The 144179-nt window shown below is 42.6% G+C and overlaps 4 protein-coding genes and 2 long non-coding RNA genes across 8 annotated transcripts; 3 read left to right on the top strand and 3 right to left on the bottom strand.

The window, feature by feature from the left end:
- Positions 1–1415: 1415 nt before the first annotated feature.
- LOC135499599 (uncharacterized) lies at positions 1416–4815 on the bottom strand. Its single transcript, XM_064790467.1, has 6 exons — positions 4426–4815; positions 4078–4175; positions 3730–3898; positions 3277–3560; positions 2230–3133; positions 1416–2018 (listed from the first exon to the last, which is right to left on the bottom strand). The coding sequence occupies exons 1-6, from the start codon at positions 4698–4700 to the stop codon at positions 1604–1606; spliced, it is 2145 nt and encodes a 714-aa protein (XP_064646537.1). The 5' UTR covers positions 4701–4815; the 3' UTR covers positions 1416–1603.
- A 19375-nt stretch (positions 4816–24190) lies between these two features.
- Positions 24191–100643, top strand: LOC135499652 (uncharacterized). 3 transcript variants are annotated; one of them, XM_064790538.1, is made up of 6 exons: positions 24191–24758; positions 25009–25106; positions 25286–25454; positions 25624–25893; positions 25984–26085; positions 100440–100643. In XM_064790538.1, exons 1-4 carry the CDS (start codon positions 24484–24486, stop codon positions 25667–25669), a joined length of 588 nt encoding a protein of 195 aa, XP_064646608.1. In that variant the 5' UTR covers positions 24191–24483; the 3' UTR covers positions 25670–25893; positions 25984–26085; positions 100440–100643. The 3 variants fall into 3 exon arrangements, with proteins under 3 accessions (XP_064646608.1, XP_064646610.1, XP_064646609.1); XM_064790540.1 differs by lacking the exons at positions 25984–26085; positions 100440–100643 and adding exons at positions 37279–37575; positions 50472–50525; XM_064790539.1 differs by lacking the exons at positions 25984–26085; positions 100440–100643 and adding exons at positions 37279–37605; positions 38083–38210.
- LOC135499341 (uncharacterized) lies at positions 47954–57289 on the bottom strand. Its single transcript, XM_064790087.1, has 4 exons — positions 57152–57289; positions 50733–51026; positions 49153–49199; positions 47954–48177 (listed from the first exon to the last, which is right to left on the bottom strand). The coding sequence occupies exons 1-4, from the start codon at positions 57232–57234 to the stop codon at positions 47954–47956; spliced, it is 648 nt and encodes a 215-aa protein (XP_064646157.1). The 5' UTR covers positions 57235–57289.
- On the top strand, positions 100639–102705 carry LOC135499655 (uncharacterized). Its single transcript, XR_010449325.1, has 5 exons — positions 100639–100651; positions 100987–101234; positions 101580–101688; positions 102041–102260; positions 102606–102705. It is a non-coding gene; the product is annotated as an uncharacterized LOC135499655 (long non-coding RNA).
- A 332-nt stretch (positions 102706–103037) lies between these two features.
- Positions 103038–122643, top strand: LOC135499654 (uncharacterized). The gene is made up of 5 exons (XR_010449324.1): positions 103038–103147; positions 103500–103719; positions 104065–104170; positions 121108–121220; positions 121772–122643. It is a non-coding gene; the product is annotated as an uncharacterized LOC135499654 (long non-coding RNA).
- A 12290-nt stretch (positions 122644–134933) lies between these two features.
- LOC135499340 (uncharacterized) lies at positions 134934–135997 on the bottom strand. The gene is made up of 2 exons (XM_064790086.1): positions 135696–135997; positions 134934–135537 (listed from the first exon to the last, which is right to left on the bottom strand). The coding sequence occupies exons 1-2, from the start codon at positions 135995–135997 to the stop codon at positions 135144–135146; spliced, it is 696 nt and encodes a 231-aa protein (XP_064646156.1). The 3' UTR covers positions 134934–135143.
- Between the last annotated feature and the right edge of the window lie 8182 nt (positions 135998–144179).

The following is a 144179-nucleotide window of genomic DNA, read 5'->3' as shown; positions in this document are numbered from 1 at the left end:
CATTTTTCTTCAGGTAAGTTATTGGCGCCGACCAACATCGATTCAATATATAAGATCAAAAAGGCCTACATATATATATACTGTGTCGACGCTATTAAGCCGGTTGAATACTGCCTGTTGAAAAAGCCTAAACTACGTGTAATAGGCCTACCGGACCAAAACAGGCTTAATAGAGTCGACACAGTATATACATTCTCGGCCTACATTTATGAAGATTTCGACGCCCGAGACCGATGCGATGAAATTTACAATCTCGTAATTATCGTATAACATTAGAGAATAGTCTCATCTGAGAATAAGTCCACTCTGAAGCTAGTTATAAAATTTGAAGAAAAAAAACGCTGTTCACTGTCTGTGTATTTTATTTACATGTATTTTATTTTCCTACTAGGCGGTGTCTAACCAAGCAACTTCTTCAAGGATAAATGCCAACATACGGTCCATTGACGAAAGGGTTGCTAGGGCAGTGGCCGTCCTTTCAGGCCCTGTTGTCTCAGTCAGACAAATCCACAAGAAACTTGGGAAAGGACAGACGGCCGATGGTATACGATGTGAGTATCTAAGATCTACTCCTCAAACATGGTTCTGAACTGCACTTTGTTTAGGCTCCAAATGCTCTTGAAATAATGGCTGAAATGAACAACCAGTCCGTCTCAACCTGACATGCCACTGATTTTAGTGTCATGGCTGGCGGGTCACATATTGATATCGTATTTCCATTTTTATTCATGATTGTATTCGTTTCAGCAAGCCTGGAATCCTTGCAAAGGAAAGGCCTCGGGAACCTACATCATCAGCCGAGAAAAGGGAGGCAACAAAAACGGGATTTCTTTCTGAAGAGCCACCCAACCACAATCGCCTACGGAGACAAAACGCTGAAGAAGTGCGACGTAACGCACGACGCTTATACAGCAAACTTTTTTGACATTTTCAATTTAACACAGGATTTCCAGGACATCTGCATGGCTCATCATCCTCAAGTGGAACTTCTTCGAGATATGCTGACACAAGAACATGAAGAAGGGTCTTCTCAGGAAGAGGCAGCCTAGATACCCAGCTGTATCGTGTCGGGGGCTGTATATCGATGAATCGATTTGAGTTTTCTAAATGTGACCCTCCAGTACAAAACAGTACACTTGGGTCAAATTAAAGAAATGGAGATAATGGTGTCAAATGAAAGAGTATAAAAACCTCTTTTCATTGGTACCTGAATTCTAAGAATCGGACAAAAATTGGCAGAGATATGGGAGTTTTAAGTTTTGAATTTTAGTAATTCGGGGAAATGCAACTTTTGACAAAAATGGTCTTAAAGACGATCAATATAAACTCCTTAGCAACATACATCCATTTTCAAGCGAATGAAATGAAATTCACACCATGTATTACTCATAGATAGACCAATATATTCATGAAATTTCAAGTGAAAATTCCATCAGGAACATTATCAAACATCAGTTTCTTTTTTTACAAAATTTCATTTTTTTGTCAGATCACCCGGCAGATACACTGCAGCAGTTCCCTTCATCCACTGTCCTATCACTTATCAGAAATCAAACAATATCACTGTTTTTATAGTCTGTACATTGCAATAGAGTTTAGAATGTTAGTGAGGGCTGCGGCTACGATCTACTGCACCCCTGCCACGGCCACGCCCTGCGCCACGACCACGCCCTGCGCCACGCCCACCTCCGCGTCCCCTTTTCCCTCTAGTGTTGTCCTGTCTAGCAAGATGTCCATTTTCCACTGGAATTTCGTTTGGAACCTGCTGTTCATTGTCCGAGTCATCAGCAGGCAGAGCTTCTGGTCTTGGACACACAACATCCTTGTAAGGGTCATCTACAAATTGACGAATCGACTTGTAGAGGTATTGGCGTCGTGCGAGTGGCAGTCCCGGTGGCTCAATAACCTTTGCATGTCCATCTGGAAAGACAGCCTGAGGAAGGAGAACTGGGAATGGGGCCTCTTCACTCTCTGAATTCGCCTTCACAAATACCACCCCTGGATGCTGTGAACCGAACCTGAAACAGATAGGAATCATTTTGAGTTGACTCATCATTGAAAGTACTTTCTACTGAAAACACACACATGCGTACAAGAATATTGTAGCTCTTATTGGTAAGTTTTTATCACTACAAGCATTGAAAAACAGATTGATTCTGATTATTTTATACACTGTTGATAAGTCATTGAAAACAGATTGATTCTGATTATATTTTTTTATGTACTAACCTAAAGTGTTGATACTTTTTGATTCCAGGCACAGGCTTGCATGAACCAGTAGAGAAGTCCTGCCAGTTACAAACCGGAACTTCGCTTGTCCCATCTTCTCGGCCGATCACCTTCGCAACGTTGGGAGTAGAGCACGTGTTGACTACATCCTCCAATACGCTGAGAGACGGTACCACAGTGCGCTTGAATGCCCTTTTCACGAGCCCGAAGCACCAGTCTGGGGCGAACTTTGTGTGCCCCGCAATGAGGAAGTGCAGCGAAATCGATCTGTGAAGGCCCTTGGCAACTCGCCATGCACAGTACCACAAAACATATCGGTTTTTATTTTGTCCCGAGCAATTGTCACAGTGGAGGTCAACATCAGTCTCTCCAAGGCCATAGTTATTGAAGAAATAATCCAAGTAGGATATGACAGCATTTGAACCTTTGCTGATCAGGTGGGCCTCATCAATCAGGAAGTTCACCTGTCGAGGAAGCCCCTCACAGCAGATCCCAAATATTCCAACTTTGCGTGGAACTAGGAAGTAAATGGGACCAGGCTGCATGGGGTTACTCGGCAGATGAACCTGCTGGGCAAAATCAAAGGAGTAGTGCATCGATGTTTCCCTGCTGCATGGTGGATTGGGTCCCAAGTCAACAATGTCATTCGCCTTGCAAACGTTCTTGGCCTCTTTAGTAAGGGAGTTGTACAACGATCTTTCGCGCTGAACCAGAAAGAGGTGTTCTTCCTGGCTTTTGATCCGTTCGTTCTTCGCCTCATCAGTCAGGTTGGCACTCCGATAGATCAAAGTGTTGTTGTTTTGGCAGGTCCAACACAAATCTGACATCGGCTTGGCGCTAACAATGAATGGACAGAGTTGTTTCCAAATGTCCATAAACGTGCTGTTGCCCATGAGTCGATGACCTGAAAATAAAGGAACATTATAAGTTACAAAGAAAGAGAGCAATAGTTCTGACCTGAAAAAAAATAAAGGAACATCATAAGTTACAAGGCCAGAGAGCAATAGTTCATTATATCAAATTTTTTCCAGTCCTTTTAGTACATACCTGTATCTTTTAAAGATTCCTTGTAGCAGTTGTACACTGAAATCTTTGTATGGGATGAAGGCAACAACTGTATGTCTTCCCTCTTAAACCCAGGGACCCGACCAGGGAGAACAAGGGCATTCTCCTCAGAATAATTAGTCAGGAAGCGCACAGCCCTCTGCGTGTCATCAAAGGTAAATGACTTGGTGTTCGACTTCCTCCCTCCTGATTTCTTTTCCTTGGGCTCAAGTCCATTTTCGGTGTAATGGTGGAGAAGATCAGTCAGACGTTTAGGGCTTCCAATCCTGAAAAATATACAACGCCTTGGTTACTTCAACGACATGTAACTTCAAATGCATTAATGTATTGCCAAACATACCAAAGGGCTCCTCAAACCTTGTGTGAATAGATACTTCTTGCAGTAAGTGACAATAACATTTTAACAAGGAATCTGCTACATGGCGTTATACTTACACATGCAAAAACATGAATGTATCTCGACAAATCTGCTGTCCCTCAAGCCAGAAGGTTGTCTTCTGATTCAACTTCCGTGGAGTCTGCTCCTTTCTCCTGCTTTTAGCAGTCATCTCCGAGGAGTTTATTCCACACGATAGCTTCCCTAAAAGAACGAGCATTTGCTCCCCTGAAAAGAAACAGAATGATTAGCGTCAACACAAGAATCATTGATATTTTTATACCGTTTTCACATAACATCCATTGTAATTACATGTAGACCTAACTATGTATTCAACTCTCTGAGTCTTAAATAAACTTGGCATCAATTCACCATCAAGATTTCTTTGTTTCTTTGCTTATACTCACTTGGTGTCAGCTGCATCATGGCCATTCTCCTATGCGCCTTATCTTGGGCTGTGTACCGTTGATGACAAGGCTGGCCATCATTATGCTTGCAAGTACAACTGAAAATGAATGGAAGATTGATTGATTAGGTCTAGGCAACCACAGATTGAGATAGGCTGACATACATAGGCCTAGTGTACATGGTGTAGGTCCCTCTGTGCATGCTGGACCCCAACACTCTGTTGTTTGTTTACACAATGACCATGTCAATGTTTACATATTTTGTGCCTAAATTTTGAAGAAACTATCAATTTGAGGGGCATATAAACATACTGAAAACAATGAAAGACATCCTGAAAATCGTCTCACCTGAACTTAGAGGACTTTTCCCACTCAGCCTGGCCAAAATCGCCAGCATTGCACTCTTTGTACTCTGCAGCAGCTTGGCTATTCATGACCGAATCGAAGGTCCCAGAAGTCTGGTCAAATTCATCCTCATCTGACTCCTCTCCATCATCCAAATCGCTTTGTACGTCTTCTTGGTCATCTATCCAAGACTCTCCAAAGAATTCCCCGACTAAATTCGATAGATTATCGCGATCATTGGCGTTTAAATTGAGCAAAGTGGCTATTTCAGACTCCATGGCTTAGAACGGAAATAAGGCTCGATATGTAAACAGCGCATGCGCGGCGTGATTTTGACCAATCAGCGATCGTCTTTCAGCGTCTGGTTGGCAACAATCACGTTTTTGTTTACAGCCATGGGGTGCTTCTTTTGATGGTTTTCATTGGTTTATATCGTGAACGACGTATCAACCTTCATTGGCATCGGGACACTCCCCGAGAGGAGATTCCAAGCTTTCCACTGATACTAAATATAGCCGGGAAATCCCAGTCGACCAGCGATGAAGAGGAGTTCTTTTCGAAGATTTTACAGGGTTTCTTAGAGATTTTCTCATTGTTTTTTTCATGCACCTTCACATAAAAAGGTATTTTTATGTATTTAAGATAGGAATTTTACAATTTTTCCCATCTGCAAGTGTCCTTTATTCATTTTTCTGGCGTGTGATGCATGAACCCGAAAATCAATAATTTTTCATACACAATGCATTAGAGGGCTATAGCTCACAATGGGGCCGCGCGACTTCCGTACGGTTTTGTACTGGAGGGTCACAAATATACTGCTAAGTGCTATACCCTACGTTAGATTCAACGATATACTGTTTATTTTTATTCACCCTGTACATCGTGGGCCTTATTCCAGCATCCATTTCATTACAGACCAATTCCGGTAATGCACATTCAAGAGGCTGTCTCCTAATTTAGATGAAATGAATGAGTAGAAAACCACATGATATACGTGTATACATTATTTATAATGTATATAATTAAATACAAATTATGTTGAGTTGGATACAAGCATTTTGTTTTTATGTTCCTTGAACTGCATGAAGAGTGGCGAAAACACCCTACTATCATTATGTGAATGATGTGTGAGGCCAGGCCCGGGTGTGAGGTAGGCCTACGAATTCAGTGCCTATCGGGCATCCCTGATCCTGTTACGTGGGCTGCCACGTATGTACCAGGCAGGGTACCAGGTCAGCCGGGACACTAACATGACCTGGCCAAACGACTATCACAACACCAACAGCCACCGCCCCATCATGATCACCCCCCCCCCCCTCCCCGACATGAGGGGATGATTATTAAAATAACCATGGTTTCAAAGTAGGTTGTTACGTATACATGGTATAGGCTCAAGTCTTAAACCTGTGTCGACATGATAGATGTCTAGTGCTGTCGAGCTGTCCGTTGTCTAACCTAGTGCGATGTCCTACTTCATCATGTCTCGGGTGTCTTTGCTGTCGAGCTGTCCGGTGCCTTTAGTGATGTCCTACATAATACTCGATGTCTTTGCTGTCGAGCTGTCGACCGGTGTCAAAACCAGTGATGTCCTACTTTATGTCTCGGGTGTCTTGGCTGTCGAGCTGTCCAGTGTCTATACTAATGATGTCCTACTTCATGTCTCGTGTCTTTGCTGTCGAGCTGTCAGCGTCTCGAAGTTGTCACTCTGTCAGTATGTCAACTTGTCCCGTAATCTAGTATATCAGTTTGAGAAAGTAGTTCACTCTCCGCGTATTGATATTATTAACTTCGGCTATTTGCAAATCGGGCTATGAGAATATTTGGTAACTTCCGGTCGGGGGTTGTAAACTCGTTCCATTTTTTGTTTTGATAGACAGTTTTCTCCGTGTATCTCTTTAGCAGTAACTCAACTCCATCATCATAATAACCGGCAAAGAAATGGACTATGTCCGGACTATCGTTCTCTGGCACTCTTGCAGATTTTAATGTAAAGTGCAAGCTCTATTGAACTCGTGCAACTGTCGACATGGAGAGCCCTTCTGACATGTTTTAGCCAGTGCATTGGGGGAAGGCCCCTCAAACCCCCTATTGGCCTCTCAATAAGTCCTTTCGAGCTGCTTACCCTGGGGCGCTCGAGTGGAACCCCCAAATCTTCATGATGGTGCAGTCCTTTGACACGTTTAACCCAGAGCGAGGAAGAGGTACTCCTTTGATGGTACCCTAACTCCAACCCTCAACCATCATTATCCTTCCTTTTCACTGGCATGATATTGGCAAGACTGCCAAGAGGTCGTACTGGTGGCTTCCTTGAGACAATTGCTTGTGGTCGTACCTGAGCAACCAATTCAAGGGGTCAGGGATCAGGTTTTTCCCCCACCAACATGTTGCCGAATGGTTAATGCATAAAAAATTGGTTGGCAAGGGTTTTTGCAGGCCAAGAGATTGGAAGACACTTGACTCTTGAGGAACACCAGACTGATGAACAAAGAACCTGAGGAACATAGAACCCTCTTCATAACTCACACAACGTAGTGAGTGTAATGGTTACGTATGTATATAAAGTGTAAACAAAATTCATATATCCATCATGTCCATCGAATCTGAAAAAATTTGTGCAGACCCATGACAATTCTGGTTCCGGTACAGTTTGTCGCATTCCATACGGGCCGCGCTTGCCGATCCTGCTTTCACGACGCACCGCAACCACAGTTACCATGATTCCCATTGTTTCCTTCCTCGTGACGCAATTATTTCATGACGTCATGAGCCATTGACCATTCACGCAAGTAGATTTATTCACACCGGCGCCACTGTCCTGAAGTGCGGGTGTGGGACATCATGTATCTAAAAATCGTCTGCTAGAACACAGGACAACAACATCGGTGGAGACAGTTGTGACATTTCATTGCATACGAAGTAAACGTCCTCTTCTTCTCGATTTACGTACTTTACTTCAAAAAAGTCAGTTTTAACACTACTGCACAAATATAGAGTGGTCATAATGTTCCATTTGGATAGAGATTTGACGGACTGATTTGGAAATTCATTCCAACCATGCAACTGTTTCAGAAATGAGAAAAAGCTCCTGGGTGTCATGACATGCATGGTGTGTCTTGCCTCTGCATTTTTGTACTCAGACATGTCAGAGGGTTTTCAACTTTCATATCATTGAAGATATAATTCATTCCAATCTACAAGTATATCAATCACTTCATTTATTTAAAAATCGTCTGCTAGGACATACAGGACAACGTCGGTGGAGACAGTTGTGACATTTCAATTTTCATTGCACAGAGATTTGACGAACTGATTTGGAAATTCATTCCAACCATGCAACTGTTTCAGAAATGAGAAAAAGCTCCTGGGTGTCATGACATGCATTCAATTATTATTTCACCACAAAGAGCTGCTTCTGTCAGCAGATATGAGACAGCTACCCGGGCGGGGACTATTTCTTTATGGGGCCTTACTAGCATAACCCGTGTAGTGGGCATAATTCGGGTGGTAGCTAGAGTTGAAAGGCAGGCCTATATTATCATAGGTTGTGCCACTGACCGTGTTTTGTTTGCCATCCGTTCAGTATGTACACACATTTTTCCAATTTGTTAGATACCCCCCCCCCCCCCGTGTACGCATAGGTGATACAAAGTAATGTACAGCAAATTAATGTATTAGAGTACGCAAAATGGCCCCTATATCGTAACCATGGTTACTGAAATATAAAAAACAAACTTTGAAGAAATCGGCCCGGTAGTTTCTGGAGTCACCCAAAAGGCCAGGTGTGGGGGCGTTGCCGGACACGCATTTATTTCTTTATTGACTTTTGTCTTTTGCATGATAGGACCCAGCCGGCTACCACCACCCTCGGCTAGGCCTATGAATATGATTATGATAGGACCCAGCCTACCACCACCCTCGGCTAGGCCTACCTATTTCCGGACAATATCACTGAACGAACATACGAACGTAAATGAGTGCAACCTTTGTACATGTAAGTTGCTGGGCGACTGGCGTTGGTTGACAATGACACGCTGATCATTGCTGATGGATTGGTGCTTGGCCGTTGGCATTGGTGGTGTAGAACGCGCGATCTATTGGGTCAGGCGGTATGCTAGGCCTACACCGCGCCGTCGCGACTCAACTTGTCGGCGCGGCGGTGGGTCGATCAGATATTCCGGCATGCAGTCATTATTTGTGGGAAATTTCCTTTTTAGAACGACAAAATTGCACTCGCCTTGCTCAACATGCAGTCGACAAATTCAACTTGGACAATCTCGCAAATTCGCACGAACGGTGTGATTCTCTCGGTGATGACGTCATTAGCAACGCGTAGAGAAACTTCCAGCGAAATCGCAAATGAGTGCTTTAGCAAGTGAGTTCTTGCGTTTTCCTGACAAATGCAAGAATAAATTGGCCGCTGATTTTGACAAATGGTGCCGAGGAAGCAAGTTTAAAAATGCATGTCGAATCGTATAGTCGAATCGAGGGCTTAAAAAGAAGTTGCAAAATGGTCGATCTTCAAAAATTTACTGACACTTGCTGCGAAAACATGGCGGTCGGAGTAAGACTGAGACGGGGAAAAATCTATATAAAATCTTTAAATTTTAATACTTTTCATGTATGATTAGCGATTTGAACTATACGTTGCATCAGGAGAGTATATTCCAAACAACCATGCCGAATTTCGAGGCAAAACGACATCGGCAAGTGTGAGTTTATTCGTCCCCCTTCCAGTATTATTATATAGATTGTTCAGCGTCTCCAAGGAATTCTATTTTCAGAGTCCAATGAGGGGGGGGGGGTTTGGGGGGGGCCTTCCCCCCAATGTACTGACTAAAACCTGTCACTTTCAGAGAACGGGGGAGGGTGTTTAGGGGACTCATCCCCCAATGTACTGGCTATATATGTCAGAAGGACGGGGGTTTGGGGGGCTCCCCCATGTCAAACAGTTGTGTGAGTTCACTAGAGATTGCTCTTTACATATTACCTGGGAGCATAAAAAGCCTGCTAGCGAATATTGATTATTCTTTAGAAAAAACCAGAAGATCTGCAAAACCAATAGTACCCCATAAAAACATACATTTTAATGGTGGTGGGATCATTTTAATCGTGGTGGGATCCGAAGACACGGCCCATGTGGAATTCGTACAAAAGGTTTATTGAAATCTCAACAAAAAATTTTGGCTTGACTGCAGGATCCCTTACAAAACATTTTTATTCAGTGAAACCATCATGTCAAGTGGTCGGGGCGTCGGGTCTTGAAAGTAGAGGACTCGTACAGGAGGTCGGGTTATCGGGTGTTCAGAGTGTGGACAACAACATTGTCCCTGGGCACGGGTCTTACGCTGCGTGTGACGAGGTTGCCTGGGCGCTATCCTAGTGTCAAATAATGGAACTAGGCTACCACGAGGTTTACAAAGAAGTGGTCGGGTCGTCGGTCGGTCATACCGCACAGGAACTGGACGTCGGGTTATCGGGTGTTCAGATGAAGAATTACAAGTCACTTTTTCACTTACTTATGTTTTAGATATTGATTTATATATATATATATACACGTTCACCATCAGTTAGGTGTTTTTACATTTTTTACCGAGCCAAGTGCCTTTTGTTGTTAGCCAGCATAAGCGTACCAACAGTGTATATGTGGGTATAGATTACCCAAAAGAACAAATGAATGCATTGTATTGCAGTATCTACACGTGTTTTCACATGAGTGTTTTCAACGATTAGGTGGACGCTTTACCATAACTTTTTAACGAGGTACGTGTCCTATGATGACCTTGAACTTAGGTCCACCTAATTTATTGGGTCGTTTTGTATATGTCCCCTTATAACACCCTTTGTTACTGTAGAAAAATACCTTCATATCAATGCACTGGATCTGACTGTTTTGTTTAGAAAATGACACTCTTGGCAACTTGGAGACAAAAACACAGACATAGTGTTTTGCGCTACCATAATCATGATAATAGGGAGTTTTCGCAAAGCCCCGGAGATGTCAACGCGAACACCTGTCCCACTGCTGTTCGACATACTTATAAGGAGATCCAAATTTAGGGTAGGCGTTCACGTTGGCGTCGGGGGATTGGCGAAAACTCCCTATTAGCAGTACAATACAACCAACCCACCGCCCCACCAATCAACTCGGCGACGCACATTTCTGTGTTTCCCTATCTTATAAGAAACACAAATATACCACCCGACAGGTCGAACATAATAATTCAAGTACACGGCCCGACAGATCGACCAACCGATGCTCTGGATAGGGGATTGTCACAAATCGACCATCCGACAGGCAGAAGATTAATCTTCACATGTTTACACGGCCCGACCAATCGACTGACCGATGCAGTAAACCTCCGTATACGCAGTATCACAAATCGACCACCCGACGGTAATGATCACTTTCACGACATTGCCAATAGATGCCGTGACGTGCCTCGCAAATCGACCAACCGACGCCCGATACAATCCATCGACAGCCTGCATACTAAGTGTATACATACGGTATACATGGTTTCTATGTTTCTTTTCCAATGTAGAATACTTTTTGTAAGGGATCCTGCAGTAGTGCCAAAATTTTTTTCTCGAAATGCCTGCCCGGTTTTTGCTTGATTATTCGGGATTATATTCATTTTAAGCGTCTTTTGGATATTATTACTAAAGTCTCAAAAATCAAAACAGTGTATGTCGGGGGGGAAACCCCCCCGAACCCCCCCGAAATTGAAGTTTGATTAAAAAACAGTGAGAATAATCGTGTGGTTCTCTCTCGGAGCTCAGAATAGTCGAGTTGCTTCATTCGCGCGTTTATCTCTTCTGGCGGCCATTTTAAGTCAAATTTAAGCCATTTGAAACGAATCCATGGACTTGAGAAACATTGTTTACATTGGATACGTCGTATGCACGTTAACCATAGTAGCGCTTCGCAGAAAAGCCTTCAGCTTTTCTGCTGCGCGCTTATTATGCTGGAGCGGGTCACATTTTTCAACAGTGATGCACAACATGGGAGAATAAATGGCTGAAATGTAGGCCTACCTACAATGTAGGAGGAAACCAGAATATCCGGAAATCCTTTGTTCTTCCCATTTAGAGTCCGAAATTTATGGGATTTTCCACCTAATGTGCGTCCGGAACTCTGTTTGCGCGTCCGGAGCTCATCCGGAAGAGAAAGTGCGCGTCCGGAACAATTTCCTATGTAAATATGAACCTATTGTTGCATTAGATGGCTTAAATAGCATTTTAATTCCATGTAGAGAAAATAAAATTGAAACAAATCTTTTTGGTGACTTTGTATTTTACAATTTTCAGCGAGGTGGTTAATTACTAATGCCATACTCATATCCCAACGCAAAGACGCTCTATTCCAGGAGATAAAAGCTTGAAATAAAGTTGAAAAGGTCTTCATGATACAGAAGTTTTGATATAAAATAGATTAGTGTCGATTTATATCACCAGTTGGCGGTAGTGAGCAAAACTGTTGTTTGACCCCAGATGACCCCGCTTTAAATTTCCCGCCGCGAACTAACCTCGAACCAGGGAATACCGGACTGCTGGTATTGCCAGTGCATCCACTGTATGAACGGCTCGTCTTGGGTAAATTGACGAGGCGGCTCGACCCTCCACTGCACGGTCGAGGTTACCTGGCGTACTATCATCAAGAAAATGGCGGTGACCTTTTTATTTCTACCGGAGCGATGATTTTGTAAGTGACAAATTTTCTTTTTTAAGCCTTTACGGAAACATATTTTGGTACGAAACTTCACACGTTTATAGAAAAGATCAACGAGAATGTGTTCAAATGCCCTCATAACGATGAGTTCAACGGAATTTGGTCAAAACAACCTTCGAATGGAGTCAACTTTCTTTGCGAAATTGAAGCGACGACCTCATTATTTATCGTAATTTATGCAGATCTGAGTCCAGCTGATGGGTGATGTTCTGATTTGTGTTCAAACTATTGGAGACTTCGGAAATTATTTCTATTATTAGTTCTACTATTTTGCAGGAGTATATTATAGCCATTGATGTTGACAGCTAAAAGCACGAAAACTTTGTTCAGGTTTCTCGTCCAATCACGTGACCTCTCCAACACTCGATAATGCACTCTTTTCGTCCACGTTTTAGGCCAATCTTCGGCATGAACATGAAATCTAATAAGCGCAGTACTTAAATCAGATGTTTCTCCCGCCTTGAAAACATTCCTTGGTAAAATCCATTGAGATTAGCCGAGTTAATCTACTTTTTCCGTGCTTAAAATCTCTGCCGCTGAATTCTACAAATAGAAACTATTAACATCGCGGCAGTGTGGTTCCCATTGTGCGCCCTCCCACTTCACACCATGTCAGGAAGTTTTACGGAGAGGGAGGGCGTGCGGTAAGAAGAATGGCCAAAATGACGTCACGTTTTCCTGGCAATGCCTCTTGCCATGTTAATTTGCAAAATTAAAAGCAGATTTCACCACTAACCAGTCAAATCGGAATACGACGGCGCAATATGTTCTCGCTTTCCTCATGCTAAAAAACCTTGTTCCCGCACTCCTATTTTTATTTATGCCAAGGAATATGATATGATCTGTTTTCACTTGTTTTCAATTAAATGGTATTCATATTTAATGAGATCAATAGTAGTGTCCGTGTCAGATCCCATCGTTCAACTAACTAGTCTTCTCTCCCCAGGTGCCTCACACGGACCTTCAGGTCCCCATACTCAAGACCAACTCTTACGATATCGCCCTCAAAACAACCCTGGAGTCTTGAAGTCACAGGTGCTCCTGTGAAATCTCAGTTCTAGTTTATTTATCAAACTTTATCGAGTGTTATCGAATCGAATGGATGTGTCGATCGTCGGGGCGGATTGATATGTGGTTAGGTTGTGCGTCCAAGGCGATTAGGTCATTCAGTTAGTTTGAGAAAGATCATGATCATGAAGATGCTTGTTGTGTTATCATACCTAACAGGAAAATAAGTTGAAGTTATTATTAGTACTACGATTCTTACATGAGTAAAAAGTAGACGTTTTAAGCAACACTATAATGTTACTCCCATAAAAAAACTGTCAATTCTCCTTACCACTCACAGAAGCCAAGCCATTGCTGTTAAGTTATGCAGGGGCTTAATCAATTACCTGCACTCCCTGTGGGGTGAATAACATTACCTTTTGAACAGCTGGTTGTAGGGGGATGATTGGAACAGCCGGTATACCTGCTGACCTGCTGAACCCAGGTTAATGTTATTTTCAATCAACAATTGCAGGTCACCTGATTTTCGAGATTTCGCGGGAAATGAAATTGTAAACAAACGCATGTGTGCAGTTCAAATGTATACAAAAATGTATTTTTGGTACTTTTGGTTGCTGGACTTGGGTTTTCCCGCAGTTAGGAGCTGGGGTCAAATTGGTGGTCTCTTGTGCTGTTTTAGTCAGAGGTAGCCCTTGATTATGAAGGGATTTTCAAATTAAGGTGACCATGGTCTTTTTATGTGCTCAGCTCACCACAGCTTTCAATACTCGAGATGTATCTGAAGAGGCGCGCGGAACCTGACATGGCCTTACCAAGGAGCTGCTCACGGTGCTGAACTTCTAGCTTGCCTGTCGACTAAGTGCCTTTTTGGCCGAGGCATTGCTACATGTAGGAGGAGCACGCATTTCAAATTTATAGTAGTGATAGTACAATTGGTTCGAGCCATTTGGAAGCCGACATGTGAAGGCCTATCTGGGTTCTCCTTCTTCTCCGTATAAAAAGGGGCATATTGCTGACTAAGGAACAAGGCATATTGACATTGCCTCATCATCTCTATGGGACCAATTGATATACTTTTATATGCACGCATACATCATGCCATTTCAGGGTCCGAGTCTGTGGACAATTGGTTTGATTAATTTGTCTCTTCGATATTGCTCCTTTATTGCATTAGATTTTCATTGCAATTCAATCTATTCAAGTATAGCCAATTTGAACCTGTCTGCGCCAAGGATAGATTGGTTCCAGATCGACTCACTAGGGATATGCAGTTGAGCATAATGTCATGAAAAACGACCCTTTGCATTGTAAATTCCAATCACCTGCAGGACAGGTCAATTTCTCTCAATAAAATTAATTTTGTTGACTCCTGTAATCTCTACCTTATTAAAAAAAAAAGACAGTGGTGTTAGTCCCAAACTGGTAATTTTTTTTTTTTTACCTCTGTTAAATCAGGATACCTCTAAATTACCGACAGCATTTTGTATCCTTGTGCTGTACAACCCAGCCTGGACATACCACAGTTGTCCATGGAGAAGTCTCATCCTCTGACTCTTCTTTTCTGTAAAGCTACCGATACAACATACTGAACTAGGGATATCTTCCGTTGCCTCCTGTAATATTTACATACCATGGCTGATTAGTTCAATCATATTTCATCCAGCTGGCAGCTCTGCATTGGAAATTTTAATGGTATAGCGTGTTCTGTTGACCTTCAAACAGTAGTATAAAGCCGATATTTACTACTTTATACCCTCAGTCCTATGTTATTAGGTCATCCAGCTGAGTGCCAGGCCCTTGGGCCTCTTGTTGTGAAGCCAATTTGCACTTTTAGGGGGGAGGGGAGGGGGACAGGGGAAGGGGGTCAACAAAATTCTGTGGGGTTTTAAGAGCTTCAACTAAAGGTGAGCTTAATGATTATTTTCCTGGGTATATATCTTATTCATTAAAATAAAAAGGCCAGTTTTTCTACCATTCGACAGAGTGGGCCCGGGAGGGGGGGGACTTATTTTTTAGATTAATTTCTAATTGGCTACACTTAAATTTAGCTATGGCTTATTATCAAAGGATCTAGTGATGACAGTGGATTTAAGGATACACTCACATCAAAGAAGTAGTACAATTTTCACTTATTTTTCTCACAAAATATATTTATTTACAATTACATAGACATCACAAATATATAGATCTATACTAAAATATTACAACCGCATTAAAGGGACAGAATACTGTAATTTTAAAAAAAAATCATCATTAAACATATTTATCAAAGTGAGTTGAAACCTCAAATCTTTGGCGACACAGAACTTGACAAAATAGTACCCAAAAAAGCATCCTGAGGGTCAGGGTCTGTCGCTGCTCACTGCGAGAGGCCCTGACCCTCAGGATGCAAAAAAAGGGTCATCCCCTTGACAGCATATGTAAGAAGGGCACCCAAAAAGCTTGTTTTCTAATTTTTGTTCATCTGGTGGGGAGTTTAGTGTGTTAGTGTCTCAATACAAATGTTACACTTAATGATTAGTATCTTTCATGATTTTTGGCTCACCGTAGGGGAGTCTATACAATACTGCAGCGTCTGTCGTCCGTCGTCGTCCGTCGTCGTCGTCGTCGTCGTCCGTCGTATCCTAGTTCAAAAACAGTGGCACGTTTCTTAACCGCTAGGCCTTTGAACTTAAAACTTTGCACACATGACCCCCTAGGTCAGATGACTCGTGACACTAAATTTCTGTCCGATCTGATTCTCTACTTGGCCACCAGGGGGCCAAATGCGGATATCTAAAAAGTGTGATATCTCGCTTATTAGTGACTTGTTTTCGATAAAACTTTTGTTGTAGGTACTCATAGCAAATATACATCTTATATCATACGGGTTTTTAATTTGACCTACTTTTCAAGGTCACAGAGGTCATATGGCGTAAATTGGCCGTTAGAGTGTAAACTATGGCACGTTTCTTAACCACTAAAGCTATGAACTTGAAACTTGGTACATATAACCCCCTATATCACATAGCCTCTGGTGCTGAATTTCAGTTTGATCTGATTCTCAACTTTGCCACCAGGGGGCCAAAAGTGGAAATCTAAAAAGTGTGATATCTCGCTTATAAGTGACTTGTTTTCGATAAAATTTTTATGGTAGGTACCCTTAGGAAGAATACATCACATATCTTACGGGTTTTCAATTTGACCTACTTTTCAAGGTCACAGAGGTCATATGGCGTAAATTGGCCGTTAGAGTGTAAACTATGGCACGTATCTTAACCAGTAAAGCTATGAACTTGAAACTTGGTGCATATAACCCCCTACATCAGATAACCTCTGATGCCAAATTTTGGCTTGATCTGATTCTTTATTCGGCCACCAGGGGGCCATAATGGAAAAAGTAAGAAGTGCAATATCTTGCTTATTTTTAGTGATTCGTTTTCAATAACATTTTTATGGTAGGTTCTCCTAGCAAGGATACATCACATATCATATGAGTTTTTGATCTGACCTGCTTTTCAAGGTCACAGAGGTCAAATGGCGTAAATTTGTCGTTTGATTGTAACTATGGCACGTTTCTTAACCACTAAAGCTTTGAACTTGAAATTTGATACACATGACTCCCTACGTCATGTAACCTCGGACACCGAATTTCGATCTGATCTGGTACTCAACTCGGCCACCAGGAGGCCAAAACTAAAATAGGTAAAAAGTGCAATATCTCGTTTATTATTGACTTGTTTTTGATGATATTCTTATGGTACTTACTCCAAGTAACGATACATCACATGTCATACCGACTTTGGTTTGACCTATATACTATACATGTACAATGTGTCTTAATCTGGATGAATTACAAAGCACCAAATATCTATACGGTGAGCACAATGGCCCCTGGCCGTTTCATCTATAATATAATACTAGGATGTCAAATAACCATTTTAGTATAGTGTAATATTTTTATTAAGACACTGTTTAGACTCCCATATCGAATTGAGATTGAATATCAAACATTCAGAACATTCGTAAACATTTTCACCGCGGTAAAGTCCAATAAACAAGAACAGAATGTACATAGGCTAGCCATTTAGATTTCCTCAACCATGTCAACGCGTACTCCTTTGTTTTGAATTTTTTGTGTTCGTTCATTTCTTCCACGCTTGCGTTGTCCTGGTTTCTTTGCCGTCATCGGTGTCCTCGGTATTGGTAGTTTCCCGTCAGTTGATGTGATGATGTGTCCTTGTGTTTCCCGGAGTAACCTGTATTTCGTGAATTTCGCGTATCGTTTTAACTTTTCATCCTCGGGCAGTAGAACCCAACACACTTGAGTAGTCCTGAATCTTGTACTTAACCACGAAGCAACTTCAAAATTTCCTTGTCCGTGCAAAGCCCGTCTTTCGTCTACATCTTGTGATCTAATTGTCGTGATTTTCTTACCATAAATGGACGAACTAAGTTTCTTCTGGTAATTTCTGCCTTTTTATTCAGGAAATCGAACAACCATCTACACAATATTCTCACATGTTTTTCTGACAACAACAACCACAATGCATCTCTTCTGCGGCCGCCGCGCGCTCCAACAAGAGCTGCCGAAGACAGGACTGGTCTGCTGCCCTAGCCGATGACCTCTTGCTCACTGCTCCATACGGGAGCATACATTTAGGCTAGGGCACCACACCATCCCCCACAAAATTCGGTCACAGTTACTAGTACTAACTTTGACCAAAGTAATAAGAAATTAACAAGACCAAATGAGGAACTGCAAGAATAAACTACGAAGGTCTTTTCCAATGAATCCGTAACCCTGAATCCAATTATGCAATATTCCTCTGGTCGAACAGTAATCAAATCGAACACTACAGGTTAGCAGTCGTCCAAAGAGTTTCAGCAGTATAAACACACATACTAATATAATATCCACTGCAATACAGAATCAGCACAAACAAAATTAAAACAAAATTGCACTTTAAAGTCACATGAGCGATAATCCGTAAACAAAATTGTCCTTCGAATAATAATAATCCTTCGAATCGTCACAGTAAATCGCACTTCCAAATACCAACGAACTAACTCCCATGGTAACCAGAGCGGTACCCCCCTCCCCCTTCAATAAAGCCTGAAGGGGGAAGTTCGATTGAATGACGCTCTATTGCCTTCCCTGAACGTGGTGAATGATGTAATCTTGAACTTCATGCATCCCAGCCCGGGTGTAGTGGAAACCCTCATGGTCATACAGGTGACGGCCCAGTTTTGGGTGAGGAATCTGCTGAAATCCAACCTCGCACATCATGCTGGAGAACATCATGACCTTGTGCTTCATAGCCGGGCTACGCTCGATAACTGATGAAAACGGAGGGTGCAGATGGTACACTTTTGCTAGTGGGTACTGACCAGTAAGCCAGCGGAATACTGCTGCCATATCCTCCTCCTCCTCCTCCTAACCCTGAACGTCTTCAACAGTGCCCTCAGCAGATCCCTCTGGGCTTCAGATTTCTTTTCTTTTATGGCTGCCGGCATGGCATCATCAAGCTGGAGGGCATCCATCTGAAAATACAAAATTATTACTCTGCGGAGGGTGAGCCTATTCTAATCTTGTGCCCCATTCGCACCCATTTATCCTTCATTTTCTTCAGATGTTCCATTTCTACCGGGTGGAACCCACAACAGCCAATTGAATATCTACATCTGATAGGTCTCTGGATTTTATTTCTAGGTCGTAACCCGCGGCGCGTTTCACGTCCTTCAACATCAAAGTCATCCTGGCTATCACTACCGCCACTGCTATCATCTGAAGAATCCTTGTATGTTACTTGCTCTGACCCAGAGGGCAGAGAGACATTTCCTGGTTCCTCCGAGTTTGATAATGGACCACCATCTGCGGCGTCTCCCTCAGGGGTCTCGAGAGCTGGATCCCCTGAGGTCAAGGAGTCGTCTGGTTCATCATGGTCTGGAAATACATGTAGACCACCATCTGCGGTGTCTGCTTCAGGAGTTTCGAGAGCTGTAACCCTTGAAGATTTCCTTACCACAACCAGATCCTCCTCCTGCTCACTTTCAGACTTGGAACTGCTAGCTGAAGGTGCATCCGATATTGGAACAATGGGTAGTTTTTGTCCTGCCGGTGTTCTTGCATGGAAGGGTTTCAGGTTGTTAATGTGCACCACTTTGATACTGCGCTTCATCGGGGCCACTCCCTGGATTCGAAGATTGACCTCCGAGAGTTTTTCAAGTTCGGTGTAGGGGCCCTTCCACTTTCTCCGGAACTTTGGAACATGACCAGGTTTTACCGTATGATTCTTCAAAAGAACCAGATCACCCACTTTTTATGAAGCTGACTTGGTGTTCCTATCATAGTAGGTGCGTTGCCGCTGCTGAGCAAGTTCTAAATTCTTTCGCACATTCCTGTAACCAGCCTCCAAGCGTTCCCTGAGCTCAGATACATATTTTGTTGTTTTTGTCGGTTCTACTTGGATGTTCCAATCATGATGTCTAGGGGAAGGTACATTTCCTCTCCAAAGGTCATTGAGAAGGGAAGGGAGTTTCTTGTGTAGAGATCTGAATACTGGACCGGTAAGCCATGAGCGATGAAGGGATCTGCTCATCCCAATCCCTCCCCTCTACGTTCACCATTGTAGTTAACATGTCCTTGAGAGAACCATTGAAATTTTCAACTTGGCCGTTGCACTCTGGGTGGTAAGCAGTGGTACGGCTCTTGTGTATCCCAAGCAATGTGCACATCTCCTTGAATACTCGCGATTCAAAGTTGGTCCCTTGATCTGAGTGGATGTTTTCTGGGACTCCAAATTGGCTCACCCACTCGTTCACCAGAACCCTGGCACAAGTAGTTGCCTTGACATTTCTTAGCGCCCACGCCTCCGGCCACTTTGTAAACGCATCCTGGGCAACAAGAATGAAACAGTTCCCCTTCTTTGATGGTGGGTTAATTTTACCTATCACGTCAATATGGAGCCTTTGATTGCGACGTCCAGCGGGTATCGGCTTCAATGGGGCCTTGTAACGCTGTCCTACTGACTTGCACTTCTGGTAGGTATCACAAGTTCGGATGTAATCGATGAGATTGCGCTTAAGCCCTGGCCGCCAACATCGAAGTTTTAACTCGGAGTATGTCTTCCGCACACCCAGGTGTGCTCCACCAAATCCTTCATGCACTTGTACCAAAGCAGGCTGCACCAGAGACCCTGGCAATACAAGTCTTGGATGTTTCTTATCCAGGTTGAAGTAGAGGACACCATCTATCATCTCGAGCTGCTGCCGCTGAGCCCAAATGGTCCTTTCCAGGAAACTGCAGCCCTGCAAAACTCGCTCAGCTGGATCGGCGTGATTCTCAGAAAAATTCTTGTGGACGGCTTTTAAATTTGGGTCATCTTGCTGGGCCTTTTCATGTGACCAGATGAACTTTGGCAAAGTGTTGGTTGCCTGCCCTTGCTGGATGACGTTAATCATGCTCTTTGGTGGTTTCTTCACTCCAGTTGGCCCACATGTAGGACAGTCTCCATGATGGTGTTGTCGACGTGACAGGGCATCAGCATTTCCATGACGTGCACCGGGGCGATGTTCAATATCATAGTGAAATTCTGCCAGTCTCTCTAACCATCAGGCTATTTGGCCGGAGGGCTCTTTAAAATTCAACAGCCAACGGAGAGCCATATTATCTGTTCTGACCAGAAATTTCTTGCCAAGGAGGTAATAACGATAATGTTCGGCGAATGTCACGAATGCCAACATCTCCCGACGAGTGGTACAGTAATTGGTCTCACCACCTTGCAAGGTTTTACTGCCATAAGCAATGACCTTCTCAGTTCCATCGGCTTGCTCTTGTGACAGGACACCACCCAATGCTGTATCTGAGGCATCACAATCCAAGATGAATCGCCCTGCTTCTTCTCCGAAATCTGGATAAGCTAATACTGGGGAGGTAGTGAGACATTTCTTCAGCTGTTGGAACGAATTCCCACTTTGGTCTGTCCAGATAAAGGGTACATTTTTTCTTGTCAGAGCATGAAGAGGACCAGCTATTGCAGCAAGATCCTGCACAAATTCCTGATAATAAGTTGCGAGCCCCATAAATGCACGAACATCTGTGACTGTTGTTGGGGTAGGCCAGTCAACCACCTTCTGGATCTTTTCTGGATCGGTAGAGATTCCCTCAGAGTTAACAATATGGCCCAAAAACTTCACCATGCCTTGAAATAGTTTACACTTGCTGGGCTTGAGTTTAAGGTTAGCTTCTTCTAAATGAGTGAAGACCTGATGTAGTTGGTCAATATGCTCTGCGAAAGATGATGAAAAGATTATAATATCGTCGAGGTAAACCAAGCAGAAGTCCAGGCCGCCAAATACAATGTTCATCAATCTGGTGAAAGTGGCCGGGGCTCCTGTAAGTCCAAATGGCATGGACCGCCACTCATACTGCTTTACCCGAGTCACAAATGAAGTTTTAAGTTGGTCCTCTGCCGCTACTCCCACTTGCCAGTATCCGCTCGCGCAGTCGAGGCAAGAAAAGTAAATGGATCCAGAGAGTTTACTTAATGTATCATCTATCCTCGCTAATGGCTGGGCCGACTTCACTGTACAAGAATTTAATTTTCTATAGTCAATGCAGAGTCTGTAAGAACCATCATGTTTTTTGGCCAAGACAATCGGGGAGCTCCATGGACTTTGTGACTCTGCAATTAGTTCACGATCAAGCAACTCCTTCACTGTCTTGTCCACAAATTTCTGGTGATGTGGTGGGACACGACGAGGTCTCTGTTTAATGGGAACAGCATCACCTGTCTCAATCTTGTGCTCGATCACCTTGGTCTTCCCGAGATCGAAATCATCCATCGAAAACACTGACTGATGTTCAGCAATTAAATCCTTGACAATGGACCGTTGTTCCTCATCAATTTTCAAGTTGTCAATATCAAGTTTTTCAAAGAGGGCATCCAAATCAGCACCCCCTCCCCCTTCAATAAAGCCTGAAGGGAGAGGTTTTGAAGAACCTGAATTGCTACCATGTCCTTGAGTCCCGGCTGGTTTACTCACTTCTGATGATACAAAATTGATATCACCAGGGGTGGCCCTTGGGCCAGGCATACTTCTGGTTTCTTTGACTTTAGCATTAACGGTAGAGGTAGCACCACTCGTATCCTTTTATTTTTGGAAGAGAGATGGTCAGGCTTCTTCCACTTCTTCTCCCTCTTGATATATTTTGGGGCTGTATACTCTGCCTGTGGCGCACTGCAGAATTTTTCCATTTCCATAGCAGTTTCGACTTCCATCACTGGGTGGAACCAGCCTAGGGTACGATTAGTATGGATTGATATAGGCTTATCTGTGAAATTAGCAATTCGCACTGGCACCTTACCATGATCTGAAGACACCAAAGATCGCCCAGTGACAAAGTTGTGATTACCCGTGCCTTCAGCTACCAGTCCATGTACCAGGTGGCTCTTCGATGGCAACTTAGCTAATTTTCCAGGTACTATCATCTCTGTATTTGCCGGAATTTTTGTTGTTTTGCCAAGGACAATGCGACAAATATTTGGCTCTTCACATTGCTGGCGCAATGGAATTTCAATCTCGCCTATTTTCAGAGTTGCTGTTTCATAACTGATACTACAATTGTGTCCCGCGAAGAAATCGCTCCCAAGTAGACACGGATATGCCAGATCTTCAACAACGATGGTGGGGTGAACGAAGGCCTGTGATCCCAACTGGAAGGCAAGATCAGCCACCCCTAATATCTTGAGACTTTGACCAGTGGCAGAGTGCAGGGAGCCATCAACTCCTGTAAGTTCAAAACTTCCAGACTTATTGCACTGATGCCATAGATTACTACTGATGATTGTCCGAGCGGCACCGGTGTCCAAGAGTAATGAAGCAGGTATGTCGGCAATAAATCCAGATGCATATAAACTTCCATCTGTGAACTGAATTTGCCCAACTGACAAGGATGGCGATTTTGGGCAAAACTCTGGGGCTGCTGGGTTAAGTTGCGAACTGGTGGTATCCAGGGTGGGGCCACTTTTTGACCGCTGAATTTCTAGGGCAGAATTCAGAGTGTCCGTCAATGTCGCCTGTGCTGGATTAATCAAGAAATTCGTGGTTCCCAAGGCAGGGCCACTTTTGGACAACCAAGCGTCTAGGGCAGAACCCAGTTTGTCCCTGTGTGATGATTCTTGATCAACCACAAGTGATGTTGTATGCACCGGCGTAATCCACAATTCCTCCTCGGACAACTGGGGTTCTAATGTACCCAAGTTGTTCAATGTCTCTGTCTCCAATGAGGCTCTTACTGTTGTGTCGGGGTCTGTCCGCCCCTCGACGACCCCTGTTTTGAGTTTCCCGATTTTGTAGGGCAGGATCGAGACATGTGCCCCATTTTGTGCAGTCAAAGCATTCTACAGTTGGGCAAAAGCTGGGTCTGTGCCCATACTGATTACATCTCCAACAGGGGCCACCACCTCCACCACTGTTCTTGGTTGCAGTTTCAAAATTACTTATCCTGCTATCCATTTTTTGCAGCATTTCTAGTACCTTTGATAGATCCGACTGTGACTGGGCGGCTGTAGCTGCAGCCACCGGGGCTGAATTTTGAATGGAATTCCCTCCCCTGGCCTTACCCTTGTCAGAGCTTGCTGGTACACCCTGTTTTAATAGCAATTGAGCTGCATCTAGTTGGCGAGCGGTACGGATGGCTTCTTGAATTGTCTTCGGGGAGCGCATCAGTAATTGTTGTCTAACTGGCTCGGCCGCCCTGACCCCAAGCAAGAACTGATCCAGGGCCATCTCCTGTTGAAGCTCATAATTGTGACCCTCCAGTACAAAACCGTACGGAAGTCGCGCGGCCCCATTGTGAGCTATAGCCCTCTAATGCATTGTGTATGAAAAATTATTGATTTTCGGGTTCATGCATCACACGCCAGAAAAATGAATAAAGGACACTTGCAGATGGGAAAAATTGTAAAATTCCTATCTTAAATACATAAAAATACCTTTTTATGTGAAGGTGCATGAAAAAAACAATGAGAAAATCTCTAAGAAACCCTGTAAAATCTTCGAAAAGAACTCCTCTTCATCGCTGGTCGACTGGGATTTCCCGGCTATATTTAGTATCAGTGGAAAGCTTGGAATCTCCTCTCGGGGAGTGTTCCGATGCCAATGAAGGTTGATACGTCGTTCACGATATAAACCAATGAAAACCATCAAAACAAGCACCCCATGGCTGTAAACAAAAACGTGATTGTTGCCAACGAGACGCTGAAAGACGATCGCTGATTGGTCGAAATCACGCCGCGCATGCGCTGTTTACATATCGAGCCTTATTTCCGTTCTAAGCCATGGAGTCTGAAATAGCCACTTTGCTCAATTTAAACGCCAATGATCGCGATAATCTATCGAATTTAGTCGGGGAATTCTTTGGAGAGTCTTGGATAGATGACCAAGAAGACGTACAAAGCGATTTGGATGATGGAGAGGAGTCAGATGAGGATGAATTTGACCAGACTTCTGGGACCTTCGATTCGGTCATGAATAGCCAAGCTGCTGCAGAGTACAAAGAGTGCAATGCTGGCGATTTTGGCCAGGCTGAGTGGGAAAAGTCCTCTAAGTTCAGGTTAGACGATTTTCAGGATGTCTTTCATTGTTTTCAGTATGTTCATATGCCCCCCAAATTGATAGTTTCTTCAAAATTTAGGCACAAAATATGTAAACATTGACATGGTCTTTGTGTAAACAAACAACAGAGTGTTGGGGTCCAGCATGCACAGAGGGACCTACACCATGTACACTAGGCCTATGTATGTCAGCCTATCTCAATCTGTGGTTGCCTAGACCTAATCAATCAATCTTCCATTCATTTTCAGTTGTACTTGCAAGCATAATGATGGCCAGCCTTGTCATCAACGGTACACAGCCCAAGATAAGGTGCATAGGAGAATGGCCATGATGCAGCTGACACCAAGTGAGTATAAGCAAAGAAACAAAGAAATCTTGATGGTGAATTGATGCCAAGTTTATTTAAGACTCAGAGAGTTGAATACATAGTTAGGTCTACATGTAATTACAATGGATGTTATGTGAAAACGGTATAAAAATATCAATGATTCTTGTGTTGACGCTAATCATTCTGTTTCTTTTCAGGGGAGCAAATGCTCGTTCTTTTAGGGAAGCTATCGTGTGGAATAAACTCCTCGGAGATGACTGCTAAAAGCAGGAGAAAGGAGCAGACTCCATGGAAGTTGAATCAGAAGACAACCTTCTGGCTTGAGGGACAGCGGATTTGTCGAGATACATTCATGTTTTTGCATGTGTAAGTATAACGCCATGTAGCAGATTCCTTGTTAAAATGTTATTGTCACTTACTGCAAGAAGTACCTATTCACACAAGGTTTGAGGAGCCCTTTGGTATGTTTGGCAATACATTAATGCATTTGAAGTTACATGTCGTTGAAGTAACCAAGGCGTTGTATATTTTTCAGGATTGGAAGCCCTAAACGTCTGACTGATCACCGAAAATGGACTTGAGCCCAAGGAAAAGAAATCAGGAGGGAGGAAGTCGAACACCAAGTCATTTACCTTTGATGACACGCAGAGGGCTGTGCGCTTCCTGACTAATTATTCTGAGGAGAATGCCCTTGTTCTCCCTGGTCGGGTCCCTGGGTTTAAGAGGGAAGACATACAGTTGTTGCCTTCATCCCATACAAAGATTTCAGTGTACAACTGCTACAAGGAATCTTTAAAAGATACAGGTATGTACTAAAAGGACTGGAAAACATTTGAGATAATGAACTATTGCTCTCTGGCCTTGTAACTTATGATGTTCCTTTATTTTTTTTCAGGTCAGAACTATTGTTTTAACTGTAATTTATAATCTTCTCTCGTGGTGTTGTGAAACCTCCGCTCCAGGGCTTGAGTGAACTCTACATAGGGCTGATCCTCAGGTAAATGGAGATTTGCTACTGCCATATAGGCTTGATGATCTAACCTGGACATCAGCTGGCTGCGACGGTCACTCAGGGGAATTTTGGCAAGAGTTGCACATGTGTGAAATCTTTCTAGCCATATTCGGAAATTTTGATGTACCTGATAATTATTGGGGGCCTGTACTTTTGCCACTGGGGTTGAACCTTTAGGCTCCATTGTCAGTCGGTTTTGCATTAGTGATGCAAATGAGTCAAGGAATGACGCCATTGAGTCTTCTGTGTCAGTCGGATCATTTCCTAACATTGGCCGTGGAAGGTAAGCACCCTTCTTGAACTCCGAATCCCTGGGTGGCCTTGGGGTTTCCGGCATTCCTGGTAACTTATTCCTCACATGGGTGGACATATCCTTGTCCACCCTAACTTCGCCCAAATCGTCGCCGCCACCAGTTGCCATTTCTGATTAATAGGGGAAATTATCGCCAATTTTCCAACACACCAGGTATCAGTATGAGAAATTAATAAAACACTGTTATCACAACCAGAATGATAATAACAGTACAAAAACCAGCAGCCCAAGTTTATTATCTACAGAAAATCTTATGTCAATCAAAAGAACTCTAAATTCCAAAAACAGTCAAACAAATTACAAATTACAAACATCCATGTAAATATTGCAATGTTGGCCCAAGCACATGAACACTACCCAGTAATTTACTGCAGCAAGTCGCTATAACAACATTGAATCAGCATGTACGGGCACTGCCCAAACTTACAAATTACTATTTTTGTACACTAAAGCCTGTACTAATGGCATATGCAATAGGGCACTGCACTAGCCACACTCACAATAAGTCGTTTAGGCAAACACTGTACTTCAACATACATGTACTAAAACTTCCAAGTACATGTACTCTCGTATACTACTAAATTCGACAGCTCAGTTTTGTGAACAACCAGCACTTCAAAACATCACTTTTCCTCGGGTATGGGACTATAATCCCGCTAAAGCTGTCACCAGTGTCGTGATTTTCGTTCCTACTCTTACCATAAATGGACGAACTAAGTTTCTTCTGGTAATTTCTGCCTTTTTATTCAGCAAATCGAACAACCTTCTACACAATATTCTCACATGTTTTTCTGACAACAACAACCACAACGCATCTCTTCCGCGGCCGCCGCGCGCTCCAACAAGAGCTGCCGAAGACAGGACTGGTCTGCTGCCCTAGCCGATGACCTCTTGCTCACTGCTCCATACGGGAGCATACATTTAGGCTAGGGCACCACATAATGACGTTGCCGACTTTTTCGATTCGTTCTGGTAGTTTACAGGGTTTCCAGTTGATGGCTAGCTTTAACAAGTTGTTCATAGATTCTGCATTGTTGTTTGTCCACGATACTGGTAAGTGGTCATTTCGTTGGCGTGGTTCAAAAACGTGATTTATTATCTTTAATATAAGGTTGTCGTAATACGGCGCAAAATTGTCTGGGATTACGGTGCTTCGAAGTTCGAAAACCTTTGTATCAAATGTCTCTTGGTCGCTTGCATAAACAATCCCGTATTGTCCAAAAATCCCGGAAACAACTGTATTCTTAAGGGTATTGTCCACTAGAAGGTCTGTAAGTTTACGTTTCACGTTTTCCTTGAGATGTCGCGTGCAGAGTAAAGTCGTAGCTCCCGGAAAACAGTCAGCAAGAGCCTTAGTTATTGCTCGTTCTTCGTCTGAGCCTAACACGAAATTCGACAATGATGCTGCAGGTAAATCCCGTTCAACTTCTTGGCGATATGTGAAAAAAACGAATGATACATTTCGTACTGCCCGTCCCAGTGTAGGAAAAGTGGACCGATGGAGATAGGTGGTTCTTGCGTTTGTTTACGGACCAGCTTTATATTCTTGAAAACAGTTGTAGTCACATAGCAGGGACCGAGATTAAATGTTCTGTCAATTCCGACTACACTAGAGTGTTGACAGTTGTTATCACAGATGCTTTCGATGTTGTTGAGTTGATTTTCGGTATACATAATTATTGCTGGGGGTTTATTTTTCGTATGGATGATTTCTTGGACAATCGAATTTTCGTCCCGTTGCATCTGGCTAAGCACATATTGTAGGTCGTCTGCTGCATTGCATCTTGGCTGCGTATGGTTGGTGCTCTCGGTGCGTTTCTTTCGTTCTTGGACATATTTTGCATTTTGTACTTGTTTTAGGTCACGTGGTGCGTTTTCGGGATCTTTCAGGACTGGATTGGAATACACATCACGAGCTGGGGCTGACTTGACATTGTTTTTAATACCGTTCATAGTGTCTCTAGTGGTCTTGACGTATTCGTTGGCGGTCTTCCTGCAGTTGCCGTGCACGCATATATCTTCAGGCCATATACCAATGTACTCTACTAAAGCGAATTGAAGTGGATCACGAGCTGTGGAAAGGGTGGCGCCATCTACCAATTTCTCGAACCACGTTATTCTCCGTTTGAATGAAGGTTGACGTTTTAATGTACAGTAGTATCTTTTCACAATTGTTATATCGTCTTCAATGGGTTGAGGTGTTAGAGGTGTCCGTGTCTTTTTCTTTTCTCTGCCATACACATTGTCTTTTTTAGTCACATATGTGAAGTTCCCGCCGTCGGCCATCCTCGCGTATATTTTTTTCTTGGTGTTCCCTTTCTTTCCCATGCATCACAGTCGTCAGTGAAATTACTTTTGCCGCCGTTATTTCTGCGTTCGATATTGGCTCGGTTGTTCACTACAAAACACACGTTTTCTTTGATCCCAGGTGGAATTTTCTCCATACCAGTAATTTCATCTGATTTGATTGTCTCTATTACACGTTCAATGTCTTTCACAAATTCTGTTATAACGATGCGATCGTTTGACGGTTCCCGTAAATTATCTGCACCCATGCTAGTAGAGACGATTAGACCGGTCGAGTGTGTTGAAACATCTTCAGCATGTTCGTTGTCGTTTGTGTCGGTTAGTGGCAACGAATCATCATCGGCGAAAGGCGTGGCTGTACGTGGTTCGTCATCTAGGAAGAAGGAGGCGTGCGGGCTCAATGGCGGGAAATCATTGTCGTAGCGGGCGGGACTAGAGGTAGTATTTTGCTGCCGGGGCCGGCTGTTCTTGACCATTGGAACGAAGTGATTTGGGGTCCAGATCCGTTGGTTTCTTTTTTCTTCTGTGTGAGTCCACATTACAGTGATCGGGTTTGATCGTAGACTTGTTCGCCGTGGTTGCAGAACAGTGTTAAGAGCGCGGACTGCCGAATCCATAGGGCTGTTAATGGCGGGATAAACAGAAACAATTGGTATGCCGATAACACTTGCTGCAGCATGCATTGTCCACCCCGTTGAATATCCGCTCCGTCTGGTGCAGTCTCGAATTGCATCTTCGTAATTTGTATTAAGCGCCAACCAGTCGCGATCATCTTGATGCATGTTACGGTAAGTGTCTTCTTGCAGAATCAGCTCAATGGCGGTACGTAGTCGTAGTTGCTTCGCTAGGTGTTCCGAACCAGTTAATACGGTCGATATCGCATTGAAAAGGCAGCTCCCATCACCAGTTGTCTCAATCGGGATCTTGTCATCACATGTACCTCCCAGCTTTTCAATTATATCTGCAGTCGCTCTATCTTCCAACATATGGCCCAGTCCGGTAAACTTCACGTCGTCTCGCTTGATGTCTTGTTGTGATCGTAGAAATATCACCTCGCGTCTGGCTGCATCCCTCAAGTGCTGCGTGTTGTCATTTAACCTGTCCAAACCGATGTCGTAGTTGTACCCAGTCACTCCAAAACCGGACTTCAAACATCGCGAACACCAGTAGCCAAGTGGGGATCCTTGTAGGACTTCGAAGCTGTCGTGGTCTAACTGTTGGCACTGAATGTGGAACCAGCTTCGGCAGCTTTCGCAGTAGATGCAGTCTGTTTTTGTTGTGGTTGCTTTACAGTCGCCGCACGGATGAGGTACTTTGGTCTTCTCAGCAGGGCATTTTCATCTTGGTGCTGTGGTTCGGTTGTATCTTCGTGTCGTCATGATGTATTCGTAGTAAGTATTCGTGATGAATGTGAGATGTAAAAAAAAGCATCCCCATTTACACAATTTTGCCTTCATTGCCCTGGATCTGATTGGACAGAAGTTATTTAGTCATTCATAAGTTCGGAATCTGATTGGACCAGTGCGAATTGTTACAATTTTCCACGGAATCTGATTGGATTGAAAATGTAATTGCATGCTCCTATTGGTTAATTTTTTGGAAGTGTAATTATGTATACCGTTTGCCGTGGGGGCATCCGAAAATGAGAGGACATAATAAGGAAAAGCCATATTAGAATCAGATGTTTTTAATGTCATTTTTAATAAAAGAGAAAGATCTGGTCCCACACCCTTATTATCAAATAAAACTAAAAAGAAATGATTCTCAGCTGTCTCACAGTATATGATTAAATGTTTAAATTTATGTGAGTTTAACTCACATAAATTTAAACAATATCAGGGTTCTCCACTACTACATTTGAACGGGCGCACCGCCCGTTCTAAATCTCAAGAAAGACCTCGGCGCCCGGTCTAAAATCCCACCGCCCGTTCAAAAAAATTCCCCGCCCGGTGAAAAAATCCCTTCAAAAGAATGACGAAGTTCTGCTACGAAACCCCGAAAAGATCGACGAACTATGCATTCACACAGTAGCCCGTCTCTTAACCTTATCTAAACAAGCTTAATTGTCGCAACGTTGATGATTTATGGTTATCATCATCGACGAACCATAAGTCACCCAACAACATTAGGCCTGTTATACGCTAACTGTCAAACCACAAGGAACGAGCCTATTTGATTCTCCGAAATGATATTGGCGCGATGAAATAACAAACACTCATACCGCCACCGTGCCATTGGCTGGCCGATTATATACTAACTATCAATCAAGATAAGTGGGCCTATATCATGGCATGGTATAATCCCCGGACCACTCACGGACCGGATAGAGGGGTCTAGGGTTTTCTTATTTTTTAAACTTTTGAGGGGTTTCTTTGGGTTTTCTTTGTTATATTTTATAATATTAGTTTCAAATGTACAATTGAAAACGAAAAAAAATAATTATTTTGGAAAAATAATAGAGGAAATCGTACTTTGTAGGTCAACCCCAGTGGGAATATTGGCGGAATTGCGACGTAGAATCAGTCCTCCACTCTCCTAGAAAAGTATTTTTTTTAATTATTTCCCGGTATCAAAAATTTGGTTGTGTAATATTAAACGATGTATTGAGGAGTACTCTTTCTTAAAATACCATTTTGTTTTACTGATTACTTGAAATCCATGAATACGACCAGCTTTTTCTCAACTGTATACACTCGTAGATTTGGTGATTTTCATGGCGATTTGACCAATCTTGCATCTTCAAGAGCACATTTCTACAGGTTTTCGTCACCTAAACTCCGGTCGTGTAGTATATTTCGGTGGCTGATGATGTTAACTTTCTAAAAATATCATTGACATTGTATATCGATGGAAAACCACAAATACGACCAACAATTTTCGAAGTGCATGCATCCATATTATCGCTGATGAATGTCAAAAAGGCAGCCTTGATGAGTTTGAGTGGTGTGGTGTAGTAGGAAGAATTATCCCATATATGATGGCTTCCTGGGCTATCCTGTTTTGCTATTGTGTCAGCTATAGTCTATAATACTAGTACTGATGGGGGTGGGGGGGGGGGGGGTGATGCCTAGTAGGAAATTGTCAAATGATAGAATAAATGAGGATCATTTCGCATTAGAAATAACACTTCAGTCACCATGTCCATGATGAGTAGTGTAGTAGGAAGAATGATCACATGGATCATCTGGCCTACCTACCAAAAAGGTAGGTGTAGTAAGGATGGTTTCGTTAGTTGCTGTTAGGATAATGTTATTTACTGATCATTTGATGAAAGGAAAATGTTAATTAGTGAGATTGTGAAGAAAGGAAAATGTTAATGACTGATCAGTTGATGAAAAGATTAATTTAATTTAATTTAATTTTGATTTAATCTAATTACATAGTAGTACATTCAACAGAGTGCAGTGCTGTGTTGTGCAGTGAAAAACAATGGAAGATTATTGAGCAAGTAAGAAACTGTCAGCTGATTAGTTTCAGGGCTTCCCAAGGTAAAAAAGCCGCGCCATGGTTTCACTTCTCTTGCTCAAAAGAAACTTCAACCTCAGCTTTTGACACGACTGGTTTACTGTTTCACCCCACTTTATAGTCCCTACATATGTCAGCCTTCTCTGACAAGGAAATCTGCTTTCGTTTTGAAGCCATATTTTGCCGTCTGCTCAAATCACACGTGTCCCCACTCTATCAACTCATAGTATTTCCCAATCAATTCTGGGAAAAAAATTATTGCTTCCCGCCTAAAAACAGCCCGCTGCATTAACTTGGGAATGATCCATTTTCACTGGAGGAGAGTATGGTTGAACAGTGCAACGCTTCATACAACTGGCCTACATGACTCAAAATATTACTTGCCTAGAATTTACTGGCAGAACGTTGTAAACATGGTGAAGTGATGTTTGGGACATGGAAAATGAGGACGCAATATTATAACCAACGATCTTTATTGGAATAATAAAATAGGAAAGATCGGGACTTGGGAACTGGAATGCTCTATCAGTCATTTGTCAGTGTGAACGTTGTAAACCAGGCACGTTGTAACGAGGTTTGACTGTATAGTGATTTTCAATAACATATTTGATTCTGATTTTTTGTGAAATTAACTATGATTAAGACACTCTGACGGTATTCCATGTGCTGAGACACCAGATACCAGTCTAATCCATTACAACACGGCTACTATCGAAATTCTGCAACTGCAACAACAATTGGTTGAGGAGAAACGTCAGTAAACTGGGATTTGATGGCTGTGTAACACCCAAATCACCCCGCTGAAAATTGTAAAATACGAAGTCACCAAGGAGATTTTTTCCAATTTTATTTTCTCTACATGGAATTAAAATGCTATTTAAGCCATCTAATGCAACATTAGGTTCATTGTTCCGGACGCGCACGTTCTCTTCCGGACGCGCTCCGGACGCACAAATTGTTCCGGACGCGCATTAGGTAGACCGGATTTTCTTAGTTCCAGTCACTTGGCGACCCAGGCTAGGGCGAAGACCTCTGAAGATGAGCTTTCTTCTTGCTGCCTCCAACATCAAGGCAATAAGCTGGCAGTCCTTGCGTAATGTACTTGAGCTTGACATTTTGCTTTTCATTGGCATATTTCTATGCAACAGAAAATGTTTTTGAAATATGTACAAACGAAATAATAAAGGCATTCAATTCAAGCTTCAAGCACTCATTACAGACATGATAGATAAACTCAGTTTGATTATGTACAAAATGAAATAATAAAGACATCCAAGCTACGAGAAATATGTGCATGTAAGTGGCTTGGGTATAAGGAACTGGAATACTAGTAGTCGGTGACAAGTTTTGACAATGATGCTTATGTGCAATACTGGGACAGGTAAATAATGAACCATGTGAATACAATCTCCAGCATTATTATAATCACACATACCTAAACGTACCAAAATATTTGTTCAATACATGTAATCTTCCCCAGTCTACAAATCAATTTGTTCAATGATATCAGCACGCTGCTTGGACCTCGTCATCATTGAAGCTGCCAACTGGTGGTCATCCTCGGAGTACTTGTCCGCTGTCTCTCTTGTCAAACGCCTGCATTTCTGCTGGGCAGAAAGACGCGAGAAATAGCTACTGACTTGCTGGGTGGTCAGCCAATCATCCCTCTCAAATTGGTTCTTAATCTTTTTGGCCACAAGGCCAGGGTTCTCCTTTTTGCCAGTGTTGGCACCTCGCATAAACTCTTTAAACAAGAAGTCCTTTACTTGTTGAGCAAATCGTTTGCTCTGTCGTGGAGCCTTCACCGCCAATCCAGCAGGAACAGGATTGGTTGCAGGCAACATATCAGAGTCTCCAGTCATCATAGGACGCGTCGTTGTTGTGATGTCTGATACCGTCCTGGCCAACTTCCTAGCAATTGTGTCAAACGTCGTGTCGACCGATTCCACAGAATGCTTGCCTGCGGCAATATGGAGATCAAGGTCCATCTTGGTTTTGAAGGTCTTGCTGCAGGTCGGCTCCAAACAAGTAATGGTAACACTAACAGCCCGAATTACTGCAGACTGCCCAAGAGTACCAGCAAGGGTATTTGGACGCGCATACTCCACAGCAATGGCCACTTTGGTTGTGTCCTGTGCCTTCTTGTTCTTCAACAGTGTCTTGTAGGAAAAGCGCTGTGGAGTACCAATCTTGTAACCACATGTTACCTCTAGCCCATCATGCTGGTAGACAAAGTTAGTGAACTTTGTTACGCCTTGCCATGACAACCTCTCCACCATAACCTCTTCGTGAATTTCTACCACTGCCACGTAACAACCTTTGATGCCTCCGTAGGACTTTAGGGCATCATGCAACTGCGCAGCATTCGTAACGTTGTTGCCCTCATTCACGTAGCGAGTGATGTGTGCCTTCATTGGGGCTATCTTTCTATCGCACAGATCTTTTCTGGCTTGTGCTTCGGAGAAGTCGTATTGAAGAACTCTCAATCCTAGGCGTTTGGCAAGGTGGGGAATGGAGAGTATCAGTGGCGCGCAGTGGTAACATCCGGCGTTATTCGACCTGAGGAAGTATTCCTTGACATGTGGGAGGCAGGACTTCATCTCAACCAATGTCGCTTCCAGCACAGACATCACAGCGAACCAGTTCTGGGTGCACTGCTGGACCAGATGCACGAAACAGTGTATCTGAAATAAGACATTATGGAAATGTACTTTGCAGTAAGAAAACAGCATTTTCACCTCTTTTAACCTGACATACTGCATGGTGCTGTGACAGCTTCAAGGTTGGTCCCATATTGAAAGAATCAATCAAGATTACTCGATTGCAACATTGATTGCCAAGAGACTGAAAACTGAATACTAAATGCGCAGCTCACCTCATAATCATCATTTTCAGTCTTCGTGACAACGGCCGATACATGCCATGATATTCCCTTTTTGCCATACCAGTCCTGCTGCTCCTCTCTAAACAGACTCGGTAGAAACTTCATCGCCCAATCCATAGTGATGAGGGCCTGTGATGAAGACAACATATCCATGACATCTGACTTTGCTCTCTCCTGGCAAATCTGACGAAGCAGGTGGCCCTTCAGATTCATGATTTGCTTTTTAGCAATGGTGATGTCATAGAGCACTTGCTCACGTTGCATTGCATACCTGCAGTAAAGAAGGGTCAGAATAAGTTCTAGAATTATTATTATTGAAGATTCAATCAATATCCTAACTTGTACAATAAGAATACTGCCCGAGTGGCTGATCTGAGTCACCAGATCGCACGAGTTGATTTTCTCCGGCCTCAGAAAGCTCGAGACCGCAGTATACGAGGCAGTAGACGAGGCAGTATTATATTTATCATACATGTATACCAAATATCCCCAAAAATACAGAGAAAAATGCAGTTAAATGACAATTAAACGACAATTTTTATAATTTTTTGATCAAAAATCTCCCGTGACGTGGAGACGTCAAGAAAGACGTAACTTTTGAGTAACTGACGTCGTGACACACCGAGATGTCGTGAAGTCGGAATGTGGGGAATCCCGACGTAATGCGCAACAATGACGATGACGTGAACGGGGAAGGGGCTTTCTCCGGATTTGGCCGCGGGCAATCCGGATATCATTATTGCACGGGCAGATTGCCCGCTTGCTCGTGCGGTAATTCTTTCAAACTTTCTCGAACATTTTTGTTTATAACATCACTTTTAATGATAATTCAAGTGACGGCGACTTCATTTTCAAGTAAAAGTATTCCTTGATGACACTTTCAATGAATCTTGAGAAGTTTGCATGTACTTTCAGTGGCAAATTTTCATGTTTTTCATATCATCTCTGCCGGATCAATGCATTTGGGTATATGATAAAATATTTACTTACTTGTACTTGGCAGTCCCAGAGGAAGCAGCAGTTTCAATATCGTTGAGCACCGATTTCAGGTCCTCGCAATGCTCACAGCTGAGATTATGAGCATGATCACACTGGCTCTGGCTCCCAAGGGCAAAACTTATACAGTGATCTCCACATCTGCTGCTGGTGTTCACATGCACTTTGAACCCAGACTTGAGGTAAAGCTTCGCCTTGTCGTGTCTGCATCTCTTGTCCTCTATCCAGGCAGTGGTAAACCCTTCATGGCTGCTCTGATAGTAATCCAGCCTCTTCAATGATCAACAAAAATGCCTCTGCTTGTTATACATAAATAGTAAAGCTACCTACCGCATTCACCAAGTGTCTTTACAGTTTCATGCAAGGACTCATCAGCTTCCTCAGAAGCCACGTTATCAAGACCAGCCAGTGCCTTTTTCTTGGAGGCTGCGCACACCTGAAAGACAGATGATGACATAAATTATACTCTTGGATATCACTATCCAAACTAAAAAGGACTGAACATTCTATAAAACAAGTTCAGGGAACAACCATTTAGCAGATAGTGCCAAAGAGAATGGATTAAATAGATGATTAGTAACCATTTAGTATTGTGGACACGTCACATAACCTAGGCTTACCTGAATAATGCTATTCAACGAACTTCTCTTCAAAGGAGGAAATCCACTCTCATCGCAATAGGCCAGATACAGGTCAATGATCCTCGATGATATCACTGAACGGACGACATTTGGAATTTCAAGCTTCTCGCCATGGCTTAACTTGATCGTTTTTGTGCCGAATGCCACATCCTTGAGAAATTCTGGCTGGCTTAAAAAGTCCAGGAAATGATCTACTTTGGCATCATCCAAACGCGACCGCTGTATTGGACCTATATCAGGTGGCTGACCACTGCCGACGTCTTTAGCGTGTTTACGTGCTTGGTCAATCCGGTATATCGTCAGACCTGGTACAAGAGCCTGCAAGATAAAAATATAACACCTTGTAAATAACTAGTGCCCAGAGATGATGTTTCAATGAACTGTAATCTACGTGTAGGTTGTAAAGTAACACAAACCTGAAGTTGTTCCTTTGTCCTGCCTTCAGCAGTTATGGACAAGAGTTGTCTTTTAGTGAACCAGGAGTTGGCAGTCTGGTAGCACTTTACAACGGCAGCGACCTCTGACACAGCTGACACTTCACTCTTCTTTTCCATCCGCATTGCTCTTTCCAGGAGTGCTTCTTCTTGGCCGGGTGCGAGGCAGTTCAAGGCCAAATTAATAGCCTCTCGTGCTTTCTGAGTATATAACCTAACAGTGCTACTACCACATTCTTCAAGGGATTTCATCAATCGGCCCTGGATGGGCTCAAAGCCACCATGTTGCAAGAAGTTGCTAAGACCGCCAAGCTGCACGACTCTTGGAGCTGGTGTGGGTGCCCATGACACATCACTCAGGTTCATCGGGACTGGAGAGTCATCACTACCGGTACTCGATGGATAAACTGGAGACTGGAATGGAAAAACAACAAAGTTATTTGCAGTTTTTATTAGCATGTTAAGGTAATCCATACAATATACATATCTATCTATTTGTCTTTTTGGTTTCTGAAGCAATGTCCCTGACATGTAAAGGTACTAAGTCTACACAACACCAATTCATTATTCGCCAAGGACGACTTAGAATGAGAATGTTCATGTTGACTCACCATATTTGATCTTATAACACTCTCAGTATCAGACGACAAATCATCTTGAATGACTTGACGAACGCGGTGATGGGCTATGACTCTTTTAGGCTCGACACCAACAGGGGCGTTGGAAGCTATCACCTGAAATACAGAAAAGCAGAACTCACCAATCGGTGGGAGCGCAAATATATAATTTTGGGTTAACTGAACATCTGAGTCGACATTTATGGGAAGAAATATCAGGCATGTGTGTCCATGGGACTTTGAATTTTATGTATGAATGAATTCTATGCTAAGCTAATTAAGAGGCCATTGCACATACATTGTGATAGAATGTTTTTGTTATCAGACTGGATTCTTACCGGATGATCAGAGTCAGCAAAGTCAAATGAGCCAGAGGAGCCTGGCTCAGCAAACCCGATTGCAGAAGGAGCTGGCACAGTGTGCCTACCAGTTGATGTTGTTGGGATGTAAACAGATCAGTGTGGAAGTGAAATTCAAGTTACAAAGACATTCAAGGCATGAAAATAAGCTTTTTGCTTCTGGAGCCAAAAACAGCTTCCAGAGTTTGAGAATTTCTCAATTTAGGGAAGCTGTTTGGTTTTTTGCAGAAGCTGTTTTCAGCAAATATTTTCAGATTTATTTTGAAGAAATTGATGATTTCAGCTGTACTGCTCCAAAGGTAGACCTGTCAGAACAACTTGAAGTTATTATAAAAATACAACAAATTCAGCAATGGCGCGTACAATGGCCTTGGTATGCAGTCATTTGTTTGTTAGGTCTATACTTGTGGTGGTCGGGCCCTCTCTGCCTGCCTCGAAAGGGCCAATTCATCATGTTCATGAACTTGAAAGTACATTATGAATCTTACCTCTAGAAATGTCTGGGCCTGGGAGCCAAGGGAACCCTTCTTTTCTTCATTGTGTTGCTGTATGCAATCTCTACAAATCCCTGAAAAATATATAAAATGCTTTACGTTACAGTGTCATTCATGTCATGATATTAGGCATTACCCGATCTTTCAAACTCAATTAATTGGGGGAATAAAAGCTACTAACTGTACCATCGGGCCGAGGGCCTACTCGAGACCAAATTGACAAACGTACTTTTTTAGATAAATCGTAGGCCTAAACAAGACAAGATTTTAATCGGCAATGCTTACCTGACCCAACCGGCAACAGCACGTTCCACGTTTCGTAGACTTCCCTGGAAGTTACACTACCGACATCGCGGTACGTTTTCCTCGTCGAGGATAACAGTGAAGAGGGTGCTTGGCACTTCCTGGGAGACGTCCAACACAAACCCAATCTATAGCGATGGTTAGGGAATATTGTCTTTTCTCTCAACAAAGGGCTTTGCAAGTCGAAATGTCCTGAACGAAGGGCAATCAGTTCCCATTCCGAATGCACAGTAGAAACTGCAGTGTGCAAACCTTTCAAATGCCGTCTCACATCCTTCGTGCACTGGTGCAAGGGTACCACACTGACATCACCTGGATATTTTTTCATTAGTTCACAATCATATGAGTTAGATACAGCAAAAAATGAACATCTTAGACCATGAAGAGCCGGGCTTTCTTGACTTTCCATGGCCATAATGGCATGAATGGCTGAAACATGTGTTTTGGTGTTTTTTTTCTTCTCGTAAACCTCTGTGTACTAATTCCACATGGGCCGTGGCTATGCCAGCCGATGTCCGAGCCCTATTTTACCCCTTTTTGGGGTGGGGATGAGGGGAGGATGGGATCCTACACTCCTATATGACGATTATGGTCATTTGAAACCCCTTCCACATGCCGTAAACTGTCAAAAATAGGTTATAAGGCAACAGCATGAAAAAGTGCCACCTGTTGTGAAACAGTGGAACTATCACAAGAGTGGGAAAATATGGGTTCTTTGAAGACATACTATGAAAAAACTAAAACCGCGGGCAAGGTTTTGTTTTCGGCATATAATTGCAAAATTCTTAAACTTTACTCCAAACCAAACATCATTGGCCTCACCCCGCAGAAGATGAGATTTTCGCCATGAAGTACTGCGTTGTTTTCACTGTTAGAGGGTAAGACCCTTTTCAGGGGGGGTCTTGGCAGTAAACCCCCACCCCAAAAAAATTCAGACTACCATGAAATTATTCCTTTACAATCCCACTTTCATACTTTTATATGATATATTATATTTGTTTTGCATTCAAGCTGGAAAAAATCAAAATAAACAAGCATATTTTGCTGAGAAATAACCTCTTTTTGGCTCACCGTAAGGGGATTCTATACGATAGCGCTGTGTCCGTCGTCGTCGTCGTCGTCGTCGTCGTCGTCGTCGTCGTCGTCGTCGTCGTCGTCGTCGTCGTCGTCGTATCCTAACAGTGGCACGTTTCTTAACTGCTAGGGCTATGAACTTGAAACTTTGTACACAGAATGCCCTAGGTCAGCTGACCTCTGACACTGATTTTCGGTCCGATCTGATTCTCTGTTTGGCCACCAGGGGGCCAAATGTCGATATCTAAAAAGTGTGATATCTCGCTTATTAGTGACTTGTTTTCGATAAAACTTTTGTTGTAGGTACTCATAGCAAATATACATTTTATATTATACGGGTTTTTAATTTGACCTTGTTTTCAAGGTCACAGAGGTCATATGGCGTAAATTGGCCATTAGAGTGTAAACTATGGCACGTTTCTTAACCACTAAAGCTATGAACTTGAAACTTGGTACATATAACCCCCTATATCACATAGCCTCTGGTGCTGAATTTTGGTTTGATCTGATTCTCCACTTTGCCACCAGGGGGCCAAAAGTGGATATCTAAAAAGTGTGATATCTCGCTTATAAGTGACTTGTTTTCGATAAAATTTTTATGGTAGGTACTCTTAGGAAGAATACATCACATATCTTACGCGTTTTCAATTTGACCTACTTTTCAAGGTCACAGAGGTCATATGGCGTAAATTGGCCGTTAGAGTGTAAACTATGGCACGTTTCTTAACCACTAAAGCTATGAACTTGAAACTTGGTACATATAACCCCCTATATCACATAGCCTCTGGTGCTGAATTTCAGTTTGATCTGATTCTCAACTTTGCCACCAGGGGGCCAAAAGTGGATATCTAAAAAGTGTGATATCTCGCTTATAAGTGACTTGTTTTCGATAAAATTTTTATGGTAGGTACTCTTAGGAAGAATACATCACATGTCTTACGGGTTTTCAATTTGACCTACTTTTCAAGGTCACAGAGGTCATATGGCGTAAATTGGCCGTTAGAATGTAAACTATGGCACGTTTCTTAACCAGTAAAGCTATGAACTTGAAACTTGGTGCATATAACCCCCTACATCAGATAACCTTTGATGCTGAATTTTGGCCTGATCTGATTCTTTATTCGGCCACCAGGGGGCCATAATGGAAAAAGGAAGAAGTGCAATATCTTGCTTATTTGAGTGAATTGTTTTCGATAAAATTTTTATGGCAGGGACTTCTAGCAAGGATACACCACATGTCCTACGATTTTTGGATTTGACCTCCTTTTCTAGGTCACAGAGGTCAAATGGCGTAAATTGGCCATTAGAGTGTAACTATGGCACGTTTCTTAACTGCTGAAGCTATGAACTTGAAAGTTGGTACATGTAACCCCCTACATCAGATAATCTCTGACACCGAATTTTGGCCTGATCTGATTCTTGATTTGGCCACCAGGGAGTCAAAACTGAAAAAGTAGGACATGCAATATCTCGCTTATTAATGACTTTTTTTCGATGAATTTTTTATTGCAGGGACTCTTAGCAATCACACGATATTGATCTTGTTGATGTCATAGACAATTATTGGTTGGATCATAAACTTATATATACTGCCCTGTCTTATTACTTGACATCAATACACATCTAAAAAAAGTCTTCATGCCTGATTGTGTTCACCATATTCACCTCTAAACTAAGCATGATCCTGCCTACTAAAAGATGTATACGGTGAGCACAATGGCCCCTGGCCGTTTCATTTTATTAAAAAGGGCCAAAAACGTTTCGGCCCTTATTCCTGTTCTGAGTGATTAATCGAGGAATCACTTCAGCCATCATCATCATGCCTTAGGGTCAAATTATGGTCAATATACGGGCCGGTTCTGTTCAACCCCCACCTTAGCACTTTTTGCAGATTTTGCATGGTCCATCCACGAACTGACACTTAAGCAGAAATGCATTCCACCTTGCTATGCGCATAGGCCTATGGCCAGTAGGCCTACCAGTAGTAGACAACAATGTGACCAATGCCTGATGGTCAGTTCTCAGCTGAAAATGTCTACCCCACAGTAATCTATGCCACTTCTTGATAGCCCATACACATGCCAATGCTTCACGTTCACCCACTGAATAGGTTTTCTCTGAATCTGAAAGTGCCTTAGAAGCACACCCAACTGAAACCTCAGTACCATTATTTGTAACTTATGTCAAGGTACCTCCGATCCCATATCCACTTGCATCAGTAGAAACAATAACCGGAAGACTAGGATCAAACAGAGCTAACACTGGACTGTCTGCAATAGCCTGTTTCACCTTCTGAAAAGCATCATTAGCATCTACACCCCGAGAAAACACTGGTTGTTTCAAAACCTCCCAAAAGTGGGGCACCAATGTGGAATATTTATCAATGAATTTGGCATAATATCCACACATACCAAGAAATGAATGAAGTTGGCCCCTGTCCTGTGGACAAGGAGCATTGACTATGGCATTCACAAGTTCTGGGTTAGGACGTAGCCCATTCTCATCAATCACATGGCCTAATGCCTGTATTTCTGAGACATCAAATTCACACTTGTCATTGAGCTTGATACCACGATCATGAAGACGTAATCCTGATACACAATGAAACCTTTCAGTCCCATCAGTATGGTATTCATGATCCTTTGAAAGAAACATGGAGCACTAGAGAGGCCAAAGCAGACACTCTTATAACGAAAAAGACCTGATCACAAATAAACGCGGTCAAGTTTCGACTCTCCTCTGAAAGAACTGCCTGGTGGTAAGCGGACTTAATGTCGATCTTAGAAAAATACTTTGCACCTTCCATCTCCGACAGTAGGGCGTCGATGTCTGGAATAGGGTGCTTTTCTTCAATGATGACTTCATTTACCTTGAGCAGATCAGTGCATATCCTAATCTGACCTGACTTCTTTTGAACAACAACAACTGAAGAGACCCAATCTGAAAACGCAATGGCCTCGATAATGTTTTCTTGCACCATCTGGTCTAATTCTCGTTTGACCTTGTCTCTCAGCGCCAGGGGCAAACCCCGCAACTTTTGCTGAACCTTCTTTGCGCGAGGTTTAACCTGAATTTTGTGTTCAAAACCCTTAATTTTACCTAAGGTACCATCAAAAAGGTCGCTAAATTCACTTGCAACCAGGGAAAAAGCATATGGTTTGGTCACAGGCTCAGGGATAAAATCTGTTGAAAAGCAAGTGAGGGTGCTGCCCTCTACATTTATACCCAAATCCTGAATGGCAGTTTTGCCAATCAAGGTAGTACCCTTGGCGACGAGAAATTTGACCTGAGCATGTCTATCCCTGAATCTGCAATCAACTGTGAAACTACCACAGACAGGAATCTTGTGGTTGGTGTAACTCTGAATTGAATTAGAACATGGCTGAAGAGCCTCACTCAGAAAATATCTATCAAATGTTTTCTCACTCAGCAATGAGACATCAGAAGCAGTGTCCACTACAACTGATATATTGTAGGAACCTTGAAGAGTCAGTCCACATGTAATCGATTTTGGCTTTTTAGCTCACCTCTTAGCAGAGGTGAGCTTATCCCATACAGTGGCGTCCGTCGTCCGTCGTCGTCGTCGTCGTCCGTCGTCGTCCGTCGTCCGTTAGCAGGGCACGTTTCGTAACTGTTAGAGCTATTGAGTTGAAACTTGGTACACATGTACCCTTATGTAATGACACCTTGGAGACCAAGTTTCGGTCCGATTCGTTTCATGGTTTGGCCACCAGGGGACCAAACGTTAAAAGTGAAAATATGCAATATCTCCCTTAATAGTAGTCGGGAAATTTTGAAAAAAATATGGTAGGTACTTCTAGCAAAGGTGCATCATATATCCTCCGGGTTTTTGATTTGACCTCCTTTTCAAGGTCACAGAGGTCAAATGGTGTAAATTGGCCATTAGGATGTAACGATGGCACGTTTCTAAACTGCAATGACTATTGATACAAAATTTGGTACACATTTACCCCTTAGTCAGGTGATCTCAGGGACCGAAGTTTGGTCCAATATGATTCACCACTTGACCACCAGGTGGCAAAATCCAAAAACCTTAAAAATGTGATTATTCCTTAACTTCTTGCCCGATTGCCACCAATTTGATATCATGGGTACATCTAACCACCATACAGTATATGTCACACAGGTTTTTAATTTGACCTTCTTGTCAAGGTCACAGAGGTCAAATGGCGTAAATTCGCCGTCAGGTCGTAACTATGGCACGTTTCTTAACTGCAATGACTATTGATCACAAATTAAGTACACATGTACCCCTTGGTCAGGTGATCTCAGGTACCGAAGTTTGGTGCGATCTGATTTGCCGTTTGGCCTCCAGGGAGGGGGCCAAATCCTAAATTCTTCAAAATGCCATTATTCCTAGTAATGACTTGCCCGATTGGCACCAATTTTATATCATAGGTACATCTAATTCTAACAACCATTCAATGTGTCACCCGGGTCTTCTTTGATTTGACCTACTTTTCAAGGTCACAGAGGTCGAATGTACTGTAAATTGGCCATTTTGGGGAAATTGTAATTGCTTGGACCTACATCAAACCTAACACTACATGACACAATACCATGCTCTTTATCCATCTTTCCTCCACATGAGGTGAGCACAATGGCCCTGGCCATTTCATTAATCTTATCATTGTCACTTGAAGAATGGTCTTTTGATGCATTGTCCTTTGAAGCAGTGTGAAACACATGAAGAATCTCAGAATCAGTATCTGCACCAATATTCTTGTCATTGTCTGCTGTACACTGGTGCACATGAGAAGTCTTGGACTGGGATAATAATAATATTATAATAGTTTATTCAGTGCTACATTAATGTGTTAAAACATTTCCTAAGCACTGTACATAAAATGACCAATGATAATATTATGGTAAAAACAGGTAGTAAAAATCACATGACTAAGACATAGTGCATTGAATGACTTATAAAAATGTGCTGGTAAAATAAAATGTTTTAAGTTGGTTTTTACCCCTCAGCCCAAATGGGCTAGAAAGGTATTGTCGTCACGTGCGCCGTCCGTCCGGGCGGGCGGGCGGGTGGGCGTCTGCTACTTGGTTTCCGTCGATTTGTAGGAGAACGGCTCTGACAATCAATTAAATTTTTGGTATGTACATTGGGGGTGACTAGAGGAAGGTTCCTTTCGAAAACGGGCTTGTTCCGATTATCAATATGGCCACCAGGGCGGCGTGTTTGAAATTGGTTTCCGTCAATTTCGAGGAGAACCGTTCGTCCGATCAAATTCATTTTTGGTATGTATGTTGGGGCTGACTAGAGGAAGGTTCCCTTTGAAAACCGGCTCGTTCCGAGTCTCAATATGGTCACAAGGGCAACGTGCTTGAAATCAGTTTCCGTCAATTTCGAGGAGAACGGCTTGGAGGATTGAATAAATTTTTAGTGGGTGTAGGCCTAATGCAGTTTTGTAAGGGGAAGGTTTCTTTCGAAAATCAGCGCGATTCGAAATTCAATATGGCCGCCACGCTTACATCCTCAAAATAGGTTTCCACAATTTTAATTTCCATATGCAAACTAGCCACTCCACTAAGCCAACTTCACCATTATCTCACCTTCAACCTTAATAGGCTGAGGGGTTATGCTCGCTTTGCGATGCTATTTTTAAAAGTTGTTTTAAAAGAAGAACAAGGACTGCCCCCTGCCCCCTGTCCAGGGCACCATCGATGTCGGGCTTGATTTTGATCAGGGCAGTCTCCGTACTGTGCCCCTTCTTATAGGCTGATTGGAGTGGATCACACAGTTCATTTCTCTCCATATACTGTACCAGCTGCCCGGCCGCCACCTTTTCAAGCACCTTTGATACGAAAGGGAGGTTAGATATGTGACGGTGATTTTTCATCACCTCACAATCCAGCCTCGTTTTCTTCAACAATGGCCTGACAAGTGCCATCTTCAGGCAGTCTGGCACAATGCCACATGAAAGAGACTGGTCTATACATTTAACGAGCAGAGGCAGTAATGAGTTCAGTACATGCGGATCACGTAGTAGGTTTGTAGGTATTAGAGAGTTTTCGGTATCTCGTTCCAAGAATCTAATCGTAGAGAACGACCAAATTTGTGTGTGATGTCATCAATAAATGCGTTGGTTTTCCCGATCCTGATTCCGGATAGTAAATCGAGGCACGGATCTCGGCGGCGTCTGTAGATTTAACAACTGGAAACTTCAGTCATAGCCACCACCGATAGGTGTGCCACCTGTATCTATTGTTGTCTGCTAGACATTGGATATAGGCCTATTGTATATGAAATGTCTGTAAGCAGTTTCCCTGGAGGATGAATGGAATTAAATGCAAAGTGACAGATAGGCCTATTGACTCTGTCGCGAGGTTGTAATTTCCCATGTCCGGTAGGCCAAACTATGCCGTTTGTATGGTGGATCTCTTGCCTCGCCTAGGCCTTTTATGAAGGTAGGAAATTCATCATGGCTGCCGCTATGCCTGGAAATTTGTTGGCCATGGGAATAGAATTAGAAGATGACGAATTAATCGATTTTGTAGTGGAGAATGGAATACTTCAAGAAACTACGTTCGACGTCAACTGGGACCGATTTGACCTTGATTTGATAAGTGACATGAACTGTGTGAAAAACTTTAGGTTCACAAAAAACAATATCAGAACTATGCTCACTGACCTAGGAATACCGCCGGAGATATCCTGCAAAAACGGTGCCCTTGTAAATGGAGTAGACGCACTGTGTATGACCCTCAGGCGGTTTGTCTACCCAAACCGTCTCGTGGACCTAGAAAAATTATTTGGACGGCCGCAGTCAATCCTCTCACTAGCCATAAATGAGACTGTGGATTTTCTCTACCAACGCCATGGTCATCTTTTAACTCGCTTGGACCAACCGTGGATGGATGACCGTCATCTCCGATCATACGCCGAAGCCATTCGTGACCGTGGAGCACCTTTGGAGAACTGTTTTGGGTTCATTGATGGGACTGTAAGACCCATATGTCGACCAATTCGATATCAACAGGTGGTATTTAATGGACATAAGAGGGTGCATGCCATTAAATTTCAATCGTTGACCCTTCCCAATTGGTTGATTGCAAACCTGTACGGTCCGGTGGAAGGATGTAGGCATGACGCTGGTATTTTGAGAGAAAGTGATCTCCATCATCAGCTAGCCAATTTGCCTAGGGCAGATAACGGAGAACATTACTGTATATATGGTGACCCTGCGTATCCCATTCGTCCGTGGCTAATCTCACTGTTTAGGCAAGGAGCAGCCGGACTCAATGAACAACAAGGGTTTAATGCCGCAATGTCCGAGGTACGCACTTCGGTGGAATGGACTTTCGGTAAAATTGTGAAATATTGGGCTTTCGTTGACTTCAAGCAGAATTTGAAGGTATTCCTGCAACCAGTGGGTAAATACTATTTAGTAGCTGGCCTGTTCACAAACTTCCACACATGTCTGTATGGTTCCCTAGTTGGCTCCTACTTTGGTATGGAGGCTCCAACACTTCGGGATTATGTTGGAAACTAAGATACCAGTAGAATCATCTGGAAACTATTAAAGATGTATGAGTCATTCTCCAGGAATGGAAACATTTCAGTCATTGGTGTAACCGAAATCTGGTTATTCCAATGACAGGTTACACCAATGACATTTCTGCACTGTTTGAAGTAAAAACATACTTGTTTGGCTTATATCTGGGATATTTTATTTCATCGTTTTGTTTAAAAAGTGCAGCTTCTGTTGTGAAAGTTGCCTTAAATATGTTTTGCCTGATGCTATCAATTATTAGTGCAAAGGACACAAATGTTTCCATTTTTGGAGAATGACTCATATACCAGTTGAATCAACTTTTCTCTGTTATGTTGACATTTGGGCTTTACTAAACAATGAAGGCTAACATCAAATGTGATCTATTTGATTTATTTGAGTGATGGTATAACATCAACATCTATGTACAGTGTACATGAAAATTACTTTTTAAGTCCGTCCATGATGGTCTTCATCATGGATAGCATAGCTGCCTTGTCCTGTGCCTCGTTTTCCATCCGCTGCCTCCGTTCTTGCCTCTCCAGTTCGAATTGTTGTTTCTTAATCTCCAGTTCCTCGCGGCGCAACTCCAACTCGGACGTTTTCATGTTGACGTAGCCATCTAACGTTCCCGACTTCTTCACCTTTTTCGGTGTAGTCTCATCGTCTGCAATGGAATGCAGTATAAGGAACTCACTATTAAAAGAGACCTTAAAAGGCCAGTGTATTCAATTCTGGAAATTCACTACGTAGGCCCACCCTTAGCAAGCACGTAAAATCACAGCAAATGTGTGTGCGCTACTTTTGGCTACGGGGTGTGGTGGAGAAACTTTTCACAAATTAAATGCCGATTGTTTCATAGAAATCGGTCAACCCATTCAAAAGTCAAAGCGTGTTTTGTCAGAGATGCAGTAATTGCAGTGTAACAAAATACATGCTCAATGCAAAATTGGCCTCCATGAAACGAGCTGTTACTTTTGAATGAGATGGTCACTCTTAGTCAAATAAACCTTTTTGGATAGCTGAAGGGATTCCCTATGGCCTATGATGAAGATTTGCTGCTATGCATTCACCGAGTCCTTTATTTGACCCCGTTTGGAAGGGCTCCCCCTCGAAATTGGAATACACTGGCCCTTTAAGGATTGGTGTAAAGACCCACTGGCAACGTATGCAGAAAGGACATATAGCGTACGAGGATTCGAGGAAAAATTCGGCGGTGGCTCCATCTGTATCTGCCCCCCCCAAGCAGAAGTGCAGTATCTGCCAAATTGCCAAATGGAGAAAAATAGCACTAAAGTTTAACATTTGTCTGTAAAACAGGTTTAAGCACAATAAATAAATTTTAGTTGATTGATGCTTATTTTTATTATGGGATTTTATGGGATATGCAGGATAACGCTTGTTCCTTTTATTTTTATTTCCTAAGGGGTATCTTATGCAGATACTACACTTCAGCTTGGGAATGCGTATGAAATTGCCTTAGGCAGTCCCGAGGTGAACGGCAGTATCTGCTAATAATTTTGCAAATACTGAATTAACCGCACCTTAAAATATGATATATCTCACCAGAAGGGGGCCTAATTAACTGTTTTTACCAGAAGCAAACAGCAGGATATCGCAATTTCGCCAAAATTGCAGATACTGCAGTTCTCCTTGGGAGGGCAGCCCTCCCAAGGTGAATTGCAGTAACTGCAAAATTGCAAAAAAAGTTAAAAATAATTGAATACATGTTTGTTTATTGATGCTTATTTTCATTATGGCATTTCATGGGATATGCAGGACCACAAATACTGCACTTAGCTTGAGATGCATGCATGAAACTGCCTTGGAGTATCTGAGGCAGTAAGTGCAGTAAGTGCAGTTAGTGCAGATACTGCAGTTCACCTTGGTTAGAACCATTGGTTTTGCAGATACTGCATTTTGGTACCCCTATATCTTACCAGAGGCTGGTCTGATAAACTGTTTTGTTGTTTTATATGAAAAAGCATGGGCCGTAAGAGTCAAAACGCATTATATCTCAATTTCGCCAAAATTGCAGATACTGCACTTCTGCTTGGGGGGGGGGGGGGGCAGTGTTTTCATCCGCACCAGAAGTGGACAAACCGCAGTGGACGGACGCGGACGATGGATAGTGCATATGAAACACTTATGCAAGCAGTACACAACGGATGCATAGGGTTTTCTAACGGATGGCGAAATGTTTTTACGTTTTACATCCTCTGTGCATCCGTGAGTGTAGTGGGACCGGGCCTTAAGGTGTCCTTTGATGTGAGGGGTCGTGATTATTGAGAAATGCAGATATTTTAACTATACAACTAGAACTTTGAAATTTGCTTAACAGCAAATTTGATGGCCCCTACATTGCACAGGATTGAGAGGGCCAGGACGCATGAGTGAAGTGGACAGGTGGAGGTATCAGTCAGTGTATGGTGTGTGGGCCCAAAATTCCCAAGCCAATAACTTCCCAATAAAACCGTAGGCATATTTCTCCACCGATTTACATACGATGCTAGCAAAAACTTATTTGAGCTGGGTGAATTTGAGATTTGAAGAAAAAAATCGCGCAAATTATCGCGGACTTGATGACATGGATTACACTGCATACAGTGCTGCATGCCATGCACTGCTACGTAGATTGGTTCCATGATCCGCCGCTAGGAATCGGGTGTGAAAGCGGGTCCGGTCTCTCGATGTAAGCCAGCCCCGATTCCTAGCGGTGGATCATGGAACCAATCTAGATGCCAGCGCAACGCAACACAGCATGGACATTAGAACGCCTGTGCACGACCCTACTTCCTGTCCCGTATACAATCGATGTCACATCAGAGTTATGATGCACATGAAAATCGGCCTCGGTCCCGTATATAGGTCAGGAGAAAACGAAGTACGGGCTAAATGTCGCCAAAAATCGCTTCAAAGTCATTGAAAAAGAAACATTTTGTACAGTATCTAATCTTTCAGAGATGGAGAACAATTGGATCTATATGATGGGACTGCTGGATTTGGAGGTCTGTGAGCGGTTTTCTTGGAACCGTGTCCAAACCGAGTGGTCTGGGATGAAATAAAAATCCTACCTACCCAGTAATCTCCAAATGGTCCCTACAAATGTAGGGACCATAATAAGAGGCATTATGTGATAAATAATTGTCATTTGACGCTTAAATTGGCCAGATCCCATGTAGGTTTTGGATGCTATACATACAGCAAATGTCGTTTCAATACACATCTTCTTCGGTTGGTGCCTTTGCCTCCGTCGCCTTCCGTAACGCCTCCTCCTTCAGCGAGACAATTTCCATCTGCTCTGTCCGGAATGCCTTCAGCAGTTTCTCTACCCTCTCCTTTACTGAACGCGTATTGACTGCCAGAACGTTAGGGCGTGTGGAGCGGAGGCTTTTGTTAAAGTTGCTGGCGACCTCATCCCACTGTGTGGCGTCTTCAAACGGATTAAGTGCGAGGACTTCCCTCAATAACATTACATGGGAAGAAGGATTGTACCTGATTGTCTTCTGACTTTCACTGAAATACGAAAATGTAGAACAATGAACTTGGAAGGTTAAACAAAATAATTGGGGGGCCTTGTATTGCAACCTTTTCCCGGCAGAGTGCGCCACGATCGCAGCTGGCTGGCTACTTTCCGGTCTGTTCGGTATGGTTGAAAGTATTACATGCATTAGTTCTAGCATTCGCAGCTGTGCGTAATAACTCAATAGAATGTTCATGGAAGCTATTGATGTGGTGTGGCTACAGCGAAACCACTGAACAGGCAGCACCACTGTGTATTTTGGTTCCGTTTTTCCCTAGTTCCATGCGTTTGCCGCTAGGTGCCTCCCTTTAGGAGGTGATCATAAGCCAGCTAGGCGATTCAATACAGAGGTCCTTTAAAGGAATGCTCCGCTCATGGTAAATCAAATGAAAACATCGATATTAGTGAAAACAATATAAAAACAATATATTCAGAAAGAATCAGCGATATTTATTGACGAATTATGTTTTTATTGCAATTTATTCGATATGAGCGTGCAAATTTAGGGCAAGTCGCCATTTAGAACGGTCACATGATCAGGAATTGGTTCATGACGTCACCTGTGCGTACCAAAATGTAAACAAAGAATCAGCTGTACAAAGAAACATGGCGGAGTACTATTCGGATTCGTCCTCAGATGCTGAAAATATCAGTGATATTCGACCATTAAATGGAGGAATCCAGCCAGCCATACAGATTCGAGCCAGTCGTACAGGAGAATGTACAGCTCAGTGACAGTGCAGAAGAACAGATCCCCGTTGAAACAGAGGATGATGACGGACCATTTACTCAAGCCATAAATTTTGAGGCGCGGGTTGCACTACCAGCGAGCGACTGGTGTGTGTGCGATCGCTGTGCATCCATGAACAACCCGGTGATGAACTTTTGCTGTCACGAACTTGACGCCCTTGAGGGGAAAATATACAAGGAGGATCTTGACTGCATAATACTGCACAGCGTGTTCAATATGGTCGTTCTGGCAAAGGCAATATTGAGGACTGCACTGGTTGCCATGAAGGATGTGAAAAAGACAAGTCTCAAAGAGCCCATTGGTGAAAGGTGAGCCATCACCAAGGTCTTGTGATTGATCCTGGTAGATATTTTACTTAGTATTTTACTACGAGTCCAAGATCAGTTGAAATAAAAGACAAAAACGTAATGTTACTCAAACGTTGATTATATTTTTCTGAAGACAAATACCATATAGGTACTGATATTAAAACATGAATATATACAGATACAATATTTCAATATTTCATGTACAAGGTTTCTGAAACAGTCAGTCACAGTAAAACTCAGCCCCATCATTCCCATTCCAACTTTTAAAAGAGAATTTACAAGTGCTTTTCTCCATTTCGGAACTTTCCGATTAGCTGCATACAGGCAGTTCACCTGGTGGACTCACGATCGTCTCGGAAAAGGTGTGCGAAAAGTTATCCCCTCGTGTGTCGTCAGGATCATCAGAAAGACTTATCCAGAGCCAAGTGGACAGTATGTTGGATTTAGAGATGCTGATGAGACTGACACTGTGTATCCAGACTAGTACTCCCCAGCAATGAATAGTTATTGTACAAGACTGCATGACATTAAATCTGAAGACCAGATTTTTAACAATAATTGTCCCAGAGGAAATGTTATTTCCAAATGTGCCCAGAAGAAAACATTTTTAGCCTACAATATTGTTGTCATCATACTGACCAAAAATGGACACTGAAAAAACACTACAATACAGGTATTGTAAGCCCTTTTTCAAACTGAAAAAACTAGCAAATAGAATGATACACTCTTTTTAAATGTTTACTTGGAAAATATTTTTATGGTATTGCTTGTTTGGATACTAATAAATTGTACTTACAGATATCAAAATAAAAATGTAGTTTTAATAGTAATTTTTTTCTAGTTTACATGTTCACTGAGTGCCGACATCAAAGTGTCAATACAATCCTAAATACTACTTTTTTCTGAAACGAGTGTTCTGTAGGGTTGCACTGATTACGGCACTTTTCTCTGGTTTGTCACATTTGGCCATATTTTGACTCACTTCAGGAAGGACAGCATGTGTCATCTCCAGGCCATGTGTACGCATGAGTACCACATCCCTAACCATATCCTCCTGATAATAATGGTCCTTTGGCACTTTCACTGCCTTTGCAACCCATTTATCTCTGTTCGTGAATGACTTGGGGTTCACAACATTGTACCTCGGCTCGTTGGATTTTGTTGTAGTCTGCTGTCGGCCAGAACCAAAGTTCTGGTCTATTGCTGCCAGTTGGGTGCGGCAAACCATTCCCTCATAGGAAAAGGGTTGTCTCTTGGGGGCATACTTCAGTATCAGGGAGTGGTATACCTCAAGATGACCAGTATGGCAAAAGAGGGCACAGTATTTGAGGTCAGCTTGAATGAGTTTGTTTTTGACAACCTTTACAAGTGCATCATGTGCATCGGAACCAACTACCAACCATGACTTCCCACTTCTTTCCTCATCACTGAGGGGTGCATGCTGACATGCATGGAAAAACTTTTTGTCCTTCCAGGTGTGGATGTTGGCCGTGTGGTAGATGACCGACTCCCATTTCTCTTTGAGAATATCGACATCTCCTTTGCACAACTCGGCGCACCACCAGAAGTGATTGCTTATTGACTGCAGCCAGCCAAGTAATGGGGCTAGTGCTTTCTTCTTCCCACAGGCTTTCACAATTTTTTTTACAATACTCTTGCAAAAATGCCACAGATCAAATTGATGGGCAATCTCTGGGAATTCAACCCGCAATATTTTCCTGATAGTTTTGTGCCTCTCTGTGGTGAGAATAGTCACACTGATGCCCCATTCCTTGACATGGCACAGACACTCTCTAAGGCCCATGGGCTCCATGGCATTAGAGTTTTTGACACAGGGATCTGCCTTGTTGAGAACAACGAAGTCTACAATCTGCCCCGTGTCATCATCCATGAGGGAATACGTCCCATATTTGGCGCAGTGCCCCGGGCTGTCACAACGCCCATCGCCAGACAGAACAACCTTGGGCTCCCTACTGAGCCCATCCAGCACCGCTTTTTGGCATGAAATCCAAGTTTCATTGACCACAGGAAACAAATAGCGCTTCTGCAGGGCATAGAACTGACTTCTACCGAGGACTGGCATCTTCAAATAGTCAGCCATGTCTTGTACCTTACCATAGGTAGTGCCAGAAAACAGGATTGCTGCAGAGAGACAAAGATTTCCAGCCCCCATTTTGTTAAGTATTGGTTGGGATGACCAAGTGAAGGTACACCCAGCTACACATTTTGTGCATATTATTATCCTTGACCCCGACAAAATTCTTTTCATTACCCGGACCTCTGCAGCACAACCTGGTTTTTGGCACTTCCTTAACAAATCCACAACACACGACTCAAAAACAAGAAATTTTCTTTCATCTGCCACATTATGTGGCACAGAATACTCCCCAATGTCTTCAAATGCCGAAGTGGATGTAGTGTCCTCCAGTTCAACATCACTATAGTCTTCAGAGCCAGTTTCACTTTCACTTGGAGGGGCAAAGTCCAAGTCCTTTTTATCATCCTCCATTTCACAGTCACTGTCATCAGAACCTGAACTGAAATCCTCAATCTGGCACGTCTGGCTGGATGTCTCAATCTCATTGATGACGGGTGTGTCTGCAGATGGCAGGCTTACCTCGGACACTTTGAGATCCATCGAAACTGCATTTCGAGTCCTCACCACCACATCTTTGGTTGCTGCGTATGTGTGGTCCTTGGCAATGGCAGATAGTAACTCGTCCATGTCAGTCTGGATAGATTTATCTGCACAAAAAAATGAACAAAACATCAGTTTGGAGAAACATAAGTTTACAAATTGCATAATAAGCAACAAAACATAAGTAACAAACATAACAAGGCGAGTACCATTATTGTTGTGCCAGGGGTCATGCAGATATAAATCTTTTCAATTATCTTGAACTGGTGTAACAATTACATTGGCATGTTCAGGGCTAGACATTTAGGGCACCCATCTTGAGGCCATTAATTTGTGAAAAATGTGGGCCTTGCTTATGTTAAACATGAAAGAATAATCTGAGGACTCATGTCCTCAGAATATTCTTTCACGGTCAACTGAGGTGAGCATCGCAGCCATGGCCTTAGTTAAATTCTCTCCCTGTATGTGGCAACATGGATCTTGTAGTATAGCATCACTGTATATATTGACAAATTGAACAGGTAATTCCTTGTACCATGAATTTGATTTAACATTATCGGACACATCAGTGATATAACATGGCTGAAAATATAAGTATGCAAAGCTACGACATGTAGTATATGACATTTACTTACCACTGTTTGATATTGCATGTCTGCAACATTTACAGTGCTTTTCTCCAATTGCTGAAGTGCCGACCAGAGCAGGGGCAGGCATGGCTAGGTTTTCAGACTGAGGACCACTCACTTCTCCATTCTCAAATTCGATCGTCTGATCAAGACCACTTGTGTCACAATCGTCGGACATGGGTTCCCCAGGTTGAGCATCAGTGGGCAAAAGAACATTCTGCAAGAACTGAAAGAAAAAAATAATTCTATAGCATACATGTAGGCTGTGTATAGGAAGAATAGGCATGTTGTTTTCCTACTGATATAGCAATTACTTTTTTAATTTTTGCACACACAACCCAGGTTTACTGCTACGTTAAATGCACCTGCCACTGTTGTCAAAAATCCTCCTGCTGCTGCCAGATGTTGTATCTACCCCTAGCCTAACTAATTGTTGATATTTATCATTGTATATGCAGGGTACTCTGTTCATTTCATCCTCCCCTGGTCGGCGCACCGGATGGAATGAAATCGATGCAATGGCTACAAGCCTACTGTTGACAGAATACATACAGCGGTATGACCACATCAGCAGACCGCCTATAGCCTGACCACAACATGGCCATGGGCAGGCACCATAGGCATAGGCACACAACCTGCACTGGTACGGTAGCCCTAGCTTACACTACACCAGTACATTCTAGAATGCAGCATCATTTTCATATCAACAATATCATGATATAGGCCTTCATGTAGAAAATATGCAGACTGCCTAGCAGTCTTGCATGTATGATGTACAGGTCAAATACACTGTAGGCTACCCACCTGATTTCTGTTCCTAGATGCTAGCCTCTGCCTCCTCCGTTTTGCACTGGCTGACGGAGATTTTCCAACTGGGCGAACTGTGGGTGGCGTCTCGGAATCAGCAAATATTGATGGGACAGCTTCATCCTTCAGACGTAATCTATCAGCACAACCAGCGTGATACTGCCCCCAATTATCGTAGTCCTCTTTCACGAAATGCTCACTGCAAACTCGGCTTGAACATCCTTCGGATCAGGGCGGGCGCATTTCGCCAACCACTGCCTTCGAATGTGCTTCTTTTTCGCATTGACCGGCAGTTTATGGAAATGTGCATTTCGGGGATTATTCCTGTCCGATGTGGTACAGTGTTTCGCGATACAATACGGCATTTTTTAGCATTTCATTTCATAAAATTCTGGACACGAACGATAAACAATAACAAAATGGAGTCTTCTGCCTTCACATGTCATACGCACATGTGACGTCACTTCCCTTGAAATAGATCATGTGACTTGTTGGTTTTGGCCAAAATGGTGTCTGCCACAGTTTTATGAGTTTTTACTGATAAAACAGATAAAAGTCACTGATGACGAAGTTAGATTTTCGTCAAATTATCAGGATACATTTATTTTCGATTGATTATTCAAATTATCGTCACTTGACAATGAGTTTCATGGGCAGAGCTTTCCTTTAAGGAACACATGAGAATTATGAAATCTCTCGGGTGTGTATAAAACAAAGATCCAACTATAAAACGTTTGATAAAACATAGGGTAGTCGTTTTATTTTTGGATATTCGTTATATAGCACTTAGGGTCTTCGTTTTTAGTTGGGTCTTCGTTTTACAGTGGTAAGGCATCATTGACCAAATGAAACCGATTTTCATTACATTTGTAGGGAATTTGCGACATGAGGCATCCAAAATTATACGTTTCAGCTCATTTGCATGCCTACGTAGTAAAGGCAACTGTTCTGAACTACATGATTGTATAATCTATTATATACTCACGTAGATGTCTTCGAAGTTCCAGGTGACACAGATGGAACAGATGAAGAATCCTCATCATCCTTGTTATCAGTCGGAATTTTCATATTCTGAAAGTGAAATATAACTTATCAATGAAATGTAACATGACTGCCATTGTAGTCTCGCACAAACGTTGTTCCACCCCTAAAATAGGCCAAAAAATCAATGCTTTCATAGTGGTCTCATCTGACCGCCCTCAACATCATGTTGTATCTGTAGTGTAAATACACTAGAATCCCAGATATAAGGTCTGGTGGGTTTGACCAGGCCTCAATAATAGCTCCTCCCACGAATAATACTCTTAATAGTGCTATTACTAAAGGGTGGATAAGTTGACAACATGAAGGGGCTGAACAAAGCCGTTGACCAACAGGCAGCAGCAATGAAGTGCTGCGATCACCTGGTCACAGTCTTGAATTCTACATGTCAACTGGCCCAGTCTAAATCTGATCAGGCTTTTTTTCATTCACGCGCTGTCATATTGTCCAAATTGCAGAATACAAAGGGGAGCTGCTGTCTTTGAATAGCGCTGCCCGTACTGGTAAACCCTTTTGTGATCGGCAATGAGTTGTCTTAGTTCGTTGGACGTAATAGGCCTAATGCATTACAGTACAACTAGGGTAGGGTAAATAACGTTTTTTTTTTCAAAACAGGTTTTTTCTGAGGCGAAATTTATTGCTGAGTAAGAATCCGTTAAATTTTTTTACATCTTATGATTTTTTGGGTCAGTACAGAGTCCATTTTTGAAAATAACGGCCAAATTCACGTTTTTTAAAATCATAATTTGCTCTTGTATATAGATATCCCCTTTAACCTGTTTTTTGGGGGGCTACTTGCTTCACTGAAGCAGTTGAACAGGTCATAACAGTAATGCACAGTATCTAAAAGTCAATGAAATTTTAGGAGGTTCACTATAAGTATCTATTTTACAGCTTGGATGCAAAAAAAACCGAACGGCTGACATGGCTAAAGAAATCCACTCTTTTTGTACAGTTCATAAAATTATCAAGTCAAACTATTTTTAACAAGTGAAAATTGATTTAAGCAGCGCATCAACGCCATCTCGTAGTTCATTTTCAGGACGAATCGCATTCCGGATTGATGTTTTGAGTTCTTCTTTCGTAAAGTTCTCGAATTTGAATTTCCCGTCCAACCTTTTCACACGCCGCTTCTGACGAATGTCTGGAGATATTGTTGCTCGTAAGTAGGAAACTTCTAGCAGTAACTGTTTTTCATTGAGTTTGTCCAATGAAATATCTAAATCAGCAATGGTCATTGGACCACCATGTGCCTTACACTTCGCCAAGATGTCCATTGTTTTCTCTCGCTTCTTCTTCTTAAGTTCTTCCCTCTTTTGCAGGGCTAGAACTTTTGATTGTTTTACAGTAGCCAGAAAGTCATTCTCCATTTTTTGCACCATTTTCACCTCATCAGAAGTTCTAGCCCACTTCCATTCCATTTTCCTCTCGTCTACACTCTTGTCTTGGAAGTTTGAGTCCATGAGATAGGCATTCGTTGCCACTATGTTCTTCTGTGATATTCTTTGTACCGACGTAGTTCCTCCACACACCCTCGATCGATTGTCCAACTTTGCGAATTCACTTTCACAGCCTAGGTTTGTTAGAGGGGCGTGAACCATTTTGCGGCTGTTGCATCATCGTCTGGTTCACCCTGCTGCTTGAAGAACTTCATGGCCCCCAATTGTCTTTCCAAAGTATCCAAGATCTCATCGATCACAGCACCTACCAAACGACCTTTACCAGTGTTTAGGTCACAATGATCTTTCTTCTGTTGTAGTTCTTCAGTTTTCTGCTTGAAGAAGTCCCTTACCCCATGCCATCCTCCAGAATACTCAGCGGCTTTGTGATCAATTCCCAACAGCCTCATAATTTGAAAAATGACCAGCTCTCCAATTTCATTGTAAACCTCTGAGCACAGTAGGAACCACTCGTTCTGAATGTATGTACTCACAGCCAACACAAGTTTGTTTGCGTTGATATCCACCACTGAATCAAAAAAGTCAATTACGGATTGCCTCCTTGCCATGAACTCCTTGGCAATCTCCGCAATGCGTCCAAAACGATTAGCCGTGAATCCTTTGAACCCAGCATTTTTGATTCCATTCACTTCCATCCAAGACTTGTATTCATTGAACAGTGACACGGAATGACTCGCATGGCTCGGTGACAATAACTTGGATATCGCAATTTGTGCTAGAGTATGAACTGAGGTAGATGGTGATAGAAATGCCTTCTGACCCGCAGATACATCCAAGAGCTTCTGTACACCTATCTTACTTTCTGTGTCCCGAAACACTTTGTCAACCGCATGATCAATGCCTAGGATAATATGAGCACAGCACTTCAAGACTTTCTCTTCTTCTACCCCTAGCCCTTCTGGTAACTTGCCACAATCCCCAGCTCTATCTGTCATCCAAAAATCCACTGCTGATTTCAGTTCTTCAACCTCCACACCTGCCAGAACAGCCAAACATTTCAGCTTCAACTCATAACCAGCTGCACCATCTTCCCCGCTGTGGCTCACGTTTTCCAGATATCCTGTAGTAAGTGTCTTCCTCTCAATGTTGGGACCAGAGACTGTAATGTGATCTGCCTTTACATCGTACAATCTATGCCCTGTGGCTTTTGTCGTGTCATCCAGTCCAACGGTAACAACATCGTCATCACCCTTATTCACAAGATAATCAGCAGCCATTTTTAGGTTAAGATATGCAGCATCTTCAAGATACTTATTGATGCAACGATTAGATGGGAAAACATTTGATAGATCTCTAGCAGAACGTCGCTGCTTCTCATCTCTATCTGTCCCACGCACGTCGTCATCATCAATCAACTCGGACTCACTTTCGGAATCAGACAGGTCTGCTGACTTCAACCAGTTCTGACCAAAGATAATGTTTGCAGTTTTGATGATTATACCAGTGACGTCCTCGCGACTAACCTTGTGATCAGCAAGGCACTGGACTGTACACCTGATTATTTTCTCGTCAATACACTTCCTGCTTGTTCGTACTGGAATCTCTGGAAAAACACGGTTCTGATGCTTCGGTATCGCTGATGTGGAAGCTCCCCTAGAACGTGTAACAGGCCTTGCTGAATGTTGATGCACTGTCTTGACTTTGTCTTCACATAGTGCATCAAAATCAGGATCAACGTCACTGTCAGTGTCCTTTAATGCAAGTATCAATGCGTATCTTTCCCCCCCCTCCTCAAGGGTTCACGTAAAAACACACCAGAACATCTCGGGTTTTATTTACAAAGATCATATTTTGTTATTTATTTATAAAACAAGCCATTTTATGAAAGAAGGTGGCACTTACTAGGCCTGGATAAGACTTTGGAGTTTGAAGTGGTGGTGACGCAGTGTTGAAAACACCTGAATCTCAGGATGCCGATATCCAAGATGGCGGAATTTTACCAATTCCAGTGTCTGAAATTGAATTTTAATTTCGGCACTGTGCGAGTTTGCATGAAAAGCGTGACAGCGTCGAAAAATTGCGTACCACGCATGCGCAAGGGGGAATCCCCAATCCGGCAAGATTACGACGATGACCCCGCCGGGTCTTCGCCAAGATTACGGCAAACAAAACACGGCTGATCCAATCTTGTCGTTAAGCTTTCGGCGCAATATCACAACGACCTCGCACTTCATCGCCAAGAATACGACAATTCCAGGAAGAAAATACCTCAAGCTTCGGCAGAGAAACGGCGCCGAATCTTGTCGACCCTTGAGGAGGGGGGGGGGAAAAGATACGCATTGATAGTTGCATAATGTCAAACTGAATTGTAGTTTTCGAGAAAGTTCTTCTTCTTCCTTATGCTGCTGCATGTCAGTTCGCTTTCTCTCCTCTGTTGCTGTCCTGTCCTTATTCCGATTCCTTTGTTTTTCCCACGCACGGGAGGTTGTGGATACGTTACAAGGTGCAGTGTAAGATCCATGGCAATTATCTGAATAGAATTGTTCATCCTCGGTTGTCATCTTTACCCCATAAGTCGATTCCATTTTGTTCTGATACACTTTATCTTTCGTTTGTATGTCATATGCATTAGCAGTCATTCTGTCATTGAAATCATCAACCTTTTTATTCCAGTTCTCAGTCTTGTTGTAGTTCACGTTTCTGTACTTCTTCAAGAGAACCTGGAAATCACCGTAGTCCTCTTTTATCTTCTTAGCCACATTCTTTTCAGAGAGTGGATACACATTTTTCGAGATCCAGTCGTCAATCAGCTCTCTGGCGACCTTGTTGCTTGCATCTACTTGTGAAATCACAGTGCGACCAGATTTCACAGTGCACAAATACAACATTCTTCCGATGACATGCTGTCCATTCTGTAGCCTTGATTTACTGTGAAATTCATCGATCTCCCTGTATTCGGTCCCTTTCAGTTCATGAGCGATTGAATCTTTTCGTGTTCTTAAGGCTTTCGATTTGGCTGCCATGGCGGTCTACTTCTGAAAAACAGATATATTTCTAGCTATTCTAATGCGGTGATCATTCGAGGAAATTATATGGGCCTACAGTAATCAGCGATGTTCTAACGGGGCAGGAATAGAAACATCACGCACATGGCACTGCGTTGTAACAATGCATCACTGACAATGACGGTTAATTCATTTGCAGTAGTTTTTGGATGACGCCTAAGGAACACCTCTCCTTCAGAGCTTAATAATATGGCATGAAAATCGGCACTGCTCTATCAGCTAAAACGTGAAAATTCTGTTCACTTACTTGAAGAGCTTTTACAAATTCCAATCACAATATAGGTAGAAAGTTGTGGAAATGTGTAATTACGCTTTTCATCTACCATGCAGGATTCATTGAATCTATGTTGGGTTAATGCTGGAGTAGAATCAGTTCCCAAAGCCCCAATGGTCTCACTGTTATTTTATCAATTTTTTTCTGAGATCCATTTACAGCTAGCAATGAAGATTAATTTGCATAATAGATGGAGACATATTCAAATTGTCACCACTGAATACATACCACTATTTTTTCTCATATCAAAGCCAACGCATGTGTGAACTTTGAGAACGGGACCAGTTGGTGAGTTGGGATCTGAGAGGCTGCCTAGCCTAGTATTAACTCAATAACTGCAACTTGGGGCAGGGTGTCCTACGTCTACTAGTAGGCCCTAAGTAATTAATAAGCATTAGTTTTTTGCTTGCAAAATACGCTGCAATGGATATATGTTCATCATGTATGACAAATATGGCTATTTCCATTTAAAAAAATGTTTTTTCTGTCAAAATTATAATGAAATCGACCAAACACACAGTTTCTACCAAAAGCATCCATTCAATCATGCTTTCTAGGCCAAAATTGGATTCCTTGACCCCAAAAACATAGGAATAGATATACAACATGCCATACTTTTACATTAATTTATGAAACGCAATAATAAGTCAGCAATTTGGACGCCATTTTTCAAAAATGGCGGCTGTACTGACCCAGAACGTAATTTCAGGTAAAAATGCTTTTCGGATTCGGAATCAGCACTAAATTTCACCTTAAGAACAACTTGTTGACAAGCGATTATTTAAAAAAAAGTATGTATTTACCCTACCCTAGTACAACCGTGACCACAATGTTGATGAATCGTGGTAGTCAAGTGGATTTAAATTCTCTGATGTTGTCAGAGACATATAGGGACAATAAAACCCAGGCAAACATTTCACCCTGAAAGTTTACTTCGTGGTCATGATGATTTGAGGGACTCGCCAGTAACTTTCTCCTGCCACATTCCTGTTAGAGTCCCTTTCTCCTAGAATAAGTGCTAAGCTGCTGAGTGAGTGTGTAAATCCACATCCGCTGCGACTTCCACTAGCTTCCACTTCCACTAGCTTCCACATCTTAAGGGCTGCACATCCATAAACAGGGAGTGTATTAGTTAGTTTTTTTGGAGGGGGATTTGCCATCCCCACCCCCTCTAACTACGCCCCTCTGAACAGACTTAGAGTGATCCATTGCACCAAGGGGAAGGGTAGGGAAAGACACATTGCTGGCTACGCATGTCTCAGTCTCATCTAGTGACTATAAGGGGTCTCCTCAAACTTTGATATTGTGTAAGAACTGATAAGATGCAAATGAATGGAACTTTACAACTATGAGCTGAATTTCCTGTTGGTAAAGGTTGTACACCATGTACCTCCCAAGCAAAAGGATAGCCTATGTTACTGGGTGGTTGAGTGGAGGGATTGCTCCATCTGAGGTGGGTGCTCATGGGGGGGGGGGGGGGGCATTTCCAACACAAATACTTCAGCTCCTAGTTCACACTTCTTCTGGTGCCAGTTTCTTTTCTTCACAGTTACCTGTATCATACTTTATGCGATAAAAGTTTCTAAACTTAACCCCTTCCAGGGAGAGGATGTGAAGTGAAGGTAAAGTTTTTAAAACCCTAGACATTGTCTGTAAAACAATAACAGAGTGCAATTGGATTACAAAGCTAAATAATTAGAAATAAGATTTGAAATAAAAGTATAAATTCATCTATAAAGGTTCTAAGTCTTACATACCAGATACATGTACATTGAAACAATTTGTAAGAGACATGTCATTTCACCTTTGATTTTTACATGACTGCCTTAATGCAGCATGAACTAACTCTTGAGTTAAATCGCACGAAAAACAATAGGCTTCAGCAGCATGAATTAGCCGAGGTACATTTAGATGCACTCTGAAATGTCTAGTTATACTGTACATTTATGTGCATAAACCTTAAAGTTATACAGTCAGCATTTAGCAATATCTAGCATCTTGACTTTAAAGAAACAACTCTTAAAATCCTTGAGGCACCCTAACCAAGTAGAAAGCGGTTAATCGTCAATGCTCCACCAACATTCTCGTCTTCCATAAATCTTAAAACAGCCATGGCTATCCCTGTCATGTACATAAACATGTTGAATAGAAAATGGTTCAAATTGACAACGCTCCACTGTGCCCTGTCTTTCTTAAACAAAAACAATAGTTGCGCTCTTAAAATCCTAAGCTACTGCAGTCAAACAGAAGTGAGTAATCCTCAAGACTCCACTGAAACAATAGTTGCGGCGACCTTAAAATCATAAGGCTACTGCAGTCAAACAGAAGTGAGTTATCCTCAAGACTTCACTGAAACAATAGTTGCGGCGACCTTAAAATCATATGGCTACTGCAGTCAAACAGAAGTGAGTAATCCTAAAGACTCCACTGAAACACTAGTTGCGGCGCTATTAAAATCCTTAAAGCTACTGCAGTCAAACAGAAGTGCGTAATCCTCATGGTTTTAATAGGAACGGTCACATGATCAGTTACTCATCGTTACCATTCTCATCACTGTCACTGTGGGCTGGCATGTCCACAAACAACACTGCATCACCATCATTGTTATTCTCATCAGCGTCATGGTGATCAGCGTCCACTGGCTCTGCTTCCTCTGCTGCCCTATCGCGATCCAACAGGACCTCAAATCCACGGCGTGGTCGATCCGGTGAAACATCAGTCCAAGCGTTGCTGATGATCGCTACTACATCTCGCAGTCTGATAGGATCGCATTGGCCATCCATGCCCGTCCTCTCCTTTTTCCACCTTTTCCAATGCCTTCTAATCTTTGACTTGAAGGAGTACATGACGGCGATATCCAAAGGCTGAGCCAGTGACGTGCAGCCTGCAGGGACGAATTGCAGGATACCCCCAAGGTTTGTTACTGCCATACCGAAGTCCTCTGTCCGATGCACCCGGTATCTGTCGACAAGAAGTACAAAGTTCTCATTCTGTCTATTCTCTTCAACGTGTGGTTCAAAGATTTCTGTCATCCAGTGCAGAGCAGTTTCAAGACGCATCCATCCAGTTTGAGATGAGGTAACAATAACATTATCTGGAAGGTCCATTGCTTCTAGCTCTGCCAGCTGTCCGACAAACCCTCTGCGAGGAAATGTTATGTGGGCCTTGACCTTGTCTCCCGCTCTCGAGATGCATAACGTAACAGTACATCCTAATTTGACGTTTGTTCTGGAAGTACGTACATCAATGTTCATTTCACCACGCGTGCTACAGGTGTAGAGGCAAGGACAATCAAACAATACAAAAGTCTGGTCCATATTGAATAGCTCCTCTGGCCTTAGGTGATATACAACAACAAGAGCGTTCAATTCATCTCGTAGAACGGTGATGCGAGCTTGAGCATCGGCTGGGATAAGTGTGCTGTTTTTATTCTTCTTACGAAAGGAAATCCTTTTCCTCTCCTTGAAGCGATCACACCATCCCACCGACGCTTGAAAGCGCACGTGTTCTGGTCTTGTCTGGATGAGGCGGTCCCTTTCTTCCTGTGGCAGATCATCCCACCATTCGTTAAAGAGATGGGTGGCTTTCTCCTGTATCGGTAAACATGAAACGGTTAGTCCTTTGGCCCTTTCGACAAGAAACCACCCGTGTAGCATGTGTTCAATTTCGGGCCAGTAACCATCATGATCATCCCGTTGTCTGCGGCGAGCTTTCTTGTGGTCCGTTGCAGCTTCTTCAAACTTTGCTCGTTGCGGTTCCCACTTTCGGAATGTATCGAATGGTATCCGGTAGTGTTCGGCATATTCACGAGCAGTCTGTACCGTTCCAGCAGCCAGGACATTTTCGAAGTCAGTAGATGTTGACGTTTTTCTTTAACTGTATAGCTTCGGCGGCGGGCAGGTAACCCACCTTCCGCCATCATTGAGTCTTTGATTTGTACTGATCTGTACGTCTCCTTCCATGTAGATGTTGTTTTAAGCCCTTCCTAACTAAACGTTTTTAACCAATGAAATGGAAGCATTAATTTTACCAAAGCATGTTGATTTAAAGTCAACGCAAAGCAATAAATCAAACAATGAGGAATCAAACTCCTAACAATGAGGCAGCCACCACGGTGTAGGCCTGATCTATAATTGGTCCAAGAAAGATGAGTAGCTATTGATCAAGCATTGTATAGTGATCACCACCTATTGCCTAATCAATAGGATACTGTAGCCTGAAGAGCGTGTCAATCATTCATGAAGTAAAACTGGTCATTGACATTTCCAAATTTTGACAAGGCATTCAACTTGGCTACCCATGGTGAATTAATGTAGTATTATTATTTGAATGGCATTTCTGGGAGGAGCTATGACTTAGGCCAGGCCATGCCTACCAGACCTTATATCTGGGATTCTAGTGTATTGTAGGTATTCCCAATAGTGCGCCATCCTGTGCATGTCGTGAGGATATTCAGGTTGGGGAATGTTGCAGTTCGCAACCCAACACGACATACACCGATGCGCATTTAGTGAAAATGCCAGATTATGGGTGGGAGGGTGGGCAAATCGAAACTGTTGCGGCGACCGGGGCTGCCCGAGGAACCTAACCCTGTTAGGCAGGCGATGAGAAAGACTGGAACAACTAACGGGACCATGTCTGCCGTGAGTTCTAAACCAAAGTGATTTGGGAATTGATCGGCCCGCCTGCACATGACGTCACACTACTTAGGAATTGTAGGTATTCCCAATAGTGCGCCATCCTGTGCATGTCGTGAGGATATTCAGGTTGGGGAATGTTGCAGTTCTCCACCACACTCCTCTCATGGTTGCTCCTCTGCGACCCGCTCCGCTATCCTGCGGGCCTGTTTTCTATGATGAGTCCACATCCCAATCTTATCCCAAACTCATTAAAGAAAAGAAACGCAAACAGAAAAACCCGAAGTATCTTAAGGAAAGTAACGTTTATTTCAGATGGATAACCCTACATATACATTTCCATCTCATTGGCTACCCACCGGACAACCATTCTGTTCTGAGATAAGCATACAGTGTTCCTGGCAGCTGGTGCCAATACTACAGCGCCTGTTGATGCCACGAACTATCAGTTCAGTAAGAGGCGTCGTGAAAATATGGGGAAAACATTTTAAGACAGAAGTACCGCAACCGTGACGGGATAGTTGTATCACTTTAGAAAGCATTAGGCAGACTGCCCTCATTGACAAAACTATTCTCCGCCCTAGTCGCATTTTCCATATTTGCGACGAGATTCGCGCTGTAGCGTGCTTGATCGCCTCTATCAGCTCTAGTGTACTGTTTGGCTGATTTTTCTGATGCCCATCCAATATGCTGCATCACCGCCCCTAGATCCCGTTTGTCCCCTGATGCTGCGTGTAGGGAAATCGCGCATCCTCCCCTGAAGCTGTGTGGTGTTTCCCCCTCATCAATACCAAGTGCTCTCAGGTACAGCTTCAATCTAGCATATATTGCCTCGTAGGAAAGGGGTTTGTCTGGGACCTTATTTCTCCATACGGGTCTAAACAGATATCCTGTTCCTAAGATTATGTCATGGGCCTGAGCAACCGAGAAATATGATTCTATGGCTTGTACCGGACATACGGCTGAATCCCGACCTCGTAGAATCGAAAAAACCTTAGGCCTGTCTAGTCTCGCTGTTTTGCCCCAAGTATGTCTGATCAAGTAGCCCTCGTTGTTTGGGAGCTCTTTGAGCTCCTGAGAAAGCATTATGCCTAGGTCATGCGCCCGATCTCCGCCGAAGAACATCAATTTCAGTAAGGCCTGGTCTCTGGCTAGAATGAAGCGCTCCGCCGGATCTGTTTCAGACTCCAGGTGTCGCTCTATATACAAAGACATCGCTTTCAGCTTCGATATAAATATGGGTTTAGCCTGCTTTGTTGCTACATGTGCCCTACTCTGTTCCATCTTAATATGTCTCTGGTATATCATGACTTCCTCTGACACGGCTGGGTTACCCAGACTCTGCCCCCATGGGTTAAGTTTTCCCATTGCACTGAAAATAGCTTTTAACTTAGACACTTTATTAACCACTGTACTGTAGGCTAATCTTTTCGGACATGAGCAGTCTGCGCTTTCTTTAGTCATGCACGCGCAATCTAATTGATGTACCCGGGTCTTGCCTACGCCATCAGAAAATGCTAGAAATAGGCAGAGGTCGTTAGGAGTACATTTCCAAATTGTCGTACCCATACTACGAAGAAAAGACTCCAGGTCCGTTCTGATCTTCGACTTTCTTTTTTGTGTAGAGGATTCGTGATATGTGTGAGTATATAGTCCACCCTAGATCTCAGTGCGAAGACGTCAACCCCTTGCCGCCGGCCCTGAAAGGAAACCGAGCGGGAAGTAACAAACACCAGAAAAATGTACTCCCGAATGAAGCTCTTTTCTTTCTCTTTTTTTTTTTTTTTTTTTTAAATGAGATGATACCTACATGTAGCCTCCAATTCGGAATACGGCTAGGAAGCTCCAATCTCGCTAACCACTTTGCGACTTTCAAAGGGGACTTTGTGAAACCACCTTTCGATGGAATTTCGGTCACATTCTCGTCCCCCGGACTGCCTAGAAGAGTGAGAGATGCTGCTTGTGCGAGGTTAGGCCACCACGCAGGAAGGGGAGTGACCTGTGGCACCACCAGTGAAACTCTCATTGGTCTTGGGTTCTCCTGTGTCACGAAAGCCAGCACTGCCGAAATGAGGCTGAACGGCGGGAAGCAGTAGTAATTCTCACGTGACCGTAGGGTCTGAGAGAACAAATTCACCCCCGCCGAGTTTGGCAGGGACCAAGGTGTGAAGTGAGGTAGCGGTCGACCCGATTCATCCTTCATCGCGTTGGAGTCTAAAGACATCAGGTCACAGGTGTGGGGTCCATAAAGGCCTTCTATCCTCTGCCAAGCGGCGTCTGTCAAGCTTGAATCCCAGAGCGAGAGCGTCCTGGACGGTTCATCTGCCGGATTTTGCGCCGAAGGGGTGAACACGAGTTTAAGGTCGCAGTTGATACTTGCTACTAGCTGTACGATGGCCTTTATTTTCTTTACCAATGCCGGGTCCTTTGGTTTCATCTTTTCCCAGGCGTCGACCAGGGCCTTATTATCGACCCTCACATCAACCCGACGGTCCTCGAGCCTGTCCTGGATTGCCTGGAGGGTGTTGAACAATGCTCCGGCTTCTTTGATATGGATTGGTCGATGATCGTCCTCCGGCCAGAGATCGTACAACACCTTGCTACCGCCTAGCCAAGCTCCCCAGGCGAAACCACTCGAATATGTTGCCAATGTCAACTCTACATGCCTCTCGCTCATCCAGTGCGCCCCCTTCTCGAATGTGTCGATGAATCCCCAGAATTCGATCTCCTCCCTCAGATCCCCCTCGATCCTGATCGCCTCCCCAGATTTCATTGCCCTGGCGATGCTAGCCGCCATAACCCTGGTGTAGAGTCTGGCAACGGGGACGCAGAGCCTCAAAGACATACATTTCCCCATGAGTTTTTCTAGCGTTTTAATGTACGTTGTTTCTGATTGCAAAATGGCCTCTTTCAGAGCTTTAAAGTCGGCATGTTTCCCGTCAGGGATACTAAAGTGTCTTCTATCAGAGTGGACGAGGAGGCCCAAGTGAAGCATGGCCAATACCGGGAACCATAGAGATTTGTTCATCTCAATGCAGAAACCCAGCAGGTCTAGGATGGCTGCGTTAAAGTATATGGACCATCCGGTTTTCTGCAACCTCGGGGCTAGGCAGGATCTTAGAGGGCCCAGGAAACGGTCATCCAAGTACTGGGTTGTGACTACCCCGCGCAAGCGTAGAAAAGAAGTCACTTGCATCCCTATGGTCTGATAAATGTAGGGCGATTCCGACCAGCCAAAAGGAAGGCATGTATATCTCAGATACCACACGGCAAATTGAATCCCGAAATAGGTTCTGGAGGGAGCTGATAACCTGACCCCTAGGTATGCGGACTTTTCGTCTGATGAAGCCATGTAGTCTCCTTCTTCTAGAAGGGAAGGAAGGAGGGATAGGCCTTCTAGCGAAAAGGGAATATGACGCATCCATAAATTCAAAAACCGTTTGTCATGGCAAAGACGTTTTTTCCTTTTCCCTTCAATCATTAGAAGAGGCATCACTAGATGTGGGGGTGCTACCTCCCCCACCTTCCCCATTAGTTCTAGGGAGCCGTTCCGTAAACCCTCTTCCAAGTGTCTCGCTATGTCTTGCTTGTATTGAGCACAGTTTGGCGCGTTATGAAAAGACCGCGACGGGGGGGAGTTCTGAATTGAAGAATTGTCCCTTGAATACACCTTTAAACGACTGGGAAAATTCGTTGATATCTACTTCATTGTAGATCCAATTTTCCACCAATGGGGAGTCCTTATTGTTGACTTGGTTAAGAAGTAGCGACCAGTTGGCCTTCTCCGTATGCAGCTGTCCAGCCACGAAAGAACAGGGATCTCTGAGGGACAGAGACTGCAGGCTTGTTTGCCAATCGAGTTCTTCTGTTACCCATTCGTTGAGCAACAGACCAGTGGGCGAGAGGGGAGGGGGCCCATCCCGACCCTCGATCCGACTCGGTGACCTTAGTTGTGATACTGCCTGTAGCGGATCAAACCCCGCGCTAAGTTCCCACTTTTGAGGCTTGATCTCGACCTGAAAATCATAATGGTCAAGTCACCGAAACGAACCGAGTGTCGAGATGGGACCCCTCCCCCCCGCTCACTGGGGCTCAGTATGACCCCTATGAACAGGCGAGAGAGATCCAAAGAGCACTACTCTGAACGTGTTATTAATTATCTAATTTAATCTAGAATGTACAGAAAATACCATATTCAAATGGAGAATAATGCCTAAATTATCAGAGGATAAACTAACACTCCTGCCGGTTTTGGTATCCCTGCGCTCGATCTCACTTGTGATCGCCCTTTACTTTAGCCTGTGTATTAAGGGGGCAAGCAGCCAGAAAATGATCGGAAGATCTGCACAGGTAACATGTTCTACTAAAGTTCCTGCCCCAACCCCTACCACGCCCTCTGGAGGGGAAGCCGGAGCCACCTTGAAGCCAAAGAGGGAGGAGCTGTTGCATGAGGTTCAACTCATTACCGGCCGTCTCCTTCTTCTTCTTCTCCTTGTCCTCCTTCCCCTCCTTTTCTTTGTCGGACTCATTCTTAGATTTCTTTACGCTCTTTTTCCATGAATCGACGGCCGTTTGAGCCTGTTTGGCCGCATCCGTCCCCAGGAGGCGTGTCACCAAGCCATGCAAGTTCCCGGAGTTGTCGTTCTCCCTGCTTGCTTTCAACGCTATCTTGTACAGCTCCTTTTCGGCGTGGTCCGCCGCAACGGCTGCATCATGGAGGCTTTCCAACGAAGCTAGCAGGACCCCGTTGGGAGTAGTCTTACGTAGAGCTAGGGTCCTTACCTGCTGTAGTGCTGTTTGAACTGATCCACCCTCCTGGAGCTGCTTAAGTCTCTTGACCTCCAGCCTCCAGCTGTCCCATCCTATTACCGTCGCCTGCTTCCTAAACCGGTTCTACCCCCGCATTCTGAGGTTGATCATTTGTACCTTGGGCTGGCGGTGCCCCTGCTGCCGCTTCCGTTGCTTTCTGCAAACCAGTAAATAACAATTAATGGACGGAACAAAAGTTCAGACACGTCCTGATAGATAGAGAGCCTAAGGCCATACTTCCGCTTCGGACGGACGATTGTTTTGTGCCTTTATGGATTCTCCCAATGTCAAAATCATTCGGACTCTTCAAGCTTAAGCTACTTACTCTCTTTAGCCCCTTATCTTTTTCCTTCGCCAGAGGTTGACCTATCGGCTGGCCCGACAGGTTGGCTTTCAGCACTGCAGAATGGACAATCAGGCGCCTGCTCTCTATGGTATCTTCTAATTGTGCCATTCCCAAAATGACCTACGGAAAGACAAAAAGAATGACCAGAATCATCTCGTCTTATTGATAGAGTTTAAACGAAAATAAGTTGATTTGAATAGGCCTATCTCCCCTCTAAAATATCGATGAATCATCAAATAAACGCTCTGGTCACCTACAATTGACAAAGTTGAACATCTGTTCCCCGCCAGCTCTAGTGAGTTTTCCATAGTTATAACTGCTTGGTTGACTGAAAGATAGTGTTTTCCTATTAACGGTACTCTGGATACACCTTGTCATCTGATACAGTTACAGATACAGGCCCGGCTACCAAACAGCCGCTGGCGCCAGAGGCCCCACAACCTATGAATATGGATTTTACATTGCAAAATTGTGCCTTCTACTTGCCCTATCAATTTGACCAGCATGCCTTAGGGAGCCGCCTCCCGAGGCCATTAAGCAAACGTTGGTAACAAAAGAAGACCTGAGCTATTCTGACTTACCGGCATTTCATAGCCTGTGAGCTTTTTCATCTCCGCCCCTAGATCCTCAAAACCGTACGATGACAAGGGGTATTTCTTGGACAGGCTAGCCATTTCCTCCGGGTGCGGTATCTCCTCCATGTGGAGGACCCTTAGCACTACCGGCAGCATGTCCCTGCCGCGGAGCGAATGCCCATCTTTGAGGTGCGTAGTTGACTGCATAGTTCTCCGACATCAGATGTAAAGTGAGCTTGCGTACTCTGTGCCCCGTATAAATACCCTGTCGCGCAAGTAGTTTACTGAGATTACCTAATCTTATTTTCAACTTCAGCCTTGCACGTCTACCAAGCTCCGAACAATAGCGCTGCTCTTTCGACTACCCATGTCCTGTGCATGGCTGTGAATACGTATGTCCTGTATTACCAACCAGTGCGTTTGTTACCTGCAGGCCAACGCCCGACTAACCCTTGTTTCCTTTTGGTGTCGTGGAATAATTGCACCCTCTGTTAATTTTGTAACTGACGTGAGCTGGGTGCCCCACCATCCATTCCCTCCCCGGGACTTCTACCCGGCACCTTAATACCCTCCTTAGAAAATGCGTACCCAGGACCGAATACCTTCCACCGTTCGCGTTAAACTTCACCCCGCACATAGCTGGGATTGTCGCATGACCCCACAGGGACTATGACCTACTCCTTCTGACCTCCGATTCCAACCAAAACAACCACAACTGCACCCAGCACATAGCAGGGGCCGCCCCCGAACACCTATCAGGGACGACGGCCTATCCCCGCAATAAAACGGGGGATTACTGTCCACCAAACTGCACCCAGCACGTAGCAGGGGCCGTCCTAGACCACATAGCAAGGACCACAGCCTATCTCCGACCAGCGAGATTACCGTCCACCCAAGATGCACCCAGCACGTAGCAGGGGCTGTCCCAGACCACATAGCAAGGACCACGGCCTATCCACAGGACTAAGCATAGTCCCGAGATTGCCGTCACCTCCTATACCCAGACACATAGCAGGGTTCTGGCAAACGGATTGCTACATACTTACTTAGGCCTACTTGCCATTACAATACTGCACACTAGCTGAACTCCGAGCACGCGGAACGCGTGGCCTACTCGGTCGGAGTTCTAAACCAAAGTGATATGGGAATTGATCGGCCCGCCTGCACATGACGTCACACTACTTAGGAATGTGTAAATGGAAGGATTAGACATGTACCAGTAGATGGGAAACGATGGCGATTGGTGAATACCTGCAGTGTCTCTCAAATTCTGGCATGTGAGGTAATCACCAGCACAGAGTTAACACTTCTCTTTTGCAATGACTAGAGATCAGAAGGTCATGGGTTTGAACCTATAGGCCATATCACCATTTGTTTCTTCAGTTCCTTGGGCAATGCCTTAACCCTACAGTAGACTCAATAACATGGGTTCGATAGCAAGCCATGACACCATTTCTTTCTCTACATCCTTGGGCAAGATCATAATTCCGATGTTCCTCATCTATACTTATGAGTAAAAATGTGTACCGTTTTTAAATGTGTCCGTACCACAAGATAAACCAGTACCAATATTTCTCATCGATTACCAAACATTACGCAGCAGGCTTGCATCTAGATATGGATCTTAAGGGCCCTATACTGGTTACTGGCTACCCAACCTGCCACCAACCCCCCCCCCCCCCCCCCCCCCCCCCCCGTCTAGAAATGGTGCACAAATCACTTTCTTGGTCAATAACCAAGGACAGAATTAAATAAACAACTGCGGGGGTGTCTGGTGGATGGGGTGTTAATTGACTATTTATCGGCTGTGCTAACAGAGCTTTTTAAGAGTATGGATAAAGGTTGGTCCTATTAAAATATTGGCCTGAAACTCTGTATCACAGGAAATTTTACTGGAAATTTTTGAGACATGCTGGTATGGCTTCTATTGCCTGCCATTGCTAGGCAAATCTCATGGCACAAATTGGCGGGAAATGTTAAAGCAGTACAATATTGAATTTTCCACCATTTTAATCGTAGGTGGGAGGCAGAGTTCTCATGGCCTTACAAACATCTACAAAATGTGGGCCTGAATTTCATTTCGAAATTTGAGGGTCTAGTTTTCCGAACACATTGAAATAATGGCCACGTATATGCTCTATATTGTAGTACTGTTGATTTCACTGTGAGGGAGAAGAGACGTGAGCAAGAACAGGCCTATAGCTGGAAAGTCATAAATACATATTTTCTGATTTTCTTTCGAGATTTTAAACCTACTACCAAACTCCATGAGTATTTGTTCATAAATTAGCTGTCTATGCATGGGCAATATTGTCCATTAAAATTATTCATCATCATCAATAAGGCGTCATGGCCCAGACTTGGGCCTTTGCTGTTTACATTTGCTGACAGCGCATGGAGTCAGCAAGAAGGATTTACAGTTTGGTTAGCAAACAATAGAAAGAAGTGAGAAAGTAGTGCGAATATCAACACAAAGGAGTGCAGTGCGATGAGTGGAACAGATATGTCTGGTGCAGAGTGTTTTCAGTCAGGTTCGCATATAACAGCCTGAACCTAGACTGGTGTGTCATGGCAGCGGTGATCGTGGATTGTGCTGTAGTGTTCGCTCGTGGGCGTGAACATCGCAATGGTTACTGACCTAGAAGCTTCCTTTGGTTGGCGTTCTTTGCTTGAAGTCGAATTTGTTCAGCGTGACACTAGTCTGCCAGGTGGTTCTTGAATGTTCAGTTAACTGTTAGAATAGTATGATAATGATCTATTATATGGATTGTTAGGCGAAGATAGTTGGTAATGGCGATGAAGCATCAATGGTACGATATATTATGTCGAGGCGGCACCTATCGACATATGTTTGATGGCTAGTGGTGAAAGATGGTTTAGTGAGAGCAATGACTGGCTAACGGGTGTGGGTGATGGATGATGGACGGGGCCAAGGCAATGCCTTTTGGCCGGATAATGAATTTATGGTGAGTTGTTGGCTACTTGTATTTACAAGATGGATTTAAATGATGGTTGATGACCAGAGGGTGACGTCAAGGCATGGACCTATTGACGTTGTTCAGGTCTCAAAAACGCATGATATGGGGTAGTATTTACAGCGTCAATGGAATTTGATGGGTAGATGATTTGACATGATCGAGGCATATACCTGTCGACCATACTAATGGAGTGATGGGGGACATGTTTAGATATGACAATGTACAATGAGATTCCCAATACGAGGCATTGCCGGTCGTAGTTGGGTACATTTACTGGAAGTTGAAGATAGCAGCGACAGTGTCCACTGGAGCGATGCTTATGATGTTTAACAGGGTTCTCCAGTGGACTATAGCGATAGGACTGTTTGGTGGCGATGCGGTGAAGACTGTTGTAGGGTTGTGATATGGATTGAACATGAATTCATATCTGTGCATGAAGGATTGTTCTGTTGGATCAAAGGGCGAGTTATAAGCTCCCAGTTTCGGTTGAGGTGGGAAGAGTTTTTCGTTTATAACTTTGAGGAATAGGCAGTGGAGATTTGGTAGGTTGAAAGCCATGGCGAGGCGGATAAGCATTCTGTGTACGCGTTCCGCCCACAGACTCATGGTTAGCAGATCCTCGTTCTTCGGGCAGTTGGGGTGTGTCCGCTCTAGTATCGGTCGACACCCGTGCTGGTGCCTGCAGGAGAAGCATGCGGAGCTTCCACGCGTGAACCATGGCAGGTGGACCACCAGCACGTGCCGCTTCAACCTTGTGGTTTGATGGGGACAGATCGGACAGCTGCTGCCCGTAGGGCGTCCAATGGTGACAAAATTCATTCCTACATCATCCTCATGGATATTCTCACTGTAAACGCACACTCCCCCCATCACCACGTGTCTGATGTCGTTGGATGCCAGTGGCATATGATCATCTTCTAGCCTACCTTCCTCGGTGCCGCTATCGCTCGGCTCGGACTGAGTCGTCCCGGTGTCTACGGAATCGTCAGAATCATCGTCGTAATCTAGATCGGTGTCTATAATCGGTTCGTTGTCCATCTGGAAGATGATAATGGTATGTTTGAAAGTTTGTCACAGGGATAAGATTGTAGAGCAGTGATAGAAAGTTTACGAATGGGTTACTAGAAAAACACACTTCACACAGAATAGATAATATCGTTATAAATATGATAATATGGTATGCATAGACAGGCGAGCAGTGGACTATTACCAGCTATAGGCATAAATGTTTTTCCCCTTTGAGACCCAAAACTTGTCAAGTCTGGATTTGAAGGTGTTAACACTAGGCGACATTACAATTTCCTCTGGTAGGTCATTCCAAGGGACTACTATCCTGTTGGAAAAGAAGTGGCATCTTCGTTGGTGTTGAGCTCTGATAGAGGCTAGTTTGAGGGGATGTCCCCGCAAGTTTTTATTGTCAGAGTAGGGGATTTGCAGGTTCGTGAGGGTGTACCCATGGGCGATCTTGTACATACTAATGAGATCTCCCCTTAGTCTCCGGTGTTTTAGAGTAGGGAGATTGAGGGCCCTTAATCTGGTCTCATATGATTGGTTTTTGATACCTTTTACGAGTTTGGTGGCCCGTCGTTGGACCTTCTCTATAGCATCCTGTTCCCCTTTCCAGTAGGGGGACCAGACCTCCTGAGCATATTCTAAGTGCGGTCTCACGAGCGACTTGAAGAGGAGCCGGAAGGTGCTTTTGTTAAGCTCTGTGAAAGTGCGTTTAATTGTTGCGAGAATACTATTCGCTCGCTTTATGATGGTATTGATATGGGTATCAAAGGAAAGTTTGGGATCGAGGGTTACACCGAGGTCCTTTTCAGTGTACACCCGCTCAATCAGATGGAGCCCCCCTGCTTCATTTCTTAACGTATAATGATGGTCAATTTTGAATCTGCCAAATCTCATGTGCTTGCACTTGGCAAGGTTGAAACCCATTTGCCATATTACCGACCAATCGTCTATGTTGGAGAGGCCTTGCTGGAGTTGTAGGCAGTCCTGGGTGGAGTTGATCGTTTCGAAGGTTTTTGCGTCATCCGCAAAGAGTTTGGTAGGCGATGTGGTTGAGTCAGTAAGGTCATCAACAAAAATTATAAAAAGTAGAGGTCCCAGGACACTACCCTGTGGGACACCGCTCTTTACGTGTCTAGTATGGGATAGGCTGTTATTTATTTGGACATTTTGTGTTCGGTCAGTCAAGAAGTTTTCTATCCAGCTTAGCCAAGGGTCGGTAATGCCATAACCCTTTAGTTTAGAAATTAGTCTTGCATGCGGGACGGAGTCAAAAGCTTTAGAGTAGTCGAGAAAGATGACGTCTATGCTGTCGCCGCAGTCTAATGCTTGTAGCCAAGCATCAACTGATTCAAGAAGATTTGTGACACAACTCTTTTTAGCCATGAAGCCATGTTGGTCTTCAGACATGAGGTTGTTCATTTTGAGGTGGTCCCAAACTGAGTCTTTTACAATCTGTTCAAGAAGTTTGCAGCAGATGCTTGTCAGACTTATAGGTCTGTAGTTAGAAGGGAGATGTTTATCACCTTTTTTGTGGATTGGGATAACAGTAGCCATTTTCCAATCGTCGGGCACAGTTGACGAGGACAGGCATTTATTGAATAGAATAGTGAGGAGGGTGGTCAATTCTTCCTGGAGTTCATGCAGCATGTGAGGGTGTAGTCCATCAGGGCCTTGACTTTTGTTAGGTTTTAGCTGGCTTAGTTTCTTTTTAACTGTATCCTCTGAGATGTTCGGTTTGGCGATAGGTACATTTATCTTTTTTTCCGGTGGGTTTGGCATATTTGTTTTGGATTCGTCAGTGAAGACGCTAGCAAAATAGTCGTTCAATAAGTTAGCGCGGTCTATATCTGAGGTGAAAGTTTTACCGGTTTCATCTCGTAGATCAGGGATACCTTGTGGTGATTTAGTTTTACTTTTGTAGTATGCCCAGAAGGCCTTTGGATTGCATTTGGACTCTTTTGCGATTTTTTGCTCGAACTGTCTTGTTGCTCTTCGTACTTCTTTTTTGGCTAAGTTTCTCGCCGCAATGTATTCCTGGTAGTCGTGGCCCTCACGGGTTTCAAGGTATCGGCTGTAGGATTTATGTTTAGCACGGACCTTGCCAAATGCTTTGTTATTCATCCATAGGGGTTTCACCTTCTTTGAGTTACCAATGACAACCCGGTTCGTAGGGACGTATTTGTTCCTGAGGGCCAGTAAAGTTGATTTGATTTTTTCCCATGCATCGTTTGCACCCATGTGCAAGATCTCCTCACTTAACGTACCATTTCTTAGTTCGTCTTTAATGGCTTTATAGTCCGCTTTCTGGTATTGATACTTAATTTTGCCAATAGGCTCAAACTTGTGGTGCGGGCAGACGACAGTGAAAGTCAGTACATCGTGGTCGCTTTTTCCCAGGCCTGACCTATGGGAAACTGAGCTGTCGATAACTTGGTCTGAGGAGATGACTAGGTCATCAAGGGTGGACTTTTGACCATCACGGTGCCTGGTGGGAGCGGACGTGTGTTGAGAGGCCAGGGAGTCCTTGAACGTGTCTAGGAATATAGATGCCGCGTGGTTTTTACCTACCTTAGCTGATTGGGTGGTCCAATTTATTTCTGGGTAATTGAAATCCCCTACGATGAAGACAGGTTTTGTTGGGGTGGTGAGTTTGCTGGCCAGAACCTGATTCAGTTGGGAGTTTTCAGTTTTGGTGCAGTTTGGGCTGCGGTATACGCATCCTAGAAGCAGGGAGTCGGCCCCGTCACTTTTTATTGTGACCCATATTGACTGTTTGAATGACTTGTCAGACGTGTCCAGTTCGAAATCTACGTTTTGTTTGAGATAAATGCAAACACCGCGTCCTGGGTTTTCAAAATTGACTAGCGGTTCGTGATAGCCCTGGATTAGGATATCGTTAGCTTTAAGCGGAAATCTTGTGTTTTTGTTCTTGACTTCGGTTATAGCGATTATGTCCGGGTCTTCATCGAGGACTACCACTCTAAGTTCGTCCAATTTGTTTGGAAGCTGGTCTGCGTTTGTGTATAGGATTTTGAGGTGATCGTAGGTGTAACTATTTGTGTAACTATTGGGTTGCCCCGCCGGTGCGGGGGGTCCACGAAAGGGTTTTCGCGTGGTAATGATGCCGTTAGTGATGACTAGATTTGTCTCACCGCCCTTTGTGCGCTGTTCAAGCTCTTCCTTGAGTTCCCTGTAGCGGAGTCTTTCTGATCTGGAGTAGTCCCTGGAGACGGGGCATCTGGGGTCGTCTGTAATGGCTTTTCTACCTTTTCGAACTGTTGCGTCCGCTGCAGCAGGGGAGTTTAGGGTAACGAAAATGGGTCTTGGTGTCCCATCTTCGTGGGCTGCGCCCAGTCTGCGGTGATGGTATAGATGAAAATCGTTGTTTGATCTTGTGGGTTGGCCCGGCCCCAGTTTATTCATCCCGATACCTTGCATATACTCACCAAAACTGTCAGTTTCTTCATGGGAGGCCCGGGTTTGGTCGTTGGATTTACTCTCGGCTATGCCGTGTAGTAGAACATTAGCCTGACGATTTATAGAATCGCGGATTTCATTTTTGCATGCTGCGATGTCCGCTTTTACTATTTTGTGGACCGCGCTCAATAATTCTGGTCTGGACGAGCGGATTTTGTCCTCGACCATTTGTTCAATTTTAGGCAGTTGCTGGTCAAAGGCGTTTGAGACGGCTTGGTTTATTTTGTGGTCCATGGACATGTCAAGGTCACGTATTTGCTGAGAGAGGGTTTTCATACGCTCAACATCTTTTAACTCTCTCTCATCCAACAGCTGGGAGATGCCCAACAGAATGCTATTATCTTGTTTTAATAAATCATGTTCTAGTAAATCAATTTTACGATTTTTTGCTCCCAGTCCTAGAGCAGGGTTATCCATTTCAGGAGAGTCACGTTGGCTCCAACCTCTGGGGGTGCCGCGTCTATTAGGACAACTAATGATTTTCTGTTGTTGGGGCGTCAATGTATTGTGAAAATGGTCCAGGTTCGGGGCGTTTATGGCCTACAGACTCGTTGGGCGTCGACATGTAGGAGAGATTTTGCAGGTTTGAAACTGCCAATTCAGTCTCACGGGTAGCCATGACATTATCAGTGCTCTCCAGGTGTTGAGTACTAGTGGGAGACAGCAATGCGGTAACTTGGTTTAGGATTGCACTGGCAAATCCCATTCCCTGTCCAGTTGAGGGCGGAGCCGACTGAGATGACATGGTTCACACTGGTGGTTCAATACAGACAGAATAATAATATTAACAGTAGTAGGGTTACATTACCTTGATCCTGCTTCCTTATTAGTATCGTGGCGCGATAACCGAATCAGGCGCCCACAACAGAGAATGGTATCGAGATGTGAATGTTGTTGACAAGTCGGCAATGTTACGAATGTACGGCTGTGGCTGGAAAAAATTTGATCAGAATTTACTCGCACTGGTCCAGTCATAAAGATTAGCGCATGTTGAATCGGAAGGGTTCCAAGATTCAGTAGCAGTGATAAGTGAAAATTGCTTAGGGCGAGGCAAAAGTGATACGAACCGTGGTCAGACGATGTGGCCGCTCCCAAGTCAAAAGCACGAATGACGGGAATCCAGAAATCCCGCCAACAGGAAGTACGCAATGGAATGTGCAGACAAGATGGCGGCTCGCCTCGGACTTCGTGGCCGAATGAAAAACAAGTTGATATAAGTGCTAAAAGTTTAATTGTGTGCAGTGCGATGAGATAAACAGGTAGGTGGTGTGTTTAGTGAGAGATAGGTGCATGCTAGTGTGGTTTGCAGTTTAAAAGTTGAGGGAAATCGAGAAGAAATCCGGAGCTCAGAAAAGATCAAGCTTCCCCCATGCGCCTCGTTTTCAGCGTTCTGTTTGAAAACTCTCATCTGGGGAAGGGCTCCAGCCTTTACATTAAATATCTGTATGTGCTACCAACTAAAGATTAATTCTTTTGACAAAAAGCATATCAATGAACATGAAAGTATAAAATATAGTCTTTATTCGGGACAACCCTGTATATACCACAATCATGGATCAGAACATTCAGCTGAAAAGCCTAGGCATGGATAGTCTCCAGTCTGCACCATACCTCAATTCTACAATGTAGCATGTATTTCACTCAGTATACACAAGCCCATAGGAGGAAGTATAGCCTATATGCAATGGTAGTATGAACAAAAAATAGAAAAAAAGACTAGTGATCAATGAGCTGTAATAAATCACAGCAGTTGGGGCTTTCCTGGCCCAGATAACTGGTTTAGGTCAGGCTGGTTTTGGTTGGAATGAAAAAGACTCAGATCTGCGTTTATATGTGCATGTCTGTACAAGGGGATAGGCGACGTGTACATTGTACCTACAGCAATAACGTCCCAGATATTTGCCATGATTTAGATTGAATGCCACAAGCCGTCTGTTCTCGTCGTTGATCGAGATCCAAGTGGCTGATTCCCGGAGTCCCATTCAAGATCGGGTAAAACTGCGCATAAAGCAATTATGTCCCACACAGAATTACGTCATGTTCAGTGGAGCGGCTCTCGGCTGGCATATGAAGCACCCGACGACATGTGTTCCCGGCGAGGTGTTCGGTCTGTGTATATTGATGCATTACTTCTGCCTGTTCGGCAAAGCGAAACCAGTTTCTTTACCTTTAGTGTTGGGAACGAGAACGGATATTATACTCGGCGATTAGATTCTCGGAACGAGATACCGAAAACTCTCTATTGGATCTAGCGCGCTGCTTTTTGGTGCACAGCTCATTATAATCTTAAAGAGATCCTTGGGTGTGATTGAACTGAACTGTCGAAGGGTCTGCTTCGGCTCCTCTTTACTATGAGATGCTAGGGGTCAGTGAAACCCTTTCGAATGTTGTCGATCTTGTCAACGAAGAAAGACGCAAACCTGTTCGCAAGTTCAGCTTTATCACTTGTCGAGGGGAGCTGGTTACCTTTATCTGCTGAAAGTTACCACTGCTTTGCTCTGCTGGACATACATTTGATGGTGAACTTCCAGTCCTGTAGTTTTCCATCCATGCTCAAGCTGGCGCCGAAGACGGCGTGCCTCATGAATTTCATCACAATACCATGGTTTTTTTGTGGTGCCCTTGATTTTTACTGTTTTCACCGGTGCGTGCAAGTCCAGCAGAGAAGCAGGGATATTGTTGTTGTCCTTGAATGGCGTGGAGGATTTACCATGGTCATACCCCTGAAAATCTACGACCAGTGCATCTATGTTCAATTTGCGGAGACTGCGGCACTGTTTTGTCAGCGTCTCTCTTTCTAGTCCATAAAGCATAAAAGCACTAATCCCAAAAAAGACAGGAAAATGATCCGATACAGCTTTACCTGAGTCAACCGTGAAATCAGTTAATACATTCTCCGATCTGCGACCGATTATATGGTCCAAGGTGTTACCGGAGAGGTGGGTGGGTTTATCGACAAACTAATGGAAGTCCATGCATATCTAGGAGATTTAGATATATCACTGTCTCAGGGTCACTGGGACGATTCACCTTGACATTTATGTCTCCAATTATAATGAATGGCATTGTCTCTGAGCAGTACATGTCCAGCAGGTTGGTGAAGTCACACAAGAAGCCTCCAAAATTGTACTTGTTGTTCCTACTAGGTGGCGGACGATACACAAGAAGCACTTTCTGTTTCCCATCGATGGTAACCTCAACCCATTCGAATGTTTCAAACTGCTCCTTCAACACAGGCTTGACGTTGATTTCATTTCTGTGTACAAGAGCAATGCCGCCCCAGCCTGTGGAACTTGGGTAGTTCAGGATTTTGTAGTTTGGAGGACACACATGGCGATAATGGAATCGTCCCTCTGATCCCCTTTCAGCCACGTCTTGGTGATAAAAAGGAATTCCAAACTGTCCTCCTCAATAAACTGACACATAGAAGTGGTTTTGTTGCCCACCGACTATGCGTTTACCAGCAGACATTTTCGTTCGTAACATGAGGGTTAACACGTTTACATGAAATCAGATTTTGCAGGTTGTCCTTTTCTTGAAACCTTTGACATGCCTCCCACGTCTGGTATTTCTTCTAATCGATTTCAGCACTTTAGATCTCCATTGTTTAGTCCCTTTTAGAATTGAAAGGTCATTGAGTAAAGTGATCATACTAACAGAAACAGACACGTGTTCAGCAGGCCTCCAGGCCAAGAGTTTCTTGGCAGTGTAATGCCTGACCGCTCGACTCTGACACATGGTACTCGAATTTCGCCACTTGTCCCCTGTTGTACAGTATAGTGCATGTACTGTACATAATGTACAATCGGAATTAAAACATTACTTCTACAAATCAGCCCACTTTATTACTATCACGGTCACATGGCTACACATTATACAAGCTGCTTTCTGATTGGTTTCCCAACACAAATAGGCAGTAATGTGACATTGGCAGGAGGCCTATTGTGAAATGGAATAGTGGTAATCAGTTCTGGTCATTCGTGAATCAAGGCATTCATTGCATTAGGCCAATGGGCCGTGAATCAAACAGCTGTACAGGTTGTCTCAAAAAAATGAACTCTAGACTCTTTTTATTTTTCAATTTTTTTTACAGGATAAGGCTTTGCTGAGTACACATGCTTTTCTTTGATGTTTTACAAGATTTTTGTACCTAAAACTAACCCTAACCCTCACCCTTTTCCGGGTGGCAAATGTCTGGGTGGCAAAAGTCCGGGTTGAAAATGTCCTGATACCGTTTTACAAATGAGCCCCTGATCCAACAGTCTGAAGGATTGTTCTATCGAGTCCATAACGGAGAAGATGAAAGTTAGCCACAGTTTTGTAGGTTACACCCTCATCAAGGAATCTAACCTTCCACTTCATCTGCGAAAAGATGCCGGAATTCTAGGCCATCCTCTTCAGCATCTTCATCGACGACTTGATGTGGCCCAGCATCAACATGGACAGCACGAAATGCCGCTTCAAATCCATTTATGATGACCTGCGGACTAACAGCCTCCCATGCATCGTTCACAATGCGTATAACGTCCGCAAGTCCAATCTTATCACATCTGCCCTCCTGATCAGTGTTCGCCGTTTTCCATGCCTTCCATGCTGTTCGCGCGTTGGATTTAAAAGACTTCATCACCATAAGGTCTAACGGCTGCCCCAGGGACGTGCAGCCCGCTGGCACCAACTGCAGAATTCCGCCCAGCTCCGTCACCAGCATTCCAAAATTTTCTGTCCTGTGGGCCCGGAAATGGTCCACTATTAACAGGTAGTTTTCAACGTTCTCCCCTTCCACGAATGGTTGCAGAATCTCAGGTGCCCATTGATCGAGTAGGGTTTCCTCTCTCATCCATCCTGTTTGTGAAGACGTGTACTTCACATTTTCCGGCAACTCCTCATTTTCCAAAGCTCTGATTTGACGTACAAATCCCCGGCGCGGAAAAGTGATGTGCGCCGGCAGCTTCCCACCGGTAGCAGTAACAGACAAAGACACAGTGCACCCTAACTTAGCATTGGAACGAGACGTCCTGACGTCAATGGCCTTAACTCCTTTTTGGTTGACAGTGTACATGTGCCGGTTGTCTAAAAGTAGAAATGTCTGGTCCATGTTAATGACCACACGCATCAGGATGCTGAGCCGATCAATGATGTCGGTCACTTCATTGCGGTAGATCTCCATTCTTTGTGCGGCATCTGCTGGTAACGTTGCAGTGTTCTTTGTCACTTTACGCAGGGAGAGGTTGCTGCGTTTCATGAACGCATGTGTCGAGCCCACTGACGCTTGGAAGTGGTAACGCACGGACTTGGCCTCCATGATCTCTTGTCTCCTCTCTTCCCCTAGTTCATCCCACCATATTCGGAAAATGTCAAGGGCCTTCTCCTGCAGGTCTTGGACTGCCACAGGGATGCATCTTTGTCGCAGCTGCTGGATCCATACGCGGAGCTGATCCTCCACCTCAGGCCACCATCCATTGCTTGGCTCTCGGACCTTCCTCTTCTTGCCATGATGCTCCGTTTCTTGGTCTTCTAGCCTCTGTAGGTTCCACTGGCGGAACGTGTGGATGGATATCTTATAGTGCTCTGCAAACTCCTTCATAGAGGTGACATCACCATTTAGCAAAGCTTCTTCAAAGTCTCGGAGGTACTTGATTTTTTCAGAGACGGTATAAGAGCGTTTCCTGGCATTCAAGCGTCTTTCAGGATTCATCCTACTGGCGGTATAATAGACGTGTGTGCAAACGAAGCCTACTGAAACCAAGCATTTTATAGGCCAAAACAGCCAACACCCAAAAAAGCCTAAGAAAAAACCGGCTTTCATAAAGCACTGAATCAATTTCAGTCATCTTTTTTTTTGTGACACCCCTTATAGAAATTGGTCTACATTGGTATCAGCGTACAATTCATTTCATGAAAAGTGATCACGATCAGGCCTACAGGATCATACGAATGCCTAGTCAACTAAGCTCCATCTGTTTATGCATGGTCTTTAACAATGATTGGATAAAACACGCATATTCAATAGGTTAACCACCCCCACCTTGCCAAAGTGGGCTGGACGTTCTGGTACCAGTAGTGATGTTTTAAGTCAGATTTTACAGTAGTTCTGCCCCTGAGTGGCCAAGCACCCAGAAGACAGAAGTCTGAATAAACAGTGGTAGAGTACTGTGACGGACCCGGGGGCAATTACACGGGGCTTGGCACTATCAAAGGACCCGACAGAAAACTATCCTTTTTTCAACCTTTCTTTATTCATGTCCGTGGAATCTGAAATGATACAATAATTTCCACACTAAAAATACAATCAACCTTCATAACAGTATAGGAGTAGAGCCAAACTGGCTTCTTGACAGACAAAACCTCCAAGCCGTCAGGTGCTGTCATCTACGAGCATTGCACTAAACTACACACAGAAAGCTAGAAAAGGCCTGCAAAACCACGGGCCGCTACAGTGCAAATTCTCCCCCAACAAGAGAATCCCAGGCACCTGACAGGCTTGTAGGCCTACATAACTAAATAGTGTACATAGTAACATACATAATTAAGACTTCTCTGAACCCTTACAAATTATATTTAGGCCACAAAAACCCAGTGGCGAAGTCAACAAAACAAAGACCAGAAAGGTAAACAACGCCATGTTAGTCGAGAAACCCCTCATCAAAGTGGCCCTTTTACAGTATCTGGGCCGATACAGCATCTCCACAGGCCTTACAGTTACAGACAGGACTTTCATGTAGTCTTAGGCATAATTACCTCTTTGATATCCCGTGCTTTATCCAAATTACCAAGACAAATCCGGCAATCACCCCGGTTCCATCTGTATCAATATATGAGCGCCTATTGCGCAGACTCAAACAAAAAGCTAACAATGGCGGTAAAATTGGGTGGCGCCAAATTCAAACACTCTTAAAGGGAGTCTCAAGCCTACTGGCTGTCACAAGTCACAGCCGTTAGCTAGGTAATTTTTACTTGTGGAGAAATCCCTCGGTCTTGTTACTATGAATAGCCTGCCGACCACCGCGCCAACGGCGGGTTGAGAACCAAAGTGGCTTGGTATATAATAAGGAATACGACCAGGAGACCCGGGCTCGCGATTTTCAAAGTTGGTCAAGCAAATCTCCTGCTACACCATCGACGAGCCGTGTAGTTGGTTCCACATTGTAGCATACACCACCAAATTACCATATAATTTTCCCTTTTCATCATTCTGTTTACGTTTATAAAGACTTGCTAGTTTCTATTCTTGGTTCATAAGAGTCCCTCGATATGGGTTCTTCGTTACCATGTACGAATTCTTGGCATATGAACCGATCTTACCTGTTTTAAACTGATTTTCCGGCGAAATATCGAAGAAACTCGCACGGGATTTGGCGCATCAGCAAATTTCTCCGCCAGTTGACGAAGTACCCAAAAATTGATTACGCAGTAACCATTCCTGGCACATGACCTAATTATTATTCACTTCCGATTTGGGTCCCTCCCTTTTATTATCATAATCGACGCGTTCAAAGTTGGTCAAGGGAAATTACTTCATAAATCATGCAAATTACCACGAAGGCATCATGTTTGCAGATCAACCAATCAGATCGGAGATTCCACAGGAGTCATGTGATCAAATAAATTGTTAAGGCACATTGTTGTCTGACGGCCGTGAAGTACCAACCATGACAATCAAGTAGAATCAGTATAGTCTCTCAATGTTCACAAATGCACTATGAAAGTCCTGGATAGGTAGCACACACAGTTTCTACCAAAATATTACCAATTTGACTGTGACTGGGAGCAGCTCATTTCAGTGCTCAACCTTAACCCTTATTTCTGGGATGACCCAGAATGGCACACCTTCTCAACGTGACCCACTTTGCCACACTTTCGACAGGTTTTGTCCTTGGCCCAACATTTTGAACAGTTGGCCAAGTGGTCCTTTGAACAACAGCGAAAAACAAGACTGGGAATCATCCTTTGAGCCAGAAGAACCTGTGGCTTTCGAAGATTTAGAAGAGTTAGAGCCATGATGACCCTTGGATTTGCCGAATTTCCTTGGCTTTTGCCCGAAACCTTCCCATCACTGCTGGCATTGGATGTCCCAGTGAGCGACTTGGCTTCCTTGCCTGCTTTTTCCATCTGCGAGCAGATTGTGACCAAGGTTAGTTTCTCCTCAATGAGAAGACGTTCACGGATTTTAGAAGAAGAGATCTTCTCCACAATCTGGTTCCTACTCATATCGTCATGAAAGTCCTTGAACTCACAGTATGAGGCAAGATCAGGAAGTGCTGCAGCGTACTGCAAAATACCCTCGTCTGGTAGCTGAGCTCTCTGCCAAAATCTGTAGCGTTCAGTAACAACGTGTGTAGCAGGTTAGAAATGTTTATTCAAAGCAGTCATTGTCTTTTCATAATCGTCACCATCAGCTTCCGCAGGCAACGTGTGGAAGATACGTTGGCCCTCAGCACCAACACAGTTCAGCAGAATGGCTTTTCTGCGTGCAGCAGCTTCTGCACCAAGATTGGCGGCAACCATGTAGTTCTTGTACATACGACGCCATTGTTGCCATGGAATCGCGGGCTTACCGGGCGTCGGAAAAAACGTAGGAGGACTGTCCACACGAGACGGAAATGGTGGAGGCATAGTTGCATGAGGTTCGACGAACTCGTCGCCAATTATAATATTGAGCAATGGTTCATCTTAGAAACCCGATTCATGGGAATTCCTCCTGAAATCAGGAACGTGAAGTAATCGAATTCTATGGATGTTCCTTTATTAGTTCTCTATCTTTTACACAGGTTATTATTATTATTTTATTATTAAAACATATTTTTAGGTGCCTTTATCAACAAATTGCTCAAAGGCACCTTACAATCTAAGAAACAATGTGCTCAAAGTACTAAAATACAGCAATAAAACAATAAAACAATTTAGGACCAGGTGTCAGCACTATACATACACTTCTTTTCTATGGGCGGTTACAACTACCAGAAACACCACAGTGGGGTTGGAATTGGTGTAGCTCGCACCAGTGCATATCTTCTTCATTGTAGGAGATGAATTCAGTGCGCTTTTCCTTTTGTTGTCGGCAATTAGCCGGTCTTTCAGGAGATTGGCATTTACCAATGCCGCATTCAGCGACATGTTGAATTCAGCCCCAAGGAAGTGGAAGTCAAGGTTCTGGGAAGGCGTTCCTGTCCATGACTTTACCTGGATATCCATCAGCTTACTGTTAACATTCTTTTATAGACTGCTCAGGTGTCTGATCAGGGCAACTATCCGGCAGTGGGGAGGCATCTGATTGGAGGAGATATGGAAGAAAATGGAGAAAGGAATATAATTGAATGATGAGTGAATGTCCTGGGCACATGGTAGAAGGGGATCCATGTGAACCATTTAACTATAACTTACTTTGACTGCTGTAACAATACTAATATTCTATTCTGTGGCTCGCTGGCGATACAATGGCAGGCCTGAAAAAGGGAAAGAAAGGCAAATGAAATAATGTTGCAGTGTGATGAACTTGAAATGGTGCTGGGGGGGGGGCATGTTGTAAGCATAGGCTTTGGCTTTGGCATTCGATTTCCAAAACAGCAACGGCACCAAACCTCCCAAAGATTGACTAAGAACCATCCATCCAGCACAGAAGCCCAGCATTCACCACAATGTCATGAGTGTGTTATTTCCGCTACCGGGTATGTATATATTGTCCTTGGCCTCGAATAAAGGGAAATAGACACGTTGTTTACGATTATAGCGTTTAATCTCTCTAGCGTATTGGAGAATCCTCTACAGACACAAAATACAGGAACACAATTAGTTCAACACCAACTTCGCAGGTGGCAGCACCAACCGGTGTACTGCTGATACAATACATCATCCCCTTCGGATGAGCATATGAATAACTCCTGCCATACGCTTAAAACTAAACAAAGAAAACTTACAAAATGCGACTATGGTGTGGGACAACATTCAGTTAACATCGAAAAAATGCATTTAAATACAGACGAGAGAAATTAATAATACAAGGTACAAGGATACAAAAACGAAAATTGTCCCAGTTATGAATGACAGTGTGAACAAGTACGACGTCAGTGACAAGTATACCCAAGTTACCTGCTAGTGATTCGGTTTCAACCTCCGAAATAATCAGTTACGTTGTCTAACATTCCTACAAATAACAAAAATGCATCATCAATGCACCTACGAAGCCAACAGTGTTCCACCTAACCTTAGAGTGGGAGACACAAGACCGTAGTTAAGTTAATCTGGAGTTGGGTAAATATAATCGGCTGGACAATCTCACAATGATGAACATGTGAATTAATACGCCAAGGCGCCAATAGGAGGGTAAAACCACATATTTAGAAAACGATTACACGTACAAGTATACATCTAGCAAGGAAAAACGACATAAATGCAAAGTATATAATTGGCATCAAGGAAATCTAGTTCTAGCACCCTGAACAATCTGAGGACTAGCGGAGTGAAACCATGTAAATGCAAACTAAACTGCATGTAACCCGTCATGCAAGCAAGAATGACACCAAATACCAATTACGGTACCACAAACCACTCCCAAAAACGGAAACCAACCTATACCCGAGATTGCACACGAGTAATGTTATCAATATACATGTTTGTGGCATACACACAGGTTGAATTAGAAAGTTTTAAAATGATTGAAATGAACAAAATACATAACAGTAAACATGATGATGATATGATATGATGATAAAGGCCATCGGCCCCTTACAATTTTTACAAAATGATATTGATTTTATATAATATACAATTCAAGACAACACAATACAATACACATCAGAAATCTAGTCTTTTAGTTCTACTTTTATACAGAAAATTTGCCAAGTTATATAATGTTTTTGTACAATTACTTTTTATTAAAGAAACAAAAGATTGCCTATTTGGCTCACAGTGGGGTAAATATTTAACACGGATGTCCTGTAAGAATAAACACTTATTTAAAATATGGTATTCGTCATCAAGATCACCACTGTCACAATAGCGGCAAACTGCTAGTTCCCTTGTGACAGTGGTGTCTCTAAACAGACCGCATCTGAAACTTGACAATGCATTCCTAAAACGCTTTATTGTGATAACATTGAGAAACCATTCAGGCTCTAACATATTTTTATAAAAGGAATAACAAGAAAGTGATAGTGACTGTCCTAGTCTATCTGACCAACCCTGGCGATCAACATCAAAAATCCGCTGTGAATACGAAGAAATGAAAATAGCCTTATTTGCTACTCCTTGATTTAGCCACACATAGTGAAAACCTAAACTACATAACATTCTCCTGATGTCATGTGCCCAATTTGTTTTGCCATTGTCCAAATCATGAACTTGCAATTGGTATGCCTGCTTTGCATATCTATTAGATGACATTTTAAGCAATCTGAGCCAATACTTTATACATTGTATTTTTGTGTTACAACTTATTTTCATTCTACCACAATCACCTGACACTGCAGTATTATGAGCTTGCGTCGACACAGTCATATGGCGCTTACAACAATATAATTGAACCCGTTCAATACACTGATGTTCTTCATTTCCCCAGATTTCTGAACCGTACGTCATAACAGGTCTGATCTTGGTGTCAAATATCTTAAAGAACAAATAATTCGGAATGTTCCCAAAGTGTTCCAATGATCGCAAACAACCAGTTGCGGCCTTTTTGCCTTTCTCCGCTCGATAACTTGCCATATATTCACACACGACAGACCTGACGTAAACCTTACTCCTAGGTATATATATTCGTCCACAATTTCCAACTGTTGGCCAGAGTATGTCCATGTTTCAGAGGCTGCAACTCGACCTCGCTTTCTGAACACCATAACCTTGGTCTTTGTTAAATTAACCTTCAGTCCCCATTCCCGATTATGCTCCTCTAGAATATTCAATAGTGCTTGAAGTGTCTTTTTGTCATCTGAGAAAAGCACAATGTCATCAGCAAATAACAATAGATGTATTCTAAGTTGACCATCACCAAACCATGTCCCTCGAACATCACTCCTCTCAATTTTTTCAGCTTATTTGTTTATATATAATGAGACACCTGATTCAGACATAGTTAAATAGTAAGCAGTTCTCTTTTAGTTAGGTTAGTTATCGGTAGTCAGCAAGTAACTATTGCTAACTTACATGCTCGAGTTAACTATTCTCTTATGGGCAGCGGTAACTACTGTTAGATCGTCCTCATACATGCTCAAGTTAACTATTCTCTTATGGGCAGCGGTAACTACTGTACTCTCTCTCAAACCAAATATCGTCAACTAATTCATGGTGCCCAGCTTTACCCTTAGTTGTTGAGCGGTTAGTTCTTTTTCTTACCGCCAGACGCACTGTGTCCCGGGTGGCGGATCTCGACGGATATATAAAAGGTAGAATAAAAATATCACTGACTCATAGTTATAAATCAATAAGGCAACTAATTTATTCCAAAAAACGCAGATGGCAGCACCAGGCTGCCCACAAATATACAGCGTGTTACAAAAACATTACATACAAATAATGGTTCCACAACATTCTCCCACCTATTGGATGTCCAATACCAATATCAAGGACCAAGTTTCCAATAACATCCAAGACCATTTTCAATGCCCCAAATGAGGTCTCTCATAACCACAGTAATAAGTTAAGTTAACATTTGTCTAGACTTCCAGTAACTTACTTCAAAGGCAACCTGTACATTTACAAGTGTTAAGTTCATCTTGACCAACCAATCTCTCAGTTATAGGTATCAGTGAGCCTTATCCAAGCCAAGCAATTGGTCTACACTGGAAACTGAGACTAATCCAATTTTCAAACAACGCAAACTAAATATAAACAATACAAATACACTGACACACAGGTTAAATTGTTACAAACTATTTAAAACTCAACCAGCTAAATCCGAACAATAAACTTCTTTTAACTGCTTAATTATGGCAAACTGTTTTAACACAATAAATTCCAACAGTGAATTTCATCAGGTGACAAGAATATCCAATGTCAAATAGTCCAGAACGAGAGGTTTAGTACTTCTGAGACAACTGTCTGCGATCAAATTATCGAATCTTAAGGTTTGAGTGCCAATAATCATATATCAGTCACAACAATCACAAATCGTCCATTGTTTGTCACAAATATAGTACAGACCGAAGCTTAACTCATAAATCACAAATCCAAGCGATCCCTTTGCCTGACTACCCTGCCAACACGAGTGGTCTTCGCATTGGGGGGTTTTACAGTACTGACAGTAGATGAACCAACAGTAGCTGTCTTTACAGCATTATCAGTAGGCAAACAGACAGCAGGTGGTTTTACAGTACCAGCAAGGGGGGCCAAGATATTGTCTGCTCCACTGTCCCCTTGACTACTATGGCACAACTCCAAATCATGCAGTCTCTGGATTGATCTTACAAGGTGTCCTCTGGCAGTTCTAAGTTCTACACTCCTGGTTGACCCATCTTTCCCAGTAAACTCCCTAATCACTAAACCCAAAGGCCACTTCATCCGGGGCACGTGGTCTTCTCTGACAAGAACTAATGAGCCAACACCTACTTTGCCCTTTGGCTTGAACTTAGGTACTGAGGTAGGAAGGTTCCGTATGTATTCTTTACTCCACACTTCCCAAAACAACTCTAGTTGCCTTTGCCTTACCAGTTCACGCTCACTTAACTGCTCCTGAGACACCGCTACTTCACCATCAGCTACATCAGTAAGAAAACCAACGCTACAACCTATCAGAAAGTGTGATGGGGTGATAGGTTTGGGACTATCTAGCTCATCTCCCACAAATGTCAAAGGTCTACAGTTGACACAAGCTTCCACTTCCTGCAGACTAGTGACTAATTCTGTTTTAGTGAGACATCTAGACCCTAAGGATTTCCTAAGTGCACATTTAACTGATCGTACCAGGCGCTCCCACCATCCACCCCACCAGGGTGAACGTGGAGCAATGTACTGCCATTTTGGACTATTTGCACCAAAGTACTTCACCAATTCCTTCTGAGTACCCTCAAATGTCTTTGAATTATCTGAACATAGTATTGACGGCAAACCTCTCCGAGCAGCGAACCTCCTCAATGCCAACATGCAATCTGCAACATTCAGAGAGTCTGTCAATTCCAGATGAACAGCACGTACCACTGCACAAGTGAACAAAAGAATGTAGAGCTTCGTGTTGGGAAGATCAATACAAAACAGAGGGCCAGCATGATCCAGACCTGTAACAGTTAAACAAGGAGCCTTGTGAATTCGAATGCCAGGTAATGGAGCTGCAAATTGATTACAGGCCTTGGCATCAACACGCTGACAAAATATGCAACCCTTCTTTTCCGACTTCACCAAACGTCTGAGACCCATGAGTCAGTAATTGTCACGAAGTGAGGTAATCACTGTATTCACTCCAGCATGCTTCAACCTTATATGTTCACACCTAATCAAGAGCACTGCCAAATGACCCTTTGGTACAATCACAGGATGAATCTCTCCATACGTGAGCCCAGAATGTTGAATCCGACCACCCACTCGTAGAAGCCCATCATCCCCTATGAAGGGTCTCAATGTAAAGAGGGGAGAGGTCTCAGACAAAGACCCTTTTCCTCTCAACAAAGCCAACTCCTTACCATAACTCAACTCCTGTACGTGTTGAAACAAACGCAATTTGGCATCAACCAGTTCATCATGAGACAACTCCAAGTTGGCAGGTCTCTGAGTGGGATTCCTCAGATTATGCAGGAATCGGTAGACAAATGCAGTTATACGAACAGCCCGATATAACCTTGGCCATCTTGTGACCAGAAGAACTGGTTCCCTTGGTAACCACTTGCTAGCTACCACCATGACAGACTCAACAGGACTCAAATCAATCTCATCTTGGAGAAATTGTTCCACTCTGTGAAAGGAAACAAGTGTTGACTCAACTGTTGCAGCAACCACTGGTTCAGACAACCAAACAGGTCCAGACAACCATAGATCAGAATTGACCAACTCTTCAGCCAAGAGTCCTCGAGTCAACAAGTCGGCAGGATTTTCCTTACCGGGGCAATGGGACCAGAATGAAGTAGCCGACAATTGCTGGATTTCAGTGACCCTATTTGCCACAAAACCTTTCCAACGACAGGGTTCCCCCTTAATCCAGCCCAAGGCCACTGTGGAGTCAGTCCAACAATGATACCGTATCTCTGGCATTTTCAACGCAATCCTCACCATATCAACTAACCTTGCCGTCAGAAGACAGCCAAGCAATTCCAATCGAGGGAGCGACACAGATTTCACAGGGGCCACTCTAGCGCGGGCAACAACCATTGAGACCTCGTAAGACCCATCTGGGAGTGGGACTCTCAAATATACTACTGACCCATAACCACGTTCAGAAGCATCACCGAATCCGTGTAACTCCAACTCTTCCAAACCAGTCCATGAAAGCGTGGTGTAACACCGAGGAATGTTCCAATCCTTGATGACCTTCAAACCCTGTTTCCACTTGTGAAATCTTGAATGAATCTCTGCAGGAGCCTCAACATCCCAGTCAATATCTAACTTCCATGTATCCTGCAATAGAATCTTGATCAATATAGAGTAGGGGGTGAGGAAATCTAAAGGATCGTACAACCGAGCAAGAAAGCTCAGGATGACACGCTTGGTCGTGATTAAGGACTCAGAAACCTCGATCCCATCAAAGCTGAAACAATCCACTCGCTTAACCCACTTCAGACCAAGGATTTTCACTTAAGCAATACCTGTCTGCTTAGCACCGAACTCAGTAAAAAACACCTGTGTCATATGCTCATCATTTGAGTGACACTGGGCAAAGGTGAACCCACCTTCGGCCATAATCTTATCTGCCTCACGGTACAAGGAATCTGCAGATGCAGTGTGTTCTGAGGATGGAGATGACGTTGAAACGTCTGCCCCTGAAATGAAATCATCCACATAAGTATTATCTCTCAATTCCTCAACAGCCCTTGACTCTGGGTAATGTGTCAGATGATGTTTGATTGTGGCATTTAAAAGGAAGGGAGACGAAGTATTACCAAATGGGACCCTCCTAAACCTCATGACCTTGACAGAACCACCATAATTCCATAGGAATCGATGCACATCTTGATCCTTGTCCTGAACACCCACCTGCAAGAAAGCCTTTGAGATATCAGAGCTCTGTAATACCGACTCTCCACCTACGAAACCTAATGAGGATATCAACCAAATTCCCTAAGAGACATGGTCCAGGTTCTATGCAATCGTTGAGTGAAATGCCATTGACACCCTTGGCAGAGGCGTCAAACACAGGTCTAACCCTAGTAGTAAGACGTGACTCCTTTACAACAGGATGATGAGGGAGATAGAACACGGGGTGTGACGTGACAATTTCAGACTCCGGGACCTGTTCAATGATACCCAAAGATTCCATTTCAAGGAAAGCCTGGTTATAACTAGCCTCCAACGAAGAATCCTTGGACAATTTCCTTATCAAACATTTCAATCTAGCCTCAGCCAACATCCTATTGTCCAACAAATTCAAGTCTGAAGCATTGTCCTTCCAAGGGATTTGCACATGATACCTACCATCCTCAAATTTGATTGACTCATTGAAGTTTTCCAGGATTTTACTTCCAGGATCAAGATTTTGTTCAGAGTTAACACCTATGGATTCTAAATCCCAGAACCTTTCCAACGTGGTCTTAGGCATATCTGACAAACAAACCATACTTACACTGACACCACTGTTGCTTTGAAGAGATATAGATTGAGGACAGGATCCTGACAACAACCAACCAAAGACAGACTCCTGAGCCACTAAACCATCTGATAATCTAATCAAACCACTCTTCATGAAGCTCCAGTACGAATCTAATCCAACTAGGATGTCAACCTGAATTTCTCGATCTACACAATAAGTATCTGCCAACTCTAGATGTTCAATAGAATCTAAAACCTTCCTAGATACCTTATGCCTAAACATGGGTGAACAGACAGACTTCACTTCTACTGCCTTCAATTCTTCAGAACTACCAGAGCCACCCTGCAATTTCAACTTGTAAACATTATAGGCAGAACGAGTTGATGGCTTACCTCCACCAAAGGCTGCATATGACATATACTTAGCCGTGACCCATTCAGGTTCAACCCTTTTTACAAGAGAACTGCCGATGTAAGAGCTGTCAGAGCCGGTGTCAAACAATACCGTGGCCTCCACTGCACCCTTCCTTCCACACACCATGACCTGTGCTGTCTGCAACACCGTGTATACAGATGACCGATCTGAAGAACAAGAATGAGAATCAAGTACACTGTCACAAGTAGAAGACGCAGCAGACAAAGTGGCTGAAATAGTTTCATCACTTTTACTTGTAGCACCAGTTTTAACACTACCCTGCTGTTGACCTTGATAATTTACACTAGCAGTTTTCAAATTACCACTACCACTGTAACTACTCTTTCCCCGACAAAGAAGTTCATGATGTCTTCCACCACACTTGGAACAAATGGAGTTGCAACCTCTGGACCTATGTCCTAACCTGATGCAACGAAAGCAAACTCCGCTGTCCTGTAAGACCTTATGCCTGTCTTCAATAGGTATCTTTACTACTGACCAACATTTCTCAGAAGCATGGGGCTTCTTGCAAAAGACACACAATTCTTTATCACTTTTACTTATATTAGAATGTGAATGACTGTAAAGAGCTGAAGCAAAAGGTACATGACTAACACTGTCCTTTACAACAGAAGTACTAGGTTTAGAGTTCATGGCCTTTGACGATGAAGAAACCTCCATAAAGGCCTCACTCCTCTCCCTTCGTTGAATCTCGTTTTTCAGAAATGTCAGTAAACCATCTAAATCACTCTCTTTGCCAGCACTGTCTCTTGCCCATTCCATACGTAGATCAGCAGTAAGTCTAGACAAAATCAGTGGGGTTAGAAGCACACCATATTCTTCACCGGTAATACCGAACGTTGTCAAACTCCGCACATGACCCTGAATAGTGTCTAGTAACTGCCACAATTGCAAAATGGTAGCTATACCCGAAGGCACTGTGACATTCAACAGAGACTGAATGTGTGAAAATATGATCCGATTTTTCTGACCGAAGCGTTCCTTCAACATCTCCATCGCACTTTCGTAGTTGTCAGAAGTAATGGAAAGACCACCTATCACAGTTGCAGCCTCACCCACGAGTAACGATTGCAGATAGGAAAACTTCGTAACTGTTGACAAGTCTTTACGATCATCAATGAGAGCTTGAAATTTTTCCCAGAAATTTTGCCACTGCGTTGATTCACCGGCAAACGTCTGCAGTTCCAATCTCGGAAGCTTCGCTGAGCATGCTGAGGCGTGGGCACCACCGCCACTACTAGCACTAGCACCACTGGTAAAACTAGCACCACTCAAAGTCCTATCAACTGCACTCTTCGCTTCTACATATGGCTCTCGGATCTTTCGCCGATATGAATAAGCTTTTGCAATATCCGCTTCAAGAGCCGACTTATCATCAATCAGCATCTCAACTGCCTCTTGGGCGTCGTCAACTTTCTTCAAATAGATATCAAACTGCGCCATAGTTTCTTTCAACAGTTCAGCTTGCACAGGATAATGACCAAGAGCTTCATAAATGTCATCACTTAATCTAGTTGCCCACACCTTGGCACCTGTTCTAACCTTCTTCGCTGCCAGCAGCAAAGCAGGACTGGGTTCATTGGGCGCCATCTTGGAATCAACCTTCGAATCCGCCCCACCCGACTTTTGAGAGTCTATATCAACACTACCAGGCATCCTTACAACTTCCAACTCTTAACCTGGTTCACTATGAATGTTCATAAAGGGTTTCGGCACCAAATGTCCCGGGTGGCGGATCTCGACGGATATATAAAAGGTAGAATAAAAATATCACTGACTCATAGTTATAAATCAATAAGGCAACTAATTTATTCCAAAAAACGCAGATGGCAGCACCAGGCTGCCCACAAATATACAGCGTGTTACAAAAACATTACATACAAATAATGGTTCCACAACACACTGCGCCATGTCGGGGTAGCTTATTCAGAACAGTATTGTTTTCGCTATAATATTATGATATAATGCCATTGGCCCCGACTGAGGAAGATGGGGAGAGAAATGCAGGCCTGATTCTTTTAACATTTTAATTTTAGTCTGGCTCTACGAGTATGACATGTAGGCTACCGTAGCCTAGACAGGTCATGATTTTGTCTTGGTACGATATTTCTTTGGAATTAACTAGTAGTTTCTGTATGATCAATTTGGCCGCAAAACAATCGGGAACTTTTGATATAACAGTAACACCCTGGCTAGAATACTCCATGGAGCCTGAGGCCTCCCGACTCTCTGCGGACCGGGCCACCTGCTTCAGCTTAGAATGAACAGTGCACACACGAATCGTATGCATAAAATCGACGACCAACTCTTTAATATACGTTGCTATTACGTATTTTTGTTTTAACAACCCCCGATAGGTGACCTGTGTGTAGCAATACGTGTATTGATTGCTACGTTTTTTGCGTTTTGCGGAGTCTGGGTTCGAGGTAGGAACTACTTTTCAACCACGTGGCGCAGCAGGCGCAGGTCTTCCTCCCGGGTCTTCCTCCAGCACAGGACTGGCGTATTATTTTGAAAATAACTTCTTATGGTTCTGAGGTGTCCTGAGGTGACAAAGACTACCATAGGTAAATGATGGATGACAATGCGACTTCGTGTCAATTTCCCAATCAAATACCAGAATCCCGGTATCACGACGAATTTCGGTCTGCTGGGTTGGCGCCAAAATCTGGATAACGACAACAACGACACTTACGAGGCGGCGGGTGGGGTTTACCTGTTTACAGTTTAGCGATCGCATCTAGATATTTAATCAGCTTTTACACTGTCTATCACTAATTACAAATTTTTGTGGTAAGTTCTTTATGTATAAGCAACATAAATGGCCTGACGCAGGTAGAGCAATGAATAAACTGGATGATTGATAGTTTGTCGCCAAGACTGCTATACAACACTGCAACGTGCATGTGCAATGCATTGGCCATGTGCAATGCATTGGCCATTGCATTGCCATTGGATGCACACATCACATATCAATATGCACTATGCCATAGGCATAGGCTACATGCATGCAAATAGGCCTACATGTCATAGACCTAGCATCATGAGCATGCAGTGCCTAGGCTTTATTTTGATTGTATAGCCAGCCATGGCCCTGCTGCTTTGTAGCGATTGCAGAATGCACTGTTGTGTTGGTCTTGATGTAGCCTTGCCCTTGGTCTTGGAAAGATGTGGGCCACGTGAAGTGCCACTTCTAGGCCTTGGGCGGGTAGGCTAGGTAGGCTAGGCCTACCCTTGTTTGCTTCGATTTCTCGAACTCGGTGTAGCTCGCTGCAAGTCGCAAGTCGTGAGAGTTACTGTTTAACCCTGTCCCTGCTGTCCCTGTGAAGAACGCTGGTGTGGTAGGTGATGATGCACTCGTATGTACGTAGTGCTACACAGCTGGCGCTAGTACATGTACCACACGATGTTGCCTGAATTAGATTTTTTGATCATTATGAGAACCCAGGATTGTCTTTCTGGATAACCCGTGTGGCTTTCAAGGAACTAAAATTCCGGGTTACGATGCTGTCGTCATATTGATACAGACACTGAAATTGAATTCTTTTCTCTATTCCAGAAGCATGCCTCGGACACGATTGAAAACCCAGGTCATTAGTCATTCCACATACGGTGGTAAAAGGAGGAAAAAAGTCAACATTCCTGTTTCGATGATCCCCCATGATGATCCCTCCTGCAAACCTTCTATTGATATCGGTAGTTCATTAGCTTTTGGACAGCAAAATGAATGTTCTAATGATTTCCAGTCCTCTGATCCATCCAACAATGCCCGTAAGTTAATAATGAGCTTGGGAACGCATTGAGTCATTGTAATTGTAATCCATTCATATCGAAACTGATGACTATCTTGTCAACTGATAATAGACGGCTTCACACTAAGTTTGTTGTGGCTATCTACGTCATCATGTCTTTTGTTCCCCACCCATTGTTTGGGCCTATTCTGAGACCACCATGTGCGCTTGCTAGCCAAAATAAAGCCTTATATGGGCATGTGTACATGTACAACTAAAAGATATTCTTTATCATTCTGCTGTCAGATTGACAATATGTACATGTACATGATCCATCCAATTTCGCAGATTAATGTAGCCTTGTTTTCACTTCAGCCCCTAAAAGAAGTTATGCTTCAACAAAGGTGAAGCAACTGGACAATTGGAAGAAGTTGAGGTCTGTCCTTGTTGATGCCTTTTTGGAATCCCTTGCCCCAAGTTCTTGTTGTTCTGTGTGCAGAGTTGAATTTTCCGGCAGCAAGGTCTTCCATTGTGAGGATTGTCTACCACCAAAATATTTCTGCGAAAGCTGTCTTGATGTTACCCACAGACAACAACCTTTTCACAGAGTCTATACTTGGAAGGTAAGAACACTATTACCTTTTGTGAAATCTATATTGTATGTCTTTCTTCGACAAGCTATTGTTCTCCTGATAGTGATATGGTACCTAGAGACCTTTGTATTTCATGTGTACCGTTTACCTCTTATTTTGGGTTTGATGGATTGTTAATCAACTTTGCTTGCTAACTTATTTAATTGTCAAAAGAGGTTTTACAAGTGTAAATCAATCTTACAGTTTGACTTGAGCAATGCATCATCATGAAGCACTTGAATCAATCGTAGGCAAGACCCTTGGCCACAATGTTTTATTCTGGCTCCTAAGTTTGGTTCTTTTTAGGTTTAACTAATTCAAACCAATTCCTTTTAGGAAAAAGCTTGGGTTCCATATTCTGCAACTATATATCTTCGGGATGATGAACGTCATAAGGAATGTTTGGAATCCTATAACAAGCATGTGATTGTTGTCGACTCCAAAGGTGAGCTTTCTCTCATTAAATATGTCTTAATTTGAATTTGATATTCCAGCTTTCTTTGACTACACAACTAGCATAGATAGTACTTATCGCTGATGGTGCTGCATACCAAAGCTTGATAAAATGTGATTATCATTAAAAAATATCATGGACAGTTTATCCAATAAGTTAACCAGTTTGGACCCCATCTCCTGTTGACCCATTATGGAGTGTTGGACGAAATTATTCGGAATTGGAACTATCATGTATTATTACACCCCGTTCATGTGCACCTGTGCAACTACCATCCTCCGCTAGCAATTGAAATATTTCTGTAGCCAGAGACTAATTTTTCTCCAAATTATTCCAATTTTAGGACGCCACCTGTTGTCAAATTCTGCAAATGCGAAGAGGAGCCGACAACACTTATCCACCTCCGTCTTTGGCCAGCTTCTCCAAAAAATCCAAAGATCTGCTTTGATTTCCATCTGATGGAAATGCTTCGAGTCCTGTATCTTCAAGTTCCAGTCCCTGTGTTTGATTTTTGTGAGTCACTGAAGTATATACATCATCCTTATGTTGAAATAAATGATCCGGTGAGTCAAGCTTGTGCATTTTAAGTGCTTCTTTTTATGCTTTTCCTAAATTAACCCTTTAAACCCTGTTGGGCACGACAGCAATCTTGTGAAGTGTGATCTTTAGTAATCTTCAAAAGAGCACAGTCCTCTCTCCTCCCAGGTGCACTCTTGCCTTTAATTTCTTTGTGAATTTGAAATAAGCCGAACTCATTAAGAGTGATTACATGTCATAATAACTAAATGATGATCTCAAACAAGATGACGCAAAGCCTTAAATGATTATCTGCTGATATAGTGGTACATGGTTTTTCACACTCTGGTGGTATTGTACAGTGTTAAGGTTTAAATCACTTCTTCTTACAGTTTTTTGCAGGATATCTAATGAAACTTTCGAAGAATACCGTTTCTTTATTCATCAGTTGGAGGTTATGTCGGCTCCTGAGGATATAAAATGTCCTGCGTGTCCAGTGGTAAGCTTTATACTTTGTATGTCTTTCTTCGACAAGCTATTGTTCTCCTGATAGTGATGTGGTACCTAGAGACTTTTGTATTTCATGTGTACCGTTTACCTCTTATTTTGGGTTTGATGGATTGTTAATCAACTTTGCTTGCTAACTTATTTAATTGTCAAAAGAGGTTTTACAAGTGTAAATCAATCTTACAGTTTGACTTGAGCAATGCATCATCATGAAGCACTTGAATCAATCGTAGGCAAGACCCTTGGCCACAATGTTTTATTCTGGCTCCTAAGTTTGGTTCTTTTTAGGTTTAACTAATTCAAACCAATTCCTTTTAGGAAAAAGCTTGGGTTCCATATTCTGCAACTATATATCTTCGGGATGATGAACGTCATAAGGAATGTTTGGAATCCTATAACAAGCATGTGATTGTTGTCGACTCCAAAGGTGAGCTTTCTCTCATTAAATATGTCTTAATTTGAATTTGATATTCCAGCTTTCTTTGACTACACAACTAGCATAGATAGTACTTATCGCTGATGGTGCTGCATACCAAAGCTTGATAAAATGTGATTATCATTAAAAAATATCATGGACAGTTTATCCAATAAGTTAACCAGTTTGGACCCCATCTCCTGTTGACCCATTATGGAGTGTTGGACGAAATTATTCGGAATTGGAACTATCATGTATTATTACACCCCGTTCATGTGCACCTGTGCAACTACCATCCTCCGCTAGCAATTGAAATATTTCTGTAGCCAGAGACTAATTTTTCTCCAAATTATTCCAATTTTAGGACGCCACCTGTTGTCAAATTCTGCAAATGCGAAGAGGAGCCGACAACACTTATCCACCTCCGTCTTTGGCCAGCTTCTCCAAAAAATCCAAAGATCTGCTTTGATTTCCATCTGATGGAAATGCTTCGAGTCCTGTATCTTCAAGTTCCAGTCCCTGTGTTTGATTTTTGTGAGTCACTGAAGTATATACATCATCCTTATGTTGAAATAAATGATCCGGTGAGTCAAGCTTGTGCATTTTAAGTGCTTCTTTTTATGCTTTTCCTAAATTAACCCTTTAAACCCTGTTGGGCACGACAGCAATCTTGTGAAGTGTGATCTTTAGTAATCTTCAAAAGAGCACAGTCCTCTCTCCTCCCAGGTGCACTCTTGCCTTTAATTTCTTTGTGAATTTGAAATAAGCCGAACTCATTAAGAGTGATTACATGTCATAATAACTAAATGATGATCTCAAACAAGATGACGCAAAGCCTTAAATGATTATCTGCTGATATAGTGGTACATGGTTTTTCACACTCTGGTGGTATTGTACAGTGTTAAGGTTTAAATCACTTCTTCTTACAGTTTTTGCAGGATATCTAATGAAACTTTCGAAGAATACCGTTTCTTTATTCATCAGTTGGAGGTTATGTCGGCTCCTGAGGATATAAAATGTCCTGCGTGTCCAGTGGTAAGCTTTATACTTTTGGCGCAGCCCAACAAGCGCAACATTTTGTTGCTGGGCCTCTTTATCATATTGTTGTTGATATACTCTGATGGAGTGACCACTGAGATTGGGCATGGCTGACTCATCGATTGTTCGATATTGTTGCGGAAACACTACTGCTGGAACCAGACGCTGGAAATTTTTTTGCAGCACTTTTATGTACACACAACACAAAAGTTTAAAAGCTAGAACTCTGTCCAGTTATGGAATCAACTCTACATAATGCACATTAAAACTGCCTCTTGCCATCCAAATTTTACTACATGTACTGCAATTCACCGTACATGGATTTCAAATTGAAACTAAACAATAATGGCAAAGATTAAGACACTGCTGCAATATTCACTGATGATGAAATCTTGTGTCAAAGCCCTAGTACATGTTAAAGTATTACCTTTTAAGCAATGCCAGGCCTTTGGGCCACAATAAAAATCTATCAAGTGTCTGACAATCATTGAATTGATTTGTGCACTCACCAGCATTCCTTCTGACGCTTCTCTTCGGACAACTTTTTGCACTGGCTTTGGACTTCTCTATTCGCGCCAAGTTCAAGTAGCCTCCACTCTACAGATCAGCCAAAGCAGATACATGTTGAAGAGGTGGTGAATCTGAAAAATAAGTCAAAAAACATTTTTTACTCCAAAGACAGCAAAAACCTCTTCTTCCGTGTTAAACAACCAGACCAGGGCTGGGTTGTTCAAAACCACGTTAGCTTTAAAGACATAATCTCCTGAAAATTTCCCAGCCCCAGTTAAGCACACCTGTGCTTAGAACATTCATTCATGAATCATAATCCATCACGGTTTTCTTAATAAAACATCGGTATTACTATAAAAACAGCACTTTAATCAGCCTTATTTCGACCCGCTGCAAAACACGAATGTCGCCGTCTTAATTGGGTCACAGTATTATAAATAGCTGTGACGTAGGCTAAGGAACCTGCTAAGGCGACCTACTTATATGTAAACACAGAAAGCACACGTCAGTACACGCTAGTAAACACAACGCGATGGATAGCAGCAGCGATTCTTCAGATTTCTTTGATTATTCATCGGATAGTGACGATGGAAACTTTTTCCAAGAAGAAAACGATGAAGGAGCTGGTCCTGGTGGCTTCAATAATTACGAATTCGCCGGGGCAGAGCCATACAGGTTCGAGCCTGATGCTCCTGTGCCAGCAGCCGCCGCAAATGTCGGTGTCTGTATAGTGCATCGTGTGTGTAGACAGCTGGTAGATGCACACTGCTGTGCGAAACTACGAGATTCTGTACTGTTTGCGGCATCCCAGGACCGTCAGATATGCATTGAATAATAGTTACCTTTCAACTCGATATCCTGACTCAGCAGTGGGGTCATACTTTCGAATGTTAGTAATAATATATTGGTCCGACGTGAAGAGGGCAGAGCACGGTACAGTAGACGACTTCACATTTGCAGCGGAGAAGTCCTTCCTCTTAAAACTAACGAAACGAACCCATTTCGCACATAAGGCCTCATCGGTAGGGAACCGATGGACCTTTATATTGTCCTTCACACTGGGTGTGTTACCGCAGCCGCCAGCAGCGCACCTATTTGGCATAATTCCTTCGTAAATATGAAAAAAGCCACTACACGTAAACACGCTGAATGTACACACAGAGCGGGACTTCCCCAGAAGCCGGGTTCCTCAGCCTACGTCATCATCCGGGCACTTGCCGGAATCTCCTAATGGCGCGAACTCAAAGTGTTTTTAGCAGATGATAGTTTCAGCTATTACACTTTCATCGATTACTCGGTAAATAATCGACCATTTTCTAAAATATTTCGCCCACGTGCTCTTAGACTCACTACCTTGACGGAGAAATCAGCTGAATTTTCAGGAGATTATGTCTTTAACGGTGTCGTTAAGTCATTACGTGAAAATTTTAATGCGATTAACTGAAAGAGATAACGTCTTTTGGGATACTTAACGTAACCATTAGGGATACATGTAACGTGAATTTTGTACTTTTGAACAACCGGGCCCAGTACTCCTACTTGTTGTTGGCAGGACAGCTGAAGACCTTTCAACCGCCATTTTGAAGCATTTCATATGAGTCTTCTTCGGAAATGCCATGTCGAATGACTAGTTAAGTAAGGACTTAACAACTAGGTCCTGGGGCCAATCATGAAGATGAAAATAAATAATGAACACTAATCTTGCTAACCGTTATTATCTTGAATGGTAGCATCAGACGTGATATCCTCCCCTGTTTCCTCAAGTATGGAGCCCAAATCACCCGCTAACAAATCACTGAGGATTTCTAAAAAATTGGTAAGAGAACTTATACATTTCCTTGCAAAGATGGATTTTTTTAGTCGAAAAAGCTTTTATCCACAACTGTTACTCGAATGTCTGTCATAAACAATGAAATTGTATTTCATAATGCCAATGGTCAATATGATAATCACAAATACTGACCAAACAGATATGGTTGAATACAGCAGCATGGATGATAGAAATACTTGCATTATTTGGGCACTATAATACAAAGTTGCCCAATATCCTTTCACAATGCACACTATGCCACTGAAAAGCAAAATGCATTTTATCATGCTCATAATGACTACTTACCAGAGCTGTCTTTCGCAGTTTCAAGGTAACTGGAAATAACCAAGCCATCTTGTTGAACATTGCCTGAAACATGATAGTTGAGAATTATTTTGAGGCCCAGGCTTCAGGAGGACACACAGCTAGAATAGCTAATGTGATATTTCGATACCACCAATTCCAAATGATTAGGGCAGATTAAAAACAAACCAACACTAACATCTGAACAGTGGCCAAAAATAAATTGGCTTGTCATTGTAAGATGGGATATTTCTTCATAAGCATGATAACTTTCTTTCGACTTAAATGCTGTAATTTGGCATAGTTTTTTTTTATACAGATAACTGATTAATCTGACAGCAGAGAATTTCAATCAAAACAAAAATACTGATGGTTTGTACAGATTTTACAAAAACTTCTGTTCATTGATGTTCAACATGTAACAAATAGCGCCAATGAAACAAAACAGAATATTTACCTGTAGGAATATTGGCATTTACATCCACAACATCTTGCGTCCCAACTGACTCGCTGCAAAAATAATTTTTAAATAAGTATCAAAAATAGCATCGCAAAGCAAGCAGAACAACCCTTCAGCCGACACACCCTACAGGTGAAATGCCAAAGTGAAGTGGGCCATCATTTACGAAATAAAGCTGAAAGTAGTTTGTGTGGAAACAAGATTTATCTTCAGCAAGCAGCATTCATTAGATACCATCAAAATTTGTTTTACTTTACATAGCAATGTAACATGTCATGTTTTCAGGCTGAATTAAGTTGACAAATATATTTCTGAAAAGCGACCATGTGAGCAGTGGCAATTGAAAATGTGACCCTTTAGTACCCCAGCCTCAGGAGTAGAAACTGGAAGAAGTTGCATAGTCAAGAAGCAGTACAAACCTTGGTACATAGAACTCCACCTGGTCGATCAAAGATTCCAGACGAAGCAGGTCATGTGTACCAGCACTCTGGACACCAGTCACCAACTTTGCCTCCAAGTCGGATGGCAGACCTCGCACCAGCAGAGTTCCTTGGGACAGCCTCTTTCTTGGGAGTTGGGCTTTTGGATTCCTACAGAAGGCACCTTGAGTAAGGGAAAAAGGAAGCTTTTATAAGCAAATAATTGATTCATAAGAAAAAGTTGGTCAGACAAATGTCTCTTTAAAAATCATTCACTAAAGAAGAATGGTACTTTTGTTTGTTTGTGTTTTACATGACATATCGGCTTTTGAACACGCCACTCTTGCAGCGGGGCCATTTGTCGTTGGAAGCAAGGGCAGCTCAGCATTTTTCATTAGTTTAGCCAAATGGGTAATTTACCATGATTTTTTCCTACTTTGATGTGTGTCTCAACAGTAAATGCATTTCAAAAATTTGAGCCAAGTAGCATAAGTTTTTAGCCAATCAGGTTTTAGTTTAGTTTTGGCGACAATGGCGAGTGGCAGCGCTAGCCTTGGAAAGGGCAGCCACAGTAGTTGTTGTGAAAATGAATGTTCTGTTTTCAAGCCCAGCCAGTGGGCCGGGATCATTTATTTGACTAATCTTATAAAGTTCCGTTGATTATCTGACGTTCATACCAACACATTGTCATTGAAAGAGACAATGAAAAGGAAACAGATGTACTAAGACAAGAATCTTCAACAAATCTTACGGTATTTATCTGTAATCGCTGCACTTATTTTCTTTTGGCGATCTGCATTCTTTGACTTTCCTTTTTCTTTTCATCCAGGACTTCCTGACCAGTCACTAAATATGAAACAGAATAGAAATAATGTCATCACATCAATTTCAAATACTGAATAATGAACTAAATTTAATTATCAGTTAATTCAGTTAGACAACTTTTATGAAATACATGTATGTAACTTACAGGAACCAGTTGGTCAAAGGCTACATACAAACAGATAGACGCAGTCTAGATTAGTAGATATAAGTACCACCTCTTAGTCGAAGAAAAACTCGGAAGTTATCAAGCTCCCTCTTGTGAGCTCCGGTGTGGGAGAATGCGTCTCCCATTGGCGTGCCAAGAGAATGAGCCTCATTGTGCTGCAGATCGATCCCGAAAAGATAGGCCTCTATGCCAAGCGATCCCAGTTCATTCAACTGAAGGAAAATAAATGAAATCTCAATTACACATACATCATCGGCAACTACTACAGCAAGTACAACATTTCTAAGTACACCCTTGGGACTGACATGTGCAGTCCTTATTAGGTGTCCTGATTACCAAGGTCAAATAGAATGGAATCAACTTATTTTGGGCCAAAGCTAGAGTCTTTAAAATAGAGAGGTGTCTGCTAAGGAAGCTTCGACTGGATCAAGTCTTCAGAGAAATGAGGAACAGTAATGAATACAATTAGAACAACGTTTTGCAATGAGAGAGCAGTGACACAGCCAGGAAATGTTGTTTTAGAGTTCATCAAAAAGTGTACAAGCTAGCTACACATGTGTAGCGCTATTTAATACTGAAACCATTTCACAAATCATGCTGTTGTTTGATTTTCACTTTCACCTTGAGCAATATTCCCAAATATCTGGTTGATCCTTTTGCGCCAAATTAACGGGTCGGCATAATCAGGCACCAGCAACTTGGCCCGCTGCCCAAAACTCTTCTTCGTATGGTCACCCAGGCTCCGGTACTCGTCCGCCCACCTCTTCATTGCATCTTTTGGTTTCTCACCCTCTACAATATGTGCAGAAAAGAACATTACATGTACAGGAAAATTAGTAACTGACATGGCTGATGATGGTCGACTTCAAAAAAATTGACAGTCCAGAACCAATCTTTTACTTTACAAATGTATTAACTGACCAAGAACATAACAAAACAGAAGGAACAGGCCTGTAGTAAAGAAAATAAACCCAGCAATTCCAGTTAATCATTGCATTTTGGCATATAGGCAGTGAATATCTCAAAAAAGGGTAACTGGAGAAAAGTTTTATAGTACACTACAGTAACACCCGGGACCTAAATTGAATGAATGAATGAATGAATGAATGCTACACTTATAGGGCGCCTTTCCGTGGTAGCACCACGCTCAAAGCGCCACCTCCCCGAAGAATCAATTAAAAAGCAGAGTTTTTAATTGTTTTTTGAACAAATTTAACCTTGCAGCAAGCTAGTTTACTGCAACGTGCTGACCAGAATACATCAAGTTGCATTTGATTTACAATTTGCATTCCTTTAATTCAAAAATTAATTCATAACACAAGTGTCACTCAAAATTAAGAAGGATGACCTAACGTCGACGCAACACATCACATCCCTTTTACTTTTTTGTCTCCCTCTTTGAGGAATAAGGTGTACCCATTGTATCCCCACTTTGGAACCTTCGAATCCTTCTGGCTTGATTGCGTCCTTCCTCTAGAATGGTTCTGGATATAAACCTGACGATGGAAATAAAATGATTTTACAAATAAGCCAAACAAACTCATTCACCTGACCTCCATGTACATGTATGTTAAAAGCTCACGCAACCCTTTACCAGAAAAAAAAATGTACACTGCCCTTGAATAAAACATACTAAATAACTAGAGCGGAAATAGATACACCAGTGAGTAAATCACTAAAATAAAATGGCACCAAGGGGAAAAGCTGATCAAAACTCAAGTGCATCTGCAACAAAACTGAATGCTGATAAGTGTCAACAAGCAAACTGAGAACTTACCCAACAAGTATCATAGGGAAGTTCAATATCAGTAGCGAGTTCCTGAATCTGGTCCTTGCAGTCTGCCCTGGCACGCACACCATCATCAATTTAAACAGGTCTTATGGTTCTCCGTAAAAACCGACCGATCCCTCCTCTTTGTTGAACCATGGTGCTGAAATAGTATAAAAGAAAAATGATAATTAGTCTACCAATCAATCAATCATTTACTGGCGCCGTAACCTCTATTGAGGTTTTTTTTGCCAGAGGTATGGAGTCCACTACAGGCTACTGTCCACCTGTGGTATCTTTAAGGGGGACTACAGGCAGGAACTGGGGGGTTAAATTAGCCATCTCTGGGATGCCAATAACCATCTCTGGGATGCCAATATGCAAGTGATGGCACTGGGTTTTGTTTGATTCAGCACTAAATCTATTCCTCGTGCAAGAGTGAGTGATGATTTTGACATACTGTGAGAATGGAGAGACCCCTACTGGCAACTTTTTGTAACCTTATCTTGCCTACCTAGCCACTGCCTATATATTCTCCCTTAACTTGCCCTGGCATAAAGACACTCATCAGGTAGGCCTACAAGGGACCACGGCTTTTAGTGTCATTCGACAGACTCTCTTGATTTTGTGTCCTTTATCACAGAGATCTTGAACCTGAAGAGCCAGGATTTTTTGAAGTTCCTTGAAAACCTCACCGGTTTAAAAATCCGGTTACCAGCTAGTTGAAAACGTCCTTGGGTTAAAACGTTCCTGGGTTAGAAACGTCCTCAGTGCTCATTGTAGTAAGGAAAACATCGCAAAGTTGATTTGAGAAATTGTAAATTAAATTGGAGGGTAACCCACACCTCATTTTTAGCTCAGCTGACAAAGTCAGCGGAGCTAGTCAAATAGCTATTCGATTGGTGTCCGTCCTTCCATCCATCCTGCCATCCTTCCATCTAGCCATCTGTAGACAAAGTTGGGCATTTTGTAATCATACAACCGAGGCACTTCAAATCTAGTCTTGCTTATAAACACCGCAGAAAATGTTGCTTACGGAAAACAATTTGGGCGATTCGACTCAAATTCAGCTCCCCAGGGGGCAAAATGCGTAAATGAAAAAACAACGTTCTATTCCAGCAGATAAAAGCTTGAAATAAAGTTGAAAAGGTCTTTATGATACAGAAGTTTTGATATAAAATAGATTAGTGTCGATTTATATCACCAGTTGGCGGTAGTGAGCAAAACTGTTGTTTGACCCCGGATGACCCCGCTTTAAATTTCCCGCCGAGGTTACCTGGAGTACTATCATCAAGAAAATGGCGGTGACCTTTTTATTTCTACCGGAGCGATGATTTTGTAAGTGACAAATTTTCTTTTTTAAGCCTTTACGGAAACGTATTTTGGTACGAAACTTCACACGTTTATAGAAAAGATCAACGAGAATGTGTTCAAATGCCCTCATAACGATGAGTTCAACAGAATTTGGTCAAAACAACCTTCGAATGGAGTCAACTTTCTTTGCGGAATTGAAGCGACGACCTCATTATTTATCGTAATTTATGCAGATCTGAGTCCAGCTGATGGGTGATGTTCTGATTTGTGTTCAAACTATTGGAAACTTCGGAAATTAGTTCTATTAGTTCTACTATTCTGCAGGAGTATATTATAGCCATTGATGTGGACAGCTAAAAGCACGAAAACTTTGTTCAGGTTTCTCGTCCAATCACGTGACCTCTCCAACACTCGATAATGCACTCTTTTCGTCCACGTTTTAGGCCAATCTTCGGCCTGAACATGAAATCTAATAAGCGCAGTAAATCAGATGTTTCTCTCGCCTTGAAAACATTCCTGGGTAAAATCCATTGAGATTAGCCGAGTTAATCCACTTTTTCCGTGCCTAAAATCTCTGCTGCTGAATTCTATAAATAGAAACTATTAACATCGCGGCAGTGTGGTTCCCATTGTGTGCCCTCCCACTTCACACTATGTCAGGAACTTTTACGGAGAGAGAGGGCGTGCGGTAAGAAGAATGGCCAAAATGACGTCACGTTTTCCTGGCAATGTCTTTTGCCAGACCAGTCAAGCATTGGGAAAGCATCTTTAATTCAGACAACGTTAGAACTAGAAAAACGAATATGTTAATTTGCAAAATTAAAAGCAGATTTCACCACTAACCAGCCAAATCGGAATACGACGGCGTATTCCGATTTGGCTGTTCTCGATTTCCTCCTGCTAAAAAAACCTTGTTCCCGCACCCCTATTTTAATTCATGCCAAGGAATATGATATGATCTGTTTTCACTTTTTTGTAATTAAATGGTATTCATATAATGAGATCAATAGTAGTGTCCGTGTCAGATCCCATCATGGAGGTATAAATAATTATTTATAAAAATATACCTCCATGATCCCATCGTTAGTCTTCTCTCCAGTCCCCAGGTCCCTCACACGGACCTTCACTTCCCCATACTCAAGACCAACTCTTACAATATCGCCCTCAAAACAACCCTGGAGTCATGAATTCACAGGTGCTCCTGTGAAATCTAAGTTCTAGTTTATTTATCAAACTTTATCGAGGGTTATCGAATCGAATGGAAGTGTCGATCATCGGGGCGGATTGATATGTGGTTAGGTTGTGCGTCCAAGGCGATTAGGTCATTCAGTTAGTTTGAGAAAGATCATGATCATGAAGATGCGTGTTGTGTTATCATAACTGGAAAATAAGTTGAAGTTATTATTAGTACTACGATTCTTACATGAGTAAAAAGTAGACTATGGCACGCCAAAACGGAATTATTTCAACCCTGTACAAAATATTGGCAACATTTTAAAAACGATCCAACATTTTCAGAAAACAAGCCAACATTAGCGGAATTATTTCAACCCTGTACAAAATATAAGCATTATTTAAAAAAAAGATCCAACATATTGAGAAAACAAGCCAACATTTTTTTTTGACATTTAGAAAAATTCGTTAGAAAAAAATTATTTTGGGGTTAAACTTTTTTTCTTCATAAAAAACTTTAAAAATTCATTATTTCGTGAAAAAAATATTCAATTTTTAATTTTTTCTTCTCTTGAAAATATTTTCCCGCAACATTTTTTTTTTAAATGTTGACAAAATTTTATGGCAACATTTATTTTCGTTCAAGATTTTTTTCTTGCAACATTTTTTTTCGTCAACAATTTTTTCGTCCAACAACGAGCGCTACCTGTGAACAACTAATTGAACTATATCCCCTCGAGACGAGGTTTAGCTACGGGGTACTTCTGGCATGTTTCTTTACACGAATATCTTACGCACGTGGTGTTGACCACAATCCTAGCTGCACACCAATCACCACCAACCAACACGCGAACTTATTCATCTGATCCTATGTGAGAAGTATGATAAAAGGCGCTTGTTTTGAGATGGCAACAACAACATACGAACGAACGAACGAACGATCAGAATTCCCGACCTGCTATAAGTATGAAGTACCCCAGCTTTACCTCGTCCCTGCGCGCGAGTTCTATTAGCAGTTTATAGGTGGCACTCGTTGTTGAACGGAAAAAATGTTGAACGAAAAAAATGTTGCCAAGAAAAAATCTTGAACGAAAATAAATGTTGCAGTAAAATTTTGTCAAGATTTTTTTTTTAAAATTGCGTGGAAAATATTTTTAAGAGAAGAAAAAAATGTAATCGAATTTTTCGAAGTATCACGAAAAAAAAATTGTTGGCTTGTTTTTTCAAAATGTTGACATGAGTCTAAAAAATTTTATCTTTTTAAAAAGATTGTCGGGTATATTTTTGAAAGTTTAAATAGTATTTCTTCTCTGTTGCCAAGAAATTTGTAGTTGCTAATATTTTTTCAGGGTTGAAATAATTCCGCTTTGGCGTGCCATAGTAGACGTTTTAAGCAACACAATAATGTTACTCCCATAAAAAAACTGTCAATTCTCCTTACCACTCACAGAAGCCAAGCCATTGCTGTTAAGTTATGCAGGGGCTTAATCAATTACTTGCACTCCCTGTGGGGTGAATAACATTACCTTTTGAACGGCTGGCTGTAGGGGGATGATTGGAACAGCCGGTATACCTGCTGACCTGCTGAACCGAGGTTAATGTTATTTTCAATCCACGATTGCAGGTCACCTGATTTTCGAGATTTCGCGGGAAATGAAATTGAAAAAACAAACGCATGTGTGCAGTTCAAATGTAAACAAAAAATGTATTTTTGGTACTTTTGGTTGCTGGACTTGGGTTTTCCCGCAGTTAGGAGCTGGATCAAATTGGTGGTCTATTGTGCTGTTTTAGTCAGAGGTAGCCCTTGGCTTGATTATGAAGGGATTTTCAAATTAAGGTGACCATGGTCTTTTATGTGCTCAGCTCACCACAGCTTTCAATACTTGATGTATCTGAAGAGGCGCGCGGAACCTGACATGGCCTCACCAAGGAACTGCTCACTTTGCCTTTTTGGCTGAGACATTGCTACATGTAGGACTAGGAGGAGCACGCATTTTAAAGTTATAGTAGTGATAGTACAGTTGGTTCGAGCCATTTCGAAGCCGACATGCGAAGGCCTATCTGGGTTCTCCTTCTTCTCCGTATAAAAAGGGGCATATTGCCGACTAACCCTTAAAGCGCCAGAGGCGACGATCGTCGACATAAGGGGGAAAGCGCCAGAGGCGACGATCGTCGACAGCAGACATTTAGTTCCACCTGTCTGCTAAGAGATGGCAGTGAGTGTGCATGTACGCTCTTTGGTACTTCGACAGTGATGCTTAGCACAAAATGGCATCGAAAAAATTTCAAGTTTCTATACAAGCTTTTGAGTATTTTATCAAAAACTTGAAGCCCCATTTTCGCGGGAATGACGTCATCAGGAGTAATTAGCGCTGCTACGACTAATTAGACGGATGCTTCGACCAGGAATCGGATGGAAACGATGTATTTAGACCCAGACTTCATATTAAAATACCAAGGGAGGTATAAAAAGCTGATGGAGGTATGTTCTGGCTATATTTTTGTTGATTATGGGTATTTGCACTAATTAACCCCTAATTAGTAAATTTTGGCGGGAAATGTCACAAAAATCGACGGGAATTACCATTTGTATAAAATCATCAGTACATTCCATGGTGTTTGTAACAAAAATAACGTTGTTATTAATCATTTTCAAAAATGCTTGGTTAATTCGGCGCTCAGGGGTAATATGATTTTGTTAATTCGGCGCTTTAAGGGCTAAGGAACAAGGCATATTGACATTGCCTCATCATCTCTATGGGACCAATTGATATACTTTTATATGCACGCATACATCGTGCCATTTCAGGGTCCGAGTCTGTGGACAATTGGTTTGATTAATTTGTCTCTTCGATATTGCTCCTTTATTGCATTAGATTTTCATCGCAATTCGATCTATTCAAGATATAGCCAATTTGAACCTGTCTGCGCCAAGGATAGATTGGTTCTAGATCGACTCACTATGACTAGGAATACGCAGTAGAGCACAATGTCATGAAAAACGACCCTTTGTATTGTAAATTCCGATCACCTGCAGGACAGGTCAATTTCTCTCAATAAAATTAATTTTGTTGACTCCTGTAATCTCTACCTTATTAAAAAAAAAGAAAGTGGTGCTAGTCCCAAACTGGTAATTTCTATTTATTTTGACCTCTGTTAAATCAGGATACCTCTCAATTACAGACAGCATATTGTATCCTTGTGCTGTACAACCCAGCCTGGACATACCACAGTTGTCCATGGAGAAGTCTCATCCTCTCTGACACTTTTTTTCTGTAAAGCTACTGATACAACATACTGAACTAGGGATATCTTCCGTTGCCTCCTGTAATATTTACATACCATGGCTGATTAGTTCAATCATTTTTCATCCAGCTGGCAGCTCTGCATTGGAAATTTTAGTGGTATAACGTGTTCTCTTGACCTTCAAACAGTAGTATAAAGCCGATATTTACTACTTTATACCCTCTGAGTCCTATGTTATTAGGTCATCCAGCTGAGCGCCAGGCCCTTGGGCCTCTTGTTATCATAATTTATGCAATTGCAATTTGATGTTTTATAATCAGGGTGAACATTATATTGCTGGACAACATTCCCACCACTGGCACCAGTCCAGGACAACAAGCACCACACACACAAGACCCCCAGACTGCGCCTCGGCCCAGAAGGAAATACTAAGTTTAACTAAGAAAGAAGGGCAACCAGCCATGCGCACTCCGCGCCCCATGACCCTAATGAATCAAGACGGGGACATTAGAACTAGGTTAACCTGCTGGGAACGTTTTGAAGCAAGGTCCAAGGACGTTTACGTGGTAACATTTTAACAAAATACCGTTCAGGTTGAACGAGGCCCTCCAGACATACGATCCTGCATGAGTTCTCCCCGCAACCAACAATTGCGTGGTAGACCGCAGTGTTAGGCTATATAAGCCCCTTTTACCGACTTCGAAGGCTACAATGTACAGCAGGCCAATTCAAAATCCATGCATGCATGCATGCATGCATGGGCAGCCTCAGCGGTCAGCGCCTAGGCCTACGTCATGTCTGTATGTACATCATGTACATTTTGTATACATATTAGGTTTCAAAGATGCTTTTCTGCACTCTGTGGCAAAAGTATGCAGTCAGCACAACTATAGTACTTGAAATCTCACCTTATTTGTAGTTTTGTCAGTAATACTAACGACGGAAGGTGATGGAATCATGACTTAAAGTTAGAAAAGTTTGCTAGAAAGTTGGATGACGACAATGCTCAAAAAGTTTCGCGGGCAGTTTACGCAACGGCACGAGGCCAGCCTCGACCTATGTATGAAGAGATCAATTTGCAGCCGCGCGCGACTGATATAGTTCCCTTTCTTATCTCCGATGAGATATCATACAGTGGATATCGTTTGGTCAGTGATTCCAAATTTGGTTCTAAGAGGTCAAAGTAGTTTTTTGTGTCATGTCCTAATCATAATCTTACTATATTTACAAACTTTATAATGAGGCCTGGTTCCCGTAGCCCATCCTCGATGTGCTCCGCTCTGTACATCGAGCCTATGTGTTACACTCCCCCCCCCCCCCCCCCGCAGTGGTTATCCCGCCCCTTTTCGTATGCCGAGGATGAGAATGACGGACGCCGCAATCCGAACCCGGAATCCGAAGAGACTGGGTTCAGAGTCTACTATGTGAGGGCTCCAAGATTGAGGGAATTCCCGCACCACGCATTTTAAGCTTTCTGCTATTGGAAAACCCCTCTGGTCCAAAAATAGTTTAAGACCGTCACAGACCTAGCTGACCAATCGGGTCGTTCTTTCGCAACCAATCGGTTTCGCTTATAAGCAGCTCGCAGTTCGTCCCTTTTGCTATGCTAGGGACGAATCGATTGGTCTAATGGTGCCCGTGCCTGAAATTACAACTATAGCGCAGAGAATCAGTCTGAATGAAAAAACAGGTGAGTGTCTTTGTGTAGGGAACCTCCCTACCTTGCCGCCCAGAGCACCTCCACTCTTCTGGGTATGGAGCGGGGGGGGGGGGCGCTTTTGGCCCTTTTCCAACAAGAAGTGGCGATCTGTAAAGCATCCCCCTCTCATTCGCCTTATACCACCAGGACCAAAAAGTGCACCACGGATTGCTGATTTAGGCCATGCCCCCCCCCACAAACGCACACACCACCACCACCACCACCACCACCACCAAACATCCACGACCACACATGATTATATTGGGTCAAGACCTTCGCCCCACACCTTCTCCTTTGCCAGTAACCAGTGGTTCTCAATCGAAAACTAGGTTGACATCGATTTATATGTCACCAAGCCGGGTAGGGAGGGGCCACAGGCAGCCTCCCTAAACGGTGAAACGGTACCTGTGAAACCCGAACGTGATTATGTGGAGAGTTAATTTATTTAGTATTGGTGGTGACCAGGATAATAGTTATGATCGACTAGTTACCGCTGCCCATAAGAGAATAGTTAACTTGAGCATGTATAAGGACGTTCTAACAGTAGTTACCGCTGCCCATAAGAGAATAGTTAACTCGAGCATGTAAGTTAGCAATAGTTACTTGCTGACCACCGATAACTAACCAAACTAAGAGAGTACTGCTTACCATTTAACTATGTATGAATCAGGTGAATGAGAACAGCAGTGGGCTTAGAATACAGCCCTGTTTCACACCAATTGTACAGTTAAAGTATTCAGAACACTGCTGACCCACTCGTACGCATGACTGTACACATCTGTACACTGCCTTAATCGCTTGTAAAAGTTTTCCGTTGACACCTTTCATCTCCAGCATCATTAACAGTTTATCTCTATCTACATAGTCAAACGCTTTTGAAAAGTCTAGAAATGCACAGTAGAATCTACCCTTTGTTTTTGCTACATTTCTATGTATTAAAGTATGCAAAGTAAAGACATTATCGATAGTGCTATAGTTCCTTCTGAAAAGTGCCTGTGCCTCTGATATGACGTCTGTGGCATCAGCCCAGAATCTTAATCTACTGTTTAAGACCTTCGTGTACACTTTACTCACAATACTTGATAGGGATATACCTCGATAGTTGTCTAGTTTGGATGTATCTCCTTTTTTGAAAAGCGGGACCACAATGGACTTACTCCATTCTATCGGAAAGTATCCAACATCAAAGGCAACATTCAATAGTCTAGTCAACACAGTCAGTGTACACAGTTTACCAACTTTTATAAATTCAGGTATAATCATATCCGGTCCAGACGCTTTCCCTGCTTTGAGGGAAGTAACTTCACGGTCCACCTCTTCCTCCGTAATTGGTGAGCTACATATTTCAGCAACTAACACGTTGGGTAGTTCGTGATTAGTGTTTACATGCGGAATTTCTACTGGGTCCCTTTCATTTCCATTTTCATCGACATTGAGTAACTGTTCAAAATGACTCTGCCAATTTTCAATGTTTATATCTGGACTTCTTTTCTGTGACGCATTTGTACTTTTTAGCAATGTCCAAAATGACTTTGAATTCACTTCATTGCACGTTTGCTCAAGCCTATTTGCATTCATCGCCTGCCATCTATGCTTTCGAGCCTTACACAATGTTTTGAATTCGGTACGCGATCTCCTATAAGAGAGGAAATCGACATCTGACCGACTACCTCGGAAGCGACGAAGTAACACGCTACAATGTTTCTTCAATTCTTTGCAGTCTTTATCAAACCATGATTTTCGCGGAATATAAAGATTACGCCCAGCCGCCTTTTTACAGCACTCACCAGCGTCGCATAGTACCTTAGTTCATAAACTAACGGCTTTGTCAATGCAGGCCTCAGGCTCCATATCGACACCTATGTTTTCTAAGCATAACATAGTTTCCTGTAGACCATTTGCTCAAGCTTCGGACTGTAACACGCGAACAAAGAGTTCTTCAGAATTTTCACGCCACACAAACCTGTGTTGGTTTGTAATAGGCCTAGGTAATCGTTCTTTGACCACAGTCTCTCTATGAGGCGTACCATGAAATACAGCGACCAAAGGCATGTGTGATGAATCAACGTTCGCCTCGATAGAAAAGTCCGCAATCTTTGCAAACAGCTGTGGTGAAGTGATAAAATAATCTATGACGCTTTTACCATTTCCTCCAATAAATGTAAAATTACCTATACCAGCATCATTTCCGATTCGCCCGTTTATAATTTGTACACCGTAGTTTTTGCAAAAGGTGAGTAAGTCTCTTCCTCTGCGGTTGGTAACATTATCTTGCGAGACGCGTGCCGTTTCAATAAAGACATTTATCAGTGACTCGTTAAAATCCTCGTGGTCAATTTCATAGTCAAGTAGGTCTGCGGTGCGCGCATTAAGGTCCCCGGCTAATAAAAGGAATACTTGGTCTAACACCACACCGGATAATGTGAGGCTATCCTCTATGAGTTCAATCCCACTACCAGTTACGTCATTCAATGCAGGAGAACCTGGTGGGGGAATGTATGTACACACAAAGATAATGTCTTTATCGGCGCCTAACAAAGCTTTTGAAATCCTCAGTACAACCGTGTTCCTCGTTTGGACATGAATTCGTGATACATAATTTGCAAACTGTTTTTTCACACCAACGACCACACCGCCCATGGGTCGGCCCTCCTTTTTTGACTCAGTTGCGACTGCTACAAAACTAATATAGTTATCAGAATAAAGACAAGGGTCATCTGCGTCTACACACAAAGTTTCCGTTAATCCAAATATATTGAATTTACTTATATACTCCAAAAAAGACTTATCCGCTATTTTATTCTTCAGACCTTCACAGAAAGAAAAATCGATCTTAACTTGAAACAAAATTGTCTTGAACCGTTTGTCCCCAGGGCAAGATTAGTTGGTCTCAAGTGGAGATAAGAAGAGTCTTGAAGGTCTGCCTCTCGAATCGAGACTCTTTTATCTCGATTCAATTTCAAGACTCTTTTATCTCCAGTTGAGACAAACGAATCTTGCCCATGGGGACAAACGGTTCAAGACAATTTTGTCTCAAGTTAAGATCGATTTTTGTACTCCATTCAAGATAGCGACGTCTTCATTTGACAAATAGTCTTCCCGGCTGCATCCTTTTTTATCGCCCCTCCTACCTCTGGGCGGTAAAAACGCCTGATATCATCAGGATGTCCCTGCTGGTGGAATGAAGTTCACCCGAATACTCATTTTACTTAAAAAATTACCTTTATTTTATCTTATTCAGATAGTCTGTTTACCCGCTATCTTGTGCTGTTTTCCGTGACCGAAAAATTACGAAATATTGGAAAACAATGGACCCCATCTCTAATCAAAGTGACAAGTTCCTACGATTTATTGGTATGTAAAACGATTATTTCAAATATATTTGCCTTTATATGCTATGATTGTTCTACAGAACTTATAGAATCAATCCTCCAAGTTGGTAGTTGGTGAAATCTCGGGTTTTTCCTGTTGTTTGTTATACACACATGCAATGTACATAGATCTACATACATACATGTACACTAAAAAACAACTTCACTTCACTTGCCTTTGGATCAGAAGACTGTGTACCCTCCGGGCAAGGCAAGCTCCTCAATCCGAAGTGACATGTCAGGAGACTGCATTTGCCATTTGAAAAATGAAGAACTTGGTACAGCAGAGTAACTGAAGAAGTCGAGAGTTGTTGCGACAAGACAATTTGAAAGTTTATTTACAAACCATAAGCAATTCTTCTGGTCATCATTCAAATGATTGCTACATCATACATGATACATGTAACACTATCAATTGATACAATATTAATTGACTTACAAGGCTTCATGTGAAAGAAATTATGTTCAATGACAGTTGACATGCGAGTTCACAAACCCATTGTTTCATTCCACATAACTAATTTCTAATTTCAGTTCGCTGGTGAAAAACCTGTGGGTGATGACAAGGATGACGTCTGCCAAGCTGTCCTGATTGTCGACTTCGACATTCTGCCTAGTGCTCCTGGGCCATTCTTAAAAGGAGAACCAAGCATGCCAAGCCAATATTTGGCCTGCCAAATGCCGATCTGGAGGATGGCTGCAATTGCATGGTGGAAGGGAAAACTGTTGCAGTAAAGCAGGCTACTGTTATGGTCGATTCTTCTGGTTCAGATATGTCAGACATTGAAGATGATTTGAGTGAGCTGGTTGTCAGTGACACTGGAAGTCTAAGTGACAAGGATGAGCAGGAAGAAGAATTCCGATCGATCACATTTATGATAAAGGGATCAACATTCACGAAGGAACGTCAGGAGGCATTAAAATTTCACCGTGGGAAGGAAGTAGAGACGAAAATTGAGAATGAAGTTGACAATCCTGTGGATAAAAATGCACTTGGTATTAAAATTCAAATCCAAGGAGAGTTCCGGCTCATTGGCTACGTGCCAAAGGACAGGATACGTGCAGTTTCGAATGCTATCGAGAAGGCGGAAATTCATTCTATCAAAATAACCAAAATAATTCGTAGATATGTGCCTGCTGCAAATGACTGTGTTTTTATAGGATACTGTGAGATAGTGAAGAAAGGACCATGGCCTTCTTCTGATACCAGTTACAGTTATGGAGACAAATTGAACTTGGCAATGAGCACTGATGACTAGGATGATTTGTAAATGATTGATCAATGAAGTTAATTTAACAGTTACATGACGTCTTAGGGCAGCATTGGACTAGAAAAAATGATTCAAAAGTTTGTGAAGTACCCTAGTTGATTCTGATGGCCAAGTCACTCGAGTTTCTCCTTACAAAATTGCCAAACAATTATACATGCACTGTATTTTTTCAAAATAATCAATGTTTATTTGCTTGATTTGAAATGTTGTCTTTATCATTTCTTTGGTGCGCCTGTCTGGTGTCCTGTTACCAGACTTTTAAAAGGAAAGAGGACGGTCAACCAACAGATATATGCCAGTGTATATAGTTCAAACATTTGGTAGTTGTAATTGCTGGTCCTCAGGTACTGGAGGGAGTCCGACCTCCAAGCGATGGAATCTCTGCCTGACAGATGGACGATTCTTGACCGGAAGAAACGATCTGCCAGCTGTGAATATGGCACTGTCTTCTCTTGATGACAATTTGAGACGATGCAGCCTCAGAGGGTGGTGGCGCGCTTCTACATTGTCTTCATCGAAGTCTGGCCGCAAGTCAAAACTCTCCTGTTCCAATGTGAACCGCTCATTGAGTGTCCAGTAATAGAATGGCAGCCTGTCATCCATTCTTTTGTTGAGCTCACTGAAGGATAATTTTTAGAACAATTTCAATAATGATTCTATGACATAAAGTGTCATATAGCCAACAGACTTCTGAAGTAGATATCTACACTGTACCAGGGCACCACAATGGTCGCCACCTTCACCGAGTGATTGTTGGGAGGCGGTGACCAGTGATGTCATTGGCTAAGCTTTTGAAAAATGATAGTCTTTAAATGCTTACAAGTAAGAATTCACCAATTGTCAAAAACCACAAAGTAGCATCAAGAATCAATAAAGACTAGTCTCTATTGATTCTTAGTAGCGTTGAGTTCTATTGATAAACTTCCTTACTTGACTATCTTAAACCATCTGTGCTTGAAATCCTGCAGCGTGAAATGATCTCCTAGGTGGCGATGGCAGATCGAAAACAACGCCTCTACGTCATCAGTGGTACCAGCTCGAGGGTGTTCACTGTACCCTATTTCATTGTTCTCAAGACGGCGATATTCCTGCGACTCTATGTTGGTTGTGATCTCCACAAGAGTTTCCCGAGAGAGTCCCCTGACTGTACCCCATGGCCTGGAAATTGTTAAGTAAAATTCAGAGATACTAAATCCAAGTAAATTATAAACACAGCAACCTAACTTGACCTGATTTTGACCAAACAAAAGATGCAATTGAAAAGCAGCCAAGCATGTTTACAGTATTGGGAGAAAACCTTCAAGAAAACAAAGATTCTCACCGATTGATATCAATGGTTGCAAAGTCATAGACCGCTCTGTGCCATGGCATCAATTCATCTAGCAGATAATTTAGCGTTTGGTAGTTGTATCTGCAGCATTGTAGCTGGGATAGACCTCTCCCGTCACTAGCCTCGTGCCACCTGGCGTACACTTTTACAAATGCAGCTGCGTCGAGGAATCCTTCGTCGTACATAAAGTCTGCAACACGATGCGATAGCAACTTCTCAGCATCTGTTACGGACTGCTTCCTCTTGCCAACCAATGCCACCTGCGTCAATCCAGTTGTTGGACTCAGCATTGCCTTGTCGAATCCATCAAGGTCCAATGCTTCGTACCTCCCTTCTCGTGTGTGGTTTGCAACTCGCTTCAGCAGGTGGCAGTGGTCAGCCCTTTCATGATGTACCATGTTTGTGGAAGGGTCAACCTCGGGTACATATAGATGATGTCGAAAATCAACCCCTTGCTGTGACCAGGACTCGATGGAATGCCTGAAATGAAATGAAAATTGTTGAAATGTCATCATAAAATACCAAATATTATGGGGGGGGGGGGGAAATAGCTCAAAAGTTTATAGAAGACTTAAGTCAGGTTTCCTCAACTAGATATATTATTTCACTAAACCAAATACAAAGATGTACAATCGATGTCACAGAATGGCGTGTCCTTATCTGGCGTTGTTCCCAGGCTGGAGTCCTGAACCTGAATCACAAGAGATTTACACCTTATCTTTTACAGTTCTTGGCTTTTAACCAACAGAACAGGTGCACAACAAGACTTTTACAGTTTAAAAGATGCTTACCTGAAGTACATTGTTGCCAATATGCTACGTAGCTTATCGATATGTGTCTCAGGACAATTTGCCTTTCACAACTGGGGAACATATCCATCAGGCACAAGTTGCTCACGCACTTCAGCAATTGCGTCCTCCACAGTCTCGCCATTTTGGTGAATGAGAGCGAACAACTGCAGCTTCAGGGCCAGTGGCACAACTTCATTTTCTTTCACCATGAGTGGGACGCCGTTTTCAACAACTGCAACAAAGCAAACAAAGCTGTCACAATCCAGTTCAGCTACTCCAGGCATTTTTAGCTCAGCTGACAAAGTCAGCTGAGCTTGTCAAACAAGCTGCTCAGTGGCGTCCGTCTGTCAGTCCGTCCGTCTGTCCGTCCGTCCGTTAAACCCATGGTGCACATTTTGTAACCGTAAGACCTAGAGACTTCAATTTTGCATTTCTGGATACTTCTGGTCAAACTCTACTTTCAAAACAAAATTTGTCGCCATTCGACCTACTTCCTGCGAGCGAGAGCGCATGAAGGAAACTGGCCTATATTGGCCTAGGAGCAGCAGAATTAGTCGAAATATGCTTTAATATTAAGATAAAATTCTTGAAAAACCATTTTATTGAGAAAAAGTTCAAAATTTTAACAGGAGAGGGCGCTACCTGCCTTTTAATTATTTCTGCTGATTCAAATACCCGCCCGATGACGTCAGCCATCAATGAAGTCTCCTATTTGCCAGTTCTCAAAACATGGCAGCTACACAAAAAAGCAGCAGTAGCTCCAGGAATAAATCGCTGTTCACTTCAGCTTCGTAATCGATTGTACCCCCACTTTATTGTGTTTTGTGTGGTGTTCCTATTCAATCAACGATGTGAGGCCTTATTATGTTGGTTTTAATTGAGAAGGTGCATTTTAGCGGCCTACGAAATACCGAAGCGGAGACAAAATGGCGGCATGGTGTTTACTCGATCCATGTGCTATAATCTTGGAGCTCAATGACACTCGGCTCGATGACGATGGCCCGCTACCTGGCTACGGGCTAGTACTACGGTAGTCTGTTAGGCGATATTATCACCAGTTCGTTTCAGTGGTAGTCGTAAGGTCTTCAGGGACTACTTTCAGAAATTAGTTCTTGAAAATTTGGCCACATTTCTGTGAAAACGATATCGGAAGTGCATGCTCTGTTATTCGCGATGACAACGCCGATGTATTTTGAAGTGGAGAATTCCCACAGTATGTGCAGTGAATCGGCATGATTCTGTTCGCCTATTAAGTTTTAGTTCTACGATTCTTTCATGAGTAAAAAGTAGACATTCTAAGCAATACAATAATGTCACTCCCATAAAAATTGATTGGAAATTGAGGGAGCTACGGCACTCTCTTCGGCAACTGTCAGCGCTGAAAAAATACATTGCATACTAGCGTAGGGAATCACCAGAAATGACGTCATCGCTGGTCTAAATAGAAAACTACGGTGGCGCAGTAGAGCACAAGAAAAGGTTTAGCATTAACTTCGTCATGCAAGCTTCAGCAACAAAACGATTTCTCATGAATGATTTACTTGATCATCATCAGCTTGTTTCCCCTGATAGATAAAAAAATGATTTACAATTTCCACCAAAGTTTTCTATTTTGTGTATAGTCACATGTTATTTAACTGGCAAGGAGCCAAGCAGACAATCAAAACTTACTATGGTTCAATAAAACATAATTTTCTTAACTCTGTCATATTTTTCACTTTCATACTAAACAACGCAGGTTTCCCTTCATGACCCAAGAATAATTCTTTAGACATTTTTAATGACTCGGAATCCATGCACTCTGATTCTCCATAAATGGATGTATGGTTTGACCAATTCTTGCATGACATGTCCACCAAACAAAATGTGAATGCAGTCCGGCAAAGAGGAACAACCAACCATTCACTTCGACTTTTAAAGGCTACATGGTTCCAAGAAAATACATTTATACTACCAAGTAAAAGGTTCATCCTACATTTTCGTTCATATGTAGTCTAGCATTTACTTGTTTTGGTAGCAAATACTGATTTCTAAAAATCCTTTGCTTTCACAAGAACTAAACTGTTCCAATTTTTGAAGCATACTAAATACTTCAAAATCTGGAGTAAAAGCTTATGCTAGTTTTTATTCATATGGCCCATCAACAGGTGCATACCATAAACCATGAGAATGTTCCAACAGTGGCATAATTATGTCAACCAAAAACATTGGTACCGTAGTGAACGCAAAAGGATATCAAATACCTTGGAGCATGCCATTTTCATGCATAATGAACTAAACACCGGGAAGATATTAATGATATTAACTCAGCTGAGCGCCAGGCCCTTGGGCCTCTTGTTATCATTGGCATTTCATGGCAATTATGCGTAGTGATTACTTCTCAAAAACAAAAGTGTAGTTATACAAACCATTAGTTGGGATGAGGGTATCGCGAAGTGTTGTTTTCTTCATCTTGGAAACTGCAAGCTTGGCATCATGTACAAGCTGCCAGACATGGAGTGGTCTTGTCTCTCCCATCGACCGCAGGGAACAAAACCCGCCATCAGTTACTGTTCCTGAAGACAAATCAAAAACATTAAACATTTCAAATAACAACAGCCCAAAACAGATTCTGTTCAATTGCCATTAGCATCATATTTTTTTGAAAACCAAGCAAAACTTTAAGCATACTTTAATTCAAAGTGAAATCAGTTTGAATCACAACTAGCTATGAAAATTTTAACTCTCACAAACACTTACCAACTACATTTAATCCATGAGAAGCCATATCCAACTTAATCTGCTTGGTAAAGTCCCTTATGTACTGGTCGCGGATGGAGTGGTACGGCACGAACTGAACCGGTGCAGCATATGGCTTCTTATTACGTCGTTCATCTGATGCCATGAACACAAGGACATGTGATGCAGGAGGCTGGCGTTTCTTCTTGAATATATTTTTTAAGTACTGTGTGTACTTCACATCAATGCTCCTTAAATCATCCCTCGCCATACCATGTGTTATGCTCTCTGATGCTAGACGCCCAAGCAACTTATGAATATGGCTCAGAAATTCTTGACACTGCGTCAGTAGGGTGGTGAACTCCACTACCTCCCAATGGGCACCTTTCAATGCTTCTTCTGGAGTGTTCTGAGCACGCGACTTGGATGTGAAGGTTTTGATTGCCCCCTCCAAACCAGTGCTAAGGAAGTCCTTATCATCATCAAGATCTTTCTCAACTTGTCTCAGGGTGGGTTCAAGCGTGGTGCTGGATGTACTCGTATGCACGGCGTCCTTGATTTCCTTCTTTCGATTATCATACACCTCCCGAAGGGCCTGCAGCTTCCCATCACCAAGATCCGAATCACCATTCCATACTCCTCGCATGGATTCTTGGAGGGCAGGCTTCACATCAACACCATCTGCTTTCAGCCAAAATCTGCCATTTGGGTTGACCTCTTTCAGTTCCGAAAGTGTACTTTTCTGAAATAAACATGGAAATATATTAAAAAATATTTGTCTAGCATACATGTTACACTGCTCCTTAGCTAGCCTTCTATTAAAGTTGATATTCTACTTGTATAACTTACTTGTATGACAGGTTCTGTTGAAACGCCATCTACCAGTTTCTGTTTCCGGGAGACGGTGCGCTTGCTTCTACAGGCAAGGTTCACTCGAGCCTGGAAGAATTTAGAAAGTTTTTTACTAGATTATTAGATAGAGAATGCACGAAAAAAAATCAGTCACCATATCAATAAAAAACTAGGCATGCCATATAATTGATGTCAAAATCAGAATGAGGACTTAAGTACAATGTCAATCATCATGAGCATGCTAAGTGTCAACATCTTAAGCAGAATATGTTAATGTACCTTTATGGGATTTCGAACATCCGAGGTAGGGCAACCGCTCCACATTGGGCCAGTGACTAACCTTTCTTGGCGGAGTGTTAGCTCAGCATCGAGGGTCTCCCTCCATAAGCGGAAATCTACAGACTCCTTGACCTGAAATAGTAAACATGAGGATTATGATCAACAGGGAATTGTGCAGCAGCATAATTCAAACATGTACATGTATTAAAGAACAACTCAATTTTAGACTCTTCTATTAATATCATAACTAAAAGATGAAAATTAACTGATAATAACCTACCTGATTGACATGGGTGGCATTGAAGAAATCAATTTGATATTCTATCAACCCAAATGGCATCCTTTGCAGTGGCATCAGGGACTCCTCGCTTTCTGGCCTAGTCAAGGCAATGCATCTTGGCCACTTGTAGATAAGGTTTTCCTTGCCCAGTGTTGCAAGCTTCTGCATAGCTGTCACAGACAAACTTATGGAATCTGTTTTATCTGGAATTTTTCCGACATTCAAAGTCTTTAAATGACGACCAAGCAGATTGTCCAGGACCTCTATTTGGTTAATACCTTTACACTTGAAGCACTCTTTTATAAGGGTACATGCATTCGTTTGATGAATGTCTTTCACAAAGTCTTTTAAGATATTCACTGCCGACTGTTCCAACATCCCAGGGAGTAATCTCCTCAGCAGGTCTTGTTTCTGGCACTCAGTTAGGTGGTTCAGATCCAATGTAATTGATGGTGGAAGAGATAGGGGAGGAGGGGTCAATGAAGGAGTTTCCTCGTCATCCATGTATGCATCAATGCCAATCCCAAGCTTGTCCTCGGCATTGTCAACTGTACCATAATCTCGCCTCAGAGTTTGCATACGTGATCTTACTGCACCAGCTGGAAAAAGAATTGAAAAGTGCAATATCTTTACAACACCACAGGTAAAGGAATCATTTCATATGATCAAGAGCTGCATTTGCAAAGACCACCAATAGCAATGCACTAAAGAAACTGAAATAAAGAAAAGCATAGATTAGATATGCAGCAAGTAGCAACCACCACACCTATTGCAATAAGAGAGATGCAAACATTTCACCATGACCACAAAAAGCAGGATACCACAAAAAGGAAAGGACTGACAGGACTGGATATATTCACTAATGTGCAATGGATGTGACGTATGGACATCAGCTGACAAATGGAAAGGCGTGACCACAAAGCAAAATTACAGATAAGCAGTGTAAAAAGCCCAGATGAAGACAGTGCGTGCATCAGTCACCATAATGCTTTGCTCACCAATCCTCCAACCTACCTTCAAATAACAAGTCACTGCAATGAAATCAAATTTAATAATTTAATAATGACGCTATGGTGTTTTAAAATGTCATGTAAGTGGGAAGAATTAGGAACTTGCTTAGCTTTGTTACCATTGTATGACAGGCAAAACTAATAATATAAAAAAAATTAAGCAGATAATAACATCAGATACGAATATCAAGGTAAGAAGAATATATAGCTATACCTTGACGTAAACTGGTTGAGTTACTTGTCATGTGGATGAACTCTGCTGCCTCTGTCCAGTAAGGATGTACCGCTTTCATCATCGGCCATTCAGCATTAGGATTAGCTTGCCTGTCCCTTGAAAGATACACAAGATACAGTTGATATAGAGCTCTTTTCTGATATGAACAGTTTTGTTCCTTTTCACCAAACACAGTGCCAGAGGATTCTGAAGTGACGATTAAAGCCGCACTCAATCAGTGGAATAGGCTTTAATCTCTAATCTCACATCACCCTGCTAATGTGATTTCAGGCATGTCAAATTGTCCCACTTTTCCTTGAAATAGTTACGGTACCGTACCTGTGCAGAGCAATGAACTGAACTAGGGCAGTGATTTCTGCTTGGGACCATTCACCGAGTACTCCTCTGGACAGAACTGGCTCTGGTGTCTTCTTCACAGGGCTAAAATGTGCCTTACTTCTACGCAAAATTTTACTGGCCGTCTGAAAAAGAAATGGAATGTAACTGAAACAGGCATGTATTGATGTAAGGAATTTCAAATTAAGGACAAGTACAGACCGGTCCAAAATGGCCAGGCATTAATGAACTGGTTTGTATCCACCAGTTACGGCCAAGCCACGCCAATAGGATATAGCCTACACAACCAACACTCAAAACTAGGTCTGCTTTAATGGATGGCCATTCATCAACAGCAACCTGCCCTGGCTGGCACTGACACGAGCTTTAGTAATACAGCCAAAAGGTATGGCCTATGCCTACTGCAGATCTAAGCCCGAGTCTAATAAGGCGGTGGAGCATGTATCGTATAGTACCGCGCCGGTACGTGTAGGCCTAGTCTAAACTATAGCAGTCACTATAATATCATGATATGGGATTGTGACCCATACCATCAAACTTACCATCTGTGCAGACGTTTTCGAAGGTGAGTAAGGGGTTGGTAATGTCCTCATCCGCTTGGTAGGTGTTCCCACTTCATCACCAATATCACTAGGCCTGGCACTGGACACGCTACATGTTGATGTAGAAGGCCTATTGGCACCATTGCCATCATGACCAGGCCCGATCCCAAGTCCAAGGTGTAGATTTATGTCTTTCTCTTGCTTCGCAGCACTAAAAACACTAGCCAAAGTTCTTCGAGAACTGCCCTTTTTAGGGTCACCTTCCATCGCGAGAAACTCAAAAAATCTTGGGAATTTTAGGGGATTTTAGAGCGTTTCTTTCATGAAATTTTATACTGAACACGAAGGAACCATCCATTTTTAAAAAACCCCTACGCAAATGACAATAAACAGCCTCGGCCCCGTGCCTACAATGCACACTGTTGAAGCACAACATTTAGTAAACCCAACTATCGGCTCCCAGACTGCTATGAATTCAGTACGAATATTGTGTTACTGTCGCATTTTATTTCAATTAGACCACATTTAAAGACATAAAAGTATCAAATCATTAAAAAATGTGAGTTATCATTGATAAAACAACGTTTTAAAATGCATATTTTTATTGATGTTTAACCACGTGGCTCTATTTACATGACCTTGACCCTAATTTGCATACGGCAATTGAGTTGTCCGATCCTCCTTGCAGTTACAACAAGCCTCCGACGATCCGCAAATGTACGGTCCATCAACACCTTCATCTTCGTTTGATCCATGTTCTTTTTAGTCGCCTCTACCTTCATCCATTCCTGGAACATAAATGCAGCAGCTTTAGTTTATTGCATTGACTTTATCTGTGTGCAATTAATGCCTATGGGATGCAGTATCATCAAATTGCAACCCCAACAGTCCATCCTCCGTGACATCTGGTAGGCATCATAAATGGTTGTTTTAAATTTCCGGCAATAACACCATCCAATTCAAGAAATCACTATGCGTGTGTGGGGAGGGGGGAGGGGGGGTTGTAAAGTAAACAAATCCAACACTGAGGGGGTCATGAGACCAAAGATGGCCACCAGCAAATGCCAAGCCACAGTCTGAAAAGTTGATATATATATATATATATATGTTTATTCGTACTGAAGAAATCTAGTACAATTTGAAAATACAGAAAAGAACATTACACTGAATACAGACAAAGCAATGTACAATATACTTAATTGGACATTCTACTAATGTCCCTGCATCTTTGAGTAATTAACATGACAGACTTTCTCAGTTCACACACAGCATTTCTATCATGTCACTTATTTCATAAAAATTGAGTTGGTCATCTCCCGAGTCCCTCATCTCAAGTAAATCCTTAATAAAAGCCCCCCTTTGTTGAACTATAACATCATCATTGATTTCCATATCGTCTACATTTAGAGCGGGTAAATGAAACCTACTAACGTTATATTTGTGACATATGTGCTTAAGGCTGCCGCTGAACGAGGATCTACTCCCGTGTACTGCCAGCTGTAAGCACATTCTAACAACAACACTGCTAGACCTTTCCATCATATGATAAAAGTTCACGACCCTGCGTTCTAACAAACTCTGGATTGTACAGTCACCTATAATATGAGGCAGTAAAACATTGTGTGTCCGTCGTGGAATGTCCATGGTACGTCGAATGCATTTTCGCCAAGCCACATATACATTATCGATGGTGGGCTTTGACAAATCCCACAGTGAGCATCCATAAAAAGAGGTACAGTAGCTTTTAAATAAAGAGTATTTAACCATTGCTGAGGCATGACCGAATTGGGATAATAAAATATTTGTTTTCTTGTACAAATCGTTCACACTTGACTCAATTCGTATCCTATTTGATTCTGGCCCGATTGGTATGCCCAGGTGAATCTCCGATACACTGGGTTTAAGAACCACACCACTAAACTGAACCACAATACCGGCAACATCCCGCATTCCAAACACTAATAGTCTGCTTTTCGCCGCATTAAACCTAACTTTAAACTGCATTGAAAAATCATTGCATACATCTAAAAGTTTCCGTAGCGCAAGGAGAGATGGTGATAAAATGATAACATCATCTGCATAAGCGAAAGCAGCACAAAACAAATGCCCTATGTGACACCCAAGTTTGGAATTCTTAAGACTAACGAGCAGTTCGTCCAGGTACAGATTGAACAGGATCGGGGAAAGAACCCCACCCTGCTTGACACCATTGGAAACACTGAAAACATCTGAAGTATACACTCCCCATCTCACACGCATTTTTTGCGTCGTGTATATCGAAGCTAGAAGCCGGGCCACCAGTGGGCAAACACCATTCTTTAAGAGAACATTAAATAGCTTTGTGAAATTAACACAATCAAACGCCTTACTGGCATCCAACATAACACAGAACACGGGTGTATCACTTTCAACATAGTACTGAATCACTTCCTCTACCACAAAACCACATGTTGTTGTCGATGACCCTTTTTTGAATCCAAACTGTTCGTCACTAGATATAAGAGAGTCACCATACTTGTGTAATATAACATAATCTAGGATCTTTCCAATGATACTGCTCAACGCTATACCCCGATAGTTCTCAGAATTGGTCAATGACTTTCGACCGTCCTTGGGGATTGGTACAATGGTGGACCTGGATATGGCGCCAGGTACACAGCCATGGTCAAACATCATATTCAACAGGAACGACAAGTATACCCTGAGCAGACGACTACCATTTATATAATGATTGGACATAAGGCAGGGAGTATCATCGTTCTTGCCAGCCTTCAGACGACCGATACCCAGTGTAATGTCTTCAACAGAAATATGATGCGCATATCTACAAGTCCCAACTTGGCACGCTTGGGTGATTCCTTCCTGACATTTTTCATTAAAAGCTAATAGATCATTTTCTTGATAGGGAACAGAATTGTGAAGAGTTGAGAATTTGTGTTTGAAAAGGTTGCAAATTTTATCCCGTCCAGTAATTCCATCCATACTATTGGGATTCTCGGCATTTTTCCCTTTGACCCTTTTAACCTCACTCCAAAAATCAGCAGGTTTTTTGTCGCTCAAAGCACTGGCCAGTTTATTAGCTGATACCTTATTCCTATCTCTCTTTGTCTTACGCACCGCTAGGTGATAACCAGCGCGCGTACGCCTGCGGATATCAGCAACGTACCCATCTCTAGGTCTTCCATTGTCCTTCCACAGGTTGTGCCAGAACATAGCTGTATCTCTTAAATGTGACCCACTCTGTGAAAACCCAGCTAAAGTCTTAATTTCATGATCGTCTGTTTGATACATTATTGAATCAACATGCAATAAGGAATATTCTGTGAAAAGGGCACCCTGATATCTCAAAAGCTGACGAAGTTATGGCCTGTCAAAGATTTTGGTAATGTCCGGCCAAATATCTCATGATTTTGAGAAATCTGGCTGTTAAAAGTCACTATGTCTTTGACACCAGATAGCTTTTGAACCAGAATTCTCCCATGGTTGTGGCATGCATCAAAATAAAGGGTTAACTTTCAGCTTTCCAGTGATATATGCCATGGGCATGGGAAAATTCTAGTTCTTTTTGGGATGTGATGGGATTACCATGGCGTCTTGGAACAAGGAAGCCGAAAAATGAGGTTCGGCCAGGGGGTGGGGAGGGTAGGACACTAGCACTTTTGAAAACCAATAATTACAAATAAGATGTCTTCATATGAACTTTATTTTGAGAAATATCAGTATAAACATTTTTAAAGCAAAAATATCCAAGTACTATCAAGTTACATAACATTTTAGTTGCCTCTTGTTACATAATATCACGATGACCACCAATTATGGCCTTACGTTGTTGGCGGCCTCAGGCCTTCATGTATTTAAATAGCCCCTTACTTTTCTACATGTAGCTTTGTTGAAGAGATCAGATTGCTAATTAGCCTATACTCTCTTTATTTCTTGGTCATTTTTTTCTTTACTATAGTTTAAGAAGAAAAAATATAAATAATCATAAAAAGTCAATTGAAAATTATTTTTTTTTCAAAATCAAAATTTTTTGAATTCAAAATATTCTTTTTGTCTTCAAAGCTTAATGCAATAAAAAGCACATTTCATTGATTGATGATTTAAGCATTGCATCTTTGTTTTGAACTATCAATTGAGCCTCTAAAACATTTTTCCATGAGTTTAATACTTTTTTAATAATGCTGACCACGAAATAAAAAGAGTATGACATTAATGCAATCATGAAATATTCATTCAATCAAAATGTCTATTCATCGTTTTATTCAGTTCAGTCGCACACGTTTTGCACGCCCTCTTGGGGTTTTCCTTGCTCTTCCAACTCCACGAGCAGGAGCTGGTGCAGCAGCAACAACATTTTCGTTTTCATCCATATCCTCTTCGGGTACGGGTACAGTAGGCAGAATATTTGGGTCTGGGCACACCAAGTCCTGGAATTCTTCTGCCACAAATTCCCGAATTTCCTTGTGCAAGTATGCCTTGCGCTGATCACTGAGACCAGCTGGAATAATAACAGGTGCTTTAGCGTGAGGCACATCAGTGGCATCAACTTTGAGAATACGGTGTGTAACTGGTTGAGACTCCGACATCTCCTTGCAAATGACACTCCCATCACGCCTACACTCAATGTGATGGAGTGGCTTGATTGATGGGAGCTTCCTGAAATAATCAGACAAGTAGGTGTACCAATTGTACATTGGAACAATTACACTCCCAGCCTCATCGCCACAGCTTTGGGGGATGAGGACACCAGCGGGAGATGCGGCACGAACAACCTCTTCAATGTTATTCAAGCAATCCACTTTGTTTTACGGTACTTCCGCTTGAATAGACCAAACATTGAATCGGGGGCAAACTTTGTATGTCCTGCCAGCATGAATGAGAGAGTGATTTTCTCATGTTGGCCCGTGATCACCCTCCAAGTAAGATATTGCACCATTGCATTGTTCTTGTTTTGGCCCGAACAGTTGTCTGCATGCAAATGAAGCTCTGCTTCCTTCAGCCCGTAATTGTCAAAGAAGTAATCCAGAAGGCTGATGACACAGTTCGCACCTTTGGTTACAATCGTAGCTTCATCCAAGAGAAAGATCACCATTTGTGGAAGTCCTTCTGTCACCATTCCGAATACACCGCACTTTCGAGGCGTCTTGAAAAAGATAGGCCATGGCTGCATCGGGTCATGGGGGTAATGTAGCTGTTGTGCGAAGTCGAAGCTGTAATGGACCTGAAAAGAAGTGAACAAACTTGTACTTACATGCAACTATCATTATCATTATTATCATTAGCTAGTTCATAATGATGAGTCATCAGAGTATGAGGCCAATTAATGTAAAGAAGCTTCATCAGAGCACCAGAATGAGTTATTTGTAGTTTTATCAATCTATCATGTCTATGCTGCTAAAATGCTTTTTGAATGTGCCTTATGAAAATGAAACAATTATCATGAAAGCATGAGAAAAACACCCACCTTGAAATCATTAGCACAGTTTGGTACAGCATTTCCAGGTTTTCTCAGCTCAGTGATGTTGTGTTCCTTAAGCACATCACGACAACCCTGGACTTCTGAGTTGTAGAAGGACCGTTCTGTAGTGGCTTGAAGAAGATGTTTCTCTGCTTTTTTCAGGGCATCGGTCTTGTCAACAATCTCTCTCTTCGATGCCTTGAGGATAAGGGCACTGTTTTGTTGACATGTCCAGCAAAGATCCGACATTGGTTTCATTGGCAGGACAGTGGGAACGTACTGCTGCCTGAGACGATTGAAGGTGCATTCACTTACTCCCCGATTGTCAGCCACCTCACACGATCTCGAATACAGCTTATGGATATCGGCCTTGCTCACTGAAGATGGGAGGAGCTGCAGGTCATCCCTCTTGTACCCAGGAATCCGCCCTGGGAGTAGCAATGCATGTTCCTCAGCATAGTTATGAATAAAAGTCACAACACGCTCAATGTCCTCAACTGAGAGGGCATGCTTTGGCAACTTTCCCTTATTGCCATGCAACCTGGGAGTGACACCATTGTCCACATAATGTTTAACCAAGGCGCCGAGACGATCTTTGAAAATTGCGTGGATGTACATGAAAGTGTCACGACAAATTTTTTGCCCCTCATGAAAATAGTCCAGGCGATTTCTTTTCCGACCTGCTTGCTCTTTTTTCTTCGTTTTAACAGTCTCTTCCCCGCGGTGAATATGGCTACCTATTTGGGCTAGGATAACCAAGTCTAAATGTGTATTGTCCATCTCAAGATGCCTCATACGCAAAGACGGAAGTTCCTCCTCTTTGAAATGCAATGAACATTTCTGCCCGTTGAATAACTTGCAGCTGCAGGAAAACCTGATATCCAGTTTCGTGTCATGCTTGCCACCATTTTCAGCAAACACAGTATTTACTGCTTCATCTTGTCTAAGAGTCGAGAGGGCTGCTGCTTGTGGCTCAATCACGAGAATCGGCTTGTCTTCATCATCGGCTTGGTCATTGACTGGAAAAATAAGAAAGCCACTTTATTATTTTAATCCTCTCATGTATGACACTACTTACTTTTTATCACCGCAGGCACAGGCGGGCGTTATGCCCTTTAGCTGTAGTATTTGACATTGCATTTCTTCAACGTGACGATGCGACGACCGAAACACACTAGCAATAAAACTAGTGACGACTGGTGGACCATGATTACCACTATTTTGGTGAAATTACTAATAGATTTGGTTTTCTTTCTTTACTAGGGATGTAAAATAAAGGGCCAAATAAAGCAATTCCAAAATTGATTGTGGAAACTAACCAAAACGTGAGGTTTTATAGGGTCTGGACAAACCTCTCAACGATAATTGCTGACTTGTGTACATTGACTGTACATAATGTACATGACGAAAATTTACCTTCAAATTCCTCGTCCGACTCGTCAAATAAAGCATCGTCGTCTTCCTCAGTGTCACCATTGAAGAAATAATCTTCTATTAGTCCAGTTAAGTCATCATTCGATGCTATTCCACCAAGATTGATGGCACACAGGCTGTTTAAACACCTTGCAACTTTCTGCTCTTCGAGATTCATGGGCGCCGCCATCTTGGATTTTAGACGAGATGAAAACGCTTCATTCTTGTGTCCAAACAATGAATTGTTTTGATGAATTACAGGCGTTTAAAATTAGAACAGCGGCATAGACAGTATCACCGAATGTTAATCTAACATAAACAATGATCAGTTCCTGGAATTTAGGTCAGGATCTGGAGAAATTGACACAGGAATTTCACCCCGGCTAAAGTCGCATATTTTCGTTGCCTTCCTGGAAGTGGTGATAATAACTATGAGCGGAGCGATACAAGGTCTGCAAAGCATTCAATGAAAGAAAAGAAGTTCCTGAACCGAATGACACCAAAACCAGTGTAGGTTTCCGCATCTGATGCAGAGCCACTGGGGGTTGGAAATCGACGCTTGGGGCCAAATTTTACCAATAATTGAAAAGAACTGGAGTCAATAAATTCTTTTTTTTCATATTCTATGATAGTTTTTTACAAAAAGGGACTGCTCAATCAGAAACTTGATAGCATTTATACTTCATTTTAAAAATAAAAATAATTGACCTAAATGTGTTATTTTTAGCACTTTGTCAGGTTTATAGGCCTATTTCTTGGCATTCTGTCTGGCGACTTTAGCCGGGTTATCATAGAGTGGGTCACAAATGCCTAACTTCATCGTTCCATCCAGCAGTGCCATTATGATTCCGACCGTATCCCCGCTCATTCTTTGGTATACATCTATCACCAGCCAACAGACGGGCATTAACAATGTCATCATGAAAAGAATCAATTTCATTAAAATGGTCCCGACACAATCGATCATTACACCGCATAGCATTTAACGGAACATTTATGTTTGATAGCAAACCATCAAGCTCATTTCCATATTCTATCAAGTTCTCTGGATTACTTTTCTCCCAGCATAACCTGCCTGTATTCGTCAAATCTCGACCTAATTGAGGCTCAGAATTGTCCTCGTCCAACTTATCCACCGGACCAAACCCAGCCCTCGTGGGAAATTTGTATGAAATATGGAGACACGAATGGTCTGAAAAATTATCTACAGAATGTGATACAGAATATGAAGTGATGAGATCCATCATGTGCTCTGGCATAAGAAAATGATCTACTAGTGACCTAGCACCAGTTATCTTACTTTCAAAAGTGTAGTCAACTTGGGCCTTCAGAGACTGTAGACCACATCGAAATGATTCGGCCCTCATAAACTGTTGTAACTGTGTCGTGTTTGCCGAGTTCACACGAGTAAAAACTGTGTTCAAGTCACCACCAAGAATCACATATTTACAGTTAACAGATTCCATCAATTGTACCAATTCATTTAGAACATCGCGATAGACCTGCGCCTCAGCAGCATTATCAACTGGCATATACACACTGATTAACAAAATATCGCCATTTATCGATTCAAAGTTCACCGATACCGCACACACCCTGCGAGTGGCGCAATCAAAAACAACCGGGGTGACCCGTGCCCTAACCCCTGAGTTCCATAAAATAGCTGAGCCCCCATACGGTCTCCCCTTCAAGAGTACCTTGTCATTCATTCCAGATCGTCCATGGTCACTCACAGGGCTACCTAAAGTACCGAAATCTTTTATCAGGGACTGAAATTGGTGTTCATAGAGCCAATGTTCCTGTAGAAACAAAAAATCACAGTTATTCACCAGTTTTGCGACATATTCCCGGCGTCCCGGGCCAAGTCCATTGCTGTTGTATGAGGTTAGAGTCACGCAAGTCATCCAAGTCATGCTCGCCTGTATCGTGTTCTCTACGGGTAGATTTCATTTCCAGACTTCCTAAACCATTCTGAGGGGAACGCTGGTCGCCTTTACATTTTTCACCTGCCTGCCTCGGCGTTTCCGAGCGTACCGGCCCTGCAAAATGTTCATTGATCGTTTTCGACGCCATCCAAGCGAAAACACTAAGTCTGGTGTACTTATGCGCAAGATTACACACGGCTCTACATCTACATGTACACGTGTGTATTAAGCACAGTGAGTCCTGTACACACAGATCATTCAGCAGACATCAATTTTTTCCTTTTTTTGCTCCAAAAACTGTATAAATCCAAAGAGTACTCCTTCACAAGGGGCACGAAAACAAGCTACAAGTATCCACCAAGTAGAAGAATTAGGCAGTCATCAAGCATGGGAAACAAACAATTTACCTTATGCTTGGCAATGGTTGCCTCACTTTCTCCAGGCGGTGATATCGGTAAGAAATTGGGCAACGACCATGGACTTGTAGTGGTACTCTCGGCACCAGTGGCAGATGTGGTGGCCTTTTGAGTCGTCTTCGTCTTCTTCTTCTTCGCTGCAACTTTTTCAACATCACTATCAGCCCCTCTGTAGTGTGCGTTTCGAAAGTATGTGCCTATCTGGGAGTACAAAGTGTCCTGCAAGGTAAAATAAGCTTGTTATTGTAAGCAAACCGCACTATGTGACTGATGGCTGGTGCAAATTCTATCAGTACCTACACAATATCCTTTCATTTTATCTACAAAACGGCTTTTTTCTTGCATTTTGCACATTTTGGCACTCGGTCAAAGTCACTCATTCCATTTGGACTGAGTCCATAGAATGGATACTACCCACTAGCAATATAGCATACCCCGGACCCAATTTCTTTCATTGGGATCACAACTAGAACTAATTTTTGTGAAAGTCTGATACATACCGTCGGGTTAGAACCTGGAAGGGTTGACCTCAGGCAAGGGTATAATGCGCTAGCAATATCCTTCTTTTTGGATCCTGGATAGCTGGAGTGAAAATAAAATTTCTAATCACACCAGTAGACTAAAGTTGTTTTGAATCAAACTTATTGGCCTGGGGATATTCTAAAAATACAAAATGCCATAAGGAGCAAGTCAATCAAAAGCTCTATTTTCAGTTCAGCCTGCAGGTTTTCCTTCAACATGTTCAATAAGAGAAGCCTTCCTACATCGATTTGTCTCCAGTTACCATAATATTTTCTATGTTTTGATTATGACCTCCTCTATTTATACCTGTAACTTTCAGGTCTATTAAACCAGTACTTCTTGAGCATTACCAAAAGGAAGATAACGCGTGCCATCCTTACTGGTCAAGCTTTTCCAAACTTGGTAATAGGGACACATATTTCCTTCCTGCCCCCTTTTAGTTGAACTCCTGTAATTGGTACAACTACTGGGCATTGAACAGTACACAGCACATGATTTAGCTTTCTCTTTTAAATCATAAGAAAAACTTACTGAATTCCATAATTATAATTGAGGTCGTTATACAAAACCCCAAATAGTTCTGACTTCTGTCCCTTCCCTAGCGGTCTTGCCAGATGTGTAGTTTCGAGGTGCTTCCTGAGTTTCTTGGAAAGCTGCTCTTTGGGAACGCGGTAGTCAGATGACCAAGGCTTTTTCCTGTGGAATGGAACAAAAGGCATCTACACTACTAAATCTATAGACTTCCAAGGAAATCACGGCAACCGTGCGCACTGTCTCTTTGAAACTTCACCTAACCTTTCACTACCTTTCCTTTCACAAAATGATCGATTCTAAGTCTAAACATTTGCCGGGAATGTGGACTTTTTAGCGATTTTATTCAGGAATTTTGTCTGATCTAAAACTCACGTAAATTGCCGGACATTGCCGAACTTGACCGTTTCGTGTTGATGACGTCATCAGTAGCGAACAAAGTGACAGACCAGTGAAGAGCAGTCAATTTGCAACTTTCGCCCTGCCATCTGTTGGAGACTTCGGGAACCAAAATGTGTTGATGACGTCATCAGCGAACAAAGTGACAGACCAGTGAAGAACAGTCAATTTGCAAAGTGTCAATGGCGAGTTGTCCATGTTGTCCGGCGAGTTTTGCACCTGTTTTTGGTCAACTCAACAACTTTTCTTATTCAAGTAATTTGATACTTCCCACCAGTGTTGTTGTCTGAGCTGCCTGTTCTATTTTCAAGCAACATGTTGTCACTCCAGGTGCAGCACCATCCACTTTCTGACCAGTGTTTTCAACAGCATTGAGGGGAAAACAAGCATTTCTACATTCTGGGTGGGTTGTAATGTAAAAACTTGACCTAGGTCTATATTGTAAATTAATTTGGGGCGTATTTTTGTACAAGTTGGAAATTTTTGTGGCGTTTGCATTTTAGGTTTGGTGTATAAAACAGGCACTCGAATTGTGAAATATGCTGTAACCCAACCTTTAGCACCCTCCTTGCTAAAGAGAGGCCAGTAAACGAGTAATTTTGATCTGGACTCTCTTTCCCACTGAGTGAATCTTCAGGAAGTGTTGTGGAGAATTCATGTTTAGTCTGGACGACACAGCAAGTTTAGTTCTCCAAGTAGCTCAACCCGACATCTGGTGTTATCATATCTTGCTGAAGAAAAATTGTTAATGTGGTTGTGGCTTAAGCCATACCATGGGTGACTTTACTAGTGCAATGAATATTTTAACAAGGCTACATGTGATCAGACACACAGCTCATGAGCTGCTATTTGGTCCATTTCAATTCCAATGACAGACTCTCCATCTATCCAATCGAAAATGAGCTGAAATGCTGGAACAGAGCAGGGTTTTCCCTGTCACACCTTTTCATCCGAAGGTACACTCTTTAGGCAAGAGTGTTTCTGTATATTGCTGGCTTGGGAATCATCCGATACACTCTTGATTCTGAATGGACAAAACTGAACAGATGTTCTTTTTTCTCAAACTAAGCCGATACATGAATCCTAAAGCACTGGAGGTAGTGGTGTTGATATTTTTTTCAATACCTACCCTGAAGTGTCGTTCTTTGTAAGGATACAATAATCCACTGTTGATGTAGACAAGATGCTACGATTATCTTCCTCCACACTCGTGTCAGCTAAGAAACTTGCACTGCCTGTTGTCCGATCAGCCGAATCCACGATACTTGTGTTGAGCATATCAAAACCGCCTGAGAGATCAGCCGAATAGCCTTGAACTGGGATCACCAAATAAATTTTCTGAACTATTTGCAATTTCATGTTAGCTTCAATGTCATCAAAAGTAATATCGATCCAATCCCCCCAACCCTTGTCATAGTATTGGACGCTGACCACATCATGATCAGCTACCATGATCTTACGAATTTCAGTTTCAATGTTGGCTTTTTTCGGTGTAACCAATTTCTTTAGTCCGCCACATGTCACATGAACAGTGATGATATCGTCCGTTGCCATGTCACTGGCACTGCCGGTTGCCATATTGTTGAGCCTGTAAACAATGGTAAATGGAAACATTTTCAGAGGATGGTATTGATATTGAATTCGCGTTCGAAAAAGAAATCCATAATTTTCTAATTATAATGATAATATGCATGTTCACACAACCATCATGACCATAATAATAGGCATGACAGGGACCTAGCCGTGATGTCAAAAATCATGTCCGTTTTACTTGAAAATCGGCTAGGAGCCGCTCATTTGTCCACAGACAGATTTCGCCCATACAAACAGCTGTTGTGTCCGTCACAGGCCAGACCCATTTCCAATGAGGGATTTTGGCTCAAAAATTATAATCGTTGAGAGTAGGCCTGCCTGAGACCCTTTCAATTTTACAGTAGTAACAAAAGAACATGATTGCTTATGAGCGGCTCCTACCCGATACCCCAGTATTTGGCCATTCAACAGAGAACCTGGTGTTCATCAAAGACTTCATCTCAGATTGTTATTTTCAGTTGTGATACTTAAATGTTGTCATTTTAAAAAATCGCAACCAACACACCAAATAAAATGCTCTTGACATGAAATGAAGAGCAGTAGAAGTGCATTCGTGCTGATTTGTGGATACACGGATGATACTGCTCCCCCGAAGGCCAAATCTAGGAATTTCATTCTCTTAGAATTCAACTACTAGTTTAGGTTATAAATGACCATTTTCTGTCTCGGCTTAGATTGTTTACATTTGTATGTGTTGGACGTTGGTCATGATTGATATTTGATGTCACAGTTCGAGTCCCCATTATGTGAACATGCCCATATACAGAAAGTTCAATCACATTTTCTGAAGTATGGCTATTCGTAGCATACATGTACTCACACTAAAGTCATAATTCATATCATATATCAGACAAGAGCAAACCAATGACCATGTCTGATCAAGTTGAAGGTGCTCCACCCCTAACTTTTTGAATTCATGGCATGCATGGGGGAGCAGGCCTACAAACAAGGGGGGTGGGTGTCAAAAATTAATTATGCATACACCTTGTGGTGCAGCACATCAGCAGGACCAAACTTTGTCTGGTACATGGACAACGGGTG

The sequence above is a fragment of the Lineus longissimus genome, chromosome 15 (assembly GCF_910592395.1).
Source record: "Lineus longissimus chromosome 15, tnLinLong1.2, whole genome shotgun sequence".
In the NCBI taxonomy this organism is placed as follows: Eukaryota; Metazoa; Nemertea; class Pilidiophora; order Heteronemertea; family Lineidae; genus Lineus; species Lineus longissimus.
Note: the sequence above shows the minus strand (reverse complement) of the source record. Positions and strands in the feature narration are given on the sequence as shown.

Bases quoted from the DNA above. Each gene is read 5' to 3' on its own strand.
- LOC135499652 (XM_064790538.1), top strand. From the start codon at position 24,484: ATGGAGTCTGAAATAGCCACTTTGCTCAATTTAAACGCCAATGATCGC. The intron at 24,759-25,008 runs GTTAGACGATTT...ATTCATTTTCAG, and splicing joins GAAAAGTCCTCTAAGTTCAG to TTGTACTTGCAAGCATAATG. The intron at 25,107-25,285 runs GTGAGTATAAGC...GTTTCTTTTCAG, and splicing joins CATGATGCAGCTGACACCAA to GGGAGCAAATGCTCGTTCTT.
- LOC135499599 (XM_064790467.1), bottom strand. From the start codon at position 4,700: ATGGAGTCTGAAATAGCCACTTTGCTCAATTTAAACGCCAATGATCGC. The intron at 3,561-3,729 runs GTAAGTATAACG...TATATTTTTCAG, and splicing joins ACATTCATGTTTTTGCATGT to GATTGGAAGCCCTAAACGTC. The intron at 3,134-3,276 runs GTATGTACTAAA...CTTTATTTTCAG, and splicing joins GGAATCTTTAAAAGATACAG to GTCATCGACTCATGGGCAAC.
- LOC135499341 (XM_064790087.1), bottom strand. From the start codon at position 57,234: ATGAAAATTCCGACTGATAACAAGGATGATGAGGATTCTTCATCTGTT. The intron at 51,027-57,151 runs GTGAGTATATAA...TTCGTATTTCAG, and splicing joins GGAACTTCGAAGACATCTAC to TGAAAGTCAGAAGACAATCA. The intron at 49,200-50,732 runs GTATTGAAACGA...GCAATTTTGCAG, and splicing joins GCACCAACCGAAGAAGATGT to TTACTGCAATTCACCTTGGG.
- LOC135499340 (XM_064790086.1), bottom strand. From the start codon at position 135,997: ATGGTGACAGAAGGACTTCCACAAATGGTGATCTTTCTCTTGGATGAA. The intron at 135,538-135,695 runs GTACCGTAAAAC...TGATTATTTCAG, and splicing joins TTTGGTCTATTCAAGCGGAA to GAAGCTCCCATCAATCAAGC.